General features: G+C 38.6%; 21 protein-coding genes and 2 long non-coding RNA genes across 28 annotated transcripts in view; 13 read left to right on the top strand and 10 right to left on the bottom strand.

The window, feature by feature from the left end:
* The first annotated feature begins 2,291 nt into the window (after positions 1-2,291).
* On the top strand, positions 2,292-5,351 carry LOC112182355 (cation/H(+) antiporter 15). The gene is made up of 3 exons (XM_024320841.2): positions 2,292-2,764; positions 2,985-3,974; positions 4,052-5,351. Exons 1-3 carry the CDS (start codon positions 2,558-2,560, stop codon positions 5,249-5,251), a joined length of 2,397 nt encoding a protein of 798 aa, XP_024176609.1. The 5' UTR covers positions 2,292-2,557; the 3' UTR covers positions 5,252-5,351.
* An 11,263-nt stretch (positions 5,352-16,614) lies between these two features.
* LOC112182580 (cation/H(+) antiporter 15) lies at positions 16,615-19,769 on the top strand. Its single transcript, XM_024321086.2, has 3 exons — positions 16,615-17,054; positions 17,423-18,418; positions 18,505-19,769. The coding sequence occupies exons 1-3, from the start codon at positions 16,818-16,820 to the stop codon at positions 19,666-19,668; spliced, it is 2,397 nt and encodes a 798-aa protein (XP_024176854.1). The 5' UTR covers positions 16,615-16,817; the 3' UTR covers positions 19,669-19,769.
* Positions 19,770-35,690: 15,921 nt separating this feature from the next.
* Positions 35,691-38,260, bottom strand: LOC112196882 (laccase-12). Its single transcript, XM_024337353.2, has 5 exons — positions 38,090-38,260; positions 37,847-37,998; positions 37,389-37,762; positions 36,270-37,232; positions 35,691-36,173 (listed from the first exon to the last, which is right to left on the bottom strand). Exons 1-5 carry the CDS (start codon positions 38,192-38,194, stop codon positions 36,043-36,045), a joined length of 1,725 nt encoding a protein of 574 aa, XP_024193121.1. The 5' UTR covers positions 38,195-38,260; the 3' UTR covers positions 35,691-36,042.
* Positions 38,261-46,380: 8,120 nt separating this feature from the next.
* On the top strand, positions 46,381-50,185 carry LOC112200408 (sorting nexin 2A). Its single transcript, XM_024341732.2, has 5 exons — positions 46,381-47,578; positions 47,915-48,124; positions 48,204-48,464; positions 49,711-49,797; positions 49,887-50,185. Exons 1-5 carry the CDS (start codon positions 46,610-46,612, stop codon positions 49,965-49,967), a joined length of 1,608 nt encoding a protein of 535 aa, XP_024197500.1. The 5' UTR covers positions 46,381-46,609; the 3' UTR covers positions 49,968-50,185.
* Positions 50,186-50,672: 487 nt separating this feature from the next.
* On the bottom strand, positions 50,673-55,308 carry LOC112201369 (probable leucine-rich repeat receptor-like protein kinase IMK3). 3 transcript variants are annotated; one of them, XM_040510605.1, is made up of 3 exons: positions 53,905-55,308; positions 51,574-52,232; positions 50,673-51,467 (listed from the first exon to the last, which is right to left on the bottom strand). In XM_040510605.1, the coding sequence occupies exons 1-3, from the start codon at positions 54,948-54,950 to the stop codon at positions 50,842-50,844; spliced, it is 2,331 nt and encodes a 776-aa protein (XP_040366539.1). In that variant the 5' UTR covers positions 54,951-55,308; the 3' UTR covers positions 50,673-50,841. The 3 variants fall into 3 exon arrangements, with proteins under 3 accessions (XP_040366539.1, XP_040366541.1, XP_024198331.1); XM_040510607.1 differs by having other exon boundaries at positions 51,574-52,143; positions 53,816-55,308; XM_024342563.2 differs by lacking the exons at positions 50,673-51,467; positions 51,574-52,232 and adding an exon at positions 52,345-53,139 and having other exon boundaries at positions 53,246-55,308.
* Positions 55,309-57,368: 2,060 nt separating this feature from the next.
* On the bottom strand, positions 57,369-58,367 carry LOC112202201 (PRA1 family protein B3). Its single transcript, XM_024343445.2, has one exon. The coding sequence runs from the start codon at positions 58,248-58,250 to the stop codon at positions 57,606-57,608; it is 645 nt and encodes a 214-aa protein (XP_024199213.1). The 5' UTR covers positions 58,251-58,367; the 3' UTR covers positions 57,369-57,605.
* Positions 58,368-59,677: 1,310 nt separating this feature from the next.
* Positions 59,678-61,675, top strand: LOC112195720. The gene is made up of 2 exons (XM_024335916.2): positions 59,678-60,725; positions 60,826-61,675. Exons 1-2 carry the CDS (start codon positions 59,866-59,868, stop codon positions 61,463-61,465), a joined length of 1,500 nt encoding a protein of 499 aa, XP_024191684.1. The 5' UTR covers positions 59,678-59,865; the 3' UTR covers positions 61,466-61,675.
* A 427-nt stretch (positions 61,676-62,102) lies between these two features.
* On the top strand, positions 62,103-66,890 carry LOC112202986 (biotin carboxyl carrier protein of acetyl-CoA carboxylase). Of its 2 annotated transcripts, none has more exons than XM_024344714.2 (9): positions 62,103-62,250; positions 63,260-63,469; positions 63,743-63,816; positions 64,437-64,490; positions 65,085-65,345; positions 65,460-65,522; positions 66,029-66,097; positions 66,179-66,224; positions 66,500-66,890. In XM_024344714.2, exons 2-9 carry the CDS (start codon positions 63,310-63,312, stop codon positions 66,559-66,561), a joined length of 789 nt encoding a protein of 262 aa, XP_024200482.1. In that variant the 5' UTR covers positions 62,103-62,250; positions 63,260-63,309; the 3' UTR covers positions 66,562-66,890. The 2 variants fall into 2 exon arrangements, with proteins under 2 accessions (XP_024200482.1, XP_024200037.1); XM_024344269.2 differs by having other exon boundaries at positions 62,122-62,405.
* A 798-nt stretch (positions 66,891-67,688) lies between these two features.
* On the top strand, positions 67,689-73,120 carry LOC112163947 (protein RETICULATA-RELATED 6, chloroplastic). The gene is made up of 7 exons (XM_024300438.1): positions 67,689-68,428; positions 68,539-68,668; positions 68,899-69,429; positions 71,358-71,465; positions 71,606-72,154; positions 72,280-72,393; positions 72,768-73,120. Exons 1-7 carry the CDS (start codon positions 67,734-67,736, stop codon positions 72,912-72,914), a joined length of 2,274 nt encoding a protein of 757 aa, XP_024156206.1. The 5' UTR covers positions 67,689-67,733; the 3' UTR covers positions 72,915-73,120.
* Positions 73,121-73,410: 290 nt separating this feature from the next.
* Positions 73,411-75,704, bottom strand: LOC112181680 (cation/H(+) antiporter 15). The gene is made up of 2 exons (XM_024320065.2): positions 74,841-75,704; positions 73,411-74,640 (listed from the first exon to the last, which is right to left on the bottom strand). The coding sequence occupies exons 1-2, from the start codon at positions 75,702-75,704 to the stop codon at positions 73,411-73,413; spliced, it is 2,094 nt and encodes a 697-aa protein (XP_024175833.2).
* Positions 75,705-77,647: 1,943 nt separating this feature from the next.
* Positions 77,648-78,581, top strand: LOC112164717 (protein EARLY RESPONSIVE TO DEHYDRATION 15). The gene is made up of 3 exons (XM_024301335.2): positions 77,648-77,803; positions 77,885-78,168; positions 78,258-78,581. Exons 1-3 carry the CDS (start codon positions 77,739-77,741, stop codon positions 78,434-78,436), a joined length of 528 nt encoding a protein of 175 aa, XP_024157103.1. The 5' UTR covers positions 77,648-77,738; the 3' UTR covers positions 78,437-78,581.
* Positions 78,582-78,592: 11 nt separating this feature from the next.
* On the bottom strand, positions 78,593-79,252 carry LOC112165933 (protein SODIUM POTASSIUM ROOT DEFECTIVE 1). Its single transcript, XM_024302981.2, has 3 exons — positions 79,097-79,252; positions 78,951-79,026; positions 78,593-78,852 (listed from the first exon to the last, which is right to left on the bottom strand). Exons 1-3 carry the CDS (start codon positions 79,103-79,105, stop codon positions 78,710-78,712), a joined length of 228 nt encoding a protein of 75 aa, XP_024158749.1. The 5' UTR covers positions 79,106-79,252; the 3' UTR covers positions 78,593-78,709.
* Positions 79,253-82,242: 2,990 nt separating this feature from the next.
* Positions 82,243-84,811, top strand: LOC112168368. The gene is made up of 3 exons (XR_005803195.1): positions 82,243-83,282; positions 83,367-83,596; positions 84,375-84,811. It is a non-coding gene; the product is annotated as an uncharacterized LOC112168368 (long non-coding RNA).
* Positions 84,812-85,337: 526 nt separating this feature from the next.
* LOC112167538 lies at positions 85,338-86,206 on the top strand. The gene has a single exon (XM_024304883.2). It carries the CDS (start codon positions 85,534-85,536, stop codon positions 85,987-85,989), a length of 456 nt encoding a protein of 151 aa, XP_024160651.1. The 5' UTR covers positions 85,338-85,533; the 3' UTR covers positions 85,990-86,206.
* A 6,697-nt stretch (positions 86,207-92,903) lies between these two features.
* LOC112173274 (staphylococcal-like nuclease CAN2) lies at positions 92,904-95,240 on the top strand. The gene is made up of 9 exons (XM_024310879.2): positions 92,904-93,181; positions 93,359-93,414; positions 93,521-93,635; positions 93,745-93,855; positions 93,963-94,150; positions 94,263-94,319; positions 94,401-94,560; positions 94,646-94,714; positions 94,910-95,240. Exons 1-9 carry the CDS (start codon positions 93,032-93,034, stop codon positions 95,006-95,008), a joined length of 1,005 nt encoding a protein of 334 aa, XP_024166647.1. The 5' UTR covers positions 92,904-93,031; the 3' UTR covers positions 95,009-95,240.
* A 788-nt stretch (positions 95,241-96,028) lies between these two features.
* Positions 96,029-98,092, bottom strand: LOC112173828. 2 transcript variants are annotated; one of them, XM_040510657.1, is made up of 4 exons: positions 97,618-98,092; positions 97,176-97,245; positions 96,997-97,086; positions 96,029-96,495 (listed from the first exon to the last, which is right to left on the bottom strand). In XM_040510657.1, exons 1-3 carry the CDS (start codon positions 97,960-97,962, stop codon positions 97,034-97,036), a joined length of 468 nt encoding a protein of 155 aa, XP_040366591.1. In that variant the 5' UTR covers positions 97,963-98,092; the 3' UTR covers positions 96,029-96,495; positions 96,997-97,033. The 2 variants fall into 2 exon arrangements, with proteins under 2 accessions (XP_040366591.1, XP_024167606.1); XM_024311838.2 differs by lacking the exon at positions 96,029-96,495 and having other exon boundaries at positions 96,745-97,086.
* A 5,575-nt stretch (positions 98,093-103,667) lies between these two features.
* Positions 103,668-104,908, bottom strand: LOC112171224. The gene is made up of 2 exons (XM_024308438.1): positions 104,699-104,908; positions 103,668-104,632 (listed from the first exon to the last, which is right to left on the bottom strand). The coding sequence occupies exons 1-2, from the start codon at positions 104,906-104,908 to the stop codon at positions 103,982-103,984; spliced, it is 861 nt and encodes a 286-aa protein (XP_024164206.1). The 3' UTR covers positions 103,668-103,981.
* A 5,629-nt stretch (positions 104,909-110,537) lies between these two features.
* LOC112174704 lies at positions 110,538-113,212 on the bottom strand. 2 transcript variants are annotated; one of them, XM_024312738.2, is made up of 2 exons: positions 112,984-113,212; positions 110,538-112,604 (listed from the first exon to the last, which is right to left on the bottom strand). In XM_024312738.2, the coding sequence occupies exon 2, from the start codon at positions 112,445-112,447 to the stop codon at positions 110,774-110,776; it is 1,674 nt and encodes a 557-aa protein (XP_024168506.1). In that variant the 5' UTR covers positions 112,448-112,604; positions 112,984-113,212; the 3' UTR covers positions 110,538-110,773. The 2 variants fall into 2 exon arrangements, with proteins under 2 accessions (XP_024168506.1, XP_024169140.1); XM_024313372.2 differs by lacking the exon at positions 112,984-113,212 and having other exon boundaries at positions 110,538-111,881; positions 111,971-112,109.
* Positions 113,213-118,690: 5,478 nt separating this feature from the next.
* LOC112176669 (alpha-soluble NSF attachment protein 2) lies at positions 118,691-122,994 on the bottom strand. The gene is made up of 9 exons (XM_024315044.2): positions 122,751-122,994; positions 122,003-122,052; positions 121,841-121,913; positions 121,316-121,395; positions 120,667-120,818; positions 119,587-119,746; positions 119,455-119,502; positions 119,153-119,233; positions 118,691-119,044 (listed from the first exon to the last, which is right to left on the bottom strand). Exons 1-9 carry the CDS (start codon positions 122,893-122,895, stop codon positions 118,964-118,966), a joined length of 870 nt encoding a protein of 289 aa, XP_024170812.1. The 5' UTR covers positions 122,896-122,994; the 3' UTR covers positions 118,691-118,963.
* Positions 122,995-123,731: 737 nt separating this feature from the next.
* LOC112195327 (amino acid transporter AVT6C) lies at positions 123,732-126,261 on the top strand. Its single transcript, XM_024335743.2, has 5 exons — positions 123,732-124,260; positions 124,735-124,890; positions 124,981-125,181; positions 125,279-125,744; positions 125,844-126,261. The coding sequence occupies exons 1-5, from the start codon at positions 123,855-123,857 to the stop codon at positions 125,965-125,967; spliced, it is 1,353 nt and encodes a 450-aa protein (XP_024191511.1). The 5' UTR covers positions 123,732-123,854; the 3' UTR covers positions 125,968-126,261.
* A 1,572-nt stretch (positions 126,262-127,833) lies between these two features.
* On the top strand, positions 127,834-128,928 carry LOC112180361. Its single transcript, XR_002928252.2, has 2 exons — positions 127,834-128,203; positions 128,781-128,928. It is a non-coding gene; the product is annotated as an uncharacterized LOC112180361 (long non-coding RNA).
* Positions 128,929-131,674: 2,746 nt separating this feature from the next.
* Positions 131,675-133,851, top strand: LOC112181456 (amino acid transporter AVT6C). The gene is made up of 5 exons (XM_024319837.2): positions 131,675-132,268; positions 132,368-132,511; positions 132,723-132,926; positions 133,024-133,489; positions 133,582-133,851. The coding sequence occupies exons 1-5, from the start codon at positions 131,908-131,910 to the stop codon at positions 133,706-133,708; spliced, it is 1,302 nt and encodes a 433-aa protein (XP_024175605.1). The 5' UTR covers positions 131,675-131,907; the 3' UTR covers positions 133,709-133,851.
* Positions 133,852-134,021: 170 nt separating this feature from the next.
* LOC112181530 overlaps positions 134,022-136,201 on the bottom strand; it is a 2,197-nt gene continuing 17 nt past the window's right edge. The window contains exons 1-6 of the mRNA XM_024319926.2: positions 136,068-136,201; positions 135,902-135,977; positions 135,633-135,740; positions 135,427-135,525; positions 135,016-135,141; positions 134,022-134,332 (exon numbers count right to left, since the gene is read on the bottom strand). The exon at positions 136,068-136,201 is cut by the window's right edge and continues 17 nt beyond it. Of these exons, the coding sequence (XP_024175694.1) occupies positions 134,169-134,332; positions 135,016-135,141; positions 135,427-135,525; positions 135,633-135,740; positions 135,902-135,977; positions 136,068-136,097 (603 nt within the window). The 5' untranslated portion in view covers positions 136,098-136,201 and the 3' untranslated portion in view covers positions 134,022-134,168. The remainder of the gene's footprint in view (positions 134,333-135,015; positions 135,142-135,426; positions 135,526-135,632; positions 135,741-135,901; positions 135,978-136,067) is intronic.

The raw sequence follows: 136,201 nt of genomic DNA on the forward strand, positions 1-136,201 counted from the left end.
CGGGAAACATACTTGAATGGATAAAGTTCGAATCAAAATCGACACTTTATTTCAATGAAAGCCAATGATTACGTCAAAGTTTCTAAATTTAATCCAAAAAGGATAATCGAGCTTAGACAAGTAGTAGTTACTCAATCCGTTTGGTAATTCTAATTTGGTAGTGACCAGGTAAGGTAAGGCGAGATTTTGGTGGAGCATTGCTCACTTTTAAAACCATTCTCTTAGTTCAAACCTTTCCTAGACATCACAATTACTCTAAAGTACGCCTAGTGAGAAAGAGTTATAACCATTGTCTTTGTTGATAGTTTCCAAATTTTTGGATTTGGATTGAAACCAATGACGTTTATATGGTAAAAATTTTATGCTTACAAACACTCTTAGTTCTTAAAAATTGATGCTCACAGACGCTCTTAGTCCAAAGATTACGAACGCTCTTAGTTCGTATGTAGCGTGAATCCCCACGATTCCGCTTTTAGCAAATCAAACCCACGTTACAGAAAGGTGGGATGTAGAAGAAGAGATTTTGTTAGTCCCCAAAGAAAAATAAAAATAAATTTAAATTTCAAAAACGGGAATAACTTACTAGTGAAAACTTACTCATGAATTTCAGAATTTGAAATTCTCAATACATGAGTGTGTTGATGTATGCGTGTAGGATTGCAAGAGTGCTATTGATCCTAGGTCGGGGATTGCAAACTATCTTTCAATCCCTGTTGTGTGGCCGATACAGGTCTGGTCGAGGTAAGCCGAGGAGCTGGTTGACGGATGCGTTAGCAGGGGCGCATAGGCGCTACAGGGGCAGGCACGCAGATGAGGCTAGCGTGGGCTAGGAGCTGTTGCAGTGATGCTTTAAGGTGGCAGCGGCGGTTTTCAAGGATTTTTTGTTGAAATTTGGAGTAGATTTGCCTCTGAATAGCTTTCACTTTGATTGGTATACAGATCTCAAAACAACTCTGATAAGGCTAAAATTCAGAGGTCAGATAGAAGAGACAGAGATGAATAACTTTTATGAAGAAAGGATTTTTATCTGAGGTCACTATCAGGACGTTTCGGGGCTTGCAATCAGGTTGATCTGCACAGGAATGAGTGTCCTGCTGTGCTGCAGGGGCAGCAGGCGTGTGGCAATGCTGCAGGGGAAGTAAGGGGCATACGGGTACGTAAGGGCTGCAGGGGGCAACAAGTGATCGGGCTAGCGCAGGTTAGGTGCAGCGATGATGAAGAAAATTTTCTGCTTTTTGGTTTTTGTTTTGTGGTTAGAGCTCGTGCTGATAACGTGTTTTAGAATACCAGATTCGAGAGAGATTGATGAGAGAATTGTGTATTCAATATTGAGAATATGAGCCCTATATATAGAGATTACAAAGTACATGTTCTAATGTTACAAGGAATACTATTCTGAATAGGACTAGGAATTCTAGAACTTTCTCTCCTATTACAACCATGAAACTAATCCTAGTTTGATTAGGCACACAAAGTCAATTTTCCTTCAACACTAAAAAGTTTTTGAATACAAATATCCAAATTTTCTAAGAATACAAACCCAATAGTGGTAATGAAACACTCTCTCATAGCATTAAACCCCCCTTTGATGCCAAAACCATAACTCGTAATGCTCATACTAAATAAGTAAATATACGCCTAGCCTTTTCCTGAAACACAAATACTAAATGAATATACCCTGGCCAACTCTCTTGTTTGTTTGAATATGCATATCTCAAAATAAAGGTCAGTAATGATAAAGTAATTTGGGGTTCACATCCAAAACCAAGATTTTGATGAAGTTAATATTAATGATTTTGTGAATTGAATAACGAATTAACGAATTAACGATGAGGATGCAACAAAAAGAAAAAAAAATTGTAATAAATTGAAATTTGGACGGAGAAGATGAAGATTAATGTTATCAGAAGCGAAATTAAGTAGTTTTGTATTTAGTTTTCCTTAAATGATTTCAATTTTAGAAAATTAGTGTACTTATTAGTTATTTTGCATTTGGGTAATATAGTTTTTCAATAAATCAAATATTTGTAGGGTGAATAAACAAAATGGTAGGGTGACAATAGCCACACCCAAAAGAAAAAAAGAAGAAGAAGAAGAGAATATCGCTTATGATAAATTATCGTTCGAACCCTATGATGATAAATCGGTTATAAGTGATTTTGATGATCACTCCGGTGTCAATGAACCTTTATTTCCATCCAATTTTCTTGTGGACTACATTTCACAATTTTTCTCATATAAAATAAGGGGCTACAACGACTTTTGCTGCTCATTTGAACCCAAGACCCCAATCACCCTTACATTCTCGATCCGGATTCAACTATTGACCCTGTGCCTCCACATTCACCGAGGAGCCTTCATTTTTTTTTTTTTTTGAAAGGAAGGAGGCTTCATCTTGTTGATATTGAATTTCGCGCAGAAATCTCTGGTTGGATAATTCGTAGGGTTAGGTTGGAATCATCATCAACCCTATGAATTATCCTAACATTGGGATGATAATCGGGATCTTTCAACATTAAGATTATTGCAAATCAAGAAGTCGTTGGGAGGCACATAAATGGCTGAAGCTTACAAGGGATTACCGTTTCAAGTATGTGTGCCATCGGTTGCCATTTTCTCCAAAGGGGTTTGGTTTAAAGAAAATCCTTTTGACTATACATTTCCTGCAACCCTTGCCCAAATTATCCTTGTCGTTGTGACCTCCCGGCTACTTTATTTTATTCTCAAACCTCTAGGACAGACCAAATTCTCTTGCAATCTCCTGGTACGTACCCCTTTTTCATGCCTTGATGATTTTTGAGCTATACGTAGCCTAGTGTGAATATGTTGATAGATTTGATGGGGAAAACAATAAGGGCAATGTAAATATTATCTTTTTTCAATCAATATATGAATTAAGCATTAATTTCAGCTTCTCCAACCCAAAACAGGACACAAAATTAGTCAATCTAAAACCAATGTTTTTGTTGATCGGTCTTGTTCAGGGTGGCTTTATCTTGGGGCCTTCTCTGCTAGGGCGCAACCAGTTTATGAGGGACAAGCTATTTAATCCGAAAGATGCGTCGTTGTGGGCGACAATGTCTCTTGTGGGCGGTATATACTCCATGTTCATAATTGCAGTTAAATTTGACATAAGCATGGTCAAAAGAACAAAGCTTTCTTTGAAGATTGGTATTCCAGGGCTCATTTTCACCGTTGCAATTTCCTTGGGCCTCGGAATCCTGTTAGCCAGCTTCATTCCTGGAATCAAAGGAGGATTCTTCCCCATATTTTTATTTTCTATTATTTCTTTCACTTTCTTCCCTGATGTAGCTCAGGCCTTGGACGAACTCAACCTTATGAATTCTGAGTTGGGTCAAATCGCCATATCCTCTGCTTTGCTCATTGAAATCATACAATGGTTGTTCTCAACAGTACAAGACATAGCTACTAAAGATAATGTAAGCCACGGAGCTTTGACTTTCATTTCCGTAGTGGCAATGTCTGTTTTCATTGTTTATGTCATACGCCCTCTTATGGTATCAATTGCTAAGAACACACCAGAAGGACAAGAAGTAAAGGAGTTCTATGTAGTAGCAATACTAGTTGGGGCTCTAGTTCTGTCTCTTATATCCGACGCAATAGGTGCCGCCTTTTTTGTTGGTCCTATAATTCTTGGGTTAGTCATTCCAGATGGACCACCTCTGGGTGCAGCGTTAGTAACCAAGACTGAATTGTTGGTCTCTGAACTTCTTCTTCCCATATTCTATTTTCGTACTGGCTTCAGGACAAACATACATTTGTTTAGCGATTGGAAGAGTTTTGCCACATTGCAAGCCATCATTGGTGCATCATATGTGGTAAAAACGGTGGCAGTTACCGTGGCTGCATTGTGCTGCAAAATTAGGTTCAGAAATAGTCTCTTGCTCGGCATGATGATTAATATCCGGGGTATTATACATATTACCATTTTCGCTCGATGGAGGTACAGTCAGGTATATTTTTACACCTTTCTTTCTCGAGATGGCGATAGTAATTTGGGTTAATTCCTACTAATGTTTATCTTCTACAGCTCCTAGATCAACGCGTCTATACTCAGCTAGTGTTATCTGTGCTGATTGGGAACATGATTGCAACATCATTGGTACACTTCACATACAGGCCTCATTTAAGACTCGGGCCATCACCCAAAGGTCCACGCATTAGAAACATCCAATCAGTTCAAAGCAACTCTCCTTTCGACATTCTTTGTTGTATCCACAATGAGGAAAGTATCCGCAACCTCACCTCCCTCCTAGAAGCCTCAAACCCAACAGAATCAAGCCCCATTTGCGCTTATATTATCCATGCAGTCGAGCTTGTGGGGCGGGCTGCACCTGTACTAGTCCCTTACAAGAAGAAGAAGGAGGGGAACAAACTTAGCCGAATAAGTTCACTCACACATCATATGATGCAAGCATTTTTGAACTACTCGGAAAACTCAAGTGGTCCTGTCTTGATCCAATCATTCACTATGATCGCGCCGTATAAATCAATGCATGAGACCATTTGCCGTGTAGTGCATGACAATATCGTACCTTTGGTTATCCTCCCATTTCATGACAACCACCAGGTTATGGTTGGCACCAACGTGACTGCCTCAATACGCCAATTCAACAACAATGTGCAGGAATATTCATCGTGTACAGTTGGAATACTAGTTGAAAGAGGATTTCCTGGTCGGCTGACCTTGTCCCATTTCTCATACAATGTGGCTACATTTTTCATTGGCGGACCAGATGACCGCGAGGCTTTGGCCTTAGCAGCACGTATGTTAGGCAACCATAATGTGGTCCTCACAGTATACAGGATTATTACTGTGCCACAAAAATTAAGCGAGGGTAACTATAATGAAGACAAGGAGATGGAGGCAAGGCTGGATGAGTCGATGGTGGATGAGTTTAAGCTGAGAAATAATGGGAATAATTGCTTGAATTGGCAAGATATCGAGGTTGAGGACTCTGTACAGCTTATGGATGCAATTATGAACTCGCAGGGGGATTATGATCTTGTAATGGTTGGAAGGCGGCATGCGGACAGTTCATTAAGGGACGAGGAAATGTCAGAATTCGTGCATTATGCGGAGCTGGGAATGATAGGCGACATGCTTGCTTCTTCAGATTTCTGCAGTGGAATGGTGAATGTTTTGGTGTTGCAAGAAAGCAGAGAACTGAGTAGAAATTATGGATCAGCTTTTGGAAGTGGCTTCTCGAAAAATCTGGGAATGAAGTAGATTTTAGCCTAGCGGCTAAACTTCTAGAGCTTCATGTCTTTCTGGCACTCTGTTTTGCAAAATGTAGTAAGATAGACGTAGCAAAAGCGAGTTACAAGGAGTCAGTTTTGATTATTATGATGTGAAAAGCTAGCTGATCAGATGCTTGTTAGGAACTTAGGATATAGAGATCGAATATGTTGCTGTCCAGTACCATTTGTTCTATTGGCAGAAGTCTCTTCTTTATAAGTGGGAGGTTGTGAGTTTAACTCACAATAGACTAAAAAATAAAAATAAAAACATGTAGCTTAGGAAAATCGTATAGTGTTGTATGAATTGATTATACCTGTTAATGATCATCTAAGTTTGCAATTTTCCACGTGCACTTTCGATGTAGTTTTCAGTTCCATTAATAACTGAATGCAGCTTGTTCAGCTAAAGATGAGTCCCTTTTGTTATTTTTTTAATTTTTCTTCAGCTAAATTATTAGAACTGATTTCGCACAATTAGAAAAATAACCTGAACAAGCTGACTTTTAGTAAAAATCTTGATTAATCTACTGAACAAAATGTGAGTGACCAAAGGGACACATCTTTAGCTGAGCAAGCTGCATTCAGCTAAATTTTTCACAAATAAAACCCGGCCACTTTGTACAAGAGTTTGGCAATCTGCTGGCTTTAATTTACAGAATTTTTCTCATTTTGATGATTGGGTCCTCTCCTGGAGCAAAGAAATTGTTCTCTTTGTAGTTGTTTTCCTTTTCCTCCTCCTCCAAAAAAAAAAGGCCACTTTAGAGAACAATTTCTTTGCTCCAAATTTCACAAAATTTCTAACCGAGCTACATGCGTACTCCTCGTCAATGAGGGAAGAACGTAGAGGCTGGTAAGTTTACGACAGAAGGAAGAAACCATACAGATTGAGCTAATAGATGGATCAACCGATCAACAAATTAAAGTTATTATTATTATTATTTTTGTCACATGTTAAATTCTTTTGCCACAGATCGATGTCACAAATGTATCCAAATTACACTTTGCTCCTCCAATTGTAAAGTGGCTTTCAAATGATAACGGGTCGTTCATTATATAGCAATTTTTTTTTTGTTGAATAGAGTTGATTTTATTAATAATCATAGGCCAGAGTCTAACAGAACTTACATAAGAAATTCCGGGACAAACCGGATGACCTATCTAAGCTACAACTAAACTCATTAGAATCCAGAGGGACGTACACTGAACAACAAGCCTACTTTAATAGAATAATCTCGCTCTCATAAGGAAAAATATTCATTTAGTCTAATCTGTCAAGCACGCAATTGTGGTACAGATATCAACTAGAAACGTCTTAGGAAAGCATATAGAAATTACCCCTGCTTCAAAGACTCGAGTCCAGAATGTCTTGTTGTGTTGAAACCCTAAACATGTACCTTGTCCTCCCCTTGGGGTCAAAGTTAGTACCTGTCTCAGGCTCTTCAGCATCCAACAGCCTCGGCTTCAGGTTGCTTTTCTTGCTTCCCAATGCTCCATCTTGAAACTTAGGCTTGTTTCGATGAACCTTTGGGCCTTTTTCTTCTAAGTTTTACCAATAGTAACTGGAACCTCCACAAGATCTCCAAGATGGAACTCACTAGGTATTATTGCCAAGCTAGGTTTCTGCCTCTTCTCCATACGCCATTCATCATGGCACCATTTACGCACCCCTAAAACTCTTGGGATTGCAGCATCAGGCCCAATTTCTAACACAGAAGCTGGTCCATCATTGTCCTTCTCCATCAACCCAATTGACCCAGAAATGAGCCCACCTCCAGAGTTGGGCCCAGCAGCCTTACCCAGCCCACCATGTTTCCCAGTCAACCCTAGCCCCTCAGTCAACCCTAATTTATTTGAAATTAGGGTTGGCCGCCGAAAAAACCTGGGACTCCAAACTTGCAGCAGCCGCCTGTCCTGCCTCCGGCCTAGCCTCCATCTCTGACCGATCATTCACCGCCTATGTTCCAGGAGATATCGCCCCCTCTACCACAGTCTCCAAGGCCTGTGAACCCAAACTCGGATCCGGTTGCAACACCTGGACATCCGGCATCAGCGACACCGACAACAACCCCTTATCATAGGCACCACCACCATGTCCAAACCAACCACACTCCGGGAATATACCATGACATTTCTCATACCTAAACTCTAGCAAACCAGAAAGTTTCGGCGAGAAGCAGTACGTACGTCTAGCCCAAATCCTCCGACGCACATCATGGACAACCCGGATCCATTAGATTGGATCCTTCCGCTTCAACGCCACAATATCGACCTTCACCAAGGCCCCCAGATCATTCCCTATTAGAGTTAGAGATCGCTCGTTGCGCATAGCAACCCGGAGTCCCGTCCCGGCTACCTAGAGTTCCAAGGATTGAAGAGAGGTATCCTCCACTGATCCAATACAGTCATAGTCGGCCATAACAAGCATAGAACCGCTGAAGAACCAAGGACCACCGTGAAGGACGTGATCCTTCTCCTCTTGTGTCTTAAACTGAAACACAAAGACTCCTGCTATCTCTTCACGAATCAAAACCCGTTCCTTAAGCCTCCACACTCCTGAAATCGCCGCTGCAAATGATGGGATCGCCACAGGACGTCTCGGAGCTAATAGCCGGCCACACAGATAAAAGTAGGGATCATGGAGTGCATCTCCGCCCCCAACCAGGCTCACCACAACCTCCTCCGCCAGAGCAAGCGTCAACGCCGCTTCCCCTGCCGCCATCATGAAGCTGTTCCCGATCAGTTTCTCAGCCAGAGAGAAACCCTAGCAGAGAGAAAAAGCTGACAATTTCCACGTAGAATATGTAGTGTCTATTTTTTAAAAAGAGACATTATATACACAAAAAAAAAAAGTGATTTCTCTACTTCAGACATTTGTGAACGATGTTTGTATACTTCTATGCAAAAAAATTTGACACATTATATTGCAATTTCATCCTCACAATTAATATAATTATTTGGCCTAATTTTGTTATTATTTTTGAGTAAAAACAAGAATATACTCTATTCATTTAAGCTAATAGCATTGTAAAAGAACCTACCACGGGGTGGTTCAAAAAAAAAGAAAAGTTTTTCACACATAATATTATAATAACAAATGTCTGGCTACTCAAAATATATAGAAAATTATAGAACTCTTGAGTCTTGACCAGATTAAATTTTGTAAAATACGAAAATTCATATGTTTTAAGTTAATTTATTTTCACATTAAATTAAACCTCGTTAATTGGATATCATATGGAAAAATGCTTGAGATTGAATGAATTGTTTGGCCAGTCTGTTTGATACAAATATGTTAAGATGAATGGTGAGAAGGAGACTGAGCATGACAAGAAAAAGAAGGAGACTGTACCTAGTGGCAGTGGCGTAGCCAAAAATTTAGTTAAGCGAGGTCAAACTTACATAGCTAGTCGATTAAGTGAAAAAAATAAAAATAATAACCGACTCGATTTAAAATACTCTTTACTAATCTAAAAATAATCACCTAATACAGTTTTTTTTTATCTCCAAACTATTTTCCTATGATGACAAAAAACAAAAAGAAATCTGTACATAAGGATGAGATAAACAAATCAAGGAGAGGAATAGATATACAAAAAGAAACACATTTGTTTGTAAGAATAAGGTGTCATAAGCTAGTTAAAAGTAACTATTTTGTTACTTTAGAACGGGCATATTGAGTCAAGTAGCTCATATTTTTCTTACAAAAGCAAACACTTCAGGCAAAATAGTTCATCAAGATTGTGATCGAGCAGAGTCAATTGACCCTTCTGATGTCCATGTAGCTACGCCCTTGCCTAGTGGTCTTCCTATTAATCATAGGAAAGAACTTCGCTGACCAGGGCTGGTCAGCCCACGCTGACCACACCCAATAAAAAAAAGACACCTGTCCATTAAAAAAAAAAAATTATGGTTGAAACCCCTGAAACATCTCTTCTCCTTCACTTACCGTCTCAGAACCAAATCTAACCCCCCCCAGCCCCTACGGTGTTCGACGACCGAGCAATGGCTGGTGCTCTCCTCCGGGTCAGCACCGCAGCGTTACAGTGCTCCATCTCCTCCGCCGCTCGCGGAGCAGTGGATCGTGCCTCTCCCGGAGAAGGTCAAGAAGAGCCGCTGCGCTTTTCTTCCCCACGGCGGCAATGAGTGGCCTCACCACCACCTCCGCACCGCCGCGATTACTCGCAATCCCAGCACGACACCGTTTCACCGACAATTCATGGACTTCCATCGCCATCCCCAAACCTCATCTCATAGCTCCACGAATCATTTGCATGGCGGTCAGTCCATTAAGCAATGGTGCTGGGGTTGAGTAGGGAAGAGCTGGGATGGTGCCGGGGGGGGGGGGGGGGGGGGGTTAGATTTGGTTCTGAGATGGTAAGTGAAGGAGAAGAGATGTTTCGGGGGTTTCAACCAGAATTTTTTTTTTTTAATGGATAGGTGTCTTTTTTTATTGGGTGTGGTCAGCATGGGCTGACCAGCCCTGGTCAGCGAAGTTCTTTCCTTAATCATACAAGTACAAATATGGCGTGCTCACAAGTGACTAGTGACAGCTCGAGCTCAAGTCCACGTATTGATGAAGTCATCAATACCATCACAGCCAGCTCTTTCACACGGGATGCATGAACTGAAGATTGCATGTGCTTTTGATCTTGACTGCTACATGATTTCCACGTGTCAAGATCTGCTTTGCTGCTTTGAAGATTCCAGAATAATTAGTTTGCTAATTAAGTTTGTTAATTTTGTTTACTTGAGTAGTATAAATTAATAGCTTGCGTCTGTTCCTTTTGAGCGGTTGAGATCATTTTGTAAAATTACTCATATCAAATATCAATTGCTTCTCTCAGTTCTCTCTTTTCAGAGCTTCGTCTTCTTTAGGTTAGGGTTTACTTCTTTCACCATTGTTGCTTTGCTTCAAGCTTATATGATGATGCAATGGATTTTAGCATGGTATCAGAGCCCACGGTTGCCTGACCAGTGTTTCAATTGCTTTTTCTGCTACTAATTTCATATCAGAATCACTTGTAGAATCAATTTGATGCATCAGATTTGTAGAATTACCATATCTATTATGAATATGTTGAATTTACTAAGCGAGATCATCATCATAACTCAATCTGTACAATTATCGGCCAGTAGCAAATGTGAAATTGCTCTTCTAGATCTATATTTGTTCAGCTTGTTTCTTTAAGATTGATAGTTGTAGTTGATCCACCATGTATTGACTCTATATACATCGCGATCTATTGCTGCTCTACTTGTGTTGCTTGCCTTCACTCTAAGGTGAACTCAACTGCTCAAGCTTTTCTTCAGTCTTCAATGGCCTCCTCATCACAAAATTGCAATGTCGTTTCTGTTCGACTCGATGAGAACAATTATCCTACCTGGTTATTCCAGATGCAGCACCATCTTAGAGGCCATGGCCTTCTTAAATTTATTGATGGCTCCCATCCTTGTCCTCCTCCCTTTCTCACTGTAGTTGATGGAACTCAGCAAGACAATACTTGTGCTCGTGAGAAATGGCTTGAGCAAGACAACTTTCTCATCTCACTGATCACTAACACTCTTTTATCTGAGGCACTTACTCTTGTTATTGGCTGCTGCTCAGCTATAGAGGTTTGGATTACTCTTAAACAACTATATGCAACTGTTTCAGAAGCTCATGTTATGCAGCTGAAATCTACTTTGCAAAACATACAAAAAGGAGGTGATTCTATTGAGAAGTATCTATTGAGACTCAAGAGTGTTAGGGATCAGCTTGCTGTGCTTGGTGTGAGGATGAGTGATTAGGATGTTAAGGTGCTTATACTTGCTGGCTTGCCTAGTGAATATGGTCACACTAGACAAATCATCAGAGGCAAACCACATGTTGACCTAGAGGAGGTTAGATCCTTGTTGTTATCTGCTGAAAATAAAATTGAGCTTGAACACAATGCATTTCCACTGTCACAGCTCATAGCAATGATGGCTCACAATAGTATCTCTAGTTTACCAACTGGTGTACACTCTAGAGGTTCTATCTTTAATACTAATATACCTTGGTCTGCAAACTGTTCTCCTCCTGCTAACTTTGGTTTAACCAATGGTCTGAGCACCTTCAGTGGTGCATCCAACACTCCAGCAATCAACCACATGAGCTACACTGGAACAAATGTTTCAACTAGCTTTATCTCACCAGTTATGCCTCCTGCATCTACTAGATATATGAATTCTAGCTTACCTGTTGTAAGCAATGACCTATAGTTTGGATTCCACAACTCTCCAGGATATCAATCTTCATTTGCATCTACTCCACTACTCAAAGCACATCAAAGTGAGCCATTCAGTTCAGTCAAATCCAAGCTCTACTATGTCACAGTCACCATATATGATGCATACCACTCCCTCAACTGTTGGATTTGCTGCTCTATCTTGTACCAATGTTGCAACACCTGGTTATTCAACTCAAAGCCATGTTATGCCTCAGTATTCTAATGGTGCTCAACAATTTTCAAACCAACAATATGTCATGTCTTCTGAGCCAGCTCAACACAACAGCTTTGGAAACTTTTCTCAGCCTCAAAACAACATGGCATAGTCACAAAACTCAGTTTCCTACAATGTCAACTATAATGCACACGACAGTGAGTCTTATCCTCAGTTCCCAACCAACAATGGAAGAAATTTTGGAAATGACAATAACAGGAACTTCAACAACAACAATTTCAAACCTAGATTTAGTGGCACTCAAGGATACAACAGTCCTATTATATGTCAAATCTGTGACAAGCTAGGGCATAGTGCTTATAGATGTCATCAGAGGAATACTCAATAGAGTGAGACATCAAACTCTTCTATGGAATGACGAATTTGCAAGAAGCCTGGGCACATTGCAAAGACCTGCCAATTCAGAAATGCAAATCAGAATCAAGGTCAACAGAATACCTCCTCAGCTATGATAGCTACTTCTGAAAATAATACAAACAATGAAGTATGGCTTGTGGACTCTAGTGCAACAAATCATATGACAGCCGACATTCACAACCTTCAGCAAGTGACCTCCTTTGATCCAACTGATGCTGACAAGTTTGGTAATGGTGAAAGTCTTCCTGTAGAGAAAAAGGGCTCTAGTACTGTTCTCATAAAATATAGTATTCTTACTTTACAGAATATACTATATGTTCCTGACCTTGCTGCTAATCTTCTCTCTGTATATAACTTGTGCAAAGACAACTATGTGAGAATGATTTTTAATGCTTTTGAGTTCTTGATACAGGACAAGGTAACTGGCCAAATTTTGTATGAAGGGGTGTGTAATAAGGGGCTTTATCCAATTCCTGTTAGAGTTGCCAAGCAGTTTCTTCCTGAACCAGCAGCTGCTGTATCAACATCAGTAGATCTACCAAGTGTTGCTTTTCTTGGCAATAAGGTTTCTCATTCATTGTGGCATAAGAGGCTTGGACATCCATCCAATATGATAGTGTCTAGTATGCTGTCAAAATCCAAAATTGTATTGTCTTCAGATCCATGTAAGTCAGTGTGTGAGTCTTGTTTGGCTGGAAAGTCAACAAAATTGCCTTTTCCTGTATCAATTGAGAAATCTAGTATACCATTTGAGGTTGTGCACTCTGATTTGTGGGGTCCTTCACCTACTGTATCATTTGAGGTGTACAAGTATTACTTTACTCTAATTGATGAATGTACAAGATATACATGGATTTTTCCTTCAAGAAATAAAAGAGAAGTTTTTCCCTTGTTCAAAGCATTCTGTGCATTTATTCATAATCAATATGCTGCTCTATTAAGATTTTTCAGTCAAATGGAGGTGGTGAGTTTACTGGTAATTCTTTCAAGGAGTTTCTGTCTCAAAATGGTATTTTACATCAACTCTCTTGTCCATATACACCTTAGCATAATGGATTAGCTGGAAAAAAGAATCGACACATTGTTGAGACTGCTGTCACTTTGTTGCATAATGCCCATCTTTCAGTTAGTTTTTGATATCATGCTTCTGCCATAGCTGTGTACTTGATTAATAGAATGCCATGCTCCACTTTGGCTATGAACTCACCCTATGAACTGCTTTTCCACAAGGTTCTAGTCATTGATCATATCAGGGTTTTTGGATGCACTTGTTATCCCCTTCTGAGGCAGTATAACTCCAACAAGCTTCAATCCAAAACTGCACCTTGTGTGTTTTTAGGCTATGCCCTAGGATATAAGGGATTCATCTGCTTCAATGCAGTTTCTAGAAAACCCGTAATTTCTAGGCATGTTGTTTTTGATGAGTCACAGTTCTATTATCAGAAGAATCCTCCCTCAAGTAGTCAAGCTTCAAGTTCCTATATAGAGTTATTATCACTGCCATGCACCTTACCATGTCCAATTGGCCATGTCACACACACCCCTTCTTCAGTGCCACACCTTGTTAAGGATTCTACACCAGTATCTCCTACTTCCAGTGACTCAGGTACTATAAATACTTGTTGTGATTTGCATGTAGGTTCTGACACTTGTCCAAATGGCATCTTGGATCAACCTCTGATACTTAATAATGTTGAGTCTACTGTTGAAATCAATCATGTACCTGGACCAACTTACATTGATGAGCCATATATCCCTATCTCTGCCATTCACATTGACATAGGTCTTTCTTGTGTTGAGTCTTCAGCTAGAATGTCAACTTTTGTATCTCTGCCATTCACATTGACATATATCCCTATCTATGCTGCTCATTCTGCTACCACAATATCTGCTAATGAGGAACCTCACACCTATAAGCAAGCCATGCAGGTTCCAAAATAGAGGCGAGCTATGCAAGATGAGATTGATTCTCTCACATACCAGGGAACATGGTTCTTGGTTCCACCCTAACCTGATAAAAATTTGGTCAGTTGCAAATGGATTTTTAAAATAAAAAAGAATGCAGATGAGAGCATTGCTAAGCACAAGGCTCGACTTGTTGCAAGAGGATTCAGTTAGGAAGAAGGTGTTGATTATGATGAAACATACAGTCCAGTTGTGAGACACACTACAATGCTGCTATTTCTTGCTCTTGCAGCTCAATTTCATTGGAAGCTTCACCAAATGGATGTTAAAAATGCCTTTTTTACATAGAGTACTTAAGGGAGAGGTTTATATGACACAGCCACAAGGATTTGAGGATGCTGCTCAACCAAATCATGTTTGCAGACTTGTCAAGTCTCTCTATGGACTCAAACAGGCACCAAGGGCTTGGAATGAAAGGTTCACTTCATGTCTTCCATCCTTGGGGTTTAATGGTTGTCATGCTAATCCTTCCTTGTTTATCAAACCATCTGACACTGGTGTTGTCTATCTCCTATTATATGTCGATGACATTATCTTGATTGGTGCTAATGAAGAAGACATCAGGACTGTTAAACTTGCTCTTCATATTGAATTTGAAATGAAAGACTTAGGGCCAGTTTGAATTTGAATTTGAATTTGAATTTGAAATAAAATCATGTTTAAGGAATAGGAGTCTTGTTGGGTGTCTTCAGTATCTTACATTCACAAGACTTGACATTGCTTATAGTGTTAACACTGTGTGCCAGTTTATTGAAGCAGTCGGATTGATAACTAGGTTTACTAATAATAAACCTAACAAAAGGGTTCTGGAATCCACCAGAGATAAAAGAGAAAATTCTCTATTTTATTGATAAAAGATGAAAAGATAGGTTCTGCAGCCGCAAATAAGAGAAAAGTACCCTAGGGCGACTAACAATGAAACCCTAAAGCCCATGGGTAAAAACGAAAACAACCCAAAAATAACTAGGAAAACCAAAACTCCGAAAAGTAGAAAAATGCAGTTTTGAGGCCCTAAATGACCCCGAAAGCCCGAAAAATGCCACAGCTCATAGCAAAGCAATGATTCTTGTTTCTGGCACAATTCCCTTTTCGGAAAGGTAAGGCACGTCCCAATCGGTCACCGAGCTGTTTCCTGTCTACTAGTCACTTTTCGTTTTCCTCTTTTAGCACGATATAACTGTTCTTCAAATTGGGCTGCCATCCATTCTGCATCATTTATGCAAACTCCCACTGAGGCTCATTGAGCAGCTATCAAAAGGATCTTGAGATATCTTTTAGGCACCTCTGTCTTTGGTCTCACATATAGGTCTACTCCTCTGGAACTTAAAGCCTTCTCTGATGCTGATTGGGCTGGGGATCCAAACGATAGGAGATCAACAACTGGCTTTGTTATTTATCTTGGTAATTTCCGTATATCTTGGTGTTCCAAAAAGCAACATTCCTCTTCAACCAAAGCTGATCGAGTATCGTGCCATGGCTGACACTGCTTCAGAAATTTTTTGGATAAGGCATCTGTTACAGGATATTGGTATTGATCAACTTGCCTTCTGCACCTGTGCTTCATTGTGATAATGTCTCAGCCTTGGCCCTTGCTTCCAATCCTATCTATAAACCCAGGTGCAAACGTGTTGAAACTGATGTTCACTTTACTAGAAAAAGAGTTGTGAGAGGTGAGCTCACTCTCCAGTTTGTCCCATCCTTGGATCAGTTTGCTGATATCTTCACCAAAGATCTCAGCACTGCTCAGTGCCGGTATCTTTGTGGCAACCTTGTGCTTGGACCTCCATGCACTAGTTTGAGGGGGGTTGTTAAGATGAATGGTGAGAAGGAGAAGGAGATTGTACCTAGTGGTCTTCCTATTAATCATACAAGTACAAATATGGCGTGCTCACAAGTGACTAGTGACAGCTCGAGCTCAAGTCCACGTATTGATGAAGTCATCAATACCATCACAGCCAGCTCTTTCACACGGGATGCATGAACTAACGATTGCATGTGCTTTTGATCCTGACCGCTGCATGATTTCCACATGTCAAGATTTGCTTTGCTGCTTTGAAGATTCCAGAATAATTAGTAAGTTTGTTAATTTTGTTTACTTGAGTAGTATAAATTAATTGCTTGCATCTGTTCCTTTTGAGCGGTTGAGATCATTTTGTAAAATTACTCATATCAAATATCAATTGCTTCTCTCAGTTCTCTAGCTCTTTTCAGAGATTTGTCTTCTTCATGTTAGGGTTTACTTCTTTCACCATTGTTGCTTTGCTTCAAGCTTATATGATGATGCAATGGATTTTAGCAAAATATAGGTCAAATTAATTTCTTTTTTTAGGATTTTAAGCGAGTGTAATTCGTTGGGAATATGAAAAAGAAATGTGTCCTCCTCGTAATTACAACCATGTATTTCAACAAACTCGAGCTTAACAATATCTGACTTATAACTACCTTAGCTAAGCACTTTTAAGTCTTAACTAAGCTGGTATCCTGTCCATGTACTAATTCCAGTTTGATCGAAAACGGCTCTTACCGCAGAACGGCCATAACCCAGTAACCCACAGATCAATGGCTTACCTGTTTTCACCAGCTTATTTCCTTTTCTTCACAATCAGAACCAGTACTTCTATTCTGTTTCCAGTATTCATATAACCTGCAAATCTCAATATGAGTATGGTGATAATTTGAGGATTCAGCGCTGCACTCTTCTTGTAAACAAAAGAATTGGACGTTGCATAACGTCGGGAGGAGGTACCAAAATGGCCAATGTAAGCAACACCACCCAATCCATCAACCCTGGGATATCTGGTCCACCAGAGTTTTGTATATCTTCCCCGCTAGCCAGTGGCTTCAGAAGCATTTGGGATGACCGTTATCACCTGGACCATCCATTGACGCTGACAATGGCTAAAATCATGCTACTCGTTGTTACCTCGCAAGTGCTTCATTGTTTTCTGAAGCCACTGGGACAAACTAAATTTGTCTGCAATCTTCTGGTATGCTTCTCCAAATTGTGATTATTGCTTCTTTATCCCTACAACAATATAATCTACTTTACAGAAGTTGAGGTTAATTTGAAATGTTCACATACTTTACTTGTCTGCTATTTCCACTTGATTCTAAAGTTTAAACAAAAGATGCCTTCATTTTTAAATTTTCCCAAACCATTGAAAACGATACAGTTAATTTCTAATTTTTCTGCAGGTGTTGTTGATTTGCCAAAGTCAAATTCTTTCCGTTTTAGGAAAAGATACACGTAACAAAATGATTGGGCGTTCTGTTAGCATACAAACACATACAATTATAATTTCAAACCTCTATGGCTTAATCTTTTACTCTGTTTTTTTTTTTTTTTTTCTTTCAGGCTGGCATTATCTTGGGGCCATCTGTGATAGGGAACAACAAGCATTTTAGGGACACCCTATTTGGAGAAAAAGTACAGTTTCCGGTGTTTGACGTAATAGCTCAAATGGGTGTTGTATACTCTCTGTTCCTAACTGCAGTGAAACTTGACCTGGGCATGCTCAAAAGGACGGCAAAGACTTCCTGGAAGATTTTTCTAGCAAGCCTCCTTTGTCCTACAGTAGTCTTCTTCAGCTTCGTTTACCCACTAGCCGGCGCAGTTCCTGGATTCAGAGGAGGAAAAGTCATGCTCTTCTGGACTACGAGTTCTTTATCTTTCACTTATTTCCCAGTCATAGCTCAAGCATTGGATGAACTCAACCTTTTGACCTCAGAGTTGGGCCAACTTGCCTTGTCTGCCTCAATGCTCAACGATGCACTGCAATGGTTCTTAACAGCATTGAACGTTGTAGTTATGCAAGAAAAAGTAATATATTCAATTGGGATTATCTTTTCCTTATTTGCGTTGGTAATTTTCACTTTGTATGTTGCACGCCCACTTATGCTATTTACAGTTAAGAATACGCCAGAAGGATACCAGACGAAGGAAATTTATGTAGTTGCAATACAACTTGGAGTTCTAGTCATGGCTTTTATGTCTGACGCCATAGGCATGAGCCATATGGCTGGTCCTATAATCCTGGGGTTGGCCGTACCAGATGGACAACTTGGTGCAACATTAATAGCCAAGACCGAATACTTGGTCTCCGAAGTCTTTCTGCCACTGTTCTTTTTCCGAATTGGCACCAGCATAGATATGTACAAGATTAGCCGTTGGGTGAGTTTTACCAAACTTCAGGCTATCATTACAGCGTTTTATGCTGCAAAGACTATGGGAATTACAATGGCTGGATTATTTTCCAAAATTAGCTTCAAAAACAGTCTCGTACTCAGCATGATGATGAATATCAAGGGTATACTGGAGCTTATTCTTTATAATGGATGGTTGTCCATGAAGGTAATTTATACATACTCGTATCTTCTTTTCCGGCGGGTTTCATTCCCCTCATATTAATTTGGTTTCCTAATACTAATTTTCTGCAGCTTATAGATGAACAATTTTTTGCCCAAATGGTGTTCTCTCTGCTGGCGATGACCATGCTTGTAACCCCAATGATACGATTCTCGTACATTCCTCCTATTTGGGTTGGATCAAAAACCAATGGTCCACAGGTCAAACAAATTCAATCAATGGCAAGTAAGTCAGAAACATTCCGCATTCTCTGCTGTGTCCACAACGAAGAAAGTGTCCACAGCATCATTACACTCCTGGAAGCCTCAAATCCACCAGAAGCGAGCCCCATCACTGCCTATGTTGTCCACGCACTCCACGACATTGGCCGTGCTGCACCAGTACTAGTCCCTTACAAGAAGCATAAAAAGAAATTTAAGTGGTCAGATACAGCAAGTGATCAAATCGTTCAAGCCTTTGAGAATTACTCAAAAAACTCTGGAGGACCAGTCTCAATTCAAGCCTACACTATGGTCAATCCCTACAAATACATGCACCAGACCATTTTCCGTCTCGCTCAGGACCAGCTAGTACCTCTAATCATCATTCCATTCCATGAAAATCACCAGTCTCTTGTTGACTCCAATATGACTGGTCCGATACGCCAATTCAACCTTAATGTTCAGGCATATTCTCCATGCACAGTGGGAATACTAGTTGATAGAGGCTCGCATTCTCGGATGAGCTTTTCGAGTTTCTTCTACAACATTGCTGTTTTTTTCATTGGCGGACCAGATGACCGCGAGGCATTAGCCTACACTTCACGCATGTGTGACAACCCAGAAGTGGAACTGACGGTGTTCAGGATAATTGTGCGAATCAATAAATCAAAAGGTATAGAAGAGGATACAGAGTTCAAGCTTGACGAGTCATTGGTTCAGGAGTTTAAGCTACGGAACCTTGGGAATGATCGATTGAATTGGCATGACATCGAGGTGGATGACTGGGTACAGGTTATGACTGCCATTAGTAGCTCGCAAGGACACTATGACCTTGTGATGGTTGGGAAGCGACATTCAGATATATCTTTGAGGGATGAAGAAATGGTAGAGTTCGTGCAAAATTCAGAGCTGGGAGTGATTGGCGACATGCTTGCTTCATCAGATTTCTGTGGTGGAACAGTGAATGTATTAGTGATGCAAGAGAGTAGGGACTTGGGAATTGGAGCCTTTCGTTGTGACTCCTTGAAAAGTTAAGAAAGTAAACTTGGGTTTAGTGCATGATCGAAGTTTTTTCATCCTTCTTTCCTTTTGCCGTAGAGATCTTGTTTTCTTAGAAAGTAGTCACCATATGTTATTCCTTCTACCTCCTAGTTCATGTAGAAGACTTTTAAGTTTGAAATGAATCCCCATGCCAGAGGGTCTAAATTTTCTTGTAGATAGTGACTAGGGGTTCAGTTTGTAGCTTGTTATCATTTTTTGTTGTCGTGACTCGTGCGTTTTCTTAATTCACTTGTTAAGTTGTTATAGCAAAAGCTGCCCATATTTAGGAGTATATTAAGTAATTAATATGAAGACATGGTACTATAAAGTTCATCAAGATTGACAAGGTGGGACTTGCCACCCGATTCTGTTATCTCTTTTTGTAATAGCGATTGGTTGAGACTTCCCAACTTTCGTTTATGTTAGTTTTCTTGATTAGTTGCAAGTTATAGATTTTTGTTTTTGTTTTTTGTGGGCTATGATTTAGGCCCATCCTATTATACTGTATTTTTTTTTCTTTTTAATAAATTATCCTCGCTCCGTCATGATTTAACAAAATAAAAAAAGTAACTAATATGAAGAAAGGCATAGTTGATAGTACTATAGAGTTCCTTAGGTCCATGTTCAAATCCTAACAACACTAGCTATTTGCTAGTGTTTCATGTCTCCTAAAGATTGTCGGATTCAGCAGTTTGAGCCCAGGTCTGCAACGCGGTATGGGGAACTTTTGGGATTCCAAAACAAAAGAAGATACAAAGCAAGTTTCTTATTTCAATATAAGATGTCAAACATAGACATATTTTTCTTAGTATAATCTCAACTTGTTGATAGATCAAGCTTGGCCAACTTGTCCAACTACTCATACAAGGTGGCGTTGTTTTTCATTGGTGGCCCTGACTACCGCGAGGCGTTAGCCTATGCAACGCGCTTGACAGGCAATCCGAGAGTGCAAATGACGATTTTCAGGTTTATTTTGAAGAATAAAGGGAGCTGGATGAGTCATTGGTGGAGGAGTTTAAGCTGAGACACCTGAGAACAATGATCGCATGAATTGGCAAGATATGAAAGTAAATGATGGTGTGCAAGTTTTGGAGGCGATTGGGAAGTTGGAGGGAGAATACGACCTTGTGATGGTGGGACGAAGGCATTCGGAGATGTCATTGAGGGACGAAGAAATGGTGGATTTGGTGCAGAATTCAGAGCTAGGAGTCATTGGCGACATGCTTGCTTCTGCCGATTTTTGTGATAGGACAGTGAATGTTGTAGAATAGCTGTAAATCTTATGTAATTATGATTCTTATTTATTTAGGTTATCATGTAATTATAGGAATGATTGTTTCCTATTAGGGTTAGACTACTCCTCTTGTTCTTGTATATATACCCCTTTGTGGGATGAATAGTATTATTATTGAAAACCCTAAAATCAAAGTATTCTTTTCTACTTGGTATCAGAGCCAGGTTCAATCCTTTGAACTTGCCTGCATCCTTTGAATCCTAAATCCTGAATCCTGAAAAACCCAAATTCCTCAATGGCCGGACCTGCAATTGAAGGCGAACAGTCAAATCTCGAGAAGACAATGGTGTCATCCTCACCGATCATCCATCACCCCTACACCACCTAACAAGACAACTCTGCTTTCACCAGGAAACAACGAAAGAATTCGGGCAAGGCGGCTATTGCTACTACAGAGGAAGAGCATCTCGACAATGCCTCCGCTAATGTAGCGCAGTCAGGTATGAAGGGTAAGGCTACTTTGAATAATACATGGATAATTGATACAGGTGCATCTGATCATATGACCAATGACCCTAGTCTTGTGAAAAACCTTAGACATTCCCCTCAAAATATTGTCTCTACTGCTGATGGTACTCCAACTCCGGTCACCGGAGAAGGTTCTATTGTTGTATCTGATACCTTAACCCTTGAATCTGTCCTAGTTGTTCCCTCACTAGCTTATAATCTCCTATCTATTGGTCAGATTATTTTAGCACTTGCATGTATTGTGACATTCTATCCATCTTTCTGTGTGTTTCAGAACATTCTGACTCGGCGGATTCTTGGTTATGGTGTTAGAAGGGGGAAATTATACTACCTGGATCTGACAGAGACTGGAGAAAACCAGAAGCATCTTTTGGGGCAAGCTAATCAGATTAATGGGGTAGAGAATGCAAAGGAAGCAGTATGGTTATGGCATCGCCGTTTAGGTCATCTATCTTTTAGTTATCTTAAGAAGCTGCAACCTCATTTGTTTTCGGTTGTCAGTGATTTGGATTTCCATTGTGACATTTGTGAACTGGCCAAGAGCCACCGTATTTCATATTCACCAAGTCTTAATAAAAGTCTTGTTCCTTTTATGAAAATTCACTCTGATCTCTGGGGTCCTGCAAAGATTCATTCTCTTTCTGGAGCTCGGTATTTTGTAACGTTTATTGATGATTGCACTCGCCTGACATGGGTGTCATTACTGAAGAATAAGAGTGATGTATTTGGAATGTTTATCGAAATTTCACAAAATGGTGGCAACTCAGTATCAACAATCCATCAGAGTGTTTCAGTCTGACAATGGTGGAGAGTTTGTGAATGGCCCTATGATTGAGTTTTGCCGGTCACATGGAATTCGTCATCAAACCTCCAATTCTTATACTCCTCAACAGAATGGGTTAGCAGAACGGAAGAACAGGCAGTTGATGGAAGTTGTTCGTGCTTCCTTATTTGGCATGAATGTACCTCGGTCCTATTGGGGAGAAGCAGTAAAATCTGCAGCATATCTTAACAACCGTACTCCTTCACGAGTGATTGAGTTTCAGAATCCTCATCAGAAGCTTCATACATTTTTGACCATCCCTTCTATGCCTAATTGGGAGCCCCGGGTGTTTGGGTGCACAGCCTATGTTCATATTCCCAAGCCTCAACGCAACAAGCTTGATCCCCGTGCCCGTAAGCGTATCTTTGTTGGTTATGCTGACTTCCAGAAGGGTTATTGATGTTATGATCCCCTTACTGGCACTTTACATGTCTCTCTTGATGTTGCTTTTCGTGAATCCGAGCCTTATTACTCAGGGGGAGCTTCTCAGTCTTCCCTTCAGAGGGAGAGAGGTTGTGAAGGGAATCCTCGTTCTATTATTGATTTTGATGTCTTTGAAGACTTAGAAAATTTGGAGGATACATTTGAGGGTAGAAATTTGGAAACAGAAAATGCGACTGCCGAACAGAGTGTTGTGAATTCCGAAATAGACAATGCGACTGTCGAACGAAGTGTTGCAAGAAAGAAAGCAAAAACTGTTAAGTTTAATAGGTAAGGCGTTAATCTCAAAGAAACCATAGATGGTGGCATGAACACAAGTTTGACGATGTACGATGAACTTTTGACAAATGGGTGGAAGGTGTTGGAAATTTTATGATTTAAAATTAAAAAATATTTTATTTATTTATTTATTTATTTTGGGGGTTATTTTTATTTTGTGTTTATTTCTCTATTTATGGTTTAACGGTTTTATGTTTTAAATATATGATTATTATTTGACCGTTATATGGTTAATGAGACTATTGATGGTCATAGTAATGTGTCCTATATAAGGGTACGTGGTTATGGTTGGAAGGCATATGGTGAGACATGAAACATGCACATGTGTGAGAGTTTAGATTGTCAGATAATGAGGGTATACATGACGGTATAATCCACCATAATGCAACCACTCTAGCCAAATACCTCTACCAAAGATATTCTTACAAACTATACATATACATACTTTACTTATACACCGTTTTGAGTGCACGGGTGATAAAGGTTCAATGTGGCTTCTTAGATGCACGACAGAGCTCGAATAGTTGTTGTATTTTGGGGGAAGTTCGTCATTCAACCATGTGCAGTAGGGGACAAATCTTCTCTTAGGTCAGTGAGTTTGGACACCTCGACTCGATAAGTTTTCCTATATAAAAATCTATATATTATATTATTTTCTTACTTTATTTTATTTTCTCATCTATATCATTATTGTTATTTCCCAACATATTATCATATTATTCTGTGTTTTTATTTTACAAGAATTCCGTCCCATATTTTTTACAACAATCTAAGAGAAGATTCGTAATGAATTTTTGTAAAATTTTTATCACCGAATTTTGTTTATATTGTTCATCATTTATCTTGTCTTTGTTGTTAATACTAACGATGACGTCAGTCTTATCGCATTGATCAAATTCATTGAGACTCATGAAAAAGCTATATGCTTTAATAATTTGATTGAAGAGAAGAAGAAGATCGAGATACAAAAAAAAATATATGGGCCACAATCATCAAGTTGTGAAAGAGAATTTGCTAATTATAATGGTGTAACCGGCCACTATTCCGTTGGTGATCTTGACATGCATGCAAAACCAAATTGTAATTAATATGCAAGTTACAGGTATGAAGAGTAAATAATTGTTTCTCTTATTGAGGTAGTAAATGTGTCTTATTACACTATATTGAATTTAATTTTATGAGTAATCATTTCATTTGAATTCATAACAAATTTATCTATTAACGCATTGAATCAACTTTGATATTTAGTCTAAATTATATTGAGTAAACAATTTTGTTTCACTTAAATTTTATTTCCATATATATGTAGCATGGACAGTACGTATACCAAATATACTCCAGGTACACAGTCTTGTCAATTAGTTATTTTGAAGGACATTTTGATTCCCACATGTGATTGATTTGACTCTCCTATATAATTGGTTTTAGCAATTAACCGCTATACGAAATTAATATTACCTCAACTAGTGTTTTAAATAAAGGTTTCAGCTACTGACGTTATTATTTAAGTTATGGTTTACGAATGTAATTGACCTAAAGTTTGTTGTAGCTCTTTATATGTTGTCAGTTCAGTTACAAATGATTTTTGCCTTTTGTTTCGAGAAGTTTATATTTCGTTGCAGTTACAGATTATAATCAATGATTATTTATCATTTTTTTTTCATACCTAAAATGATCGATGTTACTCCAAATTGTGGTGACAGATAGTAATTTTGTCTCATTATTAAATCTTAAGTAATAGTATTTATTGAGTTCCTAAGTTATTGCAGGAAAAGAAAATAAAGATGGTACGTTTTCTTTTACTTTCACAATTTAATTTCTATGTGCATTACTAGATATACAAATGCCCTTTGTGTTAGCCAATGTATACACAAATACAACAGGTCATCTCATAAAAGAGAATGCTCCAGGAATACTTGCAAGTTCAATCCGTAAGAAGTTTGTCATTTTTCTTTAATGAGCCAATAAGTTTTTTATTTATTTCAATAATGGGGGTTACTATTTGAAATTTTAACTATTTCATTAATATTCTTTAATGTTTATTATTACGGACTTTTACATAACTGATTTTGTTATGACTTATGAGTATAATTCTCTCATAAAGAGGCTCTATCGTTGAGATGTGGGGGTAAGCTCTAGTTATAACTCCCATTAATATTTATAAACCTATCTTGAAGAACATTTAATATCATAGTAATCTGGGGGTTATGGTTTATTCAATATCAGGAAATGTGGGGGTTATGGTTTATATTTTTGTTCACCATTTAATATTTATTTCAATGGTGTTTAAAAATTCCCTATGGTATTGTGGGGGTAACACTCGTAGCAATTTATCTTACATGATCATTAAATAATTTGTGTATAATTATAAATTATCTTATTCTCATATGGAGGGAAAACACTCGTATGAGAATTGTGGCTGATGTTTTATTTGAGACTTGCAGACAAATTAAAATACAGAGTTTTGCGAGCTAAAGGGACAAGCAAGATATGACCAAAGGAAAATTAAAATAAATAAAATATGACATAAGTCATATATATACCTCGTGGATGAGACTCTTATAGTCTCGAGGAGGAGGCTACATATAAAATTGCTGAAGGGGGATGTACTTAAGCCCATAAGGGAGTCACCTAGGGAGGTAACCCAACTTCTATGATTGGAGATCCCATGAAGGAAGTTCAGTGTGGTAAAAACAATCCATACTGCGTGACTCAAATATAGCACACATAAATTTTAAGGATATATCCAAAAGAGATATTATCCTGTGCATCCCTAAGGCATTAGGTGCTATATTAAATGTGACGTTAGGAAGGGAAAACAATGATACCCTGAATGAGTTTCGAGACGGGAAAACTCCCACGGGGTCCGGGCACACGTACCCTTCGAGAACTCACCTAAGTGAGTTGTTCGTGAGGCCGTGACAATGAGAATTGGGCTGTTCTCTAATACTCTCATGAGAATCAAGATATGCGCACGGCCATAAATGCGCCAACACGCGAACCTATCTAATTATCCGTATTGTGTGTGTGATATGTTAAAGTTTGGTCAAAGGTATCCAAGTTCAAGACTGTGTCACTTTGGTTCCTCAAATGAAGACTATCAAACTAAGCTAGGTTCAAACCCGAAAGGTACCTATGCCGATTGCACAGTAAAAGCACTCAATTATTTTGTTTTAAATGATTTTATTTTAATTTTAAATCAGTGGGGAAGTGTTGGAAATTTTATGATTTAAAATTAAAAAATATTTTATTTATTTATTTATTTATTTTTGGGGTTTTTTTTTTTGTGTGTGTTTAGTTCTCTATTTATGGTTTAACGGTTTTATGTTTTAAATATATGATTATTATTTGACCGTTATATGGTTAATGAGGCTATTGATGGTCATGGTAATGTGTCCTATATAAGGGTAAGTGGCTATAGTTGGAAGGCATATATGGTGAGACATGAAACATGCACATGTGTGGGAGTTTAGATTGTCGGATAATGAGGGTATACATGACGGTATAATCCACCATAATGCAACCACTCTAGCCAAATACCTCTACCAAAGATATTCTTACAAACTATACATATACATACCTTACTTATACACCGTTTTGAGTGCACGGGTGATAAAGGTTCAATGGGGCTTCTTAGATGCAAGACGGAGCTTGAAGAGTTGTTGTATCTTGGGGGAAGTTCGTCATTCAACCCTGTGCAGTAGGGGACGAATCTTCTCTTAGGACAGTGCGTTTGCACGCCTCGACTCGATAAGTTTTCCTATATAAAAATCTATATATTATATTATTTTCTTACTTTATTTTATTTTCTCATCTATATCATTATTGTTATTTCCCAAGATATTATCATATTATTTTGTATTTTTATTTTACAGTAATTTCGTCCCATATTTTTTACAACAGAAGGGACATTCACATTGGCACAATTGAAATGAATATGATCATCCAATGTTTTTAGTGTTGATCTTGTTCTTATTTTAAAGACGCGTACCTATTAGAGGTTTTTGAACGAACACACGTCAGCGGTTTCTAACCAAAAGTACATGTGAGAAGCTAGGAATTAAGTCTTGAATTTGGGGTGTACTTCTACGGTTCTACCCAAGGAATCGCAATTTTTGGTTCAACGAATTGGTACTTTTTATTCCAAGACGTTGGCACTTTTAGTTAAAAGAGCTTTTTTTTAGTTCCAGATAATATTTTCTTACTTATTTGTTGCCTTATTGAGTCTAGTTTGGTTAGAAACTTTTAAAGCTTTTAAGTTAGAAATAGTTTTTTCAAATAGAAGTTGATTGTTAGTCAATAAATCAACGGTCAATTGGCCATAGCTTACAAAGCCTACATAAGCAATCCGGCAAGAAATCCAGTAAAACATATCCAAGCTAAAGCAAACTAATTAAGATCAATGGATAGCTCACATTTAAGGCTATGTTTGGTATGGCTGTGCTTTACAAAAAAGTTGGGTTCTACTTATTTCTGTGAATAAGTGGCTGAAAAGTAAAGCAGCTGAGTGTTTGGTAAACTGGCTTTTTATAAGTGTTGTCAGTGGCAAAAGCAGTGGCAGAGTGTCTGGTAAACTCAAACTGGCTTGTGCTTTTTGTTTGTGGAATGACCAATTTAGACATGAAAGATTATATTGCCTTGATTGTTTGCTAATATAATGTAGTTCAAGTTTAAATAGAAGGTTATTTTGAGGATCTTACTCTTTTGAATACCTCAAGTCTTGCTAAATCTCATTATTCTTATGACCTGATGAAACACAACATCTATAAAATATACTTTGCTAGTAACTATGTACTCAAATCTATTTCTTCATCATGTAAAAATTGCATTGTACATCATGTAATCAAATCTATCAGTCATAATAAGCTCATTTCTATCTATGAATGGGATCTCAGTAGAGATTTTACAAACATAATTTCTCAACATTTACATGCAGAATTGCAATATCCTCTTGAATTACAACAAACACACCTATACTTCTCAAATCAACTAATTGGTCACCATATAGTTATGATGGCCAAAAACAAATTTACCCAGGCCACGAATTTCTCAACTAATTTCTCAAATCAACTCATTGACAATCTTTACCCATGTACTAGCCCAACCAACATCAATGAGCCAGAAGCAGAATCTGAGCCTCCTGATGACAGAGACTGAAATGAGGCAATGAGCCAGAAGCAGAATCTGAAGGAAAGGGAACTTTCGGAGGGAGGGCATATAACATGGCATCTGATAAAGCCTTCTCCAAATGGACTTTAGGATGGCTTTCAGCTGTAGCATGAGGATGAAAGGGTTCCACTTCATCCTGCATTAGTCACACGAAGACAATTTACTTGTATATTACTGTTACATACAGTATTAACAACAGAGACAAAAATAGAACACCTTTTGAGAACTATCACCACTACAAAATGGAGAGCTCAAAGGAGAACTTCTTTGCGTGTGTGATCTTGGACTATTTGCTTCAAATGTAACTCCATTTTTTGTTTTTGCTCTCCCCTTCTGTTGAAGGCCGTGTGATATTAATGTTTTAAGACCAGTAAACCAGACTTCAGCTTCATCTTTATCCTTGCATATCTGGTATAAGCAATTAGCATCAAAGTGTACAAAATTAGTAAACAAAGTTTATTGAAGAACACCAGCAATAATAACAAACTATTCATACAGAACACCAAAGAATCAGATAACAGGGCATCACCACCAAATAAGATGCTTACCAAATCTAAAGACCTGTCATCATATATAAGAGAATGACTCGTATTCCTTCTCAGGCCTAGGATACCTTTGAAGATTGGCTGCAGTATATACAAATAAAGGAATGTTTTGTTACCATGTCACAACTAATAAATGAAGGAGAAAGAAATATATGGGTATTACAGCATTAAAATCTTCATCATAAGCAAACATCACATAAACACATGGGCATATGTTATTACAAGGAATCAAAGATCACCTTGCTTGCAAGATCAAACACCTAAAAAAACCAATGTAGATAAACATAAAAACTCAAACATTGGATAGGTATATTCAGAATTGCATACAACTAAAACATTATAATTGCAAGTTACCAAAATTCTAATCTAATCTTAGGAAATGACAACACCAGCTACCCCAAGTTAAGCTATAAAAATGATAATATCCGAAGCTTGTCATTCAATAACCTACTACAATTTTAACTTATTGAGAACACTAACGCCATCTGTTTCTGCCCAGAGAGAACAGCAGCAGTGGAGAGAGGGTTATAAACTTCCACAAGTTAACCATCACCATCACATATATGTCCTAATCTTTTCTCACTAACTCTCCCAGCAATTTAATAATCAAGTCCTAAACCCAAATAACAGTCTTTAACTCAAATAAGCATACATTACATATAAATATTGCTGCAGAGAGTGAGAACAAAGAGTAAATTCCAATCTATAATTCTGAATCTAATCTTGCAGCACAGAGAGACATAATTCCAATCTATAACTGTTGCATAACCATCATGTTGAGATCAGTACGCGAAACCATAAGGCAACATTTGCCAAAATAAACACTCCTCGGTTCCAAAAACGCAGTAACCTAACAAAAACGTAGAGAAAGCAGATTGCCCATATCTTTTTTCCCATGATCATTGTGAATGAACCAAAATCACAGTCCCAAATCAACGTAAACCCCCATTGATTCAGTACCCAATTACACGAATTGAAACTCAAATAGATACAAAACTGAAATTGAAACTTAAATCAACCTATAATAGATACAAAACCGAAATTGATACCCAAATCAACCTATAGTACCTCTTTTTCAAAGAAATTGAAAGTGAAAAAGATAAATAACTAACCGTGAATCAAATTGCCAACCAGCCAGCAATCAAGGATTGAGGCTTCAATTTCGAACATGGATGAGAGGCAGGTGAAGGCAGTCAGTGAGAGAGATTAATTTTATGCGTTTGTGTTCACTGCGGCGCTGCATGTGAGGTTTCGAATTTGAACACGGAAAAGAAGAGTCTCCTGGCATTGTGTAATTGCTGAAACGAAGAGAGGATAGAAAACGGTATTTCTAAAATTTCATTAATCTACAGTATCTACCGCTACAGTGACAAAAGCCGTCTCCTGCTTCAAAAAGCAAGGGATTTGGCGTTTCGATCGGAAAAGCACTGGCTTTTGGAAAAGGGAAAATCGTCCAAACAGTGTCTGAACTTTTCCAGACTATTAATTTTCATACCTATGTTTTAAAAAACATCAAAATGGTACCTGACGATTTAAGCTCGACCTAATTTCCGTACCTAACAACAGTAAAATCGTTAACCCGGTTAACTTTTCAAGGGTATTTTCGTCCCTTCACTTGAATCCTAACGTTAATCCCTTGATTTCGTCGAAGATAGTGAAGAGCAGTGGTGTGGGAGATGCCGAGAAGCTGGACGTACGAGGTTGTCCTGCAGGGCCTCCTCTACGACGGTTGCTTCTCGCCTCGTCGGACGGGCTATAGTGATGGTGATGCACTGACTGGTTTTCTTTTCTTCTCAGATGGTGGTAATTGCTGCTGCGGGGTTTATCTTTTGGTGGTCGGACGTTGAGCAGTGAGTGGGAATGCAAGTTTGGTTTCTGCAGATGAGGATGATAATTAATCGAATTTAAATTGGTAGGGGATATTAATTGCTGGAATCTGGGCTACCGATGGGTGGGCATGGTGGCTAATAATGTTGTAATTGGGTGGACTGGTTTTGGAGTTTTTGCTCTGACAATTGGTGCTGATGAAAATTTTCCAACTGAATGGTGGTTGTAATTGTTGGTTGTAAGAAGAAGAGTGCCAGTTCACAACTCTCTCTCTCTCTCTCTCTCTCTCTCTCTCTCCCTCAATTTGATCTGGGTTCATCTGCAATTTCTATCCAATTTAATAACTGGGTTTTCTCTCTCTTTCAATTTTATCTGGGTTCATCTTCTTTTAGCAACTAATATCAATCATGATCATGATTTTCTCTCTCTTTTTCATCTCTTCATCATCTCTCTCTCTCTCTCTCTCTCTCTCTCTCTCTCTCTCTCTCTCTCTCTCTCTCTCTCTCTCTCTCTCTCTCTCTCTCTCTCTCTCTCATTTTTGATCTCTAAATGTTCTACCTTTTCTGTCATTGATGATGGCTTTGCCCCATCTGTTCAGTTTTTTTGTTCTTTAATGGGTCCCTTCTTTAATTTATTTTTTAGTCCTAATAGGCTTCCTCTTAGAATTTGATCTGGGTTCACGAACCCAGGCCGGATGGAATTCTTTTCATGCTTCTGGTATCAACATTTCCTTGTTTATGCCCAAAAGCTTGACGCTATCAATTAAGAGCAGTAATCCAGAATTTCAATGCTGCAATCGATGTCGAAGAACATCCTTCCTCCAACCAAATCGATTTCTACCTTGGTGCAGTGAATTTAGTTGATGAATATATGCTCCCAATCCTATTCATAACAAATAACTATAGAGCTCAAAGATGAAGAAGTTATGGGTTGGGCTGCCGAAGAAATGCAGATTTTTTTGGTTGAAGAAGATAATTGAGAGAGGGGGGAGAGAATTGGGTATCGGCGTTTGGCATAATTAAGAAGCTAAAAGTAATAGTAAATGAGCTTGTAGTTTTTTTTTTTTTTTTCTTCTGATGTGTTAATATGATAGCCCTTTGATATTAGATCAATGGTCTAGAATTAAAGTCAAGGAGAAACAAGGAGATTTTTGTCAAGAAGAGGATCCGGATTTATTGGGATTCAAGTGAAGGGACGAAAATACCTTTGAAAAGTTAATGGGCTTAACGATTTTACTGTTGCTAGGTACGGAAATTAGATCAAGCTTAAATCGTCAGGTACCATTTTGATGTTTTTTAAAACATAGGTATGAAAATTGATAGTCTGGAAAAGTTCAGACACTGTTTAGACGATTTTCCCTTTGGAAAAAGGAGGGGAGAAGCAGGTTTACCAAACGCAAACCGTTGAGGCGCTTATAAGCGGGGGAGCCAAAAAGCCCCGCTTTGCCCAAGCATAAGAAAAGAAATCATTAAGCTTTGCCCAAGTATAAGAAAAGAAATCATTAAGCTAGCCCTTACTTTCCAGTCACGCAATTGTGGTACAAGCAACAAACTAGAAACATAGAAACTTAATCACACTCAAACAGGCTTAAGACCCCAAGCAAAGCAACTAAACAATAGTCAGCTCCTTCCCTTACGAGTTGGAGCTGATATTTTCACCAGCATTGTTACCTTCAACTTTCTCATTGCTCAAAGCACGCCTATTCCTTCGTCCAACAGGACGACCTTTCTTCTTTAGAGCTGTCCCCAGTGAAATCGGAACCTCCACCTACTCACCAAGGTTTAAAACTCTTCTTTTTCACACCCAAGGGCTTTTTTAAATGCAGCCCAATAGCAACAAGGCCCGCTGTATTGGCCCCACCATCAGAAACAAGTCCTTGCAGCCCCAGCCCCGTCCCATGCAGACTAGGCCCAAACCCATGTAGACCCGGCCCAAGGCCATGTTGACCCGTCCCAATCAACTCAATGGTCAACCCTAATTCAAAATTAGGGTTTCCCGCAGAATTTTCCAGAATGACCACCGCTCCACTTACAGCCATAGCCACCCCTCCAACCACCGGCTCCACGGGCGAACGATTCCCTTCCAGCTTCGACAACCCTGCTGACGTAGGACGAGTCAACCCTGGCCCACCAGCCCCCGCCACAAAAGCTAGGGATTCCATCTCCAGATCACTACCCGACACCACCAGTGGCAACGCCTCCCTCTCCATTCTTCGATCACAGATCCTCCCCTCCATGCCCGAAGAATCCACATGACGTGCAAAAGCAATGGAATTTCTCGTATTTGAGCTCCACCCAGACCTAAATAGTCGGCGAAAATTCAAACTTCCACCGAGCCCATATCCGCCGATGAACGTCTTAGATCACACTAATCCTCTAGACCGTGTCTTTCCTCTGCACTGCCCCCTGGTCAACTCTAATGAAAGACCCCAGAGCACGGCCAATCAGCGTTAGTGCCTTCTCATTGCACATAGCTAGGCGTAGACCCTTCGCGGCTACCCAAACCTCAAGAAAGTGTAGCGGTGCCGGATCGAGAGCCAAAACACATCATACTCAGCCAGCAGCATCATGGAATTGTTGTAGAACCATGGACCTCCTGAAAGGACCCGATTCCGCACCTCCCTATCCTTGAATTGGAAGACGAAGATGTCCTCCTCCTCTTGTCGAATCAAATCTCTCTCTCTTAATCCCCAAACGTTGGAGATCACCGTCGAGAACGACGGAATCACCCCATCTTCTTGGACAAGAGCCGGCCATATAAATAGAAAAACGAGTCGTGGATCGCATCTTCTCCTCCAGCAAGGCTCACAACGGCCTCCTCAGAAAGTACAAGATGAGCCATCATCTCCTCCGTCGTTATCACACAGTCTCAAGGATCTAAATTTAGAAATTGTTGACTCAAGGGTCTAAATTTTTAATATTGATTGATTTTACATGTAGCTTGCTTTTCTTTGTGCCCAGAATTGTTTTCTTTCTTTGGTTGTATCCACATTCACCTACCTTATCTTCTAAATTTGGAGTATATAATCAATTACTAAAGAGTGGTGCTAGAGACACCAAAATATTATACCAAATTTTAATCCCAAATGATGTGGCATTGCCACCTCATTCATAGTTATTTACAACATGTAATTATGTCAATTAATTTTCATTTAAACAGTTTCCATTATATATGCAATTACTTAATATTATATTAAATGAGAAAAATAATGTTTCCCTGCAATCCAAAAAATTGATCTTCAAATACCAGGGATATTCTCATATACCACCTGTCATCATCATCCTCATCTCATGCTGCACCAAAATTTGGAACTCAAGGGACGAAAAATCAGCTAGGATTTGAATAAATAAAAGGTCTTGTGTATGAAGATCCAAAATAAAGGAGATGATTATGAATATAGCAACCACAAGGCATAAATTGGCTTTGTAAATCATAATCACAAGAGATTATGATGAAAAACTGTGAGTTAGCTCTTAATAAAAAATTAAGAAAGATACAAATCAATACATAAGTTAATTTAAATAACTTGTGTAAAATTTGAATCCACTGGATTGGTTCAAGAAATTAAAAGAGAGAACAACAAATTTACTTCTTCCTCTTCTTCTTCTTTTTTTATTTTTTATTTTTTATTTTTATTTTTAACAGTAGAACAAAGAATTTACTGGTTGTGGATAGATGGCTGTGATATATGGAGGATGAGTTTTGTATTTTTTAGGGTTTATCAAGACATGAGTTTGTGCACTTGTTCGATTGATTTACTTCACCGCATTTTCTTCTTCCATTTTTTAATATCTTAGAGATAAATAAACTAATTTAAATACATATTCTAAATATATATAAAAAAAATGGCAGCTTGAATATTTTGAGGTTCATTAGGTCTGATGTGGTCAATGTCATGTCATTTGGGATGGTTTTTTTGTACAGAATTTTGAGATCCAAAGCATTTTCCATTACTCTTACTAAGGAGGGTGTATTGTATTTGGATTTGTGCAGACTTTTTTTAAATGACAGATTTTTAAAAAAATCCACAGACTCTTTAAAAAGTCGATAGACTGTTATGGATTTCTTAAAACCATTGATTTTAGCAACAGACTTTTATTGATTCATGAAAATCTATATACTTTATTATGAATGACTTCTACAGATTTCCTAGGATGTACAAAATTAAAAAAAAAAAAAACAAATGCAGCCCAAACACAAAACAAAATAATAAATTATTGTCTCTTTAATGCTCCAGTATCATCTAATAGAAATTGACTCAAATAAATGATTGTTAGTCTGTCTAGCGAGTTTGTTCTCATTCCAATATTCCCAACAACATAAATATACAATATAGATCACTTGATGTTTATGGTTAATTATTCTCATCAATTTTGCTTTCGCCGATTAACATATATTGTAGCAATATTGATCAATGTCTTGATCTATAATCAATCAATTGAAATTCAATTGTTCAACCTTTTTTTGAACCATAATATAAATTCAAATTAATGAGAATAACTAATTGATAAGATAAATTTTAGTATGGTTCAAGGTCTTAGGGTTAGACCACAATATTTGAGTTTTAGGATTTCATAAATCATTTTTATTGCTATTAGGGTTCGAAGTATCACAATTGAAAAAAAAAACAAAAACAAAAAAAAAAATCACATTCAACAACTACAATGAACATGTTGGGTATCAAAAAAAAGTTGATATCATAAAAAATTAGAGAAAAGACAAAAAATTAAGAAAGAGAGATGATGAAGCACAAATTTCTTCGTGTGTAGAGAGAATAAGTTTGATAGACCTTTTTTTTTTAAGAGGAAACTTTGATAGACTTTTTGAAATCTTTGGTCTAGAGGCTGGAAAATTATTGGAGTTTGTTATGTATAGTTAACACTAGAAAGTCCATGATTATCCATGATTTTCTAATTCCATAAGTATGAATGATATTTTGAATACCTCTGTATTTTTATTCATTTTTAAAAGTCCTAATTGAATACCCCTAGATTTTGGTGGAATTCATAAAGTCTTTAAAAATCCTAATTGAATACCTCAAGACTTTCATGGATTGTTAAAAGTCTATATTGAATACACCTAGACTTTTAAATTCCATAGATTTCTTTAAAACTTCCACTAATTCCATATACAATACACCCCCCTAAATGAAAGATGATGATACCAAAACTTTGACATTATTATTATAAGACAGTGTGTTTCATTTCTGCTCACTTCTTTAAGAAACAGAGGAATAACAAAAAAACAAACATTCGTAATCTATTGAATGTTTGTTTATACTTTCTTAATGGAGATTCAAACTGCTAGAAATCGATAAAACTTATGGGTCGGCCCTGTGAATAATTCATATAGTACTGGGTTTTGGAATCCCAGCACTATCTCCTATAATCCCACTTTTAAGTTTCAAAAAGAACAGAGCACAAACTAGACCCCAAAATGCAGGGGATTAAACAACGACATAATTGTAATTAGGAAAACCCAATTATTGGGTTTTCGACTCGATGATTCGATGATCGAGGTCCTTAACACAGGGGAAGATCCGACGGTGGAGACTCGATTGACTGGAGCTTCCCGACTCCGTTATCCACCAGGAATACCATAGCCAAACCCCAGTTGATGTGAACATCCAAGTGACAATGCATTATCCAAGCACCTGTTTATGTACATACCAAACATATCTGTTAGTTTATATATTCATCAAATCCTTGATTTTATTATACATAATAGTCTAATCATCGCTCATCGTTACCTGGATTGTCAGCCACAAATCTGATGACAGCCCAACCATTCACTGGTACCGCAACTGTGTTCCTCATAGGAGGATCAACCAGGTTGAATTTTTTAGTGTCAGTCTTGGCATTGAAATTACCAAACCCTTCTGCAAGGACGTAGAAATCGTATCCGTGGAGATGAATCGGGTGGTTTTCGGGTGTGACAATACTAGTGTCTTGCAACACCACCTGGACTCTTGATCCGTATTTCAATGGGTATCCCTTGGTCCCGGAGTTGGGCTGCCAGAGTGATTGGCTCACGTTGCCGGTGTAGTCAAACTGCCGCGGCGGGTTTGCGGGGAAATCAGAAGTGACAACTCCGGGGATATTCTGCTGGTAAGCTTGAAGGATGGAGATGTTGTTTGGTAGCACAAAAGAGACATTGTTCATGCTGGCGGTGAAGCGCGTGCCGTTAGGGCCTTGGCACCTACTGGAGGGGAAATTTTTGGGGCAGTTGTTGAGTCCGAGGCCGACTGTGAAGAAGAGGTTCTCGTCGATTTCGGTGGGGACTTCGACCTTTCTAGGGCTTCGGAAGCTGGTGGTGAAGGCGGAGGAGGTGTTGGTGTCGTTGTAAGCAGGGAGTGGGGGCATGACGGGCTTAGTTGATGAGCCGTTTTTGCAGTTGCTGCATGGAGCAGACTTGTACTCGAGAATGGCGGTGGTGGTGGTGTTGTCGAATGCTGCATTTTGTGCGCTGAAATAGGCACGCGCTGCCATGTAGTACCGAGATGGTGGCTGGTCGCCGGTGATTAAAACGTCGGTGGTCTGCCCGGGGCCTAACATGAGGGTAGTGGTGGTGAAGGGCTTGGTGTAGGAGGCGTCGGCACCGACAACGGTGAGTTTATGGTTGGCGACGGTGAAGAAAAGTTGCTGGTTAAGAGCGGCGTTGATGATTCGGAGGAGGTTGGTTTCGCCGGAGTCTATGGGAACTATCACTGTGTCTGCATAACAAAGATGAATTATTAATTTATTATTATGCTCACCAAATACATGTCAATATTTAATATTTATTTCGTGAAAGCCGGAGTCTATGGGAACTATCACTCTGCCTCCATATATTTATTTCGTAAAAAAAAATTGATGACATCGAAACAAACCTTTGCTCGAGCACTTGTAAAGATCACCAGGTTGACCATTGATTGTGTAAGCATCAGAAACATTTGGAGCTGCTCCGGTTCTGGTTGCTTCCCTCACCACGTCGATGGGGTTTGCATTCCACCACTCACCGAGAAGAAGTGTTGTCTCGCGCTTTGGTTTAGGGAATGGATACGAGTCTCCTTGTTTAGGATGAATAATAAGTGCTCCATAAACTGTGGCTCTAAGCCAAGAGCTGTGAGCGTGCCACCAGAGTGTACCTTCTTGACCTTGGATTGTAAACCGGTAAGTGTAGCTTCCTCCGGGCCTAATCGGGCACTGAGTTACAAATTCTGGCCCATCAGCCCATCCAGTTCTCATTTGGCGAATTCCATGCCTGAAATTACACACATCATGTTAAGTTATCACTACGCATGTATGTATACATATATAAAGAAGTTTATAAAATCAAAATAGTTACCAGTGAATAGTCACGTTGTATCGAGCTTTGTTCGTGACCTTGATGACTAGAGTGTCGCCATTGTTAACTTCCAAGGTTGGTCCGGGTAACTGTCCGTTCACGGTGATGCTATTCTGAGTTTTGCACAGCCTCTTCACTGGTGTTGCTTGAATCTATTCATTCATTTCCATTATCAAAATGGTCAGTACATGAAATGAACTATACTAAACGTACGTACAAGATATACAGAGAAATCGAACTTACAACAAATTCATGGTTCTGGGTTCTGGGTTCTGCCGATGATATTGTCGATGAAGCCAGGAGGAGGCAAAGGCCTAAAAGGAAAATGGAGCTGTTGAGTACTTCCATTGGTGATCGATCTGTTAGCTATGGGAGCTTAGAACTTTGCTCTCTGGAAAGGTTGAGTGACGAAGTGACAGGAAGGGTGAGGTTTTTATAGGAAGAGGTTGAGGCGGAGTGAGATTAATTGCTGTTTGAGGTTGGCAGATTAGGTTTCGATTCGCAAACTTAGTTCAACCCTATAGGAGGTAGTTGTTGCACCCACTGGCCTAATGTATCCAGAGTTTTAATTGTTTCTTCAACAATCGAATGCTTGCTTTTCAAGTCTTTAAATAATTTCAACAAAGCATTAAATTGGGATATATAGCCTGGAAGTCCTGCAGATAGTTTAGTAGGTTTAATTTCTATGATAAACTCTGTTTAACTTTATTAATCGGTTATAGGTGTCATTTGGTCTGAAAGAACATTAGATTTTTTCAAAAGAGTGGAAGTGGAATCCCACTTTTCATTATGTAAAGACAATCGTAATGCTCCCAAGAACAAAAGGCGACCATAAATAATACTAGTCAAACCCATTATTCGATTTTTTCTTTCTGTCCAAAATCCAAATAAAGAAAATTAAAGTAATGATTTTTAAAGCAAGACCAATTTAGAACCCCTTTCATAATTAACATGATTGAAAATTATTTCTCGTTCAACGTTGTTATAACATTCATGTAAACACGATCATGTATCACCGTCTATACATGTAGATTAGATTTCTTTATACGGAGGCTACAAGAGAAGGAAAGAGTATATATATATATAGTTATATACAAGTCATACTCAATGATCGAATTCATCAAGCTCATATCGTTTTCTTTCCTAATTATGGTGAAAATCGAAACTAATATTGCTTCAGTCTTTAGGGAAAAGTGGAGACACCTTTATTTTTTTTGAAATTATTTCATCATATTGCAATGTCATATATGTATAAATATGCAATGCAAAATCAACACCCTAACTCCTTAAGCATAAAGAGCTCCTAATCAAATTTTTTTTTTTTTACTCAATGAAGAATGTAGTTGAGTTGGGTGGACAAGTACGTGTTTGATGGTGGAGTGCAAGAAATTTGTGGGTTTCTAATTGATGTTAATTGTGGACCAAGCTAGTTCAAATCAATTGGTTTCCCTTTGAAAGGTGAAGTGATGTAGATGAAGTCAGCTCTGCTAATTAGGTGACATATTTGTTGCATGCATTACAATGAAGATTTGATTGAGTCCAACAGCAATTCAGTTAGAGAGATGGATCTGCTTAAAAGTGCTAATAGTTAAATTAGAATAACTACTTAAGATAGCTAGGTTTGTCTGTACGTGTCTTTAATTAGTTCAAAGAATCTGGTTAGCTAGTAGCTAGCTAGTTAAAGATAACATTACCAATTAATAGTAATGATTTAGTATTGTACTTATCAAAAAAAAAAAAAGATTTAGTATTGTACCCAATGTGTAAATAGTTATGAAGCAAAATTAATTAAGAGTCAGTTTAGAGAAAGCTAGGGAAGGATTGACATACCCGGTCATGGTGGAGTTTAAAGACAAAGGTCATAGTTGGCAAGGACCAAACCCCTTCAATTATTACATGAACTCATGTATAGCATTTCCAAAACAAAAGTACATATGCTAGTTTTACACAAATTTCTTTAATTTTGATAGAGAAGATTTGAACTAATAATTAATATCATATCCAGTATTGTCAAGATACCACAATTACTTTATTTACTTTGATTAATTGACTTTGCCCATTGATTCAATTCTAGTGCTTAATTTATAGGCACTATTAACTATTTCAATTGTTTAGTAACCAATTTAATTAGTTAGTGGTGAGCTAGTGATGATTATTGTTAATTAACTTTATGCATTGTTACATACGTGTGAGCAATTGGGTGCTTGATTTTTTTATTTTCTTCATACCGATTGCATACAATGATATGTTAATTTCCAACATATTGTGTTCTAATATATATATACTAGCAGGGCCCACACATTATTTGTGTAAAGAGAAATTAAAAGTAGTGATAAAATTTTACCACATTTTCTGTTTTTCATTTATTTTGTAATTTACCATATTATCATTATTGATTAATTATATTTCATAATTTTTTAATATATAAAGGTTAAATTGGTAAAAAATTTCAGTTTTGGAGAGCAAGCTCTCTTCTCTTAATAATAGTATAGATATATATATATATATATATACTATTTTATATATAATAATAGTATAGATATATTATTTTATACTATTTTACCAAAATATCCCTCAAATATTAAAAAACATTTGAACTCAAATATTTGAGAAAGACAAAATGGACAATTCACAAATAAAAGAAAAAAAAAGAAAATTTAAAAAAAAAATTAAATCAAAAACAAAATATTTGCAGCAATTTTCTCTAAATTCTGTGGAATAACTTCCCATATAATTATCCACACCCATAAAATGTATTTAGAGTCTAGTATATATATATATGAGAAATCTCTTCGAATAAGTGTGGAAGTACGTGAACTCAAGAAACAAGGAAAAAAATGATTCATAATTAGTTTGAGACCAAGCTAATAAAATTCTCACCGCTTATCACAAGTTGAAACCCTACCCTAGGGATTTGTGCATATTGGCGGCGGCGTTTGACCGCGGTTCTCTTGGTCTAGGCTGGACGAGGCTGTTCTTTAGGAGATCTCATCGGTGTGTGGAGCGAGAGTTACTAGGTTGCTTTCGCTGTTGTTCGCCGGCGAAGTTTGCGAGCTTGGATTTGTCAGATAGCTCGTCGGCGAGGGTAGAGCGCGGAGGTGTGGTCGTTTCGGTGGCTGCGCTGTCTGTGAGGCAAGAGGATCGGGACCAGATCGAAGACTAGGTGTTAACTACAGATTGAAGGCTGGGAGTGGATCGTTCTTGATTCTGCCTGGGTCTTGACTCCAAAGCTTGGATCGTCGGCGGTCTTTGTTCGAACTGTTTCTACCGGATCTGATGGTGCACTGGACTGGGAGACCACCGGAGGGACGAAAAGCGGCACCAGCAACCTGGGCTATTGTCCTTTTTGCTCAGGCTTGGGCCTGGGTCTAACCTTGGGCTGATGGCTCCATGCTGTGGGCCAGTAGGGAGGGTGTCTTGCCATCCTCATTCATTACTTAGTGCTTTGGGCTAGTCCGGCCCGAGAGCTTGACCTCCTTGGGCGATGTTGAGCTTTTACGGTCTCTCAAGTGCTAGTCATAACTCAGATCATGGTTCTCCAGACTTGATAATTATCTCGAGTTTGACTGGACAAAGCGGCTTATGGATGAAGAATTGGCTCCTATTTGTTTGCTGGGAAGTAGCTTTCTTTTTCGTACCACAATTGCGTGATTGGCGGATGGTTGGCTAGAAGATGATTTTGCCTCAGAAGAAACGGAGTTGTTCTTTGTGTATGAGTCCGTAAAAAGTGGGCTCCATTTGACTTGTAATGAGTTTGCAGTACTTAGATAGGAGATTGGTTGTTAACCTGCCATTTTTTTGTCTTTAAGGGTATGTAGACTCTAGCTTTTTGCTGGTTATCTAATGCAATGAACCTTCTATTTCAAAAAAAAAAAAATGATTCATGCATGGAAGTTATAAAACACAAGAAATTATTTAAGCTAACAAGAAGAAGACAATGTGATCGACAACCGTTAGTCTCTTAGAATCTAAGCATGTCCTTGATGTGAACTTAGGTACGAGCAATTGGGCGCTTTCTTTCGTCGTATCAATTAATTTTATATCATGATATGTTAATTTCCATCATATTGTGTTTTAATATGAGAAATTTCTTCGGATAAGTGTCTAAATATAAATTAATTATGATTACATTTGATCCAAGCATGCATACAAGTCATATATGTGACCAAACACAAGAATTATTAAATCTAACTCGAAGAAGACAAGTTGATCGACAACCGTTAGTCTCTTAGAATCCAAGCATGTCCTTGATGTGAACATATTAAGCTAGATGGAGACCTAGCTAGGAAACGGGTGGGATCGATGATTAGGATTAGACAGGTGAACAAGATTAATTAAAGGTTAGCAATTGACAAAGTCGATTGGTAGAGTTTGTTATTGACTTTTCACAATGTTGACAACAGGAGAAAGAAACTAGTACTAGTCTACTACTAGAAGAGAAGTCGTTATGAGTTCGCTATTTTCTGAAAGCAAAACAAGAAAAAAGCCAATTTGATTGAGTAGCAAGTTCATTTGATCTTTGAGTACGTACGTTCCTTGTCGAACTTTCCTGTGATCTGGTTTTTCATTATGTTTATCTTCTTTCTTTCTGCTACTTTTCTTGGGATTTCGTTTTCATGGGTAGTTGTGGGTGGTTGCGAAGTTACTTACATTTCTAATTGCATCAAACACAAATCGTATTCATATGATCGAGATTGCTTGCTTATGTGCTAGCTGTAACTAGCTACATGTTGTGAAAATTAACGAGCATATTCGAAAGTTTTTACACAACATCGATTCTTATTTATAAGAGTATTTATTTGCTCTAAATTACTAGAACTACAAACATAAATAATAAAGTCTAACATGGAGCATGATAAATGTCTCATCGTACAAAATGTAGGTGTCATGGACAATCATTATACACAGTGATCAATCCATCTTCTTTGTTTCCAAAGACGATAATCATCATCGAATTGCAGAGAAATTTTGGCATGCATTCATTTTTGGATTCAAATTTACTCACCCCCAATACTTTGGTGGTGATATCATCATTCAATATAAAGCTGTCATGTGTTATCTTTATTAATTAAGCTAATTCTGTAGAGAATAGTTAAATTTTTGAAGTACCTGTAATACCCATAGTTTATTAATATGAAGAATAACAACATTTTCATCATGAGAGGGTGAAATTGATATTAGCCATAAAACTGAAAATAACTACCCACTATCCATTTATTTTCTTTTTTGTTTTTCAATCTTTATCTATTTTCATAAATTTTCAAAAATAAACGGTCAAATGGCACGCACAGAGTGCGTGTCAAGAGACTAGTAAAACATAATAATAATTAATCATCATGTTTTATTAAAAAAAATATTTTAAGTATAAATGAATTATGACGTGGTAAGTTTTAATAGGGTAAGGAAACGTTCTGACAAGATCCCAATATATTCTTGGTGGTCAAAGGGGAGGAAGTGTTCTGACAAGATCCCCCGAGCACGGATTAGTCTCTGGGCCTAAGAAGCCTTTAAGGACACCATGTGATTGATAAATAAAAAAAACAAAAAAATAGGGTGGTAATATCACCACAAAATAAAAGTGATGAACAAATTTGATTTCTTCATTTTTAAGTACGTGGACAGTGTAGCTGAAGTATTGACATAATCTTAATCATTAAGGCTTTAATTAGTATTTTATAATATTGACTGCACAAATCTTTGCTCATTCCCAAGGTGTGGAAGAAAATAAAAATTTAAAAACTATAAACTAACTATAATTCATGTCTTTATCTTATAAAAACTGGACCTCATATCTTTCTTAAAAAACAAAAAAAAATCTCAAGACTATGATTTCTACTCGAAATTGTGAACTATGCACACGATTTTTAGCCAAAATTGCACGTTCTTATTTTTTTATCAAATTTTTTCTCCTAAACCATGAAAATTACGATTTTTAAACACGGTCGAACTAACCGAATTCAAAACAATGATACAAACTTTTTTCATGATATTTGTGAGGGTCCTTTTTGAATTAAACATTGACTAGGCCAAAATCAACCCAATAATCCGATTATTGGGAGGACTTTGTGCGTGATTCAGATAATGAATAGGGCTTGACAGCGTGAAGTATGGTGTGGGAGCTAGAAATATACTGCGGTGAGAGAATTTGGGGGTTTTCTGGATTTGGGTTTCTGGAAGATGGGTTTGAAGGAGGTTTTGGGAGAAAATGGCTAAGAGTTGGGTTTGTGCTTAAAGGCTTGAAAGCTTGATTTTCTATAAGTGTTTCTAAGTATTCTGGGTATTGCTCCATTACCTTAGGTTCCCGTTCTCTCCCCCAAATCTCCCTTTATATAGACTATTGGGAACGCATAGTTTATGGGTAAAGCATTTCTTCTTCAATCTACACATAATTCCTTAAATCCAGGGAAAGAGAAGCTTACTTGAGAGATGAAGTTTTGGGAGGAAGAGACAGTCGTTACAGCAGTAGACAACGATTGCAGCAGAGCAGCTGCGGTGATGCAAATCCTGGAACTAGGTGGACGAGGAAGTTTAGGAACTGTTGGCTCATTGTTTAAGGAAGAGGAGGATATCTCTTAACTGGTCACAAAGCTTCCTCCTCGCCAACTGACAGGAGGAATCTCTATGCCTCAAGGACTTTGGTTTGATATGTGTATCCAATTGCTGCTGGGGAGAAAACAAGGCTAGAACAAAGTGGAAGAAAGTGTTGGGTTTTGGGCTTTCTTTCTTTTGGGTTTTAGGCAATAAGGTTTGGGCTTTCTTTTCTTTTGAGTTTTGGGTTTTGAGGAAAATGTTGGCTCAAATCTCATATTCACCATTTCGTTATTGATTTAAGTCATCAGGCTTGGATTCCAGGCCCAAGACTAAAATCACCAATGACAGTATATCAATAGACGAGCATTATGTGTTTCTGTAACCTTCCACACCACACCCACTTCTGCAAGCCCCAAGAGCGTAGTTGTGGCTTGGGTCCACATGTGTGGCATGAGGGTTCGAGAAAATATGTAATTTTGTATTTCCGAATACGTTTTGCTTGTGTCTTTCCTTGTCGGGGTTGAAATGTGTGTACGGCATGCTTTGTGTTTTTTTGGGTATCAACAATATTTCAAAATAAAAAAATAAAAAAATTCATAAAAGAAAGATTTAGTAGAGTTTTTTTGTGTTCCATCAAATGAATAATGTCCTAAAAATCATGTTCCCCCCGCAACTAGGGCTGGCCTCGGGTCGGTGTTGCCATTTCCGGTATAAGAATCGAGACCGAAACCGATTACTGTTCCTCGGTTCGGGTTTGAGAGTTTCCAGTTTTAGAACCGAGATGAAACCGAACCGACCATGCTCCAGTCGGTTCCTCTGTTTGTCGGGTTCATTTTCCTGATTTGCAGAATACCAGAACTGAGCTAGTTCTCAGTTTCTGATCTGCTTTCTATTTCTGGTGCGGTATGCAAAAATCAACACAGTACGAGCCCAAGCCTTCAGTTTCCTAGCAACACAAACTTACAAAAGCTGAAAGTGAAAAGTAGCAAACTATGGTTGAAGGCATGAAAATAGAACTGCCGGAAACAGTAGAGCACAAGGAATGATCGATCTGAGGCATAAAGGTAAAGTAGATCTGGAGAAAGATGGGTTGGGTAGAGAGAAACCAACAGCAAAACAAACAAACCTGAAGGAAAAACAAACAAAAGGGAAAACAGAGGCAAGAAGCCTTAGATCTAGGCCAGAACCTAGGCAAAATCGCACCACCGACTCTCAAGGTGCTTGAGAGAAAACCTGGGGCGAAGTAATTATGGGAATTTTAGGTTCTTAAACCAGCACATACTATCTCCCACTTTTTGTCTTTCTGTTTTTTTTTTCTCCCACTCTCAATTGAGAAGAATTCCCATGTGCATGCAACAGTTGCTGCCTGCTGCTCCCACTCTGCTCACCCACTATCTCTGACAGCCTTTAAAACATGGGAATTGTTTAAGTTTAGATATAATTGAGAGCAGCACGTGTACAAACATAAGAGAATCGGTTCCTCGGTTTTTTTGCTTTTCCAAAACTGAGAACCGACACCGAACTGACTTGTCTTCATTCGGTTATGTTCAGAACAGAAACTGGATATTTAAGTATAAGAACCGCACCGAACCGCACCGAACTAGCGGGTTCGGTTCAGTTTTCCTGCTTTTCGGTTTAAAAATCCCATCCCTACCCGCAACAAGTGCTAGCCCCAACATGCCTTTGGGCTTTGGACATGGACTAACTAATAGTGGCCCCCAGGTCATCGATATCTGACGTGGCAGCCTGCTAAATGCGGGTCGGACCCCCAACGCGACCCAACATTCCAACTCAAAAAATTTATCTCGTTAACAACAGACCAATCTACAAAGGCCCAGATAACCAAATATTCGGCCCAAAACGCTTTCCTTTCTCGGCCCAAATCCCCCCAAAAAAAAAAAAAAGACATGATCCACTGCAAGCAGTACATTGTATTTACACGTGGCAGTCTACGTGGCGCAAGCAGCGTCATCGCTTCAAATCAAAACAAGTAGTTAGTCCAACTGTCCAAGTCCGCACCCAGATTTTCCAAAACGGGCTCTCCCCGCCTTGACCCGCCCGAGTCCACTCGACTCACTTCCAAAACTCACTCTAATTCTCATGCAGCACCTCCTCCTCCTCCACCGCCTTCATCTCCTTATCCTTCACCGCCCCGCGCACGTTAGCCTCCCAACCACCCTATAATCCTTTTCGTTTTTTTTTCTCTTAATTAATTTCTAGAAAATTTTCAGAATGATGAGGCAGGAAAACCATGGCGACGAAATTTCCGACCTCCGCGAATCCCAAGACGATATGGAATCTCTGGTCCTCGACGAGCCACCGTCATCATCCAACGGCCAGTCTTCTCCCTCCTCCTCCTCGGCCGCCGCACCACCATCAGCCGTCATAGACCGCCAGACTTCTGCCTCGCAACACTTCAACTCCATCCTCGAACCGCCGTCCTACGCCGACGCGATCTTCACCTCGTTCGATTCCTCCGCCTCCGCATCCAACGGCCACGACAGTCCCAGGCCCGAATCGGACCCCCCGGCCCGGTCCGAGTTCCTCAAGGTATGGGTCTCCGACCCGCAGAAGGAGCTCGAGCTCTCGAACTCGCTCGTCCCGGGGGGGACGTCGTACTACACCTACTTGATCACAACGCGGACCAATATGCCGGAGTACGGCGGGGACGGATCGGAGTTCACGGTGCGGCGGCGGTTCAAGGACGTGGTGACGTTATCGGACCGGTTGTCCGAGTCGTACCGCGGGTTCTTCATCCCAATCCGACCCGATAAGAGCGTGGTGGAGAGCCAGGTGATGCAAATCGAGCAGTTCGTCGAGCAGAGAAGGGCGGCGTTGAGTAAGTACCTGAACAAGCTCGCGGCGCACCCGGCGATCAGGAGGAGCGAGGAATTGAGAGTGTTTTTGGTTGTGAAAGGGAAGCTGCCGTTGATGAGGAGTGTGGATGTGGCGTCGAGGATGTTGGATGGGGCGGTGAGGCTGCCGAGGCAGTTGGTTGGTGAGGCGGTGGATGCGAACGAGGCGGCGCAGCCTGCCAAGGGCGGGAGAGACTTGATGAGGATCTTCAGAGAGTTGAAGCAGTCTGTGGTGAATGACTGGGGAGGTGTGAAGCCAATGGTAGCGGAGGAGGATAAGGAGTTCTTGGAGAAGAAGGAGAAGGTGGTGGAGCTTGAGCAACAGCTTAGCAATATGTCACAGCAGGTTTGTGCTGGTTTCGGCATCTATATCTAAATGTTGGTTAAAATTTATGATAAGAGTTGGAAAGTTGGATAGTGTTAACTGCAACTGGATTACTGTGATCATGTTGATTTGATGGATATAGATATAGGGGATCACTAGGATCAGTTAAGGGCTTTGAAGTTGAAAGATTTACCATTTCTGTTGTTGAGAAGTTAGCATTGTTTGTTAAATTGTTTTTCGTTAATGCTGACAATTTGCTAGGACAGAATGGGAATGGTATTGGGGTATTCTAACTTGTTGAGCTGTATGATGGTATTGATTTTCATCATGAATGTTTCCCCTACTCGAGCTTTGCAGGCTGAGTTGCTAGTAAAAGCTCAGCAAGATATGGGAGAGACTATGGGGGAATTGGGTTTGGCGTTTGTGAAGCTGACCAAGCTTGAAACGGAAGGAGCCATGTTCGAATCTCAAACAACACGAGCCACTGACATGAAAAATGTGGCTACAGCAGCTGTTAAATCTAGCCGATTGTACCGGGAGTTAAATGCACAAACTGTTAAACACTTGGTAAGTAATAAATTTGATCACCATAAGAGGATAATCTTTCTTGCTTTGTCTTATCATAATGTTTTCAAATTTATTGCAGGACAAACTCCATGAATATCTTGGAGTAATGTTAGCAGTCAACGGTGCATTTTCAGACCGAACAAGCGCTTTACTAACGGTGCAAACTCTTTCATCAGACTTGGTTTCCCTGCAGTCAAGGATTGAGAAGCTTGAAGCTGCAGCATCCAAAATATTTGGTGGAGACAGGTCCAGGATGCGGAAAATAGAGGAGTTAAAAGAAACTTTAAAAGTTAGTGAGGAAGCCAAAGCTTGTGCAGTTAAAGAGTATGAACGCATCAAGGTAACATATCAGGCCTCTAAACCTAGATTATTTGATTTGCATCATTGATCTCTAGATCTGCCTCATTTCTTTGTATGACCTAAAATCTGCAAACAGTGTCCTTTTGTCATATCCATTTGCATAGTGCTGATTAATCTACCAATCCTTCATGGTTTAAATATGATTCCAACTGCTGTGCCTGTTTGATTAAACTGGGGTCCCTTAGTATTTCTTATGCCATTTCTGATTTCACCTGGATATGTAATATATGTTTGCACTTTAACTTGTCTTTCAAACTTAGAAGCTTTGCAATTAAGTTTGACATGAGATTTCAAATACTAGTGGAACAGAATTGACATGTAAGGGGTAGTGAGGAAGTTAAGATGAAATCTTCAAATCCACAAAGGGACCCTGAACCACAACAAACAATAGAAGAGAAACTCTGAAATCTTCTTGATTACATAATAAATGAAAAGTGCATAACATCTCATAGATGCCATTTATAAGAGTAAGTACCAAGTAAGAAGGAAATTGACAAAGCTAGTTATTCTGGAATAGTTGGTTACTAAATAAACAAGAGAACCTATGACTTTGTTTATCAACAAAGGAATTCTCATTTGAATAATGCTGAAATTCTCACTCTTTAATTGGTCACCTTCTCCTATTAAGTGTATGCCACTTGCCCTGCTTCCAGAACTATTTAACTTTTAGAAAGTGAAATGACAACATTCAGCCTGTCTGTATATTGCCTTTGCACGGTAGAACCTGATGGCTCTTCATTAGTTCATTCTCACTCAATTAACTTAAGATTGTAATGTTGTCTTGCTTATGGTTTTCGGCAAAACACTTCTTCATGCAGGCTTGTAGTCCAACATGCTTTTGCAACTGCACTACTCGACAAATGATCTAGCCATTTTCTAAACCAACTCTAGCCAACTTTCCTCTTTTTCTTGTTATTCCATTTTTAGATGAGATCAAGTGTAAGCGCCCAGGCGGACGCTGAATTACATTCATACTTGCTAGATATAGGAATTAGCATCAGATTTTGGTAGAGATCGTTCTATGTGTTATTTAATGCAATCAGCTTACCTCGGTTTATATTCTTTTTTTATATCTTACTCATTAAATCCTGGATTTCCTCTAAAATCATGTTTATTTCAATAATTGTGAGTTAGTTTGCAATAATTTGAATTCGAAGAGGTAAGACCTCATTTTATATTAATGAATTTCTAAAAGCAGCATGATTCATGGAGAACCTTTTATGCAGGAAAATAACAGGAATGAACTTGAAAGGCTTGATAGAGAGAGACATGACGATTTTATGGGAATGTTGAAAGGATTTGTTCTTAATCAGGTTTTTCTTCTTCTAAATCTCATTTTGTTGGTGACTTTCTTGGAAGGAAATCCTTGAACACTAATTATGCTTTATGATGTGCATAACAGGCAGGATATGCAGAAAAGATGGCAAATGCATGGGAGAAGCTTGCGGAAGAAACCAGTGGGTACGCAAAAGATGGCAGCTGACACTTCTGCTGTAAATTTTTGTGTTCAGGTTTTTATTGTAAGTTCTCTACATTGCATGCATGTGCACTAGTAAAAATTGACAGCCCATTTGTGTTATACCAAGAGTTTTCATCCTAACCAATTAAAATAGGATACTGAAGAATCCCAGCCCTTCTCTAATCTTGTATATTTTAAGAAAGTTTTTATGAGTTTGGTTTGATCAAAACTTGTGGTGAGCCTCTAGTTGTCGCGAGTTTTGAATACTTGGGACTGGTCTTAGCCTGTATATAGGAAAATAGTTACTGTTTGGTGAATCTGGTTAGTGTAAGTTATTCTTGTCTGGTAAGAGAGGGGATTAGGACGTCGATGAGAGAGGCCAATCCTAAAATTAAAATTATGTCGATAAAATCGATGGAAAATGGGTAGACATGTCTAAGTCTCTCATTTTCTATGATTAGCTATTCTTTTGTTCTGTACTGTATTGTTTTTCACGCTGAGATTTGCCATCGATTTTGGGTTGGTGGTCCTTCCAATACAGTACTCACCCCTAGACCCAGTTTACAATTCAAACTCGAAATGTACCGTAAAAGCACGCGGTCCATAATCCAGTCCATTGTTTCGATAACACCTAGTCACCTACTATGCGTTTTTCAATTGATTACATCTAACTTGGTCATCAAAAAAAACATTGATTACATCTAACTTTCAAGCTTAGTCGACATGGTAAAGAAACCAACCTTCATTGTCCACTGGATTGAGAACATTGAAGGAAATCGCAAAAGGCTCTTAAATTAAGAGAAACTTATATTTACAAACACTGATGAAGTGTAACAAAACAAAACTAGGTTGGAAGAATGAAAGAATATTGAACTAGTTTGTAAACACTGGTTCTGGTTCACTCGCTTGTTGTTGAAGGGATTGAGGGTTCTGCACCTCCATCATCGGCTGAACTGGCAGCTGTTTCGGGTCTAATCTCTTCGAGTTGCTGCAGAACCTGCAGAACTTCCGGTCTTGCTGATGGGGAAGGATCAACACAGTGCAAAGCCAGTTTCAATGTGTTTAGCAACTCATTCCCGATGACAGACGCGTCCCTCATCAATTCCAGGTCAAAAACTTCGTTCGTCCACTCCTCTTTGACAATGGAGGCAACCCACTGAGGCAAATCCAAGCCGTTCATTGGCTCGCCGGGAGACTTTCCTGTTAGGAGTTCCAATATGATCACACCAAGGCTGTACACATCAGTTTTCGTGTTGGCCTTCTTGAGCTTTGAGAGCTCGGGTGCTCGGTACCCTAGTGCCCCAGCTGTTGCAATCACATTGGAATTGGCAGCAGCTGTCATAAGCTTAGAGAGACCATAATCTGCAATCTTAGAATCAGTTTGCTCATCAAGTAGGACATTGCTGGATGTAAGGTTCCCATGTATGATGTTCTCATTGCTGTGGAGATAGGACAGCCCTCGCGCCATGCCCTTTGCGATTCTCATTCTTGTTGGCCAATCAATCGGTGTATCAGGTCCACGAGCTGCAACAAATCAACACAAAGCGATGAATTATATCAGATGATGTAGAGCACAAGTTTTACTACATAAAATCGAACTTAGAAGCTTAGAGCTTTGGATTATGCTTACCATGGAGAAATGCAGCAAGACTTCCTTTAGGCATGTAATCGAAAACCAGAAGCTTTTCTCCTTTAGGTCCCAAGTAATAAGCCCTCAAAGCCAACAGGTTTGGATGTCTGATTTTCCCAAGTATATTCACTTCTGCTTCGAACTCCCTCTGATTCTTAGTAATCTTCTCTCTCAATCTCTTCACTGCAACTTCACTCCCATCCTCCAGTGTGGCCTTGTAGACTGTCCCGAAAGTGCTTTTCCCCATAATCTCTGCTGTTGCACACAAAAGATCATCTGCTGTAAAAGCCATCGGCCCATCAAAATGCACTAGTTTTCCTCCTGCCTCTCCACCAGATTCGATTTCAACCCCACCAACCGGAACCCCCTTTTCGGTTCTAGCAGCACCTGCCCCAGCCACCCCACCATCCTTTGATTTTGATGCAGCTCTTTTTCGGATCAAACAGCAAAGTAGTATGCAGCAAAGTAAAAACAAAACTACTAGAAGTACTGCTGCTGCTATGAGAATTCTGTCTTTGGTACTAAGTCTGCGTCGGCGACGTTTTGCTACCTCAGGTGCTGGAGCTACACCACTTTGAGAAGGTGCTTCAGAAGGGCATGAAGTTAAAGCACTGTAGCCACATAGCTGAATGTTTCCAACGAAAGAGCTTTCGTTGAATTTGTGTGAGAGAGAGCTTTCGTTGAATTTGCGTTTTTCAATTGATTACATCTAACTTGGTCATCAAAAAAAACATTGATTACATCTAACTTTCAAGCTTAGTCGACATGGTAAAGAAACCAACCTTCATTGTCCACTGGATTGAGAACATTGAAGGAAATCGCAAAAGGCTCTTAAATTAAGAGAAACTTATATTTACAAACACTGATGAAGTGTAACAAAACAAAACTAGGTTGGAAGAATGAAAGAATATTGAACTAGTTTGTAAACACTGGTTCTGGTTCACTCGCTTGTTGTTGAAGGGATTGAGGGTTCTGCACCTCCATCATCGGCTGAACTGGCAGCTGTTTCGGGTCTAATCTCTTCGAGTTGCTGCAGAACCTGCAGAACTTCCGGTCTTGCTGATGGGGAAGGATCAACACAGTGCAAAGCCAGTTTCAATGTGTTTAGCAACTCATTCCCGATGACAGACGCGTCCCTCATCAATTCCAGGTCAAAAACTTCGTTCGTCCACTCCTCTTTGACAATGGAGGCAACCCACTGAGGCAAATCCAAGCCGTTCATTGGCTCGCCGGGAGACTTTCCTGTTAGGAGTTCCAATATGATCACACCAAGGCTGTACACATCAGTTTTCGTGTTGGCCTTCTTGAGCTTTGAGAGCTCGGGTGCTCGGTACCCTAGTGCCCCAGCTGTTGCAATCACATTGGAATTGGCAGCAGCTGTCATAAGCTTAGAGAGACCATAATCTGCAATCTTAGAATCAGTTTGCTCATCAAGTAGGACATTGCTGGATGTAAGGTTCCCATGTATGATGTTCTCATTGCTGTGGAGATAGGACAGCCCTCGCGCCATGCCCTTTGCGATTCTCATTCTTGTTGGCCAATCAATCGGTGTATCAGGTCCACGAGCTGCAACAAATCAACACAAAGCGATGAATTATATCAGATGATGTAGAGCACAAGTTTTACTACATAAAATCGAACTTAGAAGCTTAGAGCTTTGGATTATGCTTACCATGGAGAAATGCAGCAAGACTTCCTTTAGGCATGTAATCGAAAACCAGAAGCTTTTCTCCTTTAGGTCCCAAGTAATAAGCCCTCAAAGCCAACAGGTTTGGATGTCTGATTTTCCCAAGTATATTCACTTCTGCTTCGAACTCCCTCTGATTCTTAGTAATCTTCTCTCTCAATCTCTTCACTGCAACTTCACTCCCATCCTCCAGTGTGGCCTTGTAGACTGTCCCGAAAGTGCTTTTCCCCATAATCTCTGCTGTTGCACACAAAAGATCATCTGCTGTAAAAGCCATCGGCCCATCAAAATGCACTAGTTTTCCTCCTGCCTCTCCACCAGATTCGATTTCAACCCCACCAACCGGAACCCCCTTTTCGGTTCTAGCAGCACCTGCCCCAGCCACCCCACCATCCTTTGATTTTGATGCAGCTCTTTTTCGGATCAAACAGCAAAGTAGTATGCAGCAAAGTAAAAACAAAACTACTAGAAGTACTGCTGCTGCTATGAGAATTCTGTCTTTGGTACTAAGTCTGCGTCGGCGACGTTTTGCTACCTCAGGTGCTGGAGCTACACCACTTTGAGAAGGTGCTTCAGAAGGGCATGAAGTTAAAGCACTGTAGCCACATAGCTGAATGTTTCCAACGAAAGAGCTTTCGTTGAATTTGTGTGAGAGAAGAGTTGGGACAGAACCAGAGAGGTTGTTGTAAGAGACATTTAGGAAACCAAGATGCGGAAGATCAGCTAAAGAAGCCGGAATTGCATCACTGAGATTGTTTAGTGACAAGTCAAGCTGTGCAAGAGTGGAAATGTTTCCGAGACTGGTTGGAATTGGACCCTGAATTCGGTTTCTGCTCAAGTTGAGAACAGTGAGGTTTTGCAATTTACCAATACTAGCAGGCAAGCTTCCAGTGATAGCATTGCTAGACAAATCTAGTATCCTAAGATTCGAAAGAGACCCGATTTCGTTTGGTATGTTTCCAGATAGATTGTTGTGACTGATCGAAAGGAAATTAAGGGAAGGTGAGTGAGTGAGACTAATTGGGAAAGACCCAGATAATGAATTGATACTCAAAGCAACCCTATAAAGCTTGGTAGAGTTTGCAAGACTATCTGGGATTGACCCAGTGAGAGAGTTGTTACTAAGGTCTAGGTTTTGAAGCAGAGGACTAAAACCCAATGAAGGTGGGATTGAACCAGAAAGCATATTATTAAACAACTGCACACCTCTGAGGCTTGGAAGCAAGCCCAATGAAGCAGGGATTGAGCCCCCAATGCGATTATCATGGAGGCTAAGCTTTCTCAGCGCTTGAAGTTGCCCTATCTTCTCTGTGATTCTGCCACCTAAGCCCTTCCACGGAAGCTGGATCACAATGACCTGCCCCTGAGCACACTTGATCCCAGCCCAGCCGCCGGAGCAGGCTCCGTAGCCGCTGTCGTTCCAGCTCTTCAGGAAGCCTTTAGGGTCGTCTAGCTCGTGCTTGAAAGCCTGGAGTGATTGGTAGTCTGCCGCTGTGACAATAACGCCATCCCACATGTCGCTGGTAACCGGCTGAAATAATGCACACAAAAACAACAGGGAAAGAAAGATCAATAAGTTGTGTGATCGAATATCACTCTTCCATTTTTCTCTCCTCTTATGAGAAATGCGGTGCCGGTTACTAACCCGGCAACAGCAAAACGTGTTCGAAATGTGATTCTGGCTATCCATAACCACAGAAGTTTTGAAGAGAGGAGGAAGAAGATAGAAGAAGGGAACAGGAGCAGAAATGAATTGGGGAGGGAGTGAAGAAAGTAATGAAGGGCTTTAGAGAGGTGGGTGTTGGGGGGCTTAGTGAGAGTGACAAGGCACGTGAGGAGGAGCAGAATCTTGGTATTGGGAGAGAGAAGACTCCATGTGGGTTGCAGACGCTCTTCTTCTTCTTACAAAACCTAACGGCTAGTTTCTTTCTTTGTTTATTTGTTTCTCAGAGCAATAATAATAGTGGTGGCTCGGTGTGGTCAGCTTGGTCTGTGTTAGTACCAAAAACCATAATGGCTGGATTTGGGTGCATTTGTTTTAGTGTTTTCTTGTTCCTTTTCTTTTCTCCATGCATTATGTAATAGTATTTCTCTTGGAGATCCTCGTGGTTCAGGTGGGTTTGAACTCGTTGAAGTTCGGGTCTTTTATTGCTCTGATGGCTCCTTCTAACGGCTATCTTGCTTTTGGGGTCCCGCACAGCCCAAACGTCGTCAACCTGCACCTGCCCTTGTACTGGATTAGAAACCTTCCTAATGCTAGAAGAGAGCTAGTTCCGTTCGGTTTTTGGCCGGAACCAAATCGAATTTGAATTTCAGTCTATTTGATTTGTGATTTCGCTGCTACTTTGTGCCAAAGCATATGGTTAAAATTGGGTCGAGGAGCAAAGATTTAGAGAATCTAGCAACTAGCAACGAGAAAGGAGGTCATCAATGTCCCCTATTAAATTTGGGAACTTGATCTTTAGCTCTGGACCAATTAGGGGTCGTCATCATCGTTTTAGGTCTTGGTGTGACGAGGACGTCGTGGTCCAGAAGACGAAAGCATTGTAATTATTGTTGGCGAAAAGATGAGGAGGATTGGAGGTAAAATGATGCGTCCCTTTCTAGTTTATGCGATTTCTTTGCTGAACTAAAAGAGGATTTCGTTAGTATAATATTTAGCTTTTTAAGGAGTTCATGTAGCTTAGTATATGATTAATCTATGGAGTTTGTGATGGTATAATAAATAGATTTCAACGGCCTTTGCATTTTTGCACATGGTTCAAGCTGAAATTACAAACGAACCAAGAAATTTGAATTCCCCAACAGTAGCAACAACCACATGATAAGGTAACTGTTGGGGTAAACAAAAGTAGGATCATCTGATAACAGTTACCAAATCAATCAAACAAATACAGCAGACGCGCAAGAATAAGGATAGAATGCCAAGAACCTCAGGATCAAGACCAAGCAAAGTGCATAAAAGAGACAGTTCTGCAATTTTTCCTCTGCAAGTAAGTTACCCAAACTAATAGGTTTTTTTCTAGGTAACTGGGAAATAACGATCTCTGATTTTCCGAGAGATAGTGAGCACAAGCAAAATTGAAGGATGCCCACCTGAAGGTTTATCATGCTTGAAACAACTGCAGCATACATTTTTCACAAGGTTCTTCTAACTAAAATCAACAAAGTGATGATCTACATGATCCACCAGGAGTCTATGATATTGCGTCAACTCTACTTGGCAACAATAAGCTGACCAAAGAAGCATTAGTTAAAGGTGGACGCGGGTACTTGGGCCCAGCAGTCAGCTAATCACTAACATCAGTCTCTGAACCCTTTACTAAATCATAAACATTACGACCTAACCTACCTCCCAAACAATCTTTGGCCAGAGAGTGGCCTTCCAGACATAATAGTTTTCTCTTACTAACCAACTATGAAGTTCTATCAACATGAATGCTCAAAAACCACCATTATCATAGCAACAATTTCAGCCCCAACTTATCATGAATGGAGAACATACCAGTCCACTTACCAGTTTTTATCTCAAACTTACAATTCTTTTTTCCTGAGATTTCAATTTCTAACTCCCAATATAACACATCAACAACAGAACAGGTGTTATTTCTCCAATCTAAAGCATCTACAGTTCATCATCTACAGCGTGGTACACATCATTATCCTGATCATTCTATAACACCCTATTCCCCAATAATTCACAATAAAAACTAAACTCAGGTTCATACTATTTCTCCAATATAAAGCGTGTATATCTTCATCCTTATCAGTCTATAGCACCTATTCCACCAGAATTCAGAATAAAACCCACCAAAACTAAACTAGGTTTCCTGCTCACCTACTGGAACATATTAACATCGACTCTAATTGCTGAAGTTTTAAGTATACATAAAAGAAATATATCCAAACTGACAATAGAACCACCTGAAGACTTGGGCGTTCTCTACATCACTAGTCTTAAATAAATTCTTGCATTCTCCATATACACTACTCAATTTTAAATTATTGAATTCATGCTCACATTACCAATTTTGGGGCTAGACATGCAATCGAATAAATTTCGGTATGAATAATGACTCTCACCAGATTATAAAGAATAGTTAAATATGGAAGGAACAAAATTCATCAGAATCAAAATTATACTAAGAAAAGAAGTAGCATTACATCTCGAAAATTCCAAAGAGAACTAAAAATTCCAGATCCAATCTACATAAACCCTATCTTTCAGCAAACAAATTGATTATCTTTCCCCCCACTAACATGAATATCAGTTACAAAACAGATTTGGCCTCACCAACCTTTATAGCCATCAACAACCTGACGCGTCGGTGCTCCCAAGATCCTATTACACACGCGCCGCGGCGGCGGAAGCGGCGGCTTGGGCCCCACCGAGGAACGAGAGGAAGCCGGCGTTGGCTGGCTCTTGATCGTCAAGGAACAGATCCTCCGGAACCCTAAACGCACCGTGTGCGCAAACAATTGCGAATCCGATCAGCAAAGCCGAGATGAGGAGCGAGCCGACGCTGGAGACGAAGACGACGACCACCGTCAAGACGACGAGGCCGATGAGAGTCTCGGCGTCGGAGAAGGTGCGGCCGGCGATGACGAGAGGCTGATCGGAGGAGCGGAAGAGGTAGAGGAAGGCCCACGCGCCGAGGAGGGAGAGTAGGACGAGGAGGGAGAACGGGTGGGTGAGGAGAGAGAGGGCGAGAACGACGGTGAGGAGGGTGACGTAGTTGACGCGGAAATAGGTGAAGTTCTTGCGGATCCGGGAGTAGGCGTCGGTGAGGGAGTCGGGTCGGGACAGGGAGCTCCGGTCCAGGAGCTCGTACCAGGGGCGGCGCTGGGAGAAGCCAGAGCGGATCGAGGAGGTGAAGCGTGAGATGAACGCGCGGAAGGCCGGCGTGGCGATCGGGGGCTGCGACTGGGATGCTGCGGCGGACGACGTCGTTTGGGGGTTGGTGATGGGGAGTGTCGGTGGGGCGGACATTGCTGTGGGTGGCGCGTGAGACGTGGCGGGTGTTTTGGAGGCGATGTTTGTTATTCAGGAGAGGCCAAAGATCTGTGTGTGTGAGATTTATGGAGCGAATTTAGTTATGGGGAATTGGGGATGGTGATATCCAGGGTGGCGGACTTTTCTAAATCAATTGGGTTTGGGCCTAACTTTTTATACTTCTAGTTCAAATCTTAACAGCCCAACTATCAAATTGGACTCAAATGCTCAATACTCTTTGGTGTCGAGGACTCGAAATTCTCCGTGATTTCGGGTTTTTTATTTTGGTCACTGTGTTTTGATTCGAACAGACTTGATCAATTCCTAACGTTTTGTCTTTCACCAGGTGAAACCCCGGATTTGAACTCCATTTGCCTTTGATTTCTGTTGTCGGAGGGTCCAAACTCAAAGGTTTGAGTGTTAGAATGAATCGAGTCTCGGCTAACTATTAAGATGTTTACTCTCACTTTGGATTCAGATATCTTTGATAATGGGATATTTAAGAATTATATACTGGTTTTTTGTGCGAACATTTTGTATCACTTTGAGTGGTTTTTTTTTCCCACAAACGAGCCAAGTTGAGCTCGATTTTAAGTTTGACTTGTTGTTCTAACATGCATACTATTTTTTAATAGCTCAATTAGTGTTTTCATGAACTTAACTTGAAATTTGATTTACAGGTCTAACTAAAAGATCATTTTATGTGCTTCCCGAAACTAATTGCAAATACTATTTCCATCATAAAGCTTGAGATTTATTTTTCCTCGAGTACAATTCATGAATTTAAACTTGTTTTAACTTTTAAGTGAAGAACATGTTTAAATAAGGTCAAAAACATTTGCCAAGATTGTAGTCCACAGCCCTTAAATGTGTGTATAATGGACATGGCTACCAATATAGTAGTCCCCAAGAAGCTAGACAGTTTGGTATGATTTGCATTAATCATGATTTGGAATAGGCATTATTTCAAGGAAAAGAGAGCGTACTGGTGGTTATGGACTCAAAAGTCTAAGTCCATCTCCATCTATTAGTCTAAAAGCTTATGCTATTGATCAGCATATATTCACATCTTTTTGGAAGACTTGTAGGATTGATGGATTCATTGGATGCATGTATACGATAAGTTAGGCCAAACCAAAGTAACTTGGAATCATTTCTATAGATAATCACTGCATGATATTGATTCTCCAGAAAATTAACCAGAAAGCAAGCTATGCACATTGGTAGAGTCAGCACGCTATTGAAATCAAGTCGTTAATCTTATCCATTCTTGGTCTAAATGTGTTAGGAGAACTTCAACGGAGAGTGCTTTAAGCTTTTGGGGTTTAACGGTTGTGTAACGCACCCGAAAACCATCTAGTGATTCACCCACTTCCGCTGTTAATCTGGAAAAGGGAATTTCTCTTGTCCGAAAAACTAAAAGTTCCCGAGTAAGCATTCACATAGCTAGCAATGGCATTTCTTGCACAACTTTCTTTTCTAAAAGCTTCTTCCTGAATTTTTAGACTTTTCCCACCAGAATCTGATGCAATTTTTTTCTTCACTATTTGCTTCCATTTATGCAGAACTCTATAAAAGTGGGATTCATGGTTGAACACTTTAGTTGAATTCTATGGCTTCTTCTGGATTTCCTGACATATTTTCATGGATTCAAAGCCTTCCTCCAATCTCTCAATGGCCACCAAAAAGTTCCAATGTCTCCATATCCATATGTTCTTCTCCAAGTTCATCTCAACCATCCCTCAAACTCTCCATATCTATGAACCCTCAAACCGCAACTCTCTCTTTCTCCATAGTTGCAGATTTCAATCTCCCTATCGCGCTTTGGACCTCAAAACACTTCAAATTCAGCCCCAATAACATCAAGCCAATAAATCAAGAAACCATTTCCAGTCTCCTAGTCAATGTCATTGAAGATGTTCTTCACTATGGCTCAAACAAGAATAACTTCTTGATCAAGTTTCTCAAGCTAGACTCCATTGCCAACTTGGAAGAAGTCTTCAACCTCTCATTTCTCGCTCTTCTGTGCCTCGTTTGCATCTACGAAGCCCCTGCAGGCCTTCGCTCCGGATGTCTCAACATTCTCAAGAATTACTTGGCAGATTGCTGGTCAGGACAGGCTTCGAAGTCGCTGATGAAGCTTTTAGGATCAAATTTGGAAGAGGAATGGATGCGGTCCATGAACCTTGCGATTACCAATTGGATTGTGGAGCTCCAAGCAGAACAGAGAACCCTTAAAACACCATCACCACTTTTCTCTTACGCAATTTCGACGTTTGGGTTGTTGAAAGTGCAGTTGTATTGTCCTGTCATAGCCATGGACATTGAAAAATCTAGCAGCCCTTCTTGTGGTGATGAGAGACTGCAGTTCTCTCTGAATTACCACCAGCTTGAGGGTGTTCTTCAGTTCAATTACAAAGTCATAGTCAAAGAGAGGTGGATTGATGTGATGCTAAACGTTGACAACATAAGGTAATTTCTTGAGTACAAATTTGGTCCAACAAATTGAGGCATATGTACGGTAGCTCATGAGTCATGAGCCATACATCTTTCTCACTTCTTTAAATTGCAGGTGTGATATTGTTAGGCTTGTGAATGAGACTCTAATGAATGAACAAGGCGCCGGGACAGGTGAAAAGCATTTCCCATCAAGAATTTCATTACAAATTACTCCAACTCGACAAACCAATGTGGTGAGTGTTTCAGTGAGCAAGTCTTCCGAGAACCCTACAAGAGAGATTGGCAAAGAAAAGGGCATAGAGGGTTCATTTGAACCCCCAAACCCTTACTTGGCGTTCAAGGTATCGGCTGGGGAGACCATAACAATGAGCTTGAAGCCATGGAAGTTCGAGGAATCTGTGTACGGATATAGTGCAAACTTGAATTGGTTTCTCCATGATGGTGTGGATGGTAGGGAGGTCTTCTCTTCCAAGCCATCAAAGTTTCAGCTGATTAACCCCAAGGCTTGGTTCAAAGACAGGTACTCTAGTGCTTATAGGCCTTTCACTAGGCAAGGAGGAGTCATTTTTGCTGGTGATGAGTATGGAGAGGGTGTGATGTGGAAGGTAGACAAAGCTGCCCTTGGAAAGACTATGGAATGGGAAATTAAAGGGTGGATTTGGTTAACTTATTGGCCTAACAAACATAAAACATTTTATACTGAGACCAGGAGGCTGGAATTTAGAGAAATCCTCAAACTTACAATTGCTTAGAAAATCTTTGGGGGTCATAAATAATTTAAGAAACTCACTTAGAAGTGGTTTCTTACTTAGAACTTGTTTCTTATATCCTATTTAGTGCGTATTGCTCAAAATAATTATTTTTTATGTGATTCATGACTTGTAATTCTAATGATAACAAGTTGACTCCACACAATCTATTAGAGCACGTGAGCTCAAAGCAGCTCTTCCGATTGTTTTTTTTTTCCTTTTATTATTTGTATGAAAAAATATTGTTTAAATGGTTTAATAATACACACATCTTTATTTCAATTTATGATTTTTCTTTTTCTTTTTGAAGAGGTTTTAATTTATGTATTCGATTAGACAGGACTTATATGAGAAATGTTACATAACTCAAAATTTTGTACCAAATAATGTGATAATTGTTGACGTGACACATTTATCATAGTAGAAATAATTGTATTAGAAGTGATCTAACGTACGATCATGCCAAGCCAGGTGTGAACTACGTCGGCACAACACAGTGACAAAACGACATGAACGATTGTTAAATCAACCGCTACGAACACGACACGAAACCTGCATAAGCGTAAAACTTAGTAGTTTGGAAACCAAAAACGACACTAAATTTGCAAATCCCACGACAAGTCGCAAGCAATAAAACTCCTCCTCGAGAAATGAGCCCGATCAAGAGAGGGCCACGTAGGAGTCGCACATCACTCACTCCGGCGCAAGTTAGCGACAAGCAGTGTGAGAAAAGTGAAACGGAGAAACTAATGTGAGAGGGCGGACATTTCCAAGAGACCTCCCCAACTGTAAGCTCAACCAAACTCACCTTCTTCCTCTTCCTTCTTCTTTTAAGTCCCCAGTCTCTCTATAAATCGCCGTCTCCTCCATTTCTGCTTCGTCAATTCTCTCTCCTCGTTTGGATTAGTGATGGAGTCCTCTGCCGTTCTCCGATCCTTCAACTGTAACTCTCTCTCTCTCTCTCTAATCACATATATAAGCATATTCATACTCATATTCGAAGCTTGAGTTAGTATGCTCGCACTAGTGGTTCAGCTGTTGTTTAATTTGAGCTACGTATGTGTTTTCGTGTTTGATTTGCTGAATGAACTGTCAGAATTGGAATCGGAATGCTGTGGATTGTTAAGTAGGGAGTAGAGATTTTGAATGTGTTTGGTTATTTTCCGGTGAATCACTTATGAATGGATTAATGTAGTGGTTATAAGTAAATATTGATATGGAGGTAAGAAGTTTGGGTTTGAGATCTGGTGTTAACCGGCACGGATTTCTATGATATAGGCTGAAGAAGGTGTGCATAGTTTCTTGTTGAGCTGAATGGATGTAATTTTACAGGCCTGGTCAATATTTTTTTTTTGCTTGTTTGTTTTGATAATTAGAAATCTAGTATGGATAAGATCAACTGCTCGAGTTTAAGATGGTGATGCTTGCAGCTAATTGTTGGCCTCAAATGCTTCATCCATAGATATAGTGAATCTGGAAGGAAGTTACTGTGTAAAAAATTCACATACATGCTCTCTATTTGAAATTTGAAATCTGAAATGCAACAAAGTTGTAGTATAGTGAGTATATATCTTGATGTCATGAGACAGTCATTACATGTTTCCTATAATCGATTCTGTCATTTGATATTCCTTTTAGTTAGTGTGCAGTAGTAAGTTAAGATTTGTTTCCACACACATGCTTATGGATGAACTAAAACTATATGTATGAAGCTTTTTACGTTTGTATGCAAAGTGAAAATTGTCAACTATTTTTTAAGCTTGATCTGAAATCTGATTGGACAACATCAAATTGCAGGTTCTGTTGGCACAGTTTCACAGATCCACTCATTTGTTGACAAGCCTGGTATGCTTCCGGTGTATAATGCCAGAAGGCCTACCTCTAGTAGATCATATTTCCAAGGATTGATGGTTAGTGAGAAGTTCATTTATTCTCCACAAAAGCGGGAGGGAGTCCTAATATCATGTGTGAAGACAACAGAAGCTGCCAAGACTGAGAATTCCAGTGGTAAGTTTTTCTATTTTCAGGCTGTAATTTTTTTTTTCTATTTAGCATTTAGTACACAAGTGTGTTTAACCAATCAATAACTGTGGATTCTTTACTTCATTTCCGTTTGGGTGGGTGTGAGAAAAAGAGAATTTGAGAGTGTGGTGGATTGGTAATGTAGATATCCAACTTCTTCACCACATTAAGAAACTATGGCTATTCCTTTTAGAAATAATGCTAAAATGCCAAGCTTGTCAACATATTTTCATCCTAATGATATTTATGTTTCTGCAGTTTTGTCAGACAGTAAGCCAGAAAGCACATCAGAGGGATCTCCTCAAAGCACTGTGTTTCCTAGTGGATATGAGGTGAGAATATCTCTTTAAAGGAAGAAAACAAAAGAGGGAATGGATATAGGAAGCCTGGTTTTGCTGCATAATCTTTCCTTTTTTCTGGGTGGATCAAGTGTATATTACTGTTCGTTATTAGTAGATTTGCTAAGGAACTTATGATCAATGATTCACACCCTGCAATTAACTATAAGTTCTGTTACATATGTAGGTTATCCTTCAAATATATTATGATTTGTTATATTTGTGTATCCTGAGATTTATTCAACATGATTTTAGATCTTCCTTTGATATGCTTCATGTATTATGATGCAGAACTGTCTTTTTTATATTTTCTATATCTAGTTATGGCTCAATGCATGAACCTCAATGAGGTTTTGAAGAGTTTCTATGAATTCTCTTTAAGTGTATATTTTTTTTTCCCAAGAATGTGCTCTCGTTGTGTATAGTTTAAGCTCTAAAAGCAAATCCAGAGGGAATGCCCTCCTGCCATATGATACTGGTTTTTTAATTCAGTCCTTGTGTTTGTTATATTTTTTTATTTGGCCGACTTTATCATTTAATTTTAGTTGATATTGAGGCTACCTAGTTAATGCTTCTCCATTCTTTCATTTAACACAAGTTTTCTTTATCATCAGGCTCTGATGCTAGAAGTCTGTGACGAGACAGAGATTGCTGAACTGAAACTTAAGGTGAATCTCTAAACCATCAAGCAACCTGGTGAACTTGCTATATCCATAAACCTTGTTTAACGGTCAAATAAAATAAGCATTTTGTGGTAAATAAGAAAATGTCTCTTAAGAATCAGAAAAGCAGTGCATTTTATGATAGATGCATCCATTAGTTGGACCATGCAGTAAAGGCACAGAGGACACATATTAAATAGTTTGTTTTATCTCTATTTGTGTCAGTATTTCTGATGAATATATGTTTTTCATCTGAACACTGAGTATGGTGTATGAGAGGAGCTTGAGGCATGCGTTCGTGAGAGGTGATTTCTTAAGGCAGGAACATATAATATTTAGCATCTTACTAGAAAATCCACTTAGTATGTTCATAAAGGATTACATGTGAACCAACAGAACAGCTTGTGCTCTTGAGCCCCTGTTGGGGAAAACTGCTAAACATAATAAAATTATTCCAGCAAAGAGCATGGATTCAATACCAGGTTAAAGTAAAAGTTCAGTAGACCTTTCAGGGCTTCTAATATTTTATTGTATAGCGTTTTCTGGAATTTTTTGGTTGTATTTACATTCTATAATTTAACTGGCCATGCTCCGTATTAGATTGGAGACTTTGAAATGCATTTGAAGCGGAACATTGGAGCCACCAATGCTCCAGTGTCTACCATCTCGCCAACAGTAGCACCACCTATTCCATCTCCACCCATGGTTGAATCAGCTCCTGCTCCCCCTCCAGCATCTGCACCAAAACCTTCTCCTGCCAAAACTACTCCATTTAATAATGGCGCTGTATCCAAGTCCCCAAAATTAGCAGCATTGGAGGCTTCTGGATCTAATGGATATGTTCTGGTTACTTCTCCAACGGTATGTGTTGAGCCTATGTAGGGAGGAGTAAATTCTTCTTATACTTTATTCAGGACAATATGTGTACAGCATCTAGGATTCACTTTTTTACTTTTTTATATTTTCCTTTTGCAGGTTGGTTCGTTTCGAAGGGGCAGAACAGTGAAAGGAAAGAAGCAACCTCCTATCTTTCAAGAGGTATCTATTACACACCTATTTTTAGTTTGCTATATGTTAAGATTTGTAGTCCATAATTTCAGGATGAAAAGCACCTAAATATGTCATGCTTATGTGTTATATGTTCGTATCCTCGTTTTCCCATGCTTAAATCTCTGAGTCAATGTTAAACTTTTATGTTTATAAGTTTCATTTGCTGGAAACAAATTGTTCTATGTGACAAAAGGTAGGTATCGTGTGGACAGTAACACTCCCAGAAATTCTAAGCTATTGATTTCATGAACTAATTCAAGAACTGAAATGGTCCTGTAGACAAGATGCATATAGAGGATTGCACTTTTGGTAGGTAATGTTGCCAACACTCTGTGGCTTTGTGGCAACTTTACTTAACACTACAACTTGAGTCTATTAACAGCATCTTGCTATCATCATTTTCTTATCCAAATACTTAATGTAGTTTAACATATTTTATAACACCGTTTTGGCAACGTTACCTTGATTGGATTCTCTTCATACCAAATATACAGGGTGATCTTATCAAAGAAGGACAGGTAATTGGGTACGTGGATCAGTTTGGCACTGAACTTCCTGTGAAGGTTTGTCTCCCATTTTAGTTTCTTCATGCCATCTTTCCTGATAGACACTTCACTTATGATGGATTCTTATATCTTGAGCAGACTGATGTGGGTGGAGAAGTTTTGAAGCTCCTATTCAATGACGGAGGTATGAGACCTTCTATCATTTTGAATTTATTGTACTCTTATATTATGAACATTTTAACACCCGAAACAAGTATTTATGTGACAGTATATTCTAAAACACATAACAATGTCAATAGTCTTTCTTCTGATGTTTTTGGAAGATGATTTTGGGTCAACCTAAGAAGAGTAGACTCTGTATATTGAAGTTTTTCGCTTACCTGCAATTGTGTTTTATAACTTGAATGGCTATTGATTCTCTCTTTTGTCGTTTTGCTTTGAAATGTTAATGGTCCACAGATGCCGTTGGTTTTGGAGACGCACTTATTGCCGTCTTGCCATCATTCCCCGGAATCCAGTGAGCTGTATCTCTCTTCCCAGTAAATTGTTGTTGAGGACCGGCGAGGCTTGCAGTTTTCAAGAATCATTCTTTCCGTCTTTCTCTATTTACCTTATGGCAATTAGGGGACAGGCTATTTTGCGATATGTACTTGATATTTCTGGTCAGGAAAATTGACTGTAGATCGATCAAGGAATAATTCGAGCTTTTATAAACGCCATGTTGGACATTGTTCTTGTTATTAGTCGATACACTGTAGATGTGTTGCATATGGAGGGAAACAATTTGTAACATCTTTTTGGTCATTCATAATACATTTTTAAGAAAAGTGAATTCTTCCTAGATTCACAATTCCTCGCACCAATGACAAAAGTTTTCCATTTTATCATCTCAACTCTGGAGCCGGTCGTCTACTCAAAACTTTACTGTTGTTGGCTATCGAATGTTTTTACAGCGTTCGGTGGTTATCAAATGCTCATCTGAGTTGTTTATTTTAAAAGTTCGGAGTTCACTACTGAAACATTGCGCTAGAGAATCATTGATCGAGTACGTCCATGGTGTTCATTTAGACTCTTCCTAAAAGAATATTCATATCATGGAATATCGATATTATATGACTAGGACAAAAAAAAAACACAATCAAGATGGTGAGGTTTTTTTGATGCAGCACTGCCAGCACATACGAGAAAGTTAAGGAAATTGCAGGAAATTGTAAAACAAGGCAAAAATCAAAATGACTGTAAGCCATCCATGGCAAGCGGTACAGGAAATAATATATAGGCTACTAATGCACTGGTGGCAACCTACACGTGCCATAGGACCACAAATAGAAATGGGCTAATAAGCAGCTGCTTGGGCTTGAGGGATCAAATGTTGTAGTGTGTTGTGGTGGCCTCAACATTTTTCTTTTCTTTTCTTAAAACCTAATCGATCTCCCGCCACTCATATAGTCATATATTTGTGTACCTGGCAGATAAGAATGATTCTCAGTTGCGCAAAATCTGGATAAAATTGATACAAGTAGCTATTTTACCTCCAGAAATGTATGTTTCAAATTTTAGATAAAATAAAATAAAATCCAAATTTATGTGACGGCAAAAAAAAAAAAACCTCAATATTGTAATTTGAAAAAAAAAAAAAAAAATTCATAATATTGAAAGCGCCTGAGCATTAACGAACAAACGAACCGGGAAAATGAAGCCGCACACTAACACTGGCTTCGCCGTGAGTAGTCCACTCCACGTCACCTCTCCTCCCCGCGCCTCACCGGGAATCTCTCTCCGGCGACAACTCATCCACGTTTTCCGGCAATTATCTTACACTAAACGCCGCCAAAGTAGCCTCTCCGTCGTTCTCCGTCGCAATCCTTCCGCGAATTCCGATAAAAACATCAGAGATTCAATACAAAATGAAAACTATTCAGACGAACCTGGCCGGAGTTCGCTCACGAGGAGACAAGCGCTACTCGCGCCGTCACTGGTTCTGGGCGCGTGGTTTTTAAAATCGGCAGTGGCGAGTGCGGCGGACGACTCGCCTCCTCCGCCGTCTTCGCAGTCAATGACGATGCCGGTGCCCGTTCCGAGAGCTGAGGAGAAGAAGAAAAAAGAGGATGATGTGATAACGTCGAGGATTTACGACGCGACGGCGATCGGAGAGCCACTGGCGGTGGGAAAAGACAAGAGCAAGGTCTGGGAGAAGCTGATGAAGGCTAGGGTTGTGTATCTAGGCGAAGCAGAGCAGGTTCCGATTCGCGACGATAAAGAATTGGAGCTCGAAATTGTGAGGAATATGAACAAGAGGTGCTTGGAGGGTGAGAAAGCCTTGGCTTTGGCTCTTGAATCTTTTCCATGTGATCTTCAGGACCAGCTCAATCAGTACATGAACAAAAGGTAGTATATCTCCTATATTGAAATACTACGTTTATTTCTTTTCAATTTGAGACTATGCATTTGTTGCTTGTATTGTGTTGATGATTTTGTGTATATATGTATGATGGCAGCATAGATGGTGAAGCTTTGAAGTCATACACTTCACATTGGCCGCCGCAACGGTGGCAGGAGTATGAGCCTCTTCTAAGTTACTGCCGAGATAATGGTGTTCGGCTTGTGGCTTGTGGTACTCCACTCGCGGTAATCTTTTACTCATTACACTTTCGTTTTTGTATCAATCAATCTAGCTAGCATTGATGAATGATGGTGTATTTATTGGATTGTGTAATTTGAAATTGAATAATTGGTAATACAAATGTGATTGCTTAAGATGTTAGTGTAAGTTCCTTGCTGCTGCATGGTTTTAGAGTGTGTTTCGTAAGTTCAGTATGGATTGCATAGTGAACTAGTGGTTAATCTTGTATTCATAGGTCTTACGGACTGTACAAGCGGAGGGAATTCGTGGGCTTTCAAAGGCTGATCGTAAAATGTATGCCCCTCCAGCAGGTTCGGGGTTCATCTCAGGCTTCACTTCGATCACACGCAGATCACCAGTTGATAGTAATTCTCCGACTCAAACTGCTCCATTTGGGCCAAGCTCATATCTATCTGCACAGGCAAGAGTGGTTGAGGATTATACCATGTCCCAGATTATTTTAAAGGCCATGGAAGGTGGAGGAGCAACTGGTATGCTAGTGGTTGTGACAGGTGCAAGCCATGTCAAGTATGGGCTTAGAGGGACAGGATTGCCAGCCAGAATTTCAAAAAAGATGCAAAAGAAAAACCAAGTAGTTATATTACTTGATCCTGAAAGACAGGACATACGGCAAGAGGGAGAAGTTCCTGTTGCTGATTTCTTGTGGTATTCTGCTGCCAGACCCTGCAATAGGAATTGTTTTGATCGTGCTGAAATTGCTCGAGTTATGAATGCAGCAGGCAGGAAAAGAGATGCCCTTCCACAGGTTAGCTCTGTTTCTTTATAGTCTTTTTTGTCTTTCTTTGGGAAGTCATGGTTTCTAGTTTCTAGTACCTAGGATGCACGGATACGCCAAAATGCCAACGTATCCCGTACCGATACGGGATACGGGTGCGATACGCCTCGGATACGTCCGGATACGCGTATCCAACGCATCCAGATTTTGATACGCCACGGATACGCTCGTATCTGTATTGGATACGTAAATTAGTAAATAAATAGGATACGCGAGGTTAGATCGGACATTTTTCCCTTAAAAAAAAAAAAAACCAAAACAAAACAGATCGAATCGAATCGAGACCTAGTTGAGCCGCACATCCGCACATCTTCAGTCTTCGCGTTTTCTTCTCTTCTGATGTTCGCGGCTTCTCTCCAGACGCAATCAAACTTCGTGTCGCGTCTTCTTCTACTACAGACTTCTCTGGTTCTCTCAAAGGAAACCAGCTGGAGCCTCTTCTTTCGCTTCGGGTATGTTCTCTTCTTCAGTTCTTCTTGATTGAATTATGGCTTGTGATGGTTTGTGGGTTTTGTGCATCTGATTTGTGGGTTTATGGGTCTGTGCGTCTGATGGTTTATGGGTCTGTGCGTCTGATTGAATTATGGCTTGTGGGTAATGAAGTTCTGATGGTTTATGAATATGATAATGGACTATATTTGTTAATGGCTTGTGAATTGTGAGATGTGTCAATGGTTTGTGAATACTGAATTGTGATATGCATGCAGGCCCCCTTCCATATTCTTGCCACGTCCTTTACCATCATCAGAGACCTTAATAATGGCATAGTGATAATCATGAATTCACATTACATTTTGTCTAAATTAGATTGGTCATGTTAAGGTTCTCTTATTAAACTGATAATGCTTTATGAATTTGATTGGCACATGAAATTGGTGATTAATAAAATTGGTGACAATTTGCAGGACCATGAGTGGAGATAGAACACCTCCTATTAGTTCAAGTGCCGGGTCTGTTAATGCCAATACTAGTAGTGGAGCTGCTGATCCTGAAAATATAGTGCAAGATGATAATGTTTAACTTGATAAACTAGTATTTTGTTTATGTTTCATATGTTTTTTTTTTCTTCTTAATTTATATATAGATACACATATATTTATATATTTATTAAAATATATTTTAATTGACGTATCCTTCCCGTACCCGTATCCTATTACATTTAAGATTTGTCGTATCCACGTATCGCACCGTATCGTATCCGGATACTCGTACCCGTATCGGTGCAACTTAGGTTTCTACTAATGTGGGTCATTATTAAACTCTTAGGGGATTTTCAGGTTAGAAACTTTTGTTTTAAAAATAAACTATTATTGAGTGGTTCATACTGGTGAATGATCTAGTGATTCCAGTATATGATTAAAGTATATGGGATTAAAAGTTTGATGTAATTGGGTTAAGAGTTTTGTTCCTCGACAGCATTTTCCTAGCACAACTATTCGTACCGAGTGTGACAACAAAATTTCCATCATGGAAGTACACTAACAGCTCATAATTGAATGAGTATACGGATTTGAGCACCTCATTATCTCTCCAATTCTCTTCTGAATTATGAATAGTTTTTAATGTAGGAGTTCTACACTTCCCAATAGTTTTTAATTTAAGTGTCTACCACTCATGTGTGCAGTAGGAAGTATGTAGTTTTAATGCAACTAGTAGTTAGCTGTTGGGATCTACAAGTGAGATCAGTTTAAACCACATCAATTGCTAATTTTGCTGAAATTTCGCCTTTACCAAAAAGCCATATTGGATTTAGCAGATGACATATGGAGGCAAGGTGAGATGTCCTATGGGGTGGGTTGGAAAGCTGCATATGCTTTTCGGAAATAAATATATATCAATTTCTTTAATGATGCTACTTTCCTTCTCTCAAGAAGACCATATTTTCATATGCTTTTCAGGACCTTCAGAAAGGACTGGATCTTGGTTTGGTATCTCCAGAGGTATTACAGAACTTCTTTGATCTGCAGCAATATCCTCTTGTTTCGGAACTTACTCAACGGTTCCAGGTCAGGTTTAAAACCTTTACACTTTTGTTAGAGTATGAATTTCATGTTATATTTCTATTTGGAAAGTTGAAGATAAATTGATGTGATTGAAGCTACATCTGAAGGGGCACATCAGTTGATCATGGCTCATTTTAGTGCAGGGTTTCAGGGAAAGATTGTTGGTAGATCCCAAATTCTTGCATAGATTAGCTATAGAAGAATCTATATCAATAACTACTACTCTAATAGCACAATATGAGAGGCGTAAAGAAAATTTCTTTGAGGAGCTGGACTACGTGATTACGGATACTTTAAGGGGGATTGTTGTTGATTTCTTTACAGTGTGGCTTCCTGCTCCGACGTTGTCGTTCCTTTCATATGCTGATGAAATGAATGCGCCTGATAGCATGGATGCTATTAAAGGTCTCCTTGGGTCCATTCCAGACAATGCGTTTCAGAAGAGTCTTGTGGGGCAGGATTGGAGTATCAATCATAGACTTGCATCTGTGCTTTTGGGTGGTCTAAAACTAGCTAGTGTTGGATTTATTTCCAGTATCGGGGCTGTTGCTTCCTCAAATTGTCTGTTTGCAGTTCGCAAATTCATCAATCCAGCTCTGGTTACTAATCAGCAAAAGAAAAGAACTCCAATACTCAAAACAGCAATAATCTATGGAGGCTTTCTCGGAACTTCCGCAAATCTCCGTTATCAGGTAAAATGAAGGGATTGTCTTGTTTTCTCTTTTCCGGCAATTTAACAAAATAAAAACATGTTTATACATCTTGATCATGTCTTGGTGTTCTTTTGGCATTGACATGAGAATTGAATGCGATGCAGATTATTGCTGGACTAGTGGAGCATCGACTTTCTGATGAATTTTCTTCTCAAACAATACTTGTAAATATGCTGTCTTTTCTTTCTCGGACAATAAACTCTTATTGGGGAACTCAGGTTAGAATCATCTTGATACTTTTCCAAGTCGTCTTATGCTGAATTTGATTTCTCCTTTACCTTTTCATGATCAACTATGCCATGGCAACAAAAGTTCATGAGTAACTCAGGTTCCTATACATGGTTCATTACATTATTGTATTTAGTAATTACATATGGTATTTGCTCAACTCTTCAGAGAATAGAAAGTAGCTACTAATGGTATACTGCTGGTTTATGTGAAACTTTCATTACATCTGTAAATCTTTTTCCATTTGTGACATTGGTGATTTACAAAACCACATCTTCTATATGAAGCCTCGTTGCATGACAATAACTAAGATGCAGTTTGTTGCATGATATTGGTTTTTAACATTTCCTCTTATCTACTGCAGCAATGGATTGATCTTGCTCGCTTCACTGGACTGCAAGCTTCGAAGAGTGAACCTTCCATTTACCAAACACCGGATTCTACTATCCTGGTTGCATTGGAATGTAACAACACAGAGGAAACAAGTGTAGACGATATACAAAACAAATGAGGTGATATCCCTCTTTATACTTTCATACTAATTTGCAGATTATTCTAAAAGATGCTGGCACAGATGACAGATCTCAAAGAAATGGGTTTTGGACCTTAGCTTTACATATATCACTTCCATTACCCAAATGTAAATTGTTTAATGTAAGTGAAACAGTTCTTGCAATTTTGGTAATCATAAAGAGTGTATTCTTGATTTGAATTCTTGGTATTTGAGCAAATTTCTCAGTCTTGTTCGGTCTATAGGGAGGTAGGACTTGCATGGAAAAGAATGGAGAACTCTTAATGAATTCAATTTCACACAAGAAAAAGAAAAAAGAAAAAAAAAAACTGTTCTGTTTCTTTTCACAGGAAATTTACAAAGGCCACTCTTAAATAACAAGAGAAACCAATCAACGAAAGAACGAAACAACAGAAAAATCCCCAACCATGTCATATAAAGAAGAATGAAAGGGTAAAGAAAGAGAACACGAAAAGGAAGAGTGAAATTCTAAACCCTATTTCCTATCATTTTCATTCACTGTAATTGTCCATGATCCTCTCATTTGTTCTACTGGGACATCATGAATTAGCGGTTGTTTATCAACAGGTTTTGCAGTCCGACTAATTGGTTTTCCTGATATTCTCTGTTGTTGCACGACTAGTACCGAAAGTGAGCACTGAAAATCCGCCGAAGAAAGCATATCGCCAATGATACCAAGCTCTGGGCACTCACTCCAGTCACCAATCCCCGAAAGAAGCGGGGAGTCCTGATGATGCATCCCCACCAACATCAAATCAAAGCAATCTACCATTGAGCTGATGACAGAAGACAGCTTCGCTCCATCTTTTACCACTTCTTCCACCACAACAAACCGCTCATTTCCTGCATTAGCTCGCCTGTATTCTTCAAGCAAGTCACTGTCCTGCTTCCTCTCTTTACAATTTTCTTCTCCAAAGAGAAGAAACCGTGCAACTGTTAAGTCCACATTTGGATGACTCGACATGCGAGAGCCATAGGCTAGTGCCTCTGCATCGTCTACACCACCTAAGAAGATCACAGCAACATGGAATATAAACTGGCTGTTAAGAACTGATACGGAACCGCCTAGGATTCCCCGATCAATGAGGATTCCGACTGAGCAAGGTGCCTTTTCAATTACATTGATGTTCAGGGACTGGTGAGCTCTGTTCACTAACCCAATGGTGCCATCTATTGCATAATGCTTGTGAAACGGCAGGATCACAATGTGTGCCTTCTTCTCAAATGCTATCCTTACAATGTCTTCGTGCATTGTTGGATAATGTGAGATGGAAGTGAATGGTTGGAGGCTGGCGCGCCGTTCATTGTACTCGGCATACTGACTCAAGCCTTTGATAATTTTGTTGGAGTTGGATGTGCTGCTGTTAACGCTGGTGTTTAGATTGACATTGGGGTGGTGTGCTATGAGAACAGGGGTGATTCGTCCCACAAGCTCGACGAGGATGAGGGCAATTACTGCAACAGGGTTCTCTTCTGTTGCATTTGATACTTCTAGGACGTTTACCATTGTGGGAATGTTATCCTGGGAGTGGATGCAGGCCATGATTCGGAGCTCTGTCTCGCGCTTCAAATGCTGGATTGTACTTCTTTTGGTAGCTGAGAATTTATTTGAGGGATCATAGAGAATTTTTATCAAGGGTGTCACAACAGCTGTTATCGCTACTACATAGATCACAGCCAGGGCATATTCTTGATCGCTCAGCAGCTGCAAATTAAAGAGATTCACCATATCATTCAACGTTAGCATTCATGAAAATCCGATACAAAAACCAGCCAAATTATATAATCAGTGGCATATCCCAGAGCAGCTTCAATCTTTGAAGGAAAACATCTGCTGCTTAAGCATTCAAGGAAGCACTTGAAAAAAAAAAGAGAGAGAGAACTAAATTTGATAGAGACTTGAACCTTGGTTTGCTTCCAAATGTTGAACATCATAAGCTCAGTGATGCCTTTTGCGTTGAGAATAAGCCCGAGCACAAAAGCTTCACGTATAGTCTGTTCATAATAGCAGGCTGGCAACATTACTGCTCCAATCTTGACCACGCTAGCGAAGAGAAAAACAACCCCGAGAACCCACGAAGACCGAGGATCAATCGTGTAGATGTTTGTTTTCAGCCCCGTGACAGCAAGGTATGTTGGGTAGAATAGTCCCGTAGCAAGAGTATCCACCTTGGCCACCACAGCTGAGCCTAAAGGAGGTCCGGCAGGTATTGTAAAGCCAAACGCTAGCGGCCCCAATACGTAATGCTGGCTTGAGATCTCACTAAGAAATGCAAACACAAGCACAAGAACGAAAATGATGAAAATATGCGACTCCCTGACAGATTTTCTTTCCTGTGCCTGGTTTCGTATCCACATCATGATTGGCCTGGCCACAAGGAGAATGACCAACACAAGAACCGCTGCTTGTAGTACTGCGAGCCATGGTATTATTGAATTTTTGGTCCTCTTATCACTTATTGCAATAGCAATCGCACTCATCGTTATGCCAATAGCATCACTAAATATTGCCGTTGAGACCGCCGTGCGGCCAATGTCAGTGTTCAAAATCTTGAGCTCGGTAAGTAGACAACCAATAACAGCGGAGCTTGTCAAAGCTTGCGTAGCAGATAAGAAGGGGAGTGAGTTCCGAAGCGACCTGTCCAATTTGGGGACATAGCGCATCAAGAGGAAGGTTAGTCCCTGAGGGAGTATCAATGTGCAAAGGAACATTGATGTTCCAATGGCCAAGCACTTCCGTTGGGGACGCACAATTCCTTCAGCATCCATCTTCACTCCCATCGAAAATAGGAAGAATGTGAGGCCCCATGTTGCAAGTGTTTCGAGCACTATGATGCCTTTTACAGGGAAAAGGATGTCCGAGATTTTCTTGAGATTCCCCAGAAGTGATGGACCGAATACCATACCACTCTGCAGGCACACATTATATTTGTTCAAATTTCACAAGGCATTGCCGGGTACGTAATTTGCATTGATTTCATTTTTTTACAAAGGAACATGACGGTTTTTTCCTGTTAATTCATGGTATTTACAATTTAGAGATTGAAAACGAAGCTTACAAATATGTTAGAAACGATGCTGGATTGTCCTATTTGTCGGAGCAAAAGATTGACGAAGTTAGAGAGTAATGCAACTACAGATAACTGCACCAGAAGAAGAGAAGTGGAGGAATCCAGGGGGTTTTTGCCGCTCCAAAAACCCTTGACGTTGATGGTGTTGTGTGGATTGTGACACACCACCGTTACATTATCTATTGACATTTCTCGCCTGTGCTGCCGAGGGAGAAGAAATAAGAAACAAGAAAACAAGAAAACAAGAACACGAACACGAACACGAACACGACACGAAAATTAGATGAAATGCGACACCCTACCAGCTACCACACACACTCGCAGAGACAAAATGAGCGGTCAAGCTGGTATTTTGGAAACTTCTATACTATTGACGCTTGTTCATAGATTTATAATTACATGGACTTCATCATCCATCTAGGCTAAAAATTTGGAACATCTAATTAAATTCGAGCAGTGAGAAAAGTGCGGCGACCACAGACCACAGTCAACCTCTGGTGACTTCCAAATCATCCGTAGTGATAGACTTCATACAGTCTGCAGAATCATTTTCCTGACTTGAGCTGGAAACGGTTGGGAACTTGGGATAGCTCTAAATGCTTTGTTACATACTTCATAGAGATAACCCTAAAAATAAGACGGAAAACACTATCGATTAGAACTCGCACTCATCAGATAAGGTTCTATTTTCATTGAAATATATCATTTATGTATTGAATTTTCAACCGTCAAATTTAATAAAATAATAAAAACAATATGGTAGAATATATTTTTCTTAACTTTAATCCAAATGAAATTGTATCGCTGTTCATGTACGACGACTCGCTTACAATGATGTGGACTCTATACTTGTGGATCTAATGTTTTTGTTAGAGATTGTCTTATATCTAAGGATTTATTATTTTTTTCAAAATTATTGAAATTTTCTTAATTTAACTTTATTGTTGAGAAATATTCAAAATATCTTTGCAACTAATACTTCAATAAGTCTCATGTTTCATAGTTTTCAACTAAACTAAAATTACGAAACTTGCTTATATAGTTTGCGTCGCCAACAAGTGTCTCTCATGATTAATATAATGATTTATTCTACGGTTCATTAATATGCCAACACATAATACTAGTAAATCAATCTGATATAGAAATAGATTAATCTTGAGTTAATCTACAATCGAAAGTTGGTCTGCTGGTATACCTAATGAGAACAATTCTTACATACGGCAGTGGTTTGCTGGTATACCTAATAAGAAAAATTCTTACATACGGCAACCGCACCACGTGGTAGTACGGCTGCTCAATCAGAACCCACCAAAAATTTCTTTCATTCCGAAACTGCCTCTACTTTTTAAAGTGAAATATCCAAAATATCATCTACTAAAGATCTGATTGATCAGTCCATACCACGTGTTCCTTGCGTCTAGCCCGTATACCGTATGCAAGACTTTCTCTACCTAATAATTCAGTGTATATTTGATGTTTCATATCACTTTCCCAATGATGTCATATTTTATCCTCTCATTATCCGAGTCATAAGGATAAGACTATAGCGCCTACCTTATTGTCGTGCCTTGAATACAGTAGGCTGTGTCTGCCCACAATCATAAAAATAAAAAACATTGGGCCAGGTGGGCCCCCACAATTCGCAAAACCGGCCACATTTCTTCCTTGCGCTTCGAGCCAAATTTACCACTTTATCCTTTTAGGTTCCCTATTTATAAAAACCCAGAACCGGATGAGATATTTCACATTATCCTCCTCTTCGGCTCACCTTGTTCTTCTTCTACAGTTCTACTTGAGGTTTTTACTCTCAAAGATTCTCACTTTTTAAGTTTTTCGTGGATTTTTAGTGATACCCAGATTAGATCTTTTGATCCGCAGTTTTTCAACCATGGACGTCATTTCCCGGCAGCACCCGCAGTCGACTCTGAACCCGAACGCTCCGATGTTCGTTCCGTCGGCTTATCGGACGGTGGAGGACTTCTCCGCCGAGTGGTGGGCCCTGGTTCAGTCCTCCCCTTGGTTCCGCGACTACTGGCTCCAGGAGAACTTCCAGGATCCCCAGAATGACCCCTTCTTTTCCGATATTCCCGACGACTCCGACTACATCGACGACCTCTTCGACGAGGAACACTACCCCACCGCCACCAACAACAACGCACAACGTAAGTATATTGGGTTTGTTTTACTGAGTCGACTCGGCCGAGTCACCGATCTAACTCGGTTCTTTCTTTCTTTGTTTGTTTTGTCTTAGCGGAGGTGGTGGAGGAGGAAGAAGAGGAGGAGAAAGACTATCACAAGGAGCTGGTTTCGTTGGGACTGTTGAAGTGGCCGAAGGGTCGAGCTGTGGCGAAGGCGCCGAGGTTTATAGAGAAAGCTCCGAAGATTGTGAATGTCAAAGTGAGTCCCAGGGCGATTCAGCAGCCGAGGTAGACCGAGTTCAGCGACTCTTTTGACTCACCCGGTTTTGTAAATACTATGCAATGATTTTAGCTTTCGGATCTTTGTAGTTCTTGTAATTTGCAGCCCTTGTACTTTGTGTTTGAGCAATAAAGATAACTAATTTCCGATCATGTTTGATTCGATGAGTGAAAGAAAGATGACAGCTTTTTATTGTAACTCATAGCTAGAAATTGAATTACACAAAAATTTGAAGTGATCTATACCACACTAGGTAGCAGGTGCTTAGATAGAAAACTAAATCATTCAAGAAGTTGCTTCGTCTTCTTGGCCCCAAGGGATTGCGTTCTTCTTAATCTTCTGAAGAGCTCTGATGACTTGTTCTGTGGTAACATTACCAGTCACAATCACCTTGTTCAGCTCTGTGTCCACATTATATGTTTCGATATCTGCGAGGCAAATCAAAACAAGGGTTTTGAGTAATTTACAAAATAAGGGATTAGATTAGATGGATGGAGAATGAATGAGATATAGTTGGATGATTTACCTTCGATCTTCTTGATGGCCTTCAGGATTTTCTTGATGCATTCCTCACAGTGCAAGCCCACCTTCAATTCCACAACCTAAATGCACCAAAAATTTATGCAATCAATATGAGAAGTCGATAGTAATAAGTGCCAAGATTGTTCTTACATTTCCCATTCGAGTTTGATAGATATTTGAGGAACAATGGACACCTCTCAACTGTGAGAAGAGTAGGATTTGAGGAAGGGTTTTGTTCTAATATCATATAGTGAATCCCAATTGACACATATTAATAATAAACAGTGGTGAGTGAGTGATTGATTGAGGGTATTGGATTCTTTCCGTGATTGGTGGGAATTGGCTTCAACTTTTTCTTTGTAAAGGTCCTTTATTCTTGATTACTGACCTCAGAGCAACTAGCCTCCGCAGAAACCATGAAGCTGCAGGGTTTGGCTGAGACAGAGATTGAGAATGTAATTGTTTTTTACCTGCTCATTCGTCAAATGAGGGCCCATAGTTTGAAAGATGATTGAAAATTTCATATTCTATTCAGACAAAGAAATCTGTAACACAGAACAATAACACAAAGAAAATGTTCCCATCTTTTCTGGTAATTACCAGTTCATACTTTTTCTTTTTGGGTCAAATATCAAGTATCCCCACTCAGTATTTTATTCGATGATAAATATCCCCACTTTACACCCTTTTGTTGTCTCCCACTGTTATAAAGCTAAGCCAAAGGTCAAACCTATTATATTAAGCAAAGGGTCCTTGACCAAAAGTCCAAAAATGAACTAAAGTTATCCCACTTATCCCAATAATAAAATTTTTTTTTCACTAACCCAATTTAAATTAAAATGACTATTCTGCCCTCTTCCTAATTAAATAATTACTCTCCTCCCTTTGATCTCTCTCTTCTCTCTGTCTCTCTCCAGACTCTCCGCTTCTCTCTCTCTCTCTCTCTCTCTCTGCCATGGCAGATCTGGAACCGGAGGACGAAGCCCACCTCTTCTTCTTACCCTCCCCGCCCAACCCGGCCCTTGGCCTCTGCGTATGCCAGCTCGTACCAGATCGAGCTCCTCGATGAGTTGTCGAAGCGGTGCAGCGTCGTCCATGACGGCTCTATTTACCGCTACGGCGATTTGAGTTCGAGCTCCGCTGTGAAGACTCACCAAAATCCATGGCCTCTTGCTGGGGAAGCTCAGCCCCTTGGCACGGTTACTCTTGGTCTCGAATTTCATCAGCATCTGAAAATCCACACAATTTCAAAATCAACCAAAGCGGACTAAAATTCAACAATCCGATTACTACGATTCGTTTTAGATTTGGCAATGCGAAATGTCGATCGGTGAGGAGGAGGAGGTATGAGATTTGGTAATGTAGAGCAATCGGACGAATCGACACTGTAGTTGCTTTTGTAAAGTATTTTTTACCATAATTGTTTTATTGGCACTCATGGGTAATACAGCTTTTATTTGTAAATTCTAGTTGCCGAGTTTTTTTTTTTTTTTTTTTTTGTAAATGTGGGCAGAAGGCATAGGACGAAAAAAAACGTTTTATTATCTTTTAATAGACGTCTACTGGAGGGCAATAGACATTTTGAATTGATGTAATCTCCTTGTTTTTTTCTATAATTAAAGTTTTATGTGTCTAAATTTAGGGAGATTAGTTTCTATTCTGGCCACTGAAAGTTCTATTGGGGCAATAAACATCTATTAAAGCGTGTATTGGGGGTAATAGACATCTATTGAGGGGCAATAGACGTCTATTGGGGGGGCAATACATGGCTGATAGTCGTCTATTGGGAGAGCAATACATGGTTAATATACGTCTATTGGGAGGAAATACATGCTTGATAGTCGTCTAATGCCCCTTTATTGAGGGGCAATAGACGTCTATTGGGGGGCAATACATGGCTGATAGTCATCTATTGGGGGGCAATAGATGTCTATTAGGGGGCAATAGACGTCTATTGGGGGCAAAAAAACTTTCTGGTGGGTGGTAGCTGGTGATCGGAATCCGGTGATCCGGTCACAGGTGACCGGATCACCGGATTCCGGCGAAGTCCCCTATGGTTTCTCTCTCTCTCTCTCTCTCTAAGTAACAAAGGTGAGGGTAAAATGGTATTAAAAAATAATAAAAACAAAAAAAAAATCTTAATGGGGTATTAGGGAAGACCTCCTTAGAGTGTTTTGGATAAGAGGGAATTAAAAAAACTTAGTGGGGTAAGTGGGAAAAAAATCTCTAAAAATGGTGTAAATGGACAAAAACCCTTAAGCAAATTCTTACTTCCCATTGCTAAATTGTTGAAAATCCTATTATGCCCTTTGTTAATTGAATTGTTCAGTAAATAAAAATTATATTATGAGACTAAGATAGTAAGTAAATCAAATAAGTTATTTTTTCAAGAAATAATAGCCAAAAAATAAGGGAAAAATGCCACGTTTTGAACCTTCAAATTTTTTTCTCTTTTTTATTTTCTTAAAATTTCACTTTTTAAAAATAAAATAAAAAATCCACTATTTTCCTTTTTTGTTATGAAAGCAAATTGACATGCGCGGCTAAGAGCAAGTTCACCCGTTGGATCACTGGGTCACCTACTATTCACTGTTTTTTAGTGTATATTTTCATTCTCTGGGTCACGAAATACACTGTGCCTGTGACCCAGGGCACCAAATACACTGTGCAGGTCACCATAGTGACCCAGAACACTGTACAGGGTGACCCAGGGCACGAAATACACTGTGCTCGTGACCCATAGGGTGAAATTAACACTAAAAAGCAGTGAATAGTGGGTAACCTGATGACCCAACGGGTGAACTTGCTCTAATGGGGAAGAAAGGAGATTCGTGGGTGTCATGAACTCATGATGAAAACTGGGGCTGGCAAATTTGGGCCAAACCAACGGAGCCAACCGAATTTCAAACCGGCCCTAACCATGTTGGGCCGCATTCTCGGCCTGTCTTCTATTGATCAAATCCACAGATAATTGACTTGCAGAAGCTTATAGCCGAAATCACCTAGCCTTATTTCTCCTAAATTTCAACAGATTCACCCAAAAATCTAAAAACCCCCAAACCATCGAAACCCTAATTCTGGGAAATTGTTGTTTGCTTCACCGAATGCAAGGTAATATTGTTGATTACTAATCCCTATTCTATGTTGTTGTTCAGTTTTTATTGCCAATTAGTCGCAAGGTAAAGTTTGAAAGGCCGATTTCTAACGATAACTCTCTGTCACTCGTGCAGTACTGTGAAGAAGGTTGTGTTTCCTCGTCGTCAATCCTTCAGGTCTCTCTTTCTTTCTCTCTCTCTTTTTTTTTTTTTGTGTTTCCAAATCAAGCAATGATAATATTTTGTTTGCTGTCCTGTTTTCTCTATTTTGGCTTGGCTACTAGTCTTCCTGACTTCATTGGAAATCTTGGCAATTGGTTTCTCGTTTAGCTTGCTCTGCAATCTATCTTAGTAACGTGGGAACCAAATTTGAAACTTGAAAGCTTCCCAGATACAACTTAAATAAACTCCAAAACTCCACATCATATAAGTTGAAGATGATGCTGGTAGAGATCCCAGAAACTCTTTTTCGAAAATGGATTTAGGGTCTTTTATTTATTATATCTCAGCAAAACTAGCCCATCATTTTGTAACCAACCACATAGGTCCGGTCATCGTCATCCGGGTGACCCGACCACCCGAATTGCAGCAAGCGTACAACCATTCGAAGAACCGGCGGCTCTGCTGTACGCGATGGTGAAACCATGAAAGGAGTAGTTTCGTGTCAAATACACAAATGGTGCACAAATATCATTGCAAGGTGTATTTGAATAGTTTGTGTACCGTTTTAAGTTATATGTTCTCTTAATTATGTATCAGCATGAGCTCTTTCTTCGTAGAGTACCAAGAGTATATTCATGGCAGTAGAGTTTTGATGTTAATTCTTTGCATTGAATATTAAAGGGAATCTGTAGCGGCAGTTAAGACGATCTTTAGGCACGGTCTTTTATCTTTGAATAGGTGTGTGCGGAGCCTGAGGGGCAATTAAAAGTGTCATAGAATAGAGCAAGGCTGCTGGGTGCTTGGTAGAGTAGCGGCTATTGGTTGCAATTCATCGTTTTACACCCCTTTCCTTTCTGTATTTCTATATGTTAGTTGAAAAGAGACATTAGCTCTCACTATGCGTTGAGCTGGGTTTTGATTAATTTCTTCAAGTTGCATGAACTCTTCTGCGTCGTTGTTGAGTTGAGTTGTTCTGTAGCGTTATTGCTCGATAGGTCCTCTTCGATTAGCTTCATTATAGTATTTAGTTATATGCAGTAATGAATCTTCTCACTAATCAATCTAGAATTGTTCGTGAGGTCCTCTTCGATTAGCTTCATTATAGTATTTGGTTATATTCAGTAATGAATCTTCTCACTAATCAATCTAGAATTGTTCGTGAGGGTGTATTTTATTTTCATAATGTCAGCAGATTTAATTCAGTGAAGCAAAAAAATTTCTTCTTAGCTAGGTTTGGGAGAAGCACAAGAAATATGGCTTTGACAAACTTCATACTGACAGTGGCGGGTGTGAGTGCTGTAGTTCTTTTATTGAGGAGTGATGTGAAACAGTCAGCTACCATATTTAGGCGGAACGTCAAACATATCCGCAAGTGGCTTGAAGAAGAATCCAAGTATGTCCTTCAGTTTTTCTTTTATGAATTATTCTCTCTTAACAAATTTGTTGATATATTTGCAAACTAGATTCAATTTTAATTCAATCTGTATGGTTCAGCTTTATGTGCTATTGACGTTTTTAAAATTGATTATGTTTGTGATTTTCTGGGCATTGCTAGACCTGGATACCAGATGTTTTTATATTTTGATTGGATGAAGTTTATCATCAAAGCATAGTTCTAATTTATTCTCTCCTGTTGTTTGAAAAGTTGGGGTAGTAAGTTAGCAAATTGAACTTTTGAAAATGGTTTTTCTTGTTAGAGATTTAGTTGAAGGGATTTTGAAGTGGTTAATTTTCCAGGTCCTGGGTCACCATGGCATCTTGATGATGATTTTCATTCTTTTTTCATATGTTTTGCTCTTTCTCTTTGGCATTAGGGTAGTCTCATTTTTTTGGTTCAATTGATGCATTAGTGATTGTATACAATCAGAACTAAGGTGCGAGCAGATTAGACCCCAATTTTCAGTAACTCCATCTTTGTCTCATGAAAAATTTGCCAAGATTTTTTTTTTTTTTGGCGACAATATGGCAATATCAATTTGCTGTCAAGTGGTTAGGTCAGTTCAAAAGACTGGTTTGTCAAACCTGGGCTCTCAACGTCTGTCACTTGAGTATGATCTTAAAGACTAGAGGAACTGTGATTTAATATTTTCTCTGCCTTTTGTCTTCTTTATTTAGAGGTCTCTTGCATCCAAAGAGATGCATTATATGACTCCATAAATTATCTCTCTCAGGGCAGTCCCGAAGGAACTTGAAACAAAGGTTCCGCCGAAGGATGTTCCCAAGGAGGACAAACACTAGTATGGACATGGGCACCCCGAGTGGTTCGCAGGAGTTTTAGTTATTTTGGGATCAGTCTTTGGATTTTATGTTCATAAATTGCTTATCATGCTTTTCCTAGTAGTTTTGGGTTTTTAGATATACTGATTGTAACTAGTAACTACCGCGGGAGCTATATTTTCCTAATCTGAGGTACCCTTCTCTAGGCAAGCTTATCTTTGGAAGAGTGATATCCATGGTTTTGCCACAAATTGTATGCCATCTCCAGTGCACAAGATTTTTATTTTCCAAGATTTGCTTGGTTCTGCAGTAAACTTTCTCCCCAGTTCTAGCTGCATGTAGTTATGTGATTGGTATTGGCAATAAAATATCGAGTTACATGAGGCACCAAGTGACGTGTTTGCTCTGGTTTTTTTTTTTTTTTGTTGGTCTGATACGTGTTTGCTCTGGTTATCCAACTTCTTTTCTGTTAATAGAATAGCATGATCTCAACTGCTTGAACAAACTTGTTGAAACTCTCCTCGTAGGAAAATCAAATCGTCTGATTTTGAAATAGTCTGATATCGAAGCCAATCAGACTATTCTTTTGGTGTGCAATTGAGTAGTCTGATTTTGAAATCTCTGTGCACCAATTTCCCTACCTTCTTTTGGCCTTGACGAGTAGGCTATCTGGAAGATCTGGCTCCGGTCGGTCGAGAAATTATCGAAATTTTCTGTAAATTTAAGAATTACTCGTGTGTTTTTACTAGAGTTTATTTTTGAGCTAGCTTACTCTAATTTATGGTCCTCGTGGGGTTGGTTTGGTACTTGATTTCTTAGCTTAATCCGGAAGTGTCTTAATCCCACACGCCACACCATGTGAAATCGCAAGCACGCAAACAGATGAACATACACCAACGACAATAATATTGCCATATGATTTCATGCCCATTTGGTGAACTACCCTTGTAAGGAAACCCATCAGGCTCAACCCCCAGCCAACCACCTTAATTAAGACCCTTCAGTAAATCCCTTGGCCTCCAGGCTCATAGCATTATATTACCCATCAGGCTCTCATCCATCCTCTGAATCTGAAATTAATCAAGGCCAATTTGCTTAGACCTCACCACAGAAATGGCTCTTGTGGAAGACAAGCGCGCAGGGGCTGAGATTGTGCATGGAGCTCAAGAGTGCTGCCAACAGTCCATAGATCTCTTGGAAGAGCTGGGATTTCCCAAAGGTGTTCTTCCCCTGCAAGACCTGGTGGAGTGTGGAAGGGTGAAGGAAACTGGGTTTGTGTGGATGAAGCAGAAGGCGCCATACGAGCACTTCTTCGTTGGGTCGAACACGCGTGTGAGCTACGCGACTGAGGTGACTGCGTATGTGGAGAAGGGCAGGATGAAGAAGATGACTGGGATCAAGAGCAAGCAGGTGTTTCTTTGGGTGCCTATTAGTGAGATGATCATGGAAGAGCCAGCAACCAAGAAGATCACTTTCAATACTCCAATGGGGCTTGGAAGGACTTTTCCGGTCACGGCTTTCATGACCGAGGAGGAGAAGCAGAAGTATCTGGAGAATAGTAATGAGTAAACTTGGGATGTCGAGTATGTTATGGTGGTTAATCTCGACTTTGAGTATTCGGAATCCAAATCGGCAGTCTATGCAGACATAATGTGTTAGATTTTCCTACTTTTAATCTGAATCCATGATTCTATGAAATTCAGGTATTGATTTGTTAAGTATTTAGACTTCTTAAAAAATTAAAATTGTATTATTTCAATAAAAAATGAGCTACAAGTCTCGAACATACTTCATCTCCACGAAAAATAGAGAAGGAAGATTGAGTTTTTGGTTCTTGTGAACTGATCAGATTGCAATTTGGTGCAATATCAGACTATCACTGATACTACTTCGCAATTTTAGAATTCTCTTTTTTATTATTATTATTATTTTAGAGCAACGGAAGACTAATCCATTTATCGAAATCATGAAGACCTCACTCGGTCAAGCATGAAGAGTACAAGCACCCCTCATATTATAATGCAAGCTCACAAAGAGTACTAAATCCAAAAGAAATCTATACGTCAAAACTAAAATCCTAAAGGAACTACTGAAAAAGAAAATGCAGAATTTAAAAAAAAAAACTCCCTAATCCTACACTGCCCTAAAATGGAACCAATGTCCTGAACATCTTGATGCCTAAGACCCTTTTGGTGTACGTCGCAACATTCAACACACCCACAACAACATTCAAGGAACAGATGCAGGACAAAGAGAATGTCCGACCACTCCAAGAAGGCCCAAATCCAAACGAAGTTGAGAAAATAGGGGAATTGGACTAAGAGGCCCAATTCGCTAGACTGCATCGCTACAGCCCATGAAGGCAGAGGCCCAAAGACCCACTGCCCAAACCCTACGTTCCCAACCCGCCGACCGAATCTAGAGCCTCCAAGAAGCCATCTGCCACTGCCTTGTCAATCCGATTAAGGCTGGGTTGGGTTCGGTACCGGAGCCGCAGGCCCAAAACCACATACCATACCAAACTAGTTTGGTACATAAAATGGACAACCATTACCGGCCACAAAAGTCGATATACCAAGGGACTCGGTTGGCATCGGTTGGTTAGGCCTCCAACCGAGTTTATGCTTGGGCCAGAATCTCCTACGACCCAACTATAATTTTAAAAGGCCCAAACCTGCTTTGTACCTGAAAAACATGAAAGTCAACAAGATCATCCTCTACCACACAAAGCTTCAATTTCAAGCTATAGCTTTCATTTGATACCAAAACCACTTTTAAAGCAACAACAATTTAACACTCATCACATCAACCTAAAACCTCATTCTTTCTCCCCGTTCTCCCATTTCTTCTTATCAACCAAATTGAATTAACACCAAATCAGATAGCACACAGTTCAACAACAAAAACCTAAAATGCATGCACTAGAATCAAACCCAAAAACAAAAAATTCTCCAAAAACCCAACAGACCCAGATCTACGAATCACACAAAACAAACAAAAGCATTGAAATTGGAAGTAAAACAAAATAAGCAAACATCAGCGCAACTATAAAATGCAGGTCGTACTCACCAGCAATAGGAAATCTGGGAATGAATCGAATGAATTTGATGTGAAATGAATCGAATGGTTCGATTGAAGGAGATGATGTCCAGGTTTTGGCTCAGGCGATGCCGCGATGTGCTCGAACTCCTCGAGGAGAGGATGAGAGAGTTTGAGAGGGTCACAGCCTTAGACGGCTGGGCTCGGTTCGACAAAGAGAGAGAGAGAGACTGAGGGATTCTGATCCCTTTAGGATTTGTAAAGTTTAAGTTTAATCTAACGGTTGTTATTTAATATCAAATAAAATTATTGAAAATCAACGCCTCTGATTGATAAATATAAATAAATATTATATCATATATTGGTACGGTATACTGTATTTCTCTAAAAATCAGTACCAATACCGTACCATTTACTCCCTCTCGATTCGGTAATACCGTACCAATACTTCGGTTACCGATCAATTTGGTTCGGGATGGATGTGGTTGGTTGGTTTGTCTCGGTTGAAATTGCCAGCCCTAAATCCGTTGGCCTCCCTTGGTAGGGGGCCATAGCAACCATCTCGCCGCCGACCAAACCTGCTCGCTGCAATAGTCTGGCTCAGCCAACACAAAACCAAAAGTCTTATCCAACAGCCCGAAAAATAATCTCTAGCAGACGTCTCCGACTGCCCTCCTCCTCTAGACCCCGAGTGCCTATCGTCTACCGCCTCCTCGTCGACCCTGAAGCAGCCTCAAAACAAAACTGGGTGCGTTTACAAATCCAAAGCAAGATCTGAACCTTCAACTTTCTTTTCCGGCCAAACCACCTCGGCAAGCAAGAAGGAGGTGAACCTCGTCCTACTAACACTTGCAACGCTGGAGCGCCTTGCTGCAGACGGGATTGGAGTTCCTCCGCACTGATACGCGAAACCTAGAGGGTTTCGGTATCGCTACGGAGAAACAAGAGCCCCCACATTTCCGTCCCAACTACAATTCTCTTTATTTTAATTACTATATTACTTATATAAATAGTCAACTTATTAGGAAATTTGCTTACAAAACGCTCGTCCAACCTACCATTGCGTTATGGACCATAACTTGATAAGCAACACTTTTATTCTCTTGTTTCATAACGACAAACAAAATCAACATCATAAATAGGTTGATATACACAAAGCCAAACATCATAGGCATTACGGATATACATCGTAAGCATTACTGATATACACAAAACCAAAATTGTGAAATCTAAACACAAAATGACCAACAACTAGGGGCCAACAAATAGTGCATTTCCCAAAAATGAAAAACCAATTTTCTTACATGTTTCATAGTTTCTATACCACATTTCAATAGGTGCTATACCGCACATCCCAGCAATAATGCACCGGATTTAATAACCACCCAAGTCAAAGTCCTCGTTTGGTATCTTACACCAAATAGTCCACTCCAATCCACCAAGTCACCAACTAATGGCCAGAGTCTCCTTGGGCTTCTCACCTCCATTATCCTACTTCTGCCAAGTGGCTCACCTCCACAGGCTGACTCTCCCATCCGCCTTTCACGTTAGCTCAACCGCCGCACCCGTAGCCCACCCCCACCCTTCCCTCGAAATCCTGGACAGTCCCAAAGAAGCATTCTTTCCCGCCCTTCCTTCCTTGACCTGACCCTACAACCCGTTTCCCGTCTTCGCCTGGAACTGCCACGTCGAGACCATCTTCGCCGCCTTCTTCCAGTCCACCCCGGACATTAGGCTCCGCCGCGAGTGCCTCTTTACAAAAGATGACAGCTCAGTCTCTCTTGACTAGGTCCCAAGTGACAACCGCATCCTGCCCACCGATTCTCCCCTCCTCATTCTCCTGGCTTGTAATTTCAATTCTATCTGAAATAAAAAAGATGAAAGCTTTGACTAAAAAATTGAGTCTTTTTCTTTAGGTGATGTAAATGATGCAGCCTGGTTTAACCGGAGGAAGGATTCGTATGTGAGGCACATGCTGATTAGAGCTAGAGATAGTGGATGGCAGGTTGTGGTGTTCAACAGCCGGGGTTGTGGTGCTAGCCCTGTAACCACTCCAAAGTGCAAAAAAACTTAGATATTAGAAGGTATGGCATCATTGCTGCTACTCCCTCTTTCTCTAACATTTGGGGGTACGTACTTTCTTGACCCCATCGGTTGGCCATGCATGTTGAGGATTGCGCTGGGCTCACTAATTGCCTTTTGCAATACTTCCCTGGCTTGATACAAGTCAGTCTTCTACATGGCGACTTGTGTAGCTAAGCTAGATCCTTCATTGAGAATAGCAGCCACCTTAGAAGCAATATTTGTCGTCTGGGCGGCATGGGCATCTATCATACCTACGAGCTGTTCGTGGTGTTCTTTGGCTTGGCTTACCATGTCTTCTATGCGACCGCTGGACTTCAGCATATCTCACCCGATTTGCCTGACTATGTTGTAGGTAGCCCGTTTTGTTGCGGCAAAATCCCTGCTCGTTTTATCCCAGAATGCGGTATTATTGGTCAACATGATGGCCAACTGCTCCTCTATGCTCGCATCTTTTGGAATGGGGGTAGGTATGAAGACATCAGTTGTTGTGTCATCCAAATCAATGTAGATGTCGATACAAATATCACTGACCTCCCTAGGTTAGGTGGTGGCAGGGTTATCGCTCCTAGGAGCAGGCTAAAGGCCTCCTCCCTGCTCAGGATTCGTCATCTCTGATGATGGTGGGCTGATAGAAAATCTTCTCGTAACTTGCTCTTCAAAAAGACCTCGACAATCCACACAAGAGTGCGGCTTGTAACTGGAGGTCTTATACTTTGAGTAGTTGATGTAAACCTCCTGGTAAGGTTTACTACTTGACTTCCCAATGGTGATGGACTCGAAGACACTTTATTGAAAATGTCCCACTGGGCGTGCCAAAATGTTTGGCTCCAGTTTTACTTGGTCAACAGTCTCTTTTGAGTGATGTAGTGATTGCGCGGGCGTGCCAACACCATGGAGTGTAGTCATCAGGGATGTCCCTTGACCTGACTTCTTTTCAAGCGACTGTGGACAAAGCACCAGCCTCGTCACGGAGTTCTTTTCTATGCCTCGTGAGTGAGGACTTTTGTCTGGTCTCTTCGTATCACCATATCACCAAATCGATACTCAATATCATATATTGAGCAGAGCAATTACTGGGAAGTAGGAGAGAAGCAGGGGTTTTGCTAAAGCATGACTTTAACTTCACTAGTTCGCTAGGGTGTTACCCTTGCTTCGTTGGTTCAACTGATGTTGATGGCAGGTTGCTCCGAGGGAGGCTTTTCCTGAAGTGTGGCCACTGGTGCTAAAGCGTATCTTTAGCTTCGCGAGGTTGCAAGGGATAGGTTGGCTGTTTCAACCGAAGTTGAGGGATAGCTTGGCTGTTTCAATCAAAGTTGAGGGATAGGTTGCTCGGGAGAGACTTTGATAATCTGTAGAGATTAATTCATTGATTCATTGTCCTTGTTTTTTCACTTTAGCCCAGGATATAGGCCATTCTGAGAATTCCCGATCTCCACAAAGGTAAAAGTATTACATTCTGGGCCATAGGTATTGGCCCTGAAATAAATTACCTTGGGAATCTTGGCAGCCGCTATAGATAGATAATTGTTAATTATCTGTCAGTCTGGATATAACTAAAATATAGGTAAAGCCGACTGCTTATTGGATGCTAACAGTTGGAATATGCTATTTTAACATATCCTCACGAGTGTTCCACAATGGTGGCGCACTTATATAGTCATGATGATATATTCCTGCTTCTCTGCAATTAAAGGCGTTGTCCAGTTTAGCACACCTAGCACACTCCCTCAATTGCGCAAGAAAACCCTCGTTGTCGACTTTCCTGACTCCCACGTGCATAGAGAATCTTAATGATTACTCAGGGAGGCCTGTGCAAAATGGGCTTTCTATGGGCCTTCTCCGATATCTATCTAAAATCATGTAATTTGGGCCGCTGACAATGGCCCGCTATGCTTAATCCATTAAAGGATTTTGTCAAAAGTACTTTTTGGGCTCAAACAGTACGGTGCCTCCTTTTCTTATACACCATACAGTACGTATGATTATCAGACATACGATGTTGTTTCAATTTGTCTTGAAAAAAGTGGTCTACATTTCTAAATAATGGCTCTAATGAGATTAGAGAATTCAAAAAATGAGCGGAAATTTGGCTATATTTAAATAAAATTGGCCAAATTTGAGAGAAAGAATTGTTTTTGCTGAAAAATAACATACCTAGATTTCGACATATCCAAATAGTGACCCAAACACGCTTGAATCTAATTTAAAGTTAGCTTCGTACTCGATCGACATGCTTGAAGCTAAGTTTAAATGATGAGGTTATATATCTAAAATAAGAATGTGTACAATTGTCCATAATTATCAATAACTAATTTCGAGTCTTCTGACCTTTAACTTGGATCTTCAAATAACCAACTTATAAACTTGTTTCAAAATGTTAGGCTTTCGGCTATGGTTAAGACATCAGGAATAAATAGAAACCCAACATCAAAGCTTAGGCATGCCTCAAAAGTTTCTTTGCAGCAGCTGCAAAATGAAACCCAACATCTTAGTGAATGACAAAACTAGAGATTATTCCATCATCATCATTACTTCAAAAAGCTTAACAAGGTTTTGTAGTTTTTTTTTTTTATGACAAAAATTACAACAAGGTTTTATAGTTGAGGCCAAACAGATCACATTTTGAGCAAAACTGATCAGGGTTGGTTCAAGTTAAATGTTGACCGCACCAGATTTGGTCAAAATGGAAGAATTGGTTGTGGAGGTGTAATTAGATGCAGTAATGGAGATTGGGTGCATGGTTTTGCAGCTAATATTGGCGTTGGTCAAATTCTCGAAGCTGAAATGTGGGGTGTCTACCTTGGTTTGCAAATTGCTTCAGGGATAGGCAATAAAAATCTTATCGTTGAGTGCGACTCTGAAACTCTGATTAACATGTTCCATAGTACCAGCTGCGACTTCCATCCTCTTGGAGCTTTTATTTGCAGTTGCAAACTCCTCTTAGATTCTTTTGATGGATCAAGGATTATACACATTTATAGAGAGAAGAATATGTTCGCAGATTGCCTTGCAAAATTTAGTCTTTCTTTGGACCTTGGATATCATCTTTTTGCTGAAGTGCCGCATGCTGCTGTCTCTTCCATATTAGATAATCTGAATGGTACTTCTTGGCCACGTGCTATTTGTATTCACCCTAGGGTTAGCTAGCTTTCTTCATTGCTGGGTTTTTTGCCCCCTTTCCACCAAAAAACAAAAACGGATCACATTTTATGATTTTGCCTCGAAAACTGAAAACCGATTTAGTTAAGAAATAACCGTTGACCAGAAGACCTCATGGTCAACCACGTGTCCTTCCCCCCATTGGTGCGTTGCCTGGCCTACGTAATAGTTTCTCCCCCATTTAGGTCCCGTTGTTTGATTAGCTTTGTGCTTTACCAATTGGCAATTTGGTTGAAAACCTCTCATCTTTGCTTCTTTCTTCCGCTTCTCTCAACTTTTGCTTGTAGCTGAGCCCACCTGAGGCTCAGATTACCAACAACATTGCATAATGGGAAACGCCTTTAGGCTTCTTTACGGTCATTGCTGCAAGCCCACCACCACAGACTCCGATTCTCTTGGCCCCCACGGCGTTTCCGCCGCCACTGTCGGCGTTTCGGCTCTCGCCCACGATCTCTTCCACTTTGAAAACACCGCCCAGGTACGTTTCCGAAACGTTTCGGCTATACAAGCTTAAATTTGAGTGAGAATATTGTACACACATGCATAGTGATATATCAAGTTTCTGCCTTTCTGGGTTTTGTTAATGTTGATCCCAATCAAGTAAAGTTGACTTTTTTTTTTAATTTATTTTTTATTTTTCGTGACTGTGATTAAGGTCCCAGAAGGACTGAATCAGCATGTAGTTTCATCCAAGAAAGCTCAAGCTAACTGGTGAGTGATGATCAAAATCTATGTCATTAGTTTAGAAAAATGAGAGAGAGAAAATTGATTTTCAAAGATTTGATCTTTATGTGTCTGAATTTCGAAATGTGTGAAGGTATAGAAAACTAGTTGAGAGCTGGCGAGAAGCGAGGCCGCCACCAATAACAGCTGAAGAAGCAGCTAGGCTTGTTATTCAAACCCTCAAGAATCACCAAAAGGCTGATGTTGAGGTACATTTTAGAAGCATTGCTGTTAGAATGTTCGGCTTGTTGTATGATGGTAATTACTGTGATGGAATTTAGTGACATAGAAATGTTTTTGTGATTGTTTTGGCTATAGGGATTATTGGCTTTCTATGGTCTCCCTCTTCCTCATACACTGGTCCAACTTTCGGCTGGGGTCCCAACTTCATTGCCTCAAGGAGTAAAGTTTGAATTCCAGACACTACCGGTAATAAATACACTACTGGTTATTTGCTTTCTTAGTACTCATTTTCGGCTAGACCAAGTGTTTTTGAACTAGTTCTGATGGGTGAATCATTTTTTATGAAACCACAGATTGATGCAAAAGCAGTTCAAGATGGCGATTCAGTGACAGTCTATGTAAGTACAGCAGATCCCAGGGAGTCATCATGTGTTCCGAGCGAGGTACAGATGGCGGCCATCCAAAGATCAAAAGCTCGCGAGAAGAAGAATTATACCAAGGCAGATGCACTTCACAAAAAGATCACTGACGCTGGATACCGGTTGGATATTCATATGCCTCTTAATAAAACTCTTTTAATTGGTCATTTGGATTTACTACCATGTAGATTTCAGAAGAAAGGTTGTCAAAATTGCTTTTGACTCTCCATTCAGGGTATTGCAATTTCAAAACGAGGATGTCCTTGCACGAAAGTATAGGATTCGACTGAGGTGAGATTATCAGCTTATAGGAGTTCAACTAGCTGCAGGTTTTTCTTCTAGAGAAAGTTAATTTATTATAAGATAAAACAGGGGTATAGATGCACCAGAGGGTAAAATGCCTTATGGAAAAGAAGCCAGAGATGAGCTGGTTAAGCTTCTTCAGGGAAAGTGTTTGAGGGTCCTTGTCTATGGGTTAGATCGTTATGGCCGTGTTGTAGGTGACATATATAGCAATGGCATATTTGCACAGGTACTATATGATACCTAATAGGAATCTATCTCTTCTTTATCCTATTATCAAGTCTTCTAATCTATCTCTTTTCCTTCTCAACTAGGAAGTTATGCTGAAGAAGGGTTGTGCATGGCATTACACAGCCTATGACCAACGCCCGGAACTTGCAAAAGTGAGTAATATCATATTACTATATGTACTAGCATTCTACCAAAGTCACATATTATGATAAAATTGTAAAGTAATCTACCATCTGAGAGTATTTATGTTTAACATTGAAAGAAAAGCACTTCAAGAACAAACCCTTCCAAGTTTTATGTGTTACTTCCACTTACAAAAATTTATATCCATCTATCAAACATATCAGTGGGAGAGAGAAGCTCGAGTGAAGCGAGTTGGGTTATGGGTTTCATCAAACCCTGAGAAGCCATGGGAATGGAGAAAAGATAGACGTGAAGGCAGATGATCAATTACTGACAATTGTAACTTATCCAAACCACGTCTACGGACGTCTGAATGGAAAAATTACAAAGACACGAGATTATGTCTTTAGTGCTGGATGGAAGGTCTGGTGAAGAATATCTTTTGTAGTATATGCAAGTGTTGTAAGAGTAATATCCATCTCAGTGGGTGTACAAAGTTACAAACAATGAACTGTATCTAGAGTGAGTTGTGTATGTGAGTTGTGTATTCCTGCCTGCCTGATAGTCTTTCAGTGTATTTGAATTGTAGAATGCTCTGTACCTAATTTTCTTTGCAATATTAGTACCAGAGAAAAAGATACATTCTCATAAATAAAACAATGCGCTAACCTTCTTATGCATAGCACTGCATTCTGATAGGGTAATATATTAGTACTAGAGAAGAATGCATAGCACTGCATTCTGATAGGTAATATATTAGTACTAGAGAAGAAGACTAATGGAGTTTACAGATTCTCGCAATAAAGGTTCATTCCCCTTTATATGCGATACACTCGGTTTGTTTCGATTGAAAAATACAAAACATATATGTTTGATCTTTTTTCTTTTTATAATTACGAGAGACCATTTGTTGAGGACTTGATTATATTTGTCATGCCAAGCTACACTCATTTTCATTGGCTAGTTGACGATTGAAAAAGCATTATATTTGAAAGCTTTTTCTTGTGCTTTACTACATTGCTACAAAAATCAAACACTTCTGAGAAGTGAATACAATTTTTTGGTGGAAGCTCAATTCTAAACATCTATATGCGGTCCATATGCGATTGATTCACATACAAAACAAGCTGACAAGAGATTTTTATTCAAGGTGCCAGCAAACTTTTATTAGGCTGGAGCAGTGGTCCAATCAAAGTTGTGCTATTTGATTTATTAGTTTTCTCCAATATCACACCATCACACCGAATGTAAATATTAACCATATGAAAAGTTGTTTCACCAGTGAAAATTAATAAGTTGTACTGCCTTTGACAGAATTATTGTATATACAAAAGTGTAATTTATATGTAAGTTGAGGCGCCGATAAAATCATCTTTCACGCTAATTCCATTTTTCAGTGAATTAACATGGTAGTGTTCCCCAATGAAAATACAAATTTCATGATTTATGCTAACAGATGAAGCATGTTGACAAGCCCACAGGTTGAGGTTTGCAGATGGCGAAATAGTGACAATCATGTTAGTAATCACAGCAGATCCCAAAGAGTCATCCTGTGTTCTGGGTTCCGAGCGAGGTAAAACTAAAGAGGAAATCTCTACTGGTAAAGTATACAATTACTGAACATCATGGACATTCTTCTCATCTCTTCAAGTATCATGCTGACGATTCAAGCAGGCTGAGAGGATCACCTCATTCTTAGCCTCTTAGGTACATGAAGGTGAACCAACACTGTATAACCTAGAGGCTGCTCTTCTTGAAGTGTCCAAAACCATTGCCATCAGTACAGTTCTACATCTGGAGAAGATATCCCCTGCCCTCAAAACCAACATTACATTATCTTACCTGATATGCTTTGAGATTTATTCGAATCACGTTTATGTGAATTGCAGAACGATCTGCATTACTCTTTGCTGTCTAGTTTTATTTTAGTAAGAGTTAATAACATAATGTCGCAGGAAAACATTTACTACACATTTCTATAGAAATTCCTTCCCATTTAATCTAGCAGCTAATTTCTTGGTGACCAGAATGTGATACCCCTTAATACAAAGGCTTCATGTAACTCCACAAAACTAGGTTCTTATACAGCTATAATAAGAACTACAACTCTTAATTTGTCATTATAGATTTCAGAACTTATTCACTTGCAAGTTGCATTAAAGGCATAACTTCATATAGATAACCAAAATACTTGCTTATGCAAAGTAAGGGTAGATATCAATTCTTATATTGCTGAGTTAGCAAGATCACATCAAAATCAAACCACAAAGCTTCTACATTAACAGTAGGAACGAAAGAAATTTAACCCAACCTCAAATGTAATTTCGAAACGAAAGTGTAGTTGGCCTTTACTTTGCATCCTCTTCCAATTCATCCGAGTCGGAATCACTTGCGTGGTAACCTATCAGAGAACAACAAAAGATCAATTTAAACATGTCACAACTCACAACCAACCAATGATGCAACCAGAGAGAAGGAGACAGAGTCTACCTGGTTGCTTCTCGCTTACTTTCCAAACCGATCTTCGACTTCTTGAAGCTCTACTGATCCAAGCATGTCCCTAATATACAGATAAATCACTACCATCTTCAGAATGCACAATTCACAATTTCAGAACATGAAAAGTGGACTTCCTAACCATGATAACTTATAGTCTCATCTGCTCACAAAACACGAAAAGCCTAAAACTATCAAATGCTTCATTGCACTGAATCATACACTTAGCAATCCACATTCTCTAAACTCAAATACTAAATAACCATAATCATGTATCCAATCCTTGCATAAATTTCCCGGTTACCACATCAAGCACCCAGTTTCCTATACGAAAATAGACTACTTATAAGCCAAGAGATAACCAAAAACAAAGAAGCCCAAAAACGAAATGCAGAAAAAGATATGAAATTGAAGCAATCCCAAATCAAAAACCAACCTTTTCTGGGTTTTTCTGAACACCATAGCCACTGTGATACATCTGGCCCACCAAGACCTGCATTGCGGAGTCGCCGCCCTTGGCCTCCTTGAGCGTGTCCTGAAACCACCGCTTGGCGCAGTCCGATACGACCCGGGCCAGCGGGACCCGTCTCTGCTCTTCGGAGCTCTCCATCTTCAGCACGGCTTTCTCCGGGTCGACCCGGAGAATATTACCCGTTTTCGCGGTTTGCGGCGGCGAAACCCGGACTTGGGTCGGGCGTTTCGGGGGGCGCGAGAACTTGTCGGAGGAGATGATTCGGGTCAAGTTTTGGAGCCGGGTCGAGGAAGGAAGTGACTTTCCCATTAAAGGTGGAGTCTTTCTGGGTATTATGGATTGGATTTGTTATCTGGGTTTCATAGAATTAGTGGCTGCGTTTCTGGGATCTTTTGAGTTCTTAACAACCTCCATTATTTTTTCTCCAGTTTGGAGTGGAGACCCAATTATACATTCAGACACGTGAGAAGCTCGTGCGTATGAGGTATATTGGTCTCTCTTTTGATGGACCTGAGTTGGGTTGGGCTTATTGAAATTGACTTCTTTCTTTGTTAACCTACTTTCTTGGGTTTCAAGAAATGACAAAATCCACCATCACCCGAACACCTAGGATTTGCTTGATGAGCCATTGTTTTGGCGTTATTCCCGAGGACTACATGTGGTATTATCAGTGGATTTTTATTGACTGCAGCGGTTTATCTTTGCACGTCATCTAACTGTTTGGGGATACCGTATTGATGAGGGTGACATGGTTGTTTTCAGTGTTGGCGGTGGGAATTTACCGTGACTCTCGGGATTGGTCTTGTTTTGTAACCCTAAAGGATGGGGTATTAAGATGGTTAGGAATTGGGCCTGTTTGGCTCGTGGATGTCATCATTGATGATCGACCCGTAACTCAAGCTATTTTTAGGGAGGATAGTGGAGAACCTATGTTCACACCGATCATTCTCATATTGTGTATTATTAAATAAAATATATTTTTTCATTCTAAAAAATAAAAGTCTCAATTTCATTGCATAAAGCAAGCAAAAGTATTGTCTTATTCCAACAGGCATGTTCTAGGAGGATTATGTCTTGGTTTATTTATCATAATAATTCAACATAGACTTCTTCTGAAAATAGTTTAACTAGTCAAAGCACACGCATTCTGTAATCCATGTAATTATGCTATTATAAAACAGTCTCCACCAAAACGTGGTTAATGCTCTGTTTTCATCCATCATCCTCTTATTTTCTCATGTGTTTCCCTCTTTTAAAGGTGCTAGTCGAAGCTCTTATCTAATTGTGCCTTTCTTATAAGGTTATCAGAAAAAACGTAAGGTTGAATCTTTCTCCGGTGTTCGTTAGTTTTTTTCCTTCATTAGAGGAGAAAACATGCTTATCTTAAGCCATAATTAACAACTCTTTTACCAAAATATGGACAAGATCAAAGTTGTTAAAGTCCCTTTGCCGGCTTAAAGCTTTATAGGACCTTAACTCTCGTACAAGCCGAATCAAAGTCTCACGTCATTAATTCGAAGACTTTTGGTACATGTTGCGGTACTTGTGTCTTGTTGTAATCTAAACACATAATAATATATTAGCAGCTTCTAGATTGAAACTTGAGAAACCTTAATATACAACCTGAAAATCAGAAATACGTAAATAAGTATCCGTACGTGATATGTAACGTGTCCATCTGTACGGTGTTAATTATCTACTAATTTAGAAAAAGAAGACTGCATAATAAGGATTAAGAAACCTACAACTTGTTAATTGACCATTAATTACACATAATTAATCATCCCCCACAATATAAGTACTAGAATTATCGAATACAATAGACACCCAGGGTTCTTCTGTTAATCTCTACACGTAAGATGCGTGTAATATATATATTAGGGCATCTTGTATTTTGATACCTGAACATGTAAAGAAACACATGTCTATAGTGAAAGGTCTGTTGTTATCTGCAAAGAGGTGGAAGGCTGCATAATAATGATTACGAAACTTACAATAACTTGTTAATCAACCATTTCTCAAATAATACTCATAAATATGAGCAATGAAATGATTGAAAATAGTAAACATGTAGTGCAAGTTAATTGACAAAGAATAATCAATAAATAATGACGTGTGAGACTTTGATTAATAAAATAATGACGGTGATATCAACAATCCAAGATAAGACTAATCAGTAATCACTGAATGGATTTGAGTTTAGCTAGACATATGGCATTATACTCTATAATATCCGATAGATTTGTATCGAATATTAGCATCTTACCATAGGACTTTTTCTACTAATTAGATGAGTTTTCAAGTAATATCAATCAATTTCCGTAAGCGATCGATCACTTAATTAACAACGATAATGGCCAAAGAAGTAGTCTTCATCTAATAGGAGCTGTAGATTATCAGCATGGCCCTATCATTTCTTCTCTCTTTTTTTAATTCCGGCCAGTGTCTCAAATTAGTCCATTCGATCTCCAGTTCTCCACGCATGCATGAACCGTAAATAGTTCAAAGTACTGTTAAACCACTACCTTTGTTGGTTTTATTCTCTACTGAATATTATAGGGGAATCGATATGCTGGATGGGTTTCTAATTTTCTATTGGGCGTGCATGGACAATCCTTGTTGGGGTAAAGCAATTGAGAAAGAGTTTGCTTTTCATTACATTTACTGAAATTTTTTGATACTGCTGAGAATTATATGTACAATATATTCAAGGAATCTTTTGAAGATCATTGGAATAAATTCCAATCCAGATCCTTCTTCAAGTGTTGGGTGAAAGGTTCCGAACTGGGTCCGAATCTACCTCACTCCACTCGATCAACTAGGAATATAGGTATAAATCTGTTCTTCAAAAGTCAAAACCCAAGTTTCGATACAAAGAAGTTGAAATATTATCATACAAAGAAGTTTTCCCTACAAGTAAAATTGATGAGTACATGCAGTGAGTAGTGAATCATTCCCTAGATTGCTAAGTCTCCCATGCATATATAACTTTTATTTTTCAAGATATAAAAGGCTAAGGGAAGTGATATTTACACACTCTTTTGTGTTGGAAATTATTAAGCACACAATCTTTATATGTTAATTATGACACAAAAATATGTATGTTTTATAAGATGTTCTATTTATGCTTATTGTAATATGGGGTTCAGGCTTTATGTCCCTCCATGTATTTTATAATTTCATTAATCAAGGCTTGAGGGCAGCCGCACCAACCCTATTTCAATATATATATATATATATATATATATATATATAATGTTTTATATTTTTAAAGAAAAATGGTGTGTGAATATCATCTCCCATGACTAATTAGCTTTACTCATTCACAGAGATGGTGCCATTGCTAGCTTTTATTATTTTATTTCTTTACATCAATTTTTTTTATTCGCTTGATAATTGACAATTACGTCACAATTATAAGCATTGAAATGATTTAAACAATGAGCATATAGGGCAAGTAAATAAGGAATGATCGAATGCAGAAAAGAAAGAAAATATGACAGTGACAAGACTAAAATATGACAGTGACGAGACAAAATTAAAGAACACTAGTCATATTTCTTCAAGAATTGCCGAATTAAAATGTGACTTTTTGTACCAAATAATTGAATGAGTTTTCAATTAAACTATCCAATGTCTTCCGTATTCGATCACTAAACACAGAAATGGCCGAAGTAGTCTTTATCTAATAGGAGATTTAGGTTATCAAATATTGCAGGGCTCTCTCATTATCATTTCCAGCATTTTTTGAATTCCAGCATCGCAAATCAAAAGTCTATTCTAACTCTACGCATGAATTGCAAATAGTGCAAAGTACTATATTTTTGGACCATCACCTTTTGTTGGTTTTATTCTCTACCTAATTGCAAATATATCGATACTCAAATTTGAGGATATACCGATAATATGTTACTAGTAATAAAGACCTGTTGATATGGGTGTTCCTTAGTGGTGGATCTAAGATTCGAAAATGGGGTGGCTACATATTCAAGTGTCAAATTATGTAAGAAGTATAGTGTTGTATTAATGTCGATGGAGGCCGGGAGGCGAGAGTATTTAGAAGAGAACAAGCGGTGACTGATAAGCTATATAAACGAGAGTGAGAAACCTGAGAGAACAAGAAAACGAGGGCTCAATTTCTAATGAATAATGGAATGGACGAAGAGGAGACTGGAGACTAGTCCCTAATTATTTTCGGATGGGCTTCAACATCAAGACGATAACATTTTGATGATACTATATATAGCAAAAAAAAATTCTTCAAAATTTTTGGGCAGGCTTGAGCCCTCCCCATCGACTATGTGGATACGCCAGTCTCATAAACAAAGAATATAACTGCAATATCGGAATTATCGACAAGTATTTCCATCTTTGGCATGATTATTGGAATTGATTCCAATCCAAATCATCTCTCTTGTGTTGGGTACCCGGAAGGTTATAGACTATGTTCAAATCCACCTCACTCCGCCCCAACTCATCTAAAGTGAAAAGCAATTCAAGAATATTACCATATGTGAAGCATATATGTATCAACTATCAATTCCTAACTTTTCCCACATGGAGAAAATAGCTCAAAAAAGAGTAAAATACTATTGTAGAAGCAATCAAATTACTTAATCGATTGTTTATTCAATTTCATTTCAGTAGTATAGGGGAATCTTAGGGAAGTTGAGACTTGAGAGAGACAACCGATTGTAAGTTTGTAACATGAACATTGGTTAAGTTGTATAATTTTCGTAATAGTTGTTGGAGAGGCTTGGATGACGACCATGACCATGACTATCTATTCATGCGTTGCATAGCTCGTAGTTTCTTAAACTAAAAAAACTTTCTTAATCAGATCAAATATCTCCAATTAAAATAACAAAGCTATCTTAGGGCATCATACAATCACGTTCGCTCGAATTTGAGGTCGGTGACAATGAAATCTAATACACAAAACTCTTTGATGCATTGTATCGGGTTAGATTATCAGATCGGGTTTTTCAGGAACAATACGATAGAAATCCCCGAGCATTATTCGGTTGTTGGGGCCGATTATAAGCAATCAAATGGACATAACGTGGTAAGGTCCCAGTCCCACGAAATGATGATATTGAACGATCTGATATGTTACACCGTCCACGTCATCAAAGTTTCCCTCGAAGAACAGTGGACAATGCCAAAACTTACGGAAATTGGACCATTTTGATTTTCCAACCCTATCTATCTCCTCGTTCAAATTCTTATCACTTTGTTTGAGAACCAACCATGGTCACGAGTCAAGTAGTCAACAATCACCACTTGAAGAAAGGATGGTCACTTTGTTTGACAATCTTGACTGTTGCCTGTTGAGTTGCATATGTACACTTCACACGAGCTCTTTCTGGGAAATTCAACCATTTTTTTTGTTCAATTTATGATTACTGATTGAGATGTAAGAGCTTTTTCTTCCTTTGGGACTTGAACTTGGAGACTTGTAAACGGTTGTTGGTTGTATGACTTTTATTTTTGTAGAATTAGATGTGAACCTCATCGTAAAAGATGACTTCTTCAAATTCATTAAAAATTTTGATTGAAAATATATAGGCTTAACTTTCTAGTCAAATTATGATGACGATATTGTTTTATGTGTTACAATATCTTAGAATTTTATATAACCGTATGATAAGAACTACTAATCTTAAGACCGGACTTTATTTTTTGACCACTTATCAAATCAATTGTCTTTAATTTAAAGCTTTCTAATTGACTAGCCAAACCGTGAAACAAATCAAGTAGTACTCATCTTGGTCTTTCGCTGATGCATTTTGCTCTGGCAATTCTCAAATAACTGTTAGTATAGATAATTTTCCTCTTATTAATTAAGGTCATAACTTATTTCCAAAAAAAAAAAAAAATTAAGGATATAACTAGGTGATTAAATTACGGTATCTGAGTTAAATTGCCGACTGTAATTGTAATTAGGTGGTTAATGAAATTTAATTATCGCTAATTATCAGTCCAGATTCATTGTCAATACTAAACTCCAAAGATTATCGAAAACACACGCTTTTATTGCTCGATAAGAATACCTTAACATAGACGCGTCAGGATATGACCAAAAGGCCCTCGACCCCATAGTTCCACCCGACACCAGCACACACACAAACAAACAACAAAACCAAACTAAACGACAACAACCCGAAACCAAACAAACAAATCCTTAACGGGTCTTACATCTCCGTGACCCCAGTAGCTTCAGCTCATCTGCAGGAGCCACCCAGAGCACGACACGTTATCCCCCTCTTTATTTGGATAATAATAACCCCCTATTAAAAAGTAAAAACCACGCGCCACACGAACTGACTTAGATTGCGAGGACCAGACCCGGAACCGACTTCCCGACCCGGTTGGAGCTCTCCCAGACGGAGGGGCAGTGGTACGATGTAATCTCGGACGTCGATTTGGAGAACTTGGATGGGGTGGGTTTGGCGGAGCTGGTGGAGTTCCCGAGGCGGGTGACGGTGAGGGAAGTGTTGAAGTACTCCCTGACCTGGGTGATTATCCCATCCGTGACGGTCCAGGCGTGTACCCAGGAGATCTCCTGCTCTGGGTCACAGCCCTCCACTAGGACGACGGGGCCGACGGAGCAAACAGACTGGGGATGGAACTGAAACGACGCGTCGTTCTTGTTGTCGCAGCCGGTCAGCAGGCGCTTCAAGAACTGGTGGGTCGGCGGACCATGGAACCACCACTCGAGGTCGGCGGCGAGGACGGCGTGCACGGTGGCCACGTCACGGGTGCTCAAGGCGTCATAGAGTTTCAGAACCAGCTGGTGATTGCTGGAATCGGAAGAAGAATCGTCGGTTTCTTGAGATAACGCCAGTTCTAGCCTAAGCCCACGAGGCGGGTGCTCAATATAGAGAGAGAGAGAGAGGAGATTTGAGGAATGGGGGAAGATGAATGTGAAGAGAAGAGAGAGAGAGAGTTGGGGTTTCTGTGTTGCAGATGAGGGTGGCTTTTATAGCCATGTGGAGGGGGTGATGAGGACGATGGGTTTGCAATACGCTGCAGCCGTTTTTACGTTTTTGTCGGTCTTGCCGACCAATGGGAACGGTTGAATTGCTTGTGGAGGAGACGTGGCGTGTTGTGAGTGGTGTCGGTGTAGGGAACGTGTGGGGTGCAGTGCCGTATGGGAATTTTGGGCGCGTGCGAGGAAGGTGAGAAGCGAGGGAGGGGGCGAGGAGAGTGAGGGAGTCAAGCCAACTTTATCTGACGAAATCGACCCCACCATTTAAATCTAATTACTGTAATTTAGGAGGTTTATGATTTTGCTAAGTAGGATTGACTTGATAATCTAATTACTTTACGCTAATGGGTTCCTGGTCAGTAGCCGCTCCTTTTTGGCCGGTCGTGGTCAGTAGCCTTTAACCACTACAAAATCAATGAGTCGCTAGGTCGATTTTCTATTACTGCTTGTTTTAAAGTTAACGATTTTTATGCTTACGATAAAAGTTATACACGAGTCATTCATTTAAGACACGTGTTAAGTTTGATATAGAAAACGATTGAATGTCTGGATATACATGCGTGGAACTTAGTCAGTTGGTCATACCAATATGTAGAAAAAAGAGACTGAAAAGCTAATAACCGTACTAGAGATTCTTACGTAGGCACATGTGTCATGTGTCCGTAGAACTAACCAATCAATGTACATGCGCGGGGGATGGGGGTTGTTTTGGGTTTTTCACTTAATAAATTAATGATAGCTTTAAATTTTTAAAAACTGGGTCTCATCTAGTTTCTGAGTTTTGATTGAACAGTTATACTAGACATATAGGACAACTGCTATGCATAAGAATTTCTCCAATCATAATGACCAATTTTATAATAAGTTGTTATGTAATATGGCCAATTTATAGATATATCCTGATGTATATTTATAATTTTTTTTTTAAGGACCGATATATCTGTTCTAACCTATAGATGCTCTTCAGTCTTCATCACCAATTTATAGATATATTAAAACTTGATTTTAAGTCGTTCTATTGAAGAAGAAATAGAGGACAATCAGGGCACTGGAGATCTTTATAGGGTTTCAAAGGGCTTTACTCTTTTGTCAAAGGGTCGGTGGAAATTTATTTAACTATGGTCCTCGATCACAATCCTTGCAATTACATATCTTTTACTTAAACTAGCCATTAAGTGAGACTGTGTCTGATATCACATTACCATGAAGTATTGGTGATTGAAAACTGAATCCGATCGATTTCAACTTTACAAAAGTAGGACTGTAGGAGGAAAGCCCGTTCTGGAACGAAAGCAAGGAATAACCTTGTTTACTTGAAAGCGAGGCTTTTAAAAGTGGAACTTGATGGAAATCCATGCATGGTCCACAGACTAGTGGCGTCTTGGACAAATTGAAGGATACTATTCGCTTTTTCATTAGGTAGTTGCTGATATGCACTGTATAGTCACAGCAATAAGAAAGTGCTTTTCTTCGCAGTTGAAAGTTGAAACCAAATCCATGATTCTCCATTGATGGATTCAAAGCTTGATGTCACTGAACCAGTCCTAGATGGCTTATTTATGAACATGGAGTGTGGCAGTAGTCTTCATAGGCAACTAGTTGAGCCAAGGCTATGTCTTCGAGTTGAGAAAATCTTCATATCTGTATATTTGTACATATACGTACATTATATGTGTCTATCTCTCTCACCATGTACTTACTTAGTCTTGATACGGATTTCCAATAATACGTTTGATCTTATACGGTATAAAACTTTCTGCATGTAAACTTTGACTCAACGTGAGTCATGAGTGCAGCACAGCAAAGCACTTCTGTCTGCACATCGGACTGTCAAAATAGGGTTGCTTTCGGGGGAGTAATTGAAGACAAATTGATTTTGTTTTCTTCATAGCAAGAGGGTATATAAAAGCTGAAAAGGCTCATATATAGTACAAAAATGCTAGACTGGATTCACATCATCTGATCTGTAACTCACTCATTTTTTACCATGGGATCCTAATCAGGCAGCTAGAGTAGCTCATGGTATACCAAACATGGATTACTGGTTTCATGGCTGTCCCTGTACTCACTCTCATCACTTCGAAGACAACAGATTTATATTTAAGTTTGGAGTAACAATGTAACTTAATTTAGGTCATATTAATCCATTCATGCCCATAAAAGGATCGGATATGCCATGCACGTCTTTTCCCACTGTCTCTAATATTTTCCAAAGGATCATGATAAGTGATAAGGACTGGCACTAGTTGTGCAATTATATATCAAAGTGGATTGAGATATTAGTCTTGTCACTTTCCCTGGAATAGCATCAATTTGGAGATTCTTGTCATAATATGGATCTCAAATTAGGGTAAATAACTAAGTAACCATGATCGACTAACTTAGCGCGCATGGACCTTGTAAATAGGTTAGATTTTGGTTAGTTTAGGGTTTCATTAAGTTGGAGCTGGTACGCAGGTACCTAACCCGTCAAATCTCTAATGTGGGCGGGTTGTTTTCTTAGGTAGTATACTTAAGCGAACTTAATGTAGCACGCGAGAGTCGGAAGAATAAAATTCGAATCTCCCTTTGCGCTAGGGAATCTAGATATGTCATATTTGCAGTTTTATTCTTTCAATTTGTCATAGACTCACGTATAATAGGTTCTCAGCTCAGTATATAGGATTTACGTTGATAAGGTACTACATCCGCATTTAACATCAATTATTGTAGACTAGATGATGATGATATAAGGTTTTACTAGTTCATATTGTCAACTTGTGCATAATGCACATTCCATTGGGCAAATATTCTGCATGACTGATTCATAATAGGTACCTAAAAAAAGTTATTCAAAAAAAAAAAAGAGGTAGTTCTAGTTGGATCTCCAAATTTGATATTTGAACTTCCAATTTTTTTTTTAATTATTAATAGACTTTGTCTAGTTATATGAAAAGACAAATAAAGACAGAGAGAAAAATAAATACTCTTCTTACCTCCTCCAACCAAATATAACATTAAATTAAATTGATTTTTTTCTCAAAATTTCCTTATATTGCCTATATAGTTTTATAATTTAGTAAAAATAATAATTTCTATAAATGACCCATCATTTAATACAAAAGTACATTAAAAACAATCGGATTTGAAATTTTCTTAAACTAAATTAATTGAATATTATGATATAGTTATTACTTGATCTTCCCAACCCAAAACCGTTGAAATCCTTTTTTTTTTTAGCAAATTCAAGGGGATTCCAACAACATATGAAGATCGAGAATCAACTCTTTGATTAATTTTGGTGGAAGACATACCTACTCATAAGAGAGCAATATCATATAATTTTGATTCATTCTTCTTCTCATAGTTGAAGATAGAATAAAAAGTAAAGTAACAGATTATTGTATTTCATGTTCAAGGGCGTTTTGGTAAAAATAAGGAGGTATACTTAGCTTTTTAAGCATTCTAAAAAGTAAATTAGAGGTATGCTAAGCATGGGAGGTCCAAATAGCAATTTTGGAGGTCCAACTAGAACCACTAAAAAAAAATCGAAAGTATAATATAGGGAAAATAAGATTTGAAGTTTTGAACTCAAGTGCAGGATTTCAAATGTGATGTTATCTTCAAGTTGCGGTTTAATACTATATGGGTCCTTAAACCCAGAAGGACGATGAACCTTTGGATGAACAGCGTTTTAAATTTCAATCCTGTTTGGTACTCAAGTTAGGACAAGTAAGCTTTTGTTCTTTTCAAGATGAAATTATTCAACAATGGACCTTATATGTGACACGTACTGTGAAAGGTGAAAGGTGCAAAGAATAATGATCCCTTGCCCAACAACAAATTACCCGAAAACAAAAAAGAAAAAAAGCTAAAGGAAACAATAAAATTAGAAATTTGAGTTTACAGACACAAAGAAATGACTTTGTATATGGGGAAAAGAAGTCACACTTTGTATCAATGAGGGTGCAGTTTACTCGCTCTCTTGCTATGGATGCGTATATTATGTTGCGATGTCTGAAAATTTAGGCCTTAAAAATTGGGGTTCTGGGGAGGTTGCCTTCGCAGCCAGGCGCTTCCACATCCACGCCGGAATTAGGATCCTCCTTTTGCAGGGGGCCGAAAGTTTTGTATAGAACAGCAATTATAACTGAACTTATAGTAATCAATAAACTTATTCCAATTGCTTCAAAAGGTCGTTCAGAAATGCTGTAACCCCAGTGTAAACCACAAACAATGTATTGTGAAAAACAGGTCACTTGGAACAGAATGACAATGGTCACCATGTGTGCCCGTTCATGCGGCTTCTCTTTCCCAATTTTGCAGTAAAACCTTCGAAGCTTTGAAGCATCTTCTGGTCTCCATCTGCACAGCAGAAAAAGGTGCTGGCACCACCTTGGATGCTGGTACAAACACAAAATGGTGAAAAGTAAATTGATAATTTGGACATTTACTTCGAACCACAAATCGTGCTGGGACTTGGTTACTAGTCTGTGTTTCAACAATCCACTCAGGAGAACAAGCATGCATATAAATGAAATACAAACACAGATGAACCACAGAAAATGAAGCATCTTCAATGGCTTTCTGCTCCATGCTTTGAAAACGTCCACTTTTTCTTTGAAGGAAGTCATCTTGAATTTTTTGAAGAAACAGAAAGTTCGATAGGTTAAATCTTCAAAAACTATGGATATGGAATCCTTGGTTACTCGGAAATGTTAAGACAAAGAAACTGTCTTTTTAAAAGAGCAATGTGAACAGTACAAAAATGAACCAGAATTGAAACTGCAGAAGTCGTGTTTCTCGTGGTTGAAAGAAACAAGAACACGTTCTAACAGTCTTATTATTTTTCAAAAATTTGTTTGTAATTTTCAAGCCTAAATGTCAGGGACACCACAATTATCTATTTCGTTATTTGTTTACAATTGGTTGCAACATCACTCCCTCAGAGACACCAAAAGGATAAAATTTACTAGTCCAGGAAGGTACAAGTAACAGACGAAACTTCTAAAAACCTGCAGTCAAAAGCTACTGAATTTATACATGAATAATTCAAACAAACTTTCTAAAATTGTCATAATGTTAGGAAAATGATAAACGATACATAATATGTGAAGAGAATTTCAATGTACTAAGCACACGTATGCATAATTACATATTGTCCAAATAAAAAAAATATGCGTGTATAGATGACAATAATTAACATACCGAACCTCTTACGGCCTCAAAAGCAATAGACTGGATGACATATCATGTAGGCATGCCAAATATTCAAACCAATCTATTTATCAATCTCTACACATTCCAAGGGACACGTATTATGTATGACTTATATGTAACAGAAAGACAAAAAAAAAACCGGAAAAAAAGAAACAAAAAATTCACAATAGGGAAAGAAGGGTAAAAAGGAACAATTTACCACACCAAGCAGGGTGGTAAACAGTGCAGAAAATATTTCACAACGCCTCCAGACTCTGCTTCACAAAAGAATTGTCTTTTGCAGTTAGTATCCTTCCTGAATTCATCAGCAGTGTGCACATCTGAATAAGAACTTCTAAGCTTTTCAATCTGCCTGCTTCTACGATTAACCCTCTATATCTTGTCCTTTTATCGCCAATGGAAAACAAGAACAGAAGCTACTGATCTTTTGCATCAACATGTCAGCTGTCTTTGACTACTGTATTACTTGTCATTCACTTGAGTTATTCTCATATACTTCATTGCTAACCCAACAGAAACAAAGCAAAAGTTTCAAATCTCTAGGCAGGCAAACTAATTCTTGACTTTTAAGTCAAATGCAATAGTATTGCTCAGTGTCAGTACAGAAAGATTGCTGGGTCAAACGCAGGTAACTTAACCACAGTTCTAGTCAAATTAGAACAACAAAAGGAAAATGAACAACCATATCACTCCGAACAGAAAAGATTGTTCGTGTAGGAATATCTAAGCAGATAATTTCTTCACGAATAAAGTACTATGTAACTAACTAACTATAAATTATCCTGTGTTAACTATTGATGAAACATTTCAAAAGAAAAAACAAGGATGCAGCTCAAAACACAAAAGATTGGTGGAAGTTTTACAAACAAATCTACAGGAATTCATATACAAATCATAATGCTATATAAATCTTATGCCTAGTTTGTGGTGCTATATGGCTTCTCTTTGTATCACCGAGGGTGCAGGTGCGGTCATAGTTTCATCCTTACCTGTTGGATGAGATTCTTCTTTCACCGAAGAAAGCGCCCTATCTGGACTATACAGTCCCTTTGAAAATCTGCTAGGACTTGGAGAACCAACCATGCCGGTCTTAGTTGGGCTTGAGTAGTTCCCCAAAGGCGAACTTGGACCAGACCGAAGTTGACCCACTCCATCTTCACGGGGCAAGGGTGACATTGGTAGCTGGCTCCCAATATCTGTTTCTTTTTTACAAAACTTATCTTCTACAATGTCATAGGAATTCCCCGTCCTCACTTCCTGAGCAAGAGAACACCAACAACAGAAAAGCCACAATGCGCAATCAGACACTGCCGGTTCACCAAAACAGAAGTTATAAGAAGGCAAGTTAAATCTCTTTCTCATTTGGATCCTCCAAAAGCCACCATAGAGCAAACCAAAAACACAGAGAATAATGCCAGTTACTGCAAGAGACTCCCGAACAGTCTCATTGTCAATATTAACAGCAGCCAAGTTAAAGATCCAGAAAGGAGCCACGCAAAACAGAATAAATGTCAGAATATGAACATACATGTTCCCGAACCCAAGTCTGTCCATATTCCACCCAAATACACAAAAGCTACAGAACAGTGAGACATATGCAAGAGAAATGTCATCCCAAATATCCAGTATACCTCCAGTCCATTTTGGGGCAGCCTCAATGATTCGATGTTCATCCCTGGATGCAAAAGAATACCTTCTCACTAATCGCTTTAACCTCAACTTTTCAGCTGCTTCATCAGCGGTAAACTGAAGCTGCGCTTCCTCATCCATGTCATAATCCTTCCCAAGGGGACTGACAATGTTGTATATACCAGCAATTGCAGGTGCACCAATTGCAACAGATACACATATTCCAACTCCTATGGCTGGTCGTTCAGATCTTTTGTAACCCAAGTTTAAACCACAAAGCGCATATTGCGCAAAGCAATTCACATGGAGCAGAACAACAACAACCATCATGTGTGCCCATTCATGTGGCTTATAAGTCCCATTTTTACAGTAAATCTTTCTGAGTCTAGAAATGTCTTCTGGTTTCCATCTACACAGAAGTACAAGGTGGTAAAATCGCTTTGGATGCTGGTACAAACACATAAGAGTAAAAAGTGCATTGAGAATTTGATTATTCACCTCGAACCATGCATCTCTCTGGGACTTCTTTGGTAGTGCATGGTTCAACATTCCAGTCATGACAAGAAACAAAATTGCACCAGAAACAGCAACACAGGCAATCCACAGAAAAAGAGCCATGTTCATTGGTTCTCTAATCCACTCTTTGCTCATTTTCATGAGCGAAGGCCAATCAATTTTCTTGGAAAAGACCCCACTGATCCTTTCTCTGAAACCATGTCCCCTTGGCGAAGCCACCGAGCGTGAAATCTCATCTCTATCCATAGCTAACCGCTTAAATCTGGCAGATGCAGAGCCAAATTTCAGGAACCTTACCCTATCAGAAATAACATCATGAAACCTCCTCTGAGGCTTTTCATCGCTTAACAAATTCCTACTAGAGACAGAAAGGTTGTCCAAGGGAACTGGAGCCTTCACTCCACCACCATTAGAGCCTTCAATTTCCTCTTTTTGGTTTCCATTATCAGTCGAAACCATCTCAAATCAGGACAAAACTGACAACCAATATCAAAACTGTGACATCAACCTCGCAGTGTGTACCTTTTCTTCAATGTTTCCAATCAAGAGAGTTGCATGGAATCTCAAGTATAAACAGATGAAAAGTGCCCTCTGGGAAAGAAGAGAAGCAAGGAATCTACAGGCAAAAGAAACATTGAAACCGAAAGAATTTAAACCCAGGAAGCAACCCAATAAAATCACCAATCAACAATACTCAAATTCCCAAAAACACAAACCAAGCATTGGACCCAGTTCATAAAACAAGAAGACAAATTGCCACAGTAAACCACAGAAACTGATAATAAAGAACCAAACTTTCATCAACAAGAGAGGTTACAGAGAGAATTGACAAATACCCAGAAAGTAAAACTCACAGATTCGACTAAAAATTCATAAGAACTCAACCCAGAAAAAGAAGAAAAAAATTGCAAACACTATATGAAGGAAATCAAACAAATAAAACCTTTAACAAATGAAGAAATGAGAGAGCATAAAAGAACAAAGCTTGGACATACCTGAAAAATGGAGGAGGAGCACAAGAGAGCAGAATTGAAGGCTGCAGGTTACAGAGGAGGAGGTCAAACAAAGCGTTAAAGCGTCAAGTGGCTGGCAGAGGCTGAGTCTTCCCCTATTCTCTAAGAGGAAACCACCCAAACGCCGTCGTTTCGAACATAAAGCTGCGTCGTTTAACGTTTAAAGAAAGAGACAGCCATGTGTGGCAACATGATTCGAATTTCTCACGCTGGTTCAAATTGCGTTAGAGGGACTTGATCACCCTTTGCCACGTGGATCCTTTGCTCTTTGGTGTGTGCTCAATTAAAAGAGGGAATCATATTCTTTGTTTAGTGGGGGGGTTATCTTTTGCGTAGGGTCAAATTGCTCATCTCAATTATTCATTTGCCAACTACATCTTCCTCATTTTAGTGAGCTCCATTATAATCGTTGAGGATGATGTATGATTATGATGAAAACGGATTCAGACCTCCACCTGCATGATCAACTTGGTAATATCTACATTAACCATCTTTCATGTTTAATGAAGAGTTAAATTTTTGTGATTGTTGTTTTAGAATTAACAGCATAATAGTTCAATTATTGAACCACATTATAAATTAAGTTGCCTGAATGACAAAGTTTTCAGACAATATTACAAGATTATCAGAATGAGCTAGTCTTCGTTTGGCATGTAGGAGATTTTACCAAAGCAATCTTTCAAAACTCACCTTTGTGAAAAAGACGTGGAGGATGCATGACAACTTTTAACCAATTTCATATTTGAAATGTTAGTGTATATTAATGAGAGTTGTTACTTTTGATGGAAGCCAAATATCTTTTTGAATCAGGTACATCACCAATTATAAGTTAAATACTTAAATGAAAGTTAACAATTAATGTTAAGCTTTTAACAAAATTCAGATTCTTATTGAGGCCATTATTATAAACTTGCATTCCAAACCATAGACTTATGGACTTTATTTGTTAATAGTTCATTCTTTTAATTACCTCCAATATCACATTGTTCAATTTTTTGTTTTCTTTCAAAGAGGAATATCACATTGTTCAATTGAGTTGAATCCAGATTGATTATAAAAAAAATGATCACATCAAGAACATGGAAAACTATATGTAGACATGTAATGTGGAGTGATAAAGATTTTCATGCACTTCCATCTAATTACCATGGCTGTTAAAGAAAGAAATAATATGCTGCATTCCCAATTTCCCACGAATGATGCACAAACAAAATGCAATACTAGATCCAGGGCCGGCTCTCAACATGTGCAACAAGAGCAACAGCACAAGGCCCCAAATTTTTTTTTTTACATGTTTTATGTATATAATAATAAATATTAAAAATTATAAATAATATAAAATAGGGCCCCATAATCCTTTTTCTACATTCACAACTTCACACACCTGACACCTATATCTCAATTTAGAGGGCCCATTTTATTTTTCATTGTTTTATATTTAAATAAATTAATATTAAAAACTGAAGATGAAATTAGGTCCACCATGCCACACGACCAAACCTTATCCTCCTCTTTTTTTCTGCGTTCTGTCTCTCCTTCATCTCTCCTCTTGTCAATTCTCATCGACCATTAAACCTAGGGCTGGATTCGGTACTAAACCAATCTATTTTTCCCCAAACCACTGTCGAACCGACCTCTGTCGGTATCAAGATTTTCAAACCGCCGCCGATCAGACATAGTCGATATACAGACTGTCGGAAGCCAAGATTTCGGTTGGCATAGTTCGGTTTTGAGTGGGTTTGCAGTAGGAGATTCATGTTTGAAATCTGATGATTTTGAGACTTTTTTTCTTCCTCCTCCACCGGAGATTCATGATGTTGGAGATGAGGATGATCAGATGATGTTGATCTGATAATGGAAGATATGGTAATTACTAATTATATGAGGATGATCTGATGATGAATCTGATGTTGATTTTATGATGATCTGATGTTGATCTGAGGATGATTCGATGTTGATTTTATGATGATCTGATGTTGATCTGAGGATGATTTGATGTTGATTTGATGGGGATTGTGGAGGAGGAAGAAAAAAAAAGATCAGAAGATGAAGCATAACTTGAGCAAAGCCATAGGTCTATGAAGAAGAAGAAGAACATCGAAGGAGAAGAAAAGAGAGAGAAGGAAATGAGCTTTGTTTTGTTTAATCTATCATTTAAGAAACTATAAATAGAAAGTTTGTACATAATATATTAACAGCAACTTCAGCTCAAGTGATCGGGAGTTGGGTTGGTGTACAGGAGGTGAGGGGTTCAAAGCCCACCTCTTACAAAGTTATATATATATATTTTATATATAATTCGGTATATATACATGTATACGGTCGGTTCCGATTTTCTGATATCTAAATTTGGAGATCTTTTGGATACCTGGTTAGGTTTACAGTTAGATTCCCGAGTTTTGATACTAATTTTATATATTGAAACAGTAATCTTGATTTTTGTTCTTGTTTGCACGGTTCAAAATTAGAACACAAAATTGGATAAGCTAATTAATCAGTTTGCAAGTAAGAAGGCAAGGAGATGGATTTTCAAATGAATATCAATCAACACTGCTAGAATGTGTTATTTTGAGGGTTTTAGATCAAAGCATCTTTTTGTAATTATTTTTTGCTACAAACTTTATGTTTGTATTGAATATTTAGCCTCTTTTGTAGGCTCATCTAATGATATTGATCATATATTATTGGTTATTTGATTTTGCATTGTGAGTTTGTTCGAGTATAAATTTCATATAAGATTGAAGTTTGGAGGGCCGCATCTTAAACTTTCGCACAGGGCCTCTGAAAAGTTTAAGACGGCTCTGACTAGATCATCAGACGCAAGACTACGAAATAAAAAAAACTATCAGAAGAGAGGATACTAAAAATGAATCCACGTATTTCTTTTTCTATTGATGGACTATATACAAGTACACCAGACCAAGAAATAGTACTTGATATGAACTATTCAACTATTTTAAGTTTTCAGACAACAATGTTTTTTGAAGAAAACAATCTCTTGACTATATACATTAGTATTCTGCTCTACTTTTGAGTATATCTTCTTTGTTGGTTCTAGAAGTTGTACTCTCGAGCATTTCTACTTCTTTCTAGAACTCGAATGGAGTGTTTGAGACACGGTTGGAGTCAAAAGCCTTCTTGTCCTGAAAAAGAAAGCAAACAACTGTCCCAACATTTCCATGAAAACTAAGCAAATGAACTTGTATTAAGGGGCAGTAAGATGTGCTTACCTTACAGAAGAGCAGTATTTCTCAACTGCTTCGTTTGTTTCTGCGCCAAATAGGAACCATTTTTCATTAGAAGATATAAATTGATCCCAAGTTCCTAAATCTACACGATATAAAAGAATTTAGTATCCATGCTCACAAGCAAAACGTAGCTACATACAGGCTCCGATTGGCTACAGCCCATCCCAAATTTTAAAACAAAACATTAATTTGTAGCTTAATTTTAGTTTAACAAATTAAATATTAAAAATCAGTCCAACCCAAATTTTTTAAACTTAGCCCCCATATGTGGTTTATTCTTAATTTTTTGGGTCAGATATATGCTATTTCTTTTGAGAAGCAAGTTGATTATTTATGAGTCTGATGTACCTCATCATGATGTGCAAATACTACTCTTTCTGAGTTATGTTGAGAATTTTTTGAAACAAAAAAATCACAGAGATATGAAATGATTGATCAGTTTATCCATTTTGTTTTGACTTTGCTGGTTTCTACAACAACTATAGAAAGAGCATTTTCAATTATGAAACATATCAAAATAACATTGCGCAATAAGATGGAGAATTACTTTTTGGCAGGTAACATGATTGTCCACTTTGAAAAAGAATTGGCCGAGAATTATGATACAAATTCAATAATTAAATATTTCGCTTCTAGTCAAGTGTGCAGTGTACAATTTGAGTATATGTTCTTTTGTCTTAGACTTTTGTTATCAAATTTTTATCTTATCAGTTAGTTATATGATTATTTGATATGTGTTCAATTTATGATGTAGTTTAACAAGTTACTTGTAAAACTTAAAAAAAATAAAAAATTTAGCCTACCCCAATCTAAAATCCTAGCTCCGCCATTGCTCACAAGACTGAAAAACCACATTACACACATTATATTTACAAAGGTAAAGCAAACCTTGAAGCAGCACATCATCTCCATCATCATAGACTTTCAATTTCTAAAAAGCACGACCATCAGCGTCAAATAGATAAGACACTGTACAAAAAGAATTAGGTTGTTCCATCCATGTAAAGTAACAATTAGCAAAGTGAAAAGTGAAAACCAAACACCCGTGATGAAGAAACAGAAAAGGCATTTCATCTATTCTTAAAAACAGTATATATGAACTGAAGATAATAGAAAGTGGAACATACATTTTGATTCAAGACTTTTGCTTCAAGCAACTTTTGCATGAGCTTGAGCTGCTTCACTCTTTAGTACGTTGCAAAACGTACAGTAGATTCATTATCTGAAGTTGAAGCATCATCTCCTGTAGTTGTGGCCTTGGCCAAGGCCACCTTATATACCTTTCAATTGTCGCTTGAGACTTATCTCAGAGCAAGTCCACCCGTTGAGCTTGACCGGTCAAGACTATTCACTGCTTTTTTGCCTTATATTTCCACTATTGAGGTTGGATGGTCATACATTGTTCACAAAATGTCAAGAATTGTCACTTTCGTAGTCAAGAAATTGACTACGCTTTCTTAAGGTAACTTATCATTATCCAAATGTGAACATACTCTTCTCTTGAATTATTATCCACCAAAGCCATAGATCCTTGCATATTAAGCAAGTGAATATCCTCAACCAAATCAGAGAGTTTCCAAGTCCAAATTCACCATGTAATTTCAATCCTTTTAAGGGGGGATGAGAAGTCCAACAAAACTCTTCTTTCTTGAAGTCGAAGGAAATTATATGGCCTCCTCCTGCAATATTAACATGGATTCCTTGTTCAACCAACCAATGCATGTCACCATATGCACATACATTTTTTTCACTTAATAAACGAGGAGGAACTGATGGTATCTCTCGCCATGAGGATGAGTCGGTGCCTAATACAAAAACATAAGCTGTTATTTGGTAATTTGGCTGAGCCCCACTCGTTTAACATTCCACGATTTGGAACTTTCTTGTAATTCTCCAACCCTAATCATCAATCAAACATAAAAAATAAAAATAAAAAGTGGAATATCCGAGCAGTAACAAACTAAGTAATGTTCAAAAATCTTTCAATAAATTAATATACACAAATATTCTATATGTCAACGATTTAACTTTGATAACTAAAATTCTACTTGACATACATTTGAAAATAAAATATTCATATGTAGTTGATCGATGGATCTGATAATATGTATCGAAGTAAATTTCAATCTTATAACAAGGAATAATGGAGTCGTTGAAACTTACTTTTGATCGAGAACAAGAGAAGAAGATGCGGTATCAAGAACTTTGAGACATCGACACATTTTTGAACTGTATCTATTCCAAAACCTGCCATCATTTATCGATTTTTCGAGAAGTAGGATTCCTTTCTCTACGTCTACGTTTTTGTGAAGGAGGATTGTTGGGTAAAGGGTACCGCAGCTACGTAAGCAATCTCGGTATTTCCGAGGCATAACTGAGTTCGTAATCACCTTTTTTTTTTTTTTTTCTGATTAAAAGAAAAAAAAAGCCAACCAATCATAATTGCCATGGGAACTTACTTACATAACAAAGTTTACTTATTGAAACAATTTACTCGAGCACCAAAGTCGGCAATAAAATGAAAGACCCCATACATTATCTGATTATCACACAAGAAACTCAATAAAATTTGTGCACATCCACTCTGATTAGATACCAAACTACAGTAGTACACATCGTCAAAGAAGTGCAACTGAATGACAAATCCAGTGCAATGAAATTCAATCTTCGAAAACCAATAAGAGGACCACACAACATCTTGTACTACTATTAGTTTAGGTCAGATCATCTTCCTCCAACTCCTTGGCTTTCAGCTTTTCCTTCACTCTCAACAGTAAGGTGGTCTTCCAAGAATCCTACATGGAGTTTCATGCAACAAAATTAACATAAATGCAAGAACCGCTAAATTAAGTTTATAATGGAAGCAAGCATTATGATTATATCAAATTTGAAGAGACGTGTACCAGTGGGGTCATGCTATCAAATTCCTTCACCACATCAGTGAACTTAGCAACATCTTCTTCATCAAGCGAAGCAGCAATATCCTGTCACAAAGCACAAAGCAAAGTTAAAACCAGTTGAAAATTACAAGTCATAACTAAAAGAAATATTCTAGTTGATAAACACTACACATACACAAGACACGTTATAACAAAGAAAACAAGAGTGTAAGCTATCCTTTTCTCAGTTCGATTGGAGATCAAACTTACTACTTGCAAACAAAATAATCCAAAACTGAACGGCTTTCTATATAATAGCAACTCACCTTTAAGAATCTGTACTCCCTTGTTCCTGAGAAAGTTGGATCCAAATCCTGTAGAAGTACAAAAATTATGTAAATTTTCTGAAAGATAAAGGGTACAACATGAAAATTCTAAACAAGTCACAAACTTAAAACCTCGTATTTCTCTAATGCATTGCTGATTGCAACAGGATCTCCTTTGCAAAGTTGGCATATCCCAGCATTAAGAAGATGTCCTTTGACCCCATACTTCAGCAAGTTGTTGTTGAGCGAGTGCCGTGCAATTTCCTCATAAATTTGAATAGACTTGGGATATCTGCAGAAACATAAGCAATATGTGCATTGATAAGAAGCCATCACCTCTAAATACGCCTCCTAACTAACCATATTGATAATTAATATCTACTAGAGCCATTGTTCACAAAATTCAATAATAGGTTTAATCAAATAAAAAGTGGCAAGAATCCACACAAAAAACTAATGTTTCTGCAATCAAAATGATAAGACACATCAAGTGAAGTTCATTCAATGAAGGAAAGTCCAGTCTGGTTGCATGCTTTCCTCGATGCTGTTTTACCAAGTCATTTATCTTTTTTGTTTAGTTTGATGTAACCTGTGTTAGCTGGAAGGGGGATTGTAGGCAAGTGTTCTAATGAGGCAATTGTTTGCAACCATATACTTCCCAACCATTTTTACATAGTTTTCAATGAAACTGCAGTTTCAAAATATAATATATTAGACCAAAACTTTTCCCTGAATTTAATTGACAACGAAAAAGAGTTGAATAATAACACTAAAGTTTCAAATGGAGTACAATTACTTATATTGATGTCCAAAACCAAGCTGAACCACATAAATGCAGAAATAAATGAAAATGACACTAATAAACATTAAGGAAATGTCCTAAGGGACTGCAGGTAAAAATGATGCATTTGAATCTTATGCAAGGTCATGAAAGGGTGATGTCATATCATGACATATAGTTGCAGATAAGAATAATAATATTGCTAAGCTTTATAATAAAAACTAGTTGCAAATATTAAGAAAGCACAGTACAACTAGCAGTCACTAGATGATCAGGTAGGTATATTCTATAAGATCAAATTCACCAGCCAGACAAAACATAGGATTCTCCAAAACAACAACTTGGTGCAGATTGCAAAATATGTAGGATATCTGACAAACAAAACAGTAACTTTTGACTGCCAGAATATTAGCAAAATGTAGACGACTTACTGTTCAATCTGAGCAGCAAATTGAGCAACTTTCTGCTTGCACTGGTTGGCAGAAGTTGTTACTTCTTCATTTTGGAAAAAATCAGCAGCTCTTTCATAGAAGTCAATAGCCTTCTCAATGTTTTGTTCAGATTCATATAACTCGGCAATTTCCTGCATGGGAAAAAAACGGACCCCGACGTTACAGAATGACTAGAATGGTTTCTATAGCATTATATGCTACAGATGTAGACTGCAGAAAACATCAAGATCAAGAAGAAAGCAGGATGAAAACTAGTCATAATCATGTGAATATGAGGTTTAGCCATTTGAATTCGCATTTTCCATTTTTCTTCTACACTTTCAAGGATCTAATCTAACATTTCAGTTCCTTTCCCATATCAGTCACTAGGTTGCATCTGTCTATATCTAAGACCCAGTTCCTCTTAACTTAACACTAATAGGTGTCCCAGATCTTTGTAACAATACTAACCCAGGGAGCGTAGGCTTGTGACTGAACCTAACCAGGTGGAGGGTAGTCTTGGTATGTTCACTTTAGTAAAATCACAGTGAGTATGCCCCTAAACCCTCAGCCTAGGAGGTCCTCCATCCCAGAACAGGTTAGTAGCAAAAATAAAAAAATAAATAGGAAATTTTATTAAACAAAATACCTTATAGTATCTTGCAGCCATATTAAGCCTTCCAATATCACAAAGCAAATTTACACCCTGCTCTAAGCAAGAAATGGACTCTGCAGAAAACAAGAATCAAAATGTATGATTATGACTACCCTATGTATAAATAAGTACAGAGAAAAGAACAATAGAAAATTAAGAATGAAAATGCAAGTAGAAATGGTTCGAGTCTATTACATCACAAACTGGCATTATTAGCAACGTTAAAACAAGATAAACCTAATATAAACTGTCAAAGGAGGCTATGTACCAGCTAACAAGGGTGAACTTCTACCTATAGCTAGCGTAAGTACAACAAATGTTGTAATTCTAACATTAACAACTTGATTTCATGTCACTTATTCAACCAAGAATACAGACTGCATCTTAATTCATTTGACCATCTCAGTTTCAAATACTGAAATGCAAACAATGCCCTCCCCAATGATTAATAGATTATTTCCCTGTATGAGCAGTGAACCAAAGCTACACATGTAAGATGTAACACAATATATAACATACCATTTACAGATGTTTTCTTGTAGCAATGTGCAGCATCAACATAAGCTGTGGCGGCTTCATGTTTGCTCTCAGTCTACATGGAAAAGTATTATCATCATGTACTGTTAGGGACATTTAAAATAAAAAGATATTTCTGGATTCTGAAACACCAAAAGGACCAACCTTTAAATGACAGTTTGCCAACTTGACATATGTTGCTCCAGCTCTGTCCCCTGAAACACCACATCCCAAAGATTAGAAAGCAATAAAAACGGCATTGGAAAAATCTAATAACAAGTTTAAAAGACATTATCATTGCTTGTCACAGAGTTAACAAAGCACTACTTCCAAATTAACGAGAATAGGAACCACTACATGTACAATAAGGCTTTCCAGGCCCATCGGTTAGAAACCGCGATAATAAGTCAGAACTTGATTGTACATGAACACCATTTCAAGCATAATATCTATTTCATCTCATTAATCGACAACTTCGATTTATTAACACTTGATTGCAAATTTCTCCCAAAACAACTTCGAAACACCGTTCCCTATCACGGTAATGCACTTATCATTAAAACCTACAAGCCTAATTCATCCAAGTTCTAAAAGCCAGTCAATTAAAGATCAAACTTTATCATTAATTTCAAAATCAAGCTCAGACCTTTTGCCATCCCTAAAATCCCAATTAAATAAAAAAAATTCAAACAGAATAGCATTATCAGATCCTCAATGCAACACTAACTAACCGATTCTACTGAACCAGTAAAAACATACACGATCAAATCCGAGACGGATTCGATGCAATCACACAAAATCCCAAAGGCACCGTTTACCACCTCGATCCAAAATTTCACCGCAAAGCAAAAAGATGACGCGAAAAACAAAACGATCGGAGCGAAATCGAGGAATTAGAGAGAGTGAAACTCACAGGATTTGGCGAGCTTGTAGGAATTGGCAGCTTTATCGAAGAGTTCGGCGGCGTCTTCGTATTTGGAGCCGAAGAGGCCCCAACCGCCGAGCTTCTTCTCCGCTTTGCGTTCCAAATCTTCAGCCTTAGCTATCTGGTCTCCCATTGGTTTTAGAATTTTTTTTGGTTCAAAATCTCTCTCTCTCTCTCTCTCTCTCTCTCTCGCTCTCTGGAGAAGAATGGAAGGGTTTGAGTTGAATGGAAGGGGAAAACAGGAGTCTTGAAGATTTCTGAGGACGGTGACGCGGCTAAGTCAAGGAACGCGGGCTTGTTTGAGGTTGAGAGGCCCAAGGTTGTTTAACAAGTCAAGGCCCATTGGGAATTGTCAACTATACCAATTTATTCTCTATTTTGTCTATTGCAATTGAATAGAATTACATGTATGAAACTAGAGTTTTGGAAACTAATCAGAATCTAGGGGTAATTCTCCGTGGTAAGTTAAGAGAAGTCAGTTTTAACATCATTAAATAAGCTAAAAAAAAATTTGTTAGACTTTAGAATCATATCTTCTTCTTTTTCTTTAAAAGAAATACACCGATTTAACTCTTAATTAAGAGCATTAATCCAACATCCACTAGATTTCTTTAGGGGAGAGGAAGCCATTCTTCTCACAGAAGCAACACATCATGTTAAATGGGTTTTGAATTTTTCTCATATTGGAACAATTCATTTGAACGCGGTAAAGAAACACATTGATTAATACATAATTTTTTCAGAAAGACAACCGTATTAGATAGGAGCATTGTGCATTTTTTTCTCTTTGATAGATGATTTGAATTTCATAATTTTTAATGTTTGGCTCCACAATAAATATGAATTGTGTAAAACTCATCCATGGCTTGCATGAAAATCAAATAGGGTTTATCATTAATTCCCCTTATCCATGAATATCCTAGCATCCATATTATCATCACAAGCTCATTTCAACTATATAATTATATCTGGATACGACCAAAAGAAACTTATATATCTCCATTAAAATAATGAGCGCACCAACTATATATGCTTTGCATTATCAGGTTGCATTGTTGCAGGCTTTGTTAGCTAATCCAAAACTGAAGGAAGATGACGAACCAGCAAAACAACGATGAAGCCGGAGTGGTCACTCATCCTCTTCTCCATGACTTCAAAACCCTAGAAGGTCAAACTTCTTCATCATCCTCCATACAAGGCGCTTCATTTTCCGGCGCCGTTTTCAACATCTCAACCACCATGATCGGAGCCGGAATCATGTCTATCCCGGCCACCATGAAAGTGCTGGGAATAATTCCCGGGTTCATAGCTATCTTAGTAGTGGCTGTCTTGACAGAGGTCACGGTGGAGTTCATGCTAAGGTACACGAACTCCGGCAAGTCGGAAACCTACGCCGGCATGGTGGGGGAGTCGTTTGGACCGTTGGGTTCGATTGCTGTGCAAGTCTGTATCATCATAACCAACCTGGGTTGCCTCATCATTTATTTCATCATCATCGGTAAGCTCTTCAATGTGCATGTCTTTTTTTTTTTTTTTTTGTTACAGGGGAGGCCTCAAATTCAATGTGCACGTCTTTAATTCATAATTGTTGTATTGTCCAATATGCCTAATAAAACAAAGAGGACCCATTACTGGGTTGTTGTCTGATTACAACCACCCACCGCCAATATCCAAACAACAGAGCAAAATTCATTAGGGGCTACAGTGATTGAGTGTATTAGCGTCGACTGTTTGTTCGATTAGCTCGTTATGTTGGACATACCGTAACTAAAATTAGTTCGATTAGCTCAATATGTTCGATTAGCTCATTACTTCGACTCAAACTCCTGACTTGCGGTGTTCTAGAAAACTGAAAAAAATTTTGATTCAACACGGAGTACTAGTGATGTTCCTTTTGCTTTTGACAGCAGTTAATATCTGTGATAATTTTTTGGTATACACTAATGGAAGAAAGTTTCAAACTTTTCTTTAGGGGATGTGCTATGTGGGAGTACTCAATCTGGAGGAATTTTGCATTTGGGAATGTTACAAGAATGGTTTGGCATCCATTGGTGGAATTCTCGAGCTTATGCGCTTCTTTTCATTGCTATATTTGTGATGCTTCCATTAGTCTTGTTACGCCGAGTAGGTCAGTGAACTTTGATCAAATGGTTGATGAACAAAAATGTGAAGTTGGGCAGGTCTAGTTTTCCCTCATTGCTTGTTGCTTGAATTGCAGATTCACTTAGGCACACTTCGGCAATATCCATTTTGTTAGCAGTGGTTTTTGTTGCCATATGCTCTGCAACGGCGATTTATGCTGTGTGCAAAGGGAGAGCTCACAAACTGAGACTATTTCCTGACTTTGCAATGGTCTCAATATTTGATATTTTCACCAGTATCCCAGTCGTTGTGACTAGTTTTGGATTCCATGTCAATGGTGAGGAGGATACATCAATTTTTGGTCTATTGTATGGTAATGTAATATGTAACACTAAATTCTGATGCATTGCAAATGTGTGAGTGAATGAATGCAGTTCATCCAATTAGAGCAGAGCTCGGTGAGCCTTCTGATATGAAGTTAGCTGGTCGGATTTCTCTGCTGATCTGCGTCACCATTTACTTCTCGATTGGCTTCTTTGGCTACCTATTGTTCGGGGACTCAATAATGGCTGACATGCTAGTAAACTTTGATCAAAACTCTGGCTCCACATTCGGGCAGATGCTCAATGTTGTTGTTCGATCAAGCTATGCAATGCACCTCTTGCTGGTGTTCCCCGTTATGCACTTTTCATTAAGGGCCAACATAGATGAACTGCTCTTCCCAAACAAGCCTGTTTTGGCGGAAAGCAACTCAAGATTTCTAATCCTCACTTGTGTCTTGCTCTCATTTTCTTACTTTGTGGCAATAGCTATCCCAAACATATGGTACTTCTTTCAGTTTATGGGATCAACCACTGTGGTTTGCCTCTCATTTATATTCCCTGGTGCTCTCATTCTCAGGTAACCACATTCTGACCCTTTTCACTTCTCTAGCTTAGCGCTTGTAAGCAAGTGCAATACTTTTCCCGAATTTGGTTTTTGATTCAAATTTGTTAACAGGGATGGACATGGGATATCAACAACAAAGGACAAGATAATAGCAATATTGGTGATGGTTTTGGCTGTGGTGACGAGCTCAGTTGCAATCTCCGGCAATTTCTACACTTCAACTCAAAGCTCTTAAAGCCAGCAAATGCTACATATATAACTCTGCAGATTGGGCACAGGTTTTTTTAATGCCACAAATTCTGCTCCATCTAGAGAACCAAATTGGATTCATTACATTTGTCTTCCTGCGAAATTTGATGTATTAATGTGGAACCGAATTTAGAGATAGAAGTTTGATCTTTTCCTTCAATTATCATATAGGGGCCAACTCCCTTCATCATCAAGTTCATCAAATTTGTCTACAACTATAAGAACAAGATCATTAGTAGTATCTATGGCTTTCCAATCCACCATTAGTTAGTTTCGATCATATAAACAAACTTATCTTTTTCTTTCCACGTTGGAAAGCTATATGTATCAATCTATGTTCCTCTTGAAATGACCCCTCAACCACTTACCTCCAAAAAGAGAAAATAATTTCCAGAAGTGCATGATCTATCGAGAAACAAAATATAAAAAATAAAAATTGAATTAATCACAATCAAATCAAATTGTGTTGGTAATTTCGGTAGAAAAAAACAAATTGGTAAAGATCATGTTACTTTCACTAATTTATGTATTTAGATGTTTAGTGGCTTGATATATGCTTATTCAATAATTTATTAATACGGTCTTTTAAAACAATTTAAACGCATTAGTAAAGTTTACTTATTCATAAAACAAGAGGAAGACTAGTCAATAAGAGTTTGCTAGAACCTACTTTAGAGCAACTCTATTTTAGAGAAAAAATGGGTTGTTTTGCTCCGATATATTCCCTATAATTATCTCTAAAATAGAGATAGTGATGAGTTAGAAAACAAAATTCTCTATATTTACAGCAGTTTGTAAAATTTAAGGGAAGGATTTATAGAAAAATTATGAAATCTGTAAAATAGAGAATATATTGGAGTTGGAGCATAAATTTTTTTGAATATTTTAATTTTTAATTTCCTATAATAGAGACTTTCCAGTTTCCTGGAGATGCCCAAACTTCATGTATATTTCATACACGTTTAAAAGATGATTACTTTAGGTTGGTACGTGTCTCATAAAGGGTAGGCCTTCAATTGTCTATATCTATAATTTAAATGATGTTCATGATTGAACAACTATGCTCAAATGCTACCGCAATATGAATACCAAACTCATGAACAATCATTTTCAACAGCTAAAAAGCAATTAAAAAGACGTGGGGATTTCAATTTACTTGTTCAAGAATTATATTCAAGATTACTTGTTTAATTACTTTAAATTTAAATTCAAGACGGAAACTAAAACAACGCAAACTTGAATATATATATATATATAAAAATATGCTAATAAATATGCTAATTAAGATGATTGACTATGATTTCTCTAATTGGTAAACGATCATGTGAAAACAGCTCTTCAATAACACACAACTCAGAATTGACGTATCAGTAGTACAAGCTTACATGCTATAATATTGTTCATGATAAACACACAGAATAAGAACATATTCAAAAATGTAAAATTGAGAACGTCTGATGAATTACACAAAACACTCATGAAATTAAAGTCATAAAAACTGATCGACCAATTCAATTTCCGTCCCATCTTAGCTTGATGCATAATCAACAACCAAATTTAGAAACTAAAAATTAGTCTTAACTCTTTAAATTTATACCATCTCCAATGGATATATCAAATCCACATGGAGGCTTTTACTGGTAACAAAAGACATATGAAATAACTCCAACCAATTAGTCTTATCCTACGTGTAAATGACATATGAAGATGGGCAGAGCAAGTCTTAATAATTATTTCTCTCACTTCCTTTTTAATGACCAAAACTGTCACTATATTTTTGTTTTGGCCAATTATACATATATCTAAAGGAGGATACACTGTTCTACTGTTCATTCGGGCGTTACTGTTCATTCGAGCCCCAATTGAATGACGCTTTTGCCCTTCTCTTCTTTGTCTAATTACGGGTTGCCATGCTTCTATACGTTTCCAGACGTCTCTATATGAGGCAACCGACCTCATACTTTTCCAGAAGTCTCTATCTTGAGGCAATATAGAGAACCACAGTCGTTTCCAGAAGTCGATCCTTATTAAACCAAGCGTTGCAACCGACCTCATACTTTTCCGGAAATCTCTATCAAAATCGAAATCCCATCTCATAATCCACCGACATCAGCGATAAAAATAAAAAATAGTGATTCATCCTTTTCAGGCAGCCTCTATCCAAATCGAGCTTCATATTCAACCGACCTCGGCAGGGGAATTGAAATCACAGTAAGAATTGGGTAAACCTCTATGGGTATTAATTAATCTATTACAGCACAGTGTTGAATTTCATTGTCTTTTTGATATTAGGATTTAGTCCAAGTCGTATAAGCATTTGGGTTTTTAGTTTCTAGAGTTTTACAGTTGGAAAATTCCAAATGTGGAGACTTTAGAATTGTCTTTGTATGCTAAAGTTGGTTTGGGTATAGAATGAATTCTGCAAATTGCAGTTCTTTGTAGCCGCTTTGATTAATCTTGGGGTTTTACTCTGTAGATTTGACTAATTAGCTGCATATCACTGGCAGCTAGACTATTAGATTATTAATATTGCTTTTCTTTTTGAGTTCAAATGATTTTTTTTTTCACGTCAGATCATTTTCAAAGGCATGTTTTTCTTTTCTCTGTTTGTCGTTGCATATGCTTTTATTATGCAATTTGTGCTTAGTTTGTTACAATATTCTTAATATTTGTTTATTAAGTGATAATATTTGTTTTTTCCATGTTTAATGACCTTCTTTGGAATCAAGTTGATTGATAAATTATCATGAATGAGGATTATGATCTAAAATTTTAATTGGATTATATATGTAACTACAGAGATGGCAGCTGAGAATGCCAGGAGAGGGATAAAGAGGTTCTTGGAACAATCCACAAGTGACCGAGTTGATCAAGGAGAATCTAAATGTAGTTGTGTCAAATCAAAGAGATTGAAAACAAGTGAGTATAGCTTTGATGCTTTCTTAAACATTGACATTTATAAGTGGTGTGAAGAAAAATAATTGTGTCTGTGCAATGTAAATTAATTCATATTGTTTCATTGTTGGTTACAGTATTTCATCTAGAAATTGCTGGAGGATCTAATTAATGTCAGAATGAAATGCAATCAGGAGATGGTGATCAAAATGTCAGTCAAGGTATAATGAAGTTCTGTTTATGGCTGGATGTTTGATTTATTTAGGTAAAGATGGAAGCTTTACAGGCTACTTTGCATCTGGCGTGGGTATTCGTTATTGTTAGTTTTTGAGTCAGTATTGGTAAACTAATTTGTTCAAATTGGATTGAGCTTAATGGCTGCCATAGAATAAAGTTTAGAGGGTCAGAAATCACAATTTTAAGTGTTTATGTTGTTGGTCTGCATTTTCTCTTTATCCATGAGAGTTTAAGATTTTGCTTGATTATTTCTGTAATGCTTTGGTTTAGAGATTAGTGGAGGCTTGGTATCCAGAGATTGTTTGATGAAGTTACTGATAAAGAATCGGTATCAATACTTTTAAATTTTATTTCTTCTTTGTGTACTTCTGTTGTTCTTGATGTAAGTTTCTATTTGTTGTTGGTGTTGATTTAGAATACTGAATTAGTAATCTTTGGTTTATGTACGATTTTCTATTATACATTTCCGTTGCTTTGTCAAATTTTTAAAAATGATTTGCTCAGAGACATGAATTCTTTTGTTATGTATTCAATTTTTTTTTTTTAGTATTGTGAGTAAATGATGTTCATGTATCATTCCCATTATACATGTTGCAGGTGTGAAAGGATTGATTTTAAACAGTTGATACACAGTAAAGGTATCAGCTAAATTCATTATATAAATTTTTTGGCCAATTTTGGGTATTTGGTTCAAACTTATCAATAAAACATCAAAATTTTGACCACAATTGATTTTGATTTTGATTTTGATCAAGATTGATATTTTAATTTATTAATTTCAATAGGTCATTGAAAGGGTTTTCATATTTTTGTGTTTGCAGGCAATGGAAGATATTAATTTTGCAGGCAATGGAAGTCTCGCTTTATATATAAAGATTAAAGCCAAAGCAGCCACCGAGACCTCTCCATTCCCCTCTGAGGTAAATTCCCATTTTAAAAACCAAGACATATATATATATATATATATATATATATATATATATATCTCTCTCTCTCTCTCTCTCTCTCTCTCTCTCTCTCTCTCTCCCTAAACATGTTGCTACATACATCTGTCTATTTATTTATCTAAATTATTCAGAATTTTCAGTCGGTTTTCAACATTAATGACCTTATCTAGGTATTTAAAACTATTTACAATGATAAACAGATTGTTCCAACACAAAAAAAATTCTGATTAATCCGTGCTTTCACACAAGAACATACTCATTAATAATGTTAGTTAAACAAAAAATATGAAAAACAGTTAGATACAATATTACAAAGGTATGTTACACTTGATCTCCTCATAAGTATATATTTCATCTGCTTAGTGAATAGTTATTAATTCCACTCTTCATATTAAAAAATTCAACGAAAAAAGTTGTATTTGAATCAAATTCTTATTCTCTCCACAAAAATTTTCAATTCTTGGAACTAATTTTTTTACTTTATTTTTTATTTTTTATAAATCAAAATCTAATGATGATGCTGATGGTTATAGTAATGGCCAGTTCAATTACCTGTTCTCATATGTGAACTCCAGCTGAACATTGATTTACTAATTATTTACTCAGATAGATGACAGTGAGGAATTTGTACTCTGAAAAGTGGAACCTATATTGGAATTGTTTTACTTCACAATTTCATTAAAGTCCTTTGTTCATCCAAGGAAAGGAATGAATATCTGTTCTTTTGTTCATCTGACCTGAGAGTTTATATATGCTTTTTTTTTTTTTTTTTTGCATGAACTTAGATTGTATGAAATTTTTATATGTTGTTAAGCACAACTTTTTTTCCTTTCATTATGATGTGCTATGTTATATGTGTGACTGTGTGAGTCAAATACACAAAGCACAACTATAAATTTACTGCATCTCATGTGCACCTCTTATTCATAACACTAGATACAGAAGTTGTGAATTCTGCTTCTAGGATTAATGACCCATAAAGAATATTGTTTATCTTTGTTAAAGCAAAATTTTGATTTTGGCCTTTGTAATCATGGCAAGTATTTATCTAACAAAGATACGAGTATAATTGAAAATGTTAAAAAAAGTTACCATTTAAGTTATGTTAAAAAAAGTTACCATTTAAGTTAATATATTGAATCTGATACAAAAAAACTAACTACTCATACTTACTCTTTTATTGTAGATGGACATAGCAATGACTTACAAGGGTATGGAGACCGAAGGGTTGAACACTGACAAATATGATGGGCTTCATTGATTTTCTTAAAGCTGCAATCCATGAAATCTCTCTCTACTTGCTCAATTGTAATATGATGTACATCATATTTTTATGTATACAAGCTATGCTCTCAGTCTTAGGTCCAAACAAGTAATTATTCCATTATGTAGTGGTTAGTAGTTGATTTTAGTTTAATCTTGAACTATATCTTTGCTCAAAATTATCATCCTAAAAAATAAAATAAAAAACCCGCACCATCGCATGGGAGAATTAGCCCCGCAGCAAAGCGCGGGCAACATTGCTAGTAATAAAAGGTTGCCAGACACGACTCATCGTCTACACCGTTGATTTTTAAGAAATCCCACAGCGCCCACTTTTCCATCCAGATACAAATTGGTCCAAGTACACAATAACCCCCACTCCAAGCTCAAATTCCAATCCTACCCTCGCCTTAACCCCCTCACCATAATCCCCTCCCCCACATGTATTAATGATATTTTGGTAAATTAAACCCACTTCCTAGTCATAGCCCACATCTTAGCCATCCAATATAAATCACGTTAAAGTTCATGATGTAGAAAGTGACAAAAACCATTTTGACCTCCTCCCTCTTCTCCTCATCGGAATGTCGCCGGCGGCCGGAGTTCACGCGCCACTGCTGCCGGAGAACAAGAAAGTAAGGCATGGAGGCTCGGTTTCCGGGGCGGTGTTCAATGTTTCGACTAGCATTATTGGTGCTGGGATTATGTCCATACCTGCCACTCTTAAGGTGTTGGGGGTCATACCAGCCTTTGTGCTCATTGTGATCATTGCTTTCTTGGCCGACGTTTCGGTAGAGTTTCTGATGAGGTTTACGCAATCCGGCGAGTCGAGGACGTACGCCGGTGTAATGAGGGAGTCGTTTGGGGAGGTCGGATCGGTTGCAGCACAAGTATGTGTTATGATCACTAACCTAGGGTGCTTGATCATGTACCAGATTATAATAGGTAAGCTAGCTTCAAATTCTCTCTACTTATTTATGTTCTAATATTCTAAAGATTAGAAACTTCTCCTAATATTGAATGGTTTTTTACATTTTTCTTTAGGGGATGTCCTTTCTGGAAATAAAACGGGGCATTTGGGTGTTCTGCAAGAATGGTTTGGAGTTCAGTGGTGGAACTCACGTGACATCGCTCTCTTGTTCACTCTGGTTTTGATAATGCTACCGTTGGTGCTGTTAAGGCGTGTAGGTTAGTACTTGAACACAAGGAAACAATCCTTTTTTGTCTAGCTAGTTTGGTTTACGGTTTAGAAGTTTGAAATCGGGAAAAGAAATTACCCAAAAATGGGGAAGTTTATACGGACCATTCTTGGAGTTGCTTTTCCGTGAACCAAACGAGGCTCAGGTGTTGAAACATGTATGTCCGATTACTTAAATCTTGGTTTTGTTGTGGACTGCAGAATCTCTGAGGTTCAGTTCAGCTATATCAGTTCTTCTTGCTGTGGTTTTTGTTGGGATAAGTTCTGCAATGGCAATCCTCGCAATCTTTGAAGGGAAAACCAAAACCCCAAGATTGGTTCCAAGTTTAGACCAACAAACCACCTTCTTTGATCTGTTCACTGCTGTTCCAGTCATTGTGACAGCCTTCACTTTTCATTTCAATGGTAAGAAAGGCATCGTTTCACCATTCATACACAGCTTTTAGTCGAGTTGCAGCTCGAATTACTCACCATTCTGATCTCTGATCTGCTTTGCATACAGTTCACCCTATCGGTTTCGAGCTTGGGAAGCCTTCAGATATGATCTTGGCTGTCCAAATCTCATTAGTGCTTTGTGCAGCCATCTACTTCACCATAGGACTATTTGGGTACCTATTGTTTGGGGATTCAATCATGACTGACATACTTGTAAACTTTGATAGAAGCTCTGATTCAGCAATGGGGGCACTACTCAATGATATGGTCAGATTGAGCTATGCACTCCACTTGATGTTGGTGTTTCCACTCTTGAACTTCTCTTTAAGAGCAAACTTGGATGAGTTTCTTTTCCCTAAGAAACCACTACTGGCAACAGATACCAAAAGATTTATGTTCCTCACTTTTGGTTTGCTAGTCTTTTCTTACCTAGCAGCAATAGCATTCCCAAACATTTGGTATCTCTTTCAGTTTCTGGGTTCAACCTCTGCAGTCTGCCTTGCATTCATTTTCCCTGGTGCTATTGTTCTGAGGTAATCTAATCTCTTGATCTCTTCCTCTCCTATTTGTTTTCGAGAAGATGGAAAAACTTCACACTAATATATTGACTATATATGAATTATAGGGATGTGCATGGGATATCTACAAAGAGGGATAAGATTATGGCGACGATAATGGTTTTCCTGGCAGTAGTAACAAGTGCAATTGCCATTTCCACCAATGTGTACAACTCATTCGGAAACAAGTTGTAATTGAATTTCCTTCTCTGCCGTGCCATTTTTGTAGTAGTTGAGGTACTTGTATTGGTGTGTATTATTCATAATCGTGCCGTCCATGTAGAGATTATAAACATTACTACATGAATGGAAGAGAGATGATGAAGATTACTGGCAAATGGACTCTTGAAGAATTGCTTACTGTGTATTGAATATGCATTAAATTACTAATTACTCTAGTAAAAAAACATTTATAGATTGTTTTTATGAGATTGCTCGCCAATCTTGAAGCAGGATATCTGTGTAAGGGGAGATGTGTTATAGATAATTCTCCACCGATCATCATTCATAAGAAAATTGAATCCACTAGTCTGATCTCAAACTCTATTTATTACGAACTAAGACGAAGGAAACTACAAGTCATATTCATCTATCCTTACAAAAGGGAGTGCCATGCGCATACAGAAATGACATTTCATCAGATCTGAATTGGAGACTAGGAACTTGATACATCTTCAGAAGGACTATCATATCTCAGATCTTGGAATCTCTGGAGCAAACCTGACTTGTATTTCTCAATGTCGGCATGTTCCAAGGAATCAGGGGCAGCTTGGATGACTGAGATTGCCCCAGCTTGGTGTAAAGCTCCAAGAGCTTGATCTGCAGTAAATAGAAAATAGATTAGAGAACCAAAAGGAATAAGAGATAACTGGTTGGTACAATAACAGTTGCAGTGTTGACATTAAACTTTTGCAGAAATCACCGAGTTAATTGTGCAATTAACATGTTTTCTGACATCTAAAAGTAAAATGCTGTGCTAATATTGTTTGGCCTCACATTTTGCTCACACACTCTTTTAAGAACTGCAGTACAAAAGCAGTCAAATCTATTACTGCCACAAATTAACAAAGGTTGATTATGCTGATTAGTGATAGAACTGTTCTTAGCAACAACTATAATGGTTCTGTATGGGGCATACAGTGAGGTCTGCCTTGTAGATCGAAACATTTTAAAGCCCCAGTTTGCCGGAATTCCATTCTTCCATAGTTCCGTATATGTAAACAGAAACTAAACTCATTTCAATAATGTTCAACCAGCAAAAGTGTGTTGGCAGTTATAGTGTCTACACTCCCCAGAGGTGTGAACGTGTGAGTACAAGCATTCCAAGGTACCACCAGTCATAGCAATTACTCATTGTTCCAATAGCATTGCAGAATAGTTGTTAGTGGGAACACTTATCATCGAAAAACCCGCAGTTGCAGTTGATTACTATTCTGGAAATGGAACAATGTTTCAAAGTATACAGGCATAGGGCATATGCAGTATCAACACAATAATCTGACCTGATTGTGAAATAGCAGAAAGAGCTTTCAAAGCTTCCTTCCTTGTGCTGTCATCTTTAGCATTCCCCAACATATTTACGAGCTCCTGAGCACCACCCATCTCCACTATTTTCATCCTCCTTTCATCTACAAGCCAAGAGAAAAGAAAAATGTTGTACACTTGACCAATACAGAGCACATGGTCCTCAAAGTTCATCCCAAACCCAACAAGTTCAATATGCTACCAATTCAACAAGTCCTAGTAGGAACATCAAACATACTACAAATTGAGACAATTGATGATCCACGAAATACTCTTCAATAGCATTACGCAGCTCATCCACATGGTGGATTCTATCCATTAACAGATTGTAACAACTGAACTCAAGAATTACCAACCGAAAAAAGAGAACAGGGAGTTACTACACTTACCATCTATCGCAAACTGCGCTAATCTAGAAGCCCCCATCCTCTTGAACAAAGGATCCTTCACTTGCAAAAGCGACACCGACTGTTGCAACAAATTATCTCCTGCAGAATGTGTCAAATCACAAGAACAATGTCAGCCAAAAACCGCAACTAGTGAAAGATGGTGAATTTGTAATCAAATCAATACTTAGAGTCAGATTCTGACAGACCCATGTATGGCATGATGTTGTAAGCTACAGCAGTGGCAGTGCCAGCAAATAACAATTTCAACAACCACCCGATTTTTCTATCAGCTTCTTGTTCAAGTGAGAGCTCATCTGCAATTCAAACTAACTTCCAAATCAACCTTCTTCTTGTTTTTTTCCCCAAATTATTCAAATTGGGTAAAATTCACAACTTTTTAAACTTCATTTCCCAGCAAACCAAACGAAATATACAGAATTACCGAATCAACAACAAGAATAACAAAGTGACTGACCTCTTCCATTGTAAGATGAGAAACTGCGAGACTGCGCATTCCGTACTGGGTTTGTTCTACAGTAATGCTTTGCACACTGATCGGAGAATTTACATCAAAATTGGGAACAATTAAGACCCAGAATGAGGTGGGGTAACAAAATTTCAATCCGGAGAAGAAAACTTACAGTGGTGAGTTTGGTTGCTAACGTGCGCATCCTGCCTGAGAGATTGCTCCGATGCTCACCGAGGTTGAGGCGTTTCTTCAATTAGGGACCGGTTTGGTGGTTTTTTGGACGGAGCCCACCGGGCCTTTACAGCC

This window comes from Rosa chinensis, chromosome 1 (genome assembly GCF_002994745.2).
Source record: "Rosa chinensis cultivar Old Blush chromosome 1, RchiOBHm-V2, whole genome shotgun sequence".
In the NCBI taxonomy this organism is placed as follows: domain Eukaryota; kingdom Viridiplantae; phylum Streptophyta; class Magnoliopsida; order Rosales; family Rosaceae; genus Rosa; species Rosa chinensis.

Coding starts and splice junctions, on each gene's coding strand:
- LOC112167538 (XM_024304883.2), top strand. CDS start 85,534: ATGGCTCTTGTGGAAGACAAGCGCGCAGGGGCTGAGATTGTGCATGGA.
- LOC112171224 (XM_024308438.1), bottom strand. CDS start 104,908: ATGGTGGGGTCGATTTCGTCAGATAAAGTTGGCTTGACTCCCTCACTC. Junction 104,633..104,698: donor TCGGCAAGACCGACAAAAAC/GTAAAAACGGCT, acceptor TGGCTATAAAAG/CCACCCTCATCTGCAACACA.
- LOC112165933 (XM_024302981.2), bottom strand. Junction 78,853..78,950: donor GGCCATCAAGAAGATCGAAG/GTAAATCATCCA, acceptor TTTGCCTCGCAG/ATATCGAAACATATAATGTG.
- LOC112201369 (XM_040510605.1), bottom strand. CDS start 54,950: ATGGATAGCCAGAATCACATTTCGAACACGTTTTGCTGTTGCCGGGTT. Junction 52,233..53,904: donor CCAACTCTTCTCTCACACAA/ATTCAACGAAAG, acceptor TCTCTCACACAA/ATTCAACGAAAGCTCTTTCG. Junction 51,468..51,573: donor TCTTGCTGCATTTCTCCATG/GTAAGCATAATC, acceptor GATTTGTTGCAG/CTCGTGGACCTGATACACCG.
- LOC112202986 (XM_024344269.2), top strand. CDS start 62,372: ATGGAGTCCTCTGCCGTTCTCCGATCCTTCAACT. Junction 64,491..65,084: donor TTGCTGAACTGAAACTTAAG/GTGAATCTCTAA, acceptor GCTCCGTATTAG/ATTGGAGACTTTGAAATGCA. Junction 65,346..65,459: donor TTCTGGTTACTTCTCCAACG/GTATGTGTTGAG, acceptor TTCCTTTTGCAG/GTTGGTTCGTTTCGAAGGGG.
- LOC112182580 (XM_024321086.2), top strand. CDS start 16,818: ATGGCCAATGTAAGCAACACCACCCAATCCATCAACCCTGGGATATCT. Junction 17,055..17,422: donor AATTTGTCTGCAATCTTCTG/GTATGCTTCTCC, acceptor TTTTTCTTTCAG/GCTGGCATTATCTTGGGGCC. Junction 18,419..18,504: donor ATGGATGGTTGTCCATGAAG/GTAATTTATACA, acceptor AATTTTCTGCAG/CTTATAGATGAACAATTTTT.
- LOC112176669 (XM_024315044.2), bottom strand. CDS start 122,895: ATGGGAGACCAGATAGCTAAGGCTGAAGATTTGGAACGCAAAGCGGAG. Junction 122,053..122,750: donor CTACAAGCTCGCCAAATCCT/GTGAGTTTCACT, acceptor GTGGTGTTTCAG/GGGACAGAGCTGGAGCAACA. Junction 119,045..119,152: donor TTGATAGCATGACCCCACTG/GTACACGTCTCT, acceptor AACTCCATGTAG/GATTCTTGGAAGACCACCTT.
- LOC112182355 (XM_024320841.2), top strand. CDS start 2,558: ATGGCTGAAGCTTACAAGGGATTACCGTTTCAAGTATGTGTGCCATCG. Junction 2,765..2,984: donor AATTCTCTTGCAATCTCCTG/GTACGTACCCCT, acceptor GGTCTTGTTCAG/GGTGGCTTTATCTTGGGGCC. Junction 3,975..4,051: donor CTCGATGGAGGTACAGTCAG/GTATATTTTTAC, acceptor TATCTTCTACAG/CTCCTAGATCAACGCGTCTA.
- LOC112173828 (XM_040510657.1), bottom strand. CDS start 97,962: ATGGGAAAGTCACTTCCTTCCTCGACCCGGCTCCAAAACTTGACCCGA. Junction 97,246..97,617: donor TTCAGAAAAACCCAGAAAAG/GTTGGTTTTTGA, acceptor TCTGTATATTAG/GGACATGCTTGGATCAGTAG. Junction 97,087..97,175: donor AGTAAGCGAGAAGCAACCAG/GTAGACTCTGTC, acceptor GTTCTCTGATAG/GTTACCACGCAAGTGATTCC.
- LOC112174704 (XM_024312738.2), bottom strand. CDS start 112,447: ATGGTTTCGACTGATAATGGAAACCAAAAAGAGGAAATTGAAGGCTCT.
- LOC112181456 (XM_024319837.2), top strand. CDS start 131,908: ATGTCGCCGGCGGCCGGAGTTCACGCGCCACTGCTGCCGGAGAACAAG. Junction 132,269..132,367: donor CATGTACCAGATTATAATAG/GTAAGCTAGCTT, acceptor ATTTTTCTTTAG/GGGATGTCCTTTCTGGAAAT. Junction 132,927..133,023: donor CTTCACTTTTCATTTCAATG/GTAAGAAAGGCA, acceptor CTTTGCATACAG/TTCACCCTATCGGTTTCGAG.
- LOC112173274 (XM_024310879.2), top strand. CDS start 93,032: ATGGGAAACGCCTTTAGGCTTCTTTACGGTCATTGCTGCAAGCCCACC. Junction 94,320..94,400: donor AAGTATAGGATTCGACTGAG/GTGAGATTATCA, acceptor AAGATAAAACAG/GGGTATAGATGCACCAGAGG. Junction 94,715..94,909: donor AACGCCCGGAACTTGCAAAA/GTGAGTAATATC, acceptor CAAACATATCAG/TGGGAGAGAGAAGCTCGAGT.
- LOC112200408 (XM_024341732.2), top strand. CDS start 46,610: ATGATGAGGCAGGAAAACCATGGCGACGAAATTTCCGACCTCCGCGAA. Junction 48,125..48,203: donor CACAAACTGTTAAACACTTG/GTAAGTAATAAA, acceptor AATTTATTGCAG/GACAAACTCCATGAATATCT. Junction 48,465..49,710: donor AAGAGTATGAACGCATCAAG/GTAACATATCAG, acceptor CCTTTTATGCAG/GAAAATAACAGGAATGAACT.
- LOC112196882 (XM_024337353.2), bottom strand. CDS start 38,194: ATGGAAGTACTCAACAGCTCCATTTTCCTTTTAGGCCTTTGCCTCCTC. Junction 37,999..38,089: donor CCCAGAACCATGAATTTGTT/GTAAGTTCGATT, acceptor ATGAATGAATAG/ATTCAAGCAACACCAGTGAA. Junction 37,233..37,388: donor TTACAAGTGCTCGAGCAAAG/GTTTGTTTCGAT, acceptor TTTGTTATGCAG/ACACAGTGATAGTTCCCATA.
- LOC112195327 (XM_024335743.2), top strand. CDS start 123,855: ATGACGAACCAGCAAAACAACGATGAAGCCGGAGTGGTCACTCATCCT. Junction 124,261..124,734: donor CATTTATTTCATCATCATCG/GTAAGCTCTTCA, acceptor ACTTTTCTTTAG/GGGATGTGCTATGTGGGAGT. Junction 125,745..125,843: donor CCTGGTGCTCTCATTCTCAG/GTAACCACATTC, acceptor ATTTGTTAACAG/GGATGGACATGGGATATCAA.
- LOC112164717 (XM_024301335.2), top strand. CDS start 77,739: ATGAGATATTTCACATTATCCTCCTCTTCGGCTCACCTTGTTCTTCTT. Junction 77,804..77,884: donor CTTCTACAGTTCTACTTGAG/GTTTTTACTCTC, acceptor TTTGATCCGCAG/TTTTTCAACCATGGACGTCA. Junction 78,169..78,257: donor CACCAACAACAACGCACAAC/GTAAGTATATTG, acceptor GTTTTGTCTTAG/CGGAGGTGGTGGAGGAGGAA.
- LOC112163947 (XM_024300438.1), top strand. CDS start 67,734: ATGAAGCCGCACACTAACACTGGCTTCGCCGTGAGTAGTCCACTCCAC. Junction 71,466..71,605: donor AACTTACTCAACGGTTCCAG/GTCAGGTTTAAA, acceptor ATTTTAGTGCAG/GGTTTCAGGGAAAGATTGTT. Junction 72,155..72,279: donor CCGCAAATCTCCGTTATCAG/GTAAAATGAAGG, acceptor AATGCGATGCAG/ATTATTGCTGGACTAGTGGA.
- LOC112195720 (XM_024335916.2), top strand. CDS start 59,866: ATGGCTTCTTCTGGATTTCCTGACATATTTTCATGGATTCAAAGCCTT. Junction 60,726..60,825: donor CTAAACGTTGACAACATAAG/GTAATTTCTTGA, acceptor TTTAAATTGCAG/GTGTGATATTGTTAGGCTTG.
- LOC112181680 (XM_024320065.2), bottom strand. CDS start 75,704: ATGGATGCTGAAGGAATTGTGCGTCCCCAACGGAAGTGCTTGGCCATT. Junction 74,641..74,840: donor ACATTTGGAAGCAAACCAAG/GTTCAAGTCTCT, acceptor TTTAATTTGCAG/CTGCTGAGCGATCAAGAATA.
- LOC112202201 (XM_024343445.2), bottom strand. CDS start 58,250: ATGTCCGCCCCACCGACACTCCCCATCACCAACCCCCAAACGACGTCG.